The sequence below is a fragment of the Pristiophorus japonicus genome, chromosome 20 (assembly GCF_044704955.1).
Source record: "Pristiophorus japonicus isolate sPriJap1 chromosome 20, sPriJap1.hap1, whole genome shotgun sequence".
In the NCBI taxonomy this organism is placed as follows: domain Eukaryota; kingdom Metazoa; phylum Chordata; class Chondrichthyes; family Pristiophoridae; genus Pristiophorus; species Pristiophorus japonicus.
The window spans coordinates 75,368,850-75,513,028 of NC_091996.1; the positions used below are offsets into that span (position 1 = coordinate 75,368,850).

A 144,179-nucleotide genomic window follows, 5' to 3' on the forward strand; every position below is an offset into this window, starting at 1 on the left:
ATGGTAACCGAATTAGTGACTAAACCACGTATCAATTTAACAGATGTACCAATGTGTAACCCTGATCTAGTGTACTATGTTGATGGATCAGCCTTACGAAATGATAGGGGCCAACCTAGAGCTGCTTATGCAATTGTAACTCAGTTTAATGTTGTCGAAACAGCCTCTCTTCCAGACTCCTTTTCAGCCCAACAAGCCGAATTGTTTGCGTTAACTCGAGCCTGTATTCTGGCTGAAGGACACGCAGTTAATATCTACACTGACTCCAGGTATGCTTTTGGGGTATCACATGACTATGGACAAATTTGGAAGATTCGCGGGTACCTGACTTCTTCAGGAACCCCTATCAAAAATGCAGAACAAGTGGAAAATCTCCTGCGAGCCATTCAATGCCCTTTGAAACTTGCCATTATCAAATGCCAAGCACATACAGGCCAGTCAAATGAGGTGGCACTTGGGAATGCCAGAGCTGATAATGCAGCTAAGTCAGCAGCTCTGTCGAAAGGGGGGATGCAGGTGTCATTGTTCCCACTAAGGAAAAATAATTGCTCAGACCCGCCACCCACTATTAATGACGTGCTGGCCTTTCAGACACAGGCCAGTACGGAGGAGGTGGTGACCTGGACGAAGGATCAATGTTATAAAAATCCAGAAGGAATATGGGTTCACCATGACGGCCGCGTGGTGGCCCCTAGATCCTTACTTCCATGGATTGCCCGATGTGTTCATACATTCACACATGCAGGCAAAGGGGGATTGGCAGATTATATTTTGGCAACTTGGTATGCACCAGGTATTTCGGCAATTGCAAAACAAATCTGTGAAAATTGTGTTGCCTGTCAGACAATGAATCCGGGTAAGACGGAAAAAGTAGAATCTGCCTCCCACCCAAATCCAGTCGGGCCTTTTGTACATTTACAAATGGATTTTATTGAATTACCTATGTGTATGGGATTCAAGTATGTATTAGTTATTGTAGATATGTTCTCTAGATGGATTGAAGCCTTTCCATGTAAAAAGGCCGATGCCACTACTGTTGCTAAATGTTTGTTAAAAGAAATTGTATCGCGCTTCGGAATCCCTGCTAAGCTTTCCAGTGATAACGGGTCACATTTCACGGGAACTGTTATAAGAGAAATGTGTAAAGCTTTACAGATTAATCAACGTTTTCATTGCAGTTATCATCCACAATCAGCTGGACTTGTTGAAAGATATAATGGAATGCTTAAAAATAAGCTGGCAAAACTATGCAATGACACTGGACTGAAATGGACAGAACTGCTGCCCTTAGCTTTGATGGTAATGCGATCTGCAACCAACAGGCCTGTCACCGCATGAGATAGTTATGGGATGTCCCCAACGACTACCTTTTACAGCACCATTTACTGCAAAACAGATGGACATCCACAAAATGGAGGAAAATATGTTGAATTATTGTATTGCACTAACCAAATGTATTTCCAGCTTTCATTCACAGGTAAAGGAAGCCCAAGTCAAGCCAGCGGAAGGGAAGTGTCATAACCTGGAGCCAGGGGAATTCGTTTACATCAAGATTTTTTAAAAGGAAAAGCAGTCTACAGCCAAGATTCGAAGGACCATACCAGGTCTTGCTGGCGACCAATACTGCAATCAAGGTAAAGGAAAGACCAACATGGATCCATGTGTCCCATTGCAAAAGGGCACCCGACCAGGAGGAAGGGACAAAGGAATCAGAGGAACAGAAAAAGGAAGACTGAATAAGGAACTGTATGGACTATGGGGACTGATGGTGCTGGGCTTGACAGGGTTTTACTTCGCATTATTGATTACACCAGGGGTACAGACCCGCCACCGAAGGGAATTGCACGTAAACGTATTTATGGCACTGAGCCATAGGTATGCTCAAGAAAGAAACTTGTCGAGTTGTTGGGTATGTTCCCATGTACCTGTCCACTCCAGGGGGGGTATTCCCCTGAGATCTGTCCCCTTTAACGAATCAGAAATGGTAGAATGGTTGACAGTGCAAAACAGGACAAAACTAACTAAGGGGCCAGAAACGAAGGAGCAAACAGAATGGAGGTCGGCAGGGTATAAACTTACAGCCTTCCAGGGATGGTACCAGCCCAATTATGATAATAACCATCAGCCTCCCTTCCTAAGCATTACTCCCAGAATAAGAAATCCTGAAGGTATAATATGCCTAGTGAGTAATGAAACTAAAGGACCAGAAATGAGACGCAGCAAGTGTTCCCAAATGACTAAATGGCAAGCCACAACTAATCCCACTGAGAGAAAGATAGCAACCGTTGGCTGGACAACGGTCCATAATAAAGCCCCGGGTGAAGGGTGGGAAGGTGAGACCACTCGAGTAGAGATAGTGCGAAAGGACCAGGAGCTGACGCCCTATAATTGCACCTACTTTATTTGTGGCCATAAAGCCTACCCATGGTTACCAGCCAACTGGACAGGGTCCTGTTACTTAGGATATGTGGTACCCCTTATCAGATCAGTAAGGACTCTAAGGGAGGCCTATGGAAGCCACAGATTTAAACGGGATTTGACGTGGCTAAACGGAATATTCAAGGTAATGGTGCCACCCTATGGAATAGCATCGACCGAATGGCAGTTACGGGAACTGGCTAACTTAGTAGAATCAGTAGCCAACGCAACTTCCCAAGCCTTTGAAGGGATAAATGACGAAATGGTAGCTATTCGAACAGTGGCTCTCCAAAATCGTATGGCCTTAGATTATCTCCTAGCCAAGGAGGGAGGAACATGCGCATTAATAGGTGAAGAATGCTGTACGTATATCCCAGATAAATCAGAAGATATCGGCAGTCCAGCTGAAAACATCAGGAAAAAGGTAATAGAGTATAAACAGACAGTTGGCCAGGACGGTATCACCTTGTGGGGTTGGGCATCAGGATGGTTGGGAGCCCTGGGGAAATCTGTGGTACAGGGTTTGATCATATTCCTGCTGATAGTCTTCGCCCTGTATCTATTATTTGTCGTCATTAAGTGTTGCTGTGCCAGGGTGGGAGAAACTATGTTACCTACCGAGACCACGGCTAGAGTTATGGTAGCAACAACTGCTGAAGGCTCTTGTGTGGAAATGGAAATGGAGAGACTGTACAAGATCAGAATGGATTGAGTTGTCCTTGTGAAGGACAAAATGGGGGAATGTGGAAAGTATTTTTATCTAAGCTGATACCATACGGTATTTGTGTGCCTTTTGATTAAAATGGAGTCCTGGCCCTTCCAGAACTTTCTGCATTTTAGCAGTCAGCTTGCATAAACAGCTAAACCTGCTGTTAGATGGCTGATGGCCATCAGACAGCTAGGAGACAAGTCATGCTGAGACAAGTAACCCCCCATGGTGCTCTCCTATTGTCGACACTACAGGAGTTCCATGTCACTCCACCCTTATCTTCTAGCCATTATCTCTTTCCGAGACCTCATCCATTTGATGCAAACAGATAAACTGACCAGGAAATTGAAACAATCCTGACACAATACAAGACAGGTGATAGCCCATTACCTATGACTCATGGAGTAATGGCCGTTTGGCTTCCTGATTACCCTGACAAAAGGAAATATCTGGATACCATGCCAGGACCAGGATATAGTCATTAACTCTTTATCTGTATTCACTGACTGTGAGACAGAGCAATACACAGGGAGAGGCCAGAACTTTGGTTTTACTGTATAAATATCTTGTTAAACTGAACCATTTCGGAGGTGTTCACTTAGTCCTTGACTGAGTGTGACCTACCCCTTGCGAGCAAGTAAATTAAAGAAACTTCTACCGGAGCTGTAAGTGTCGACAGGTGGACCAGCGAGAGTCTGGTTTTAAGTGTCCTTTTCATTAGTAGCTCAGCCGGGGGTACCCCTGTGAGCGAGTGGGGTCTCGTGCGGTAGCTGAGCAGTACTTGGGACAGGCGGGTTTGGAGTGAGCCTTCTGTGACTCGTTTAAGGCTCTGTTTGATTGTTTGTATTGCCCGCTCTGCCTGCCCATTGGAAGCTGGTTTAAACGGGGCCGAAGTGACATGTTTGATCCCATTGCGGGTCATGAATTCTTTAAATTCGGCACTGGTGAAACATGGCCCATTATCACTGACCAGTATGTCAGGCAGGCCTTGGGTGGCAAACATGGCCCTCAGGCTTTCAATGGTGGCGGTGGCGGTGCTTCCCGACATTATTTCACATTCAATCCATTTTGAAAAAGCATCCAGCACCACCAGAAACATTTTACCGAGAAACGGGCCCGCATAGTCGACATGGATCCTCGACCATGGTCTGGAGGGCCAGGACCACAAACATAGTGGTGCCTCTCTGGGCGCGTTGCTCAACTGAGCACACACGCTGCATTGCCGTACACAGGACTCTAAGTCAGAGTCAATACCGGGCCACTACACATGGGATCTGGCTATCGCTTTCATCATTATTATACCCGGGTGTGTGCAATGGAGATCCGAGATGAACGTTTCCCTGCCCTTTTTGGTAGCACTACGTGGTTACCCCACAACAGGCAGTCTGCCTGAACGGACAGCTCGTCCTTTCGCCGCTGGAACGGCTTGATTAGCTCTTGCATTTCAACGGGGATGGTGGCCCAGCTCCCATGCAGTAAACAGTTTTTTTTTACTACTAGGGACAGCAGAGGATCTTAGCTGGTCCAAATCCTAATCTGGCGGGCCGTGACAGGTGATTTATCATTTTCAAACGCTTCCATGACCATCAACAAGTCTGCGGGCTGTGCCACCATCAAGTTTGCAGGCTGCGCCATTTCCATCCCCGTGGTGGGCAATGGTAGCCGACTGAGAGCATCCGCACAGTTCTCAGTGCCTGGCCTGTGGCGGATGGTATAGTTGTACGCTGATAGTGCGAGTGCCCACCTTTGTATGCGGACAGAGGCAATAGTATTTAACCCCTTATTTTCAGTGAACAGAGATATGAGGGGCTTGTGATCGGTTTCCAGTTCAAATTTGAGGCCAAACAGGTACTGATTCATTTTCTTTACCCCGAACACTCACGCTAATGCCTCTTTCTCAATCATGCTGTAGGCCCTCTCGGCCTTAGACAAGCTTCTGGAGGCATAGGCGACAGGTTGCAACATCCCCGCAACGTTAGCTTGTTGTAATACACACCCGACTCCGTACGACGATATATCACATGCTAACACAAGTCTTTTACACGGGTTATACAATACAAGCAGCTTGTTGGAGCATAAAATGTTTCTGGCTTTCTCAAAAGCAATTACTTGTTTTTTTCCCCATACAGTTCTCACCTTTACACAATAACACATGTAGGGGCTCTAAGAGGGTGCTTAACCCCGGTAGGAAGTTACCAAAATAGTTGAGGAGTCCCAGGAACGACCGCAGCTCTGTGACGTTCTGTGGCCTGGGCATGTTCCTGATAGCCTCTGTCTTGGTGTCTGTGGGCCAAATGCCGTCTGCCACGATCTTTCTCCCCAAAAACTCCACTTCTGTTGCCATGAAGACGCATTTCGACCTCTTCAGCCGCAGTCCTATGCGATCCAGTTGCTGGAGGATCTCCTCCAGGTTTTGTAGGTGCTCGACGGTGTCCCGACCCGTGACCAATGTGTCGTCCTGAAAAACCACCGTGCATGGTACTGATTTGAGTAGGCTCTCCATGTTTCTCTGGAAGATCGTTGCAGCCGAACGAATTCCAAACGGGCATCTGTTGTAGATGAACAGTCCCTTGTGCGTGTTGATGCAGGTGAGGCCCTTCGAAGACTCCTCCAGCTCCTGCGTCATGTAGGCCGAAGTCAGGTCGAGCTTGGTGAACATCTTGCCTCCTGCCAGCATCGCAAATAGGCCGTCTGCCTTAGGTAGCGGGTATTGCTCATATAGCTAGAAACGATTAATAGTTACTTTATAATCGCCGCAAACCCTGACCGTGCCATCACTTTTGAGTACTGGAACAATTGGGCTGGCCCACTCGCTGAACTCCACTGGGGAGATGATGCTCTCGCGTTGCAGCCTGTCCAGCTCGATTTCCACTCTCTCCCTCATCATGTGGGTTCCGCTCGCGCCTTGTGGTGAATGGGTCGTGCCTCTGGGACCAAGTGGATCCGCACATTCACCCCGGAAAAGTTTCCAATGCCTGGCTCAAAAAGGGAAGGAAATTTGTCAAGAACCTGGATACATGAGGCCTCATCAGCATGTAATAGTGCTCGGATGTCATCCCAGTTCCAGCGGATTTTGCTTAGCCAGCTCCTTCTAAGCAGTGTGGGGCCATCGCCCGGGACAATCCAGAGTGGCAGTTCATGCACCGTGCGCTTGTAGGTGACCTTGACCATGGGGCTGCCCAGGACAGTGATGAGCTCTTTGGTGTACGTTCTCAGTTTCGTGTGGATGGGGCTCAGGGCTGGTCTGAGTGCCTTGTTGCACCACAGTCTCTCAAACATCTTTTTACTCGTGATGGATTGGCTAGCGCCAGTGTCCAGTTCCATGGCTATGGGTAAGCCATTCAATTTTACATTTAGCATTATAGGTAGACATTTCATCAAAAATGTGTGCACCCCGTGTACTTCAGCATCTGCCTCCTCTCTCTGAGGCTTGAAATTGCTTTGATCCACCATGGACCGATCTTCCTCTGCCACGAGGTGGTTAGCAGGTTCTGCAGAGCTTGCAGCTCGTCTGCAAGCTCGTTGGAGGTGCGCCATTGTTCCACAGCTCTTGCAAACATACCCTTTGAAGCAGCATGAATAGGCTGAATGGAAGCCTCGCATTCATCCTTGCGTCTGAGTTGCGGACTCGGAGTCATCTGGGTCACCTGAGGCCTGCTGGCAATTGCAGACTCGTGGTTTCTGCCCTGTACATTTCTGCTTGCAAACACAGTTCTGTTTGGTGTTATCACTGGTGGACATGAACGCCTGTGCTATCGCAACGGCCTTACTGAGGGTCGGTGTCTCCACAGTCAAAAGTTTTCGTAGGATGGTCTCGTGGCCAATTCCCAGTACAAAAAAGTCTGAGCATCTGCTCCAGGTAGCCATCAAGCTCACATTGTCCTGCAAGTCGCCTTAGCTCGGCGACATAGCTCGCTACTTCCTGACCTTCAGATCTCTGGTACGTATAGAACCGATACCTCGCCATCAACACGCTCTCCCTCGGGTTAAGATGCTCCCGAACCAGTGTACACAGCTCCTCATACAACTTGTCTGTGGGTTTCACCGGAGCCAGAAGATTCTTCATGAGGCTGTAGGTCGGTGCCCCGCAGACTGTGAGGAGTACCGCTCTCCTTTTTGCAGCGCTTCCTTCTCTGTCCAGCTCGTTGGCTACAAAGTACTGGTCCAGCCGTTCGCCATAGGCTTGCCAGTCCTCACCCTCCGAGAACTTCTCCAGGATGCCCACAGTTTGCTGCATCTTTGCGTTGGATTCGTATTCTCGTCGCTAGTTATTGTGTTCCTAACACAAATGAGACTGCACACAGGGAGGTTAAAGTAACAGTGACCTCAGTCTTTATTAAGACACTCCAGAGTGAGGAACAGGCCTTAGGGGCCGGCTTATATACAGTGCTCCAAGGGATTCCTTGGGACTTCAGGGGATGCGCTCCCTGGTGGCAGAATATGGGAGTGCATGCTTTACAGATACACAACAGAAACAAAGCTGATTTATTTGACATTTATCCAGAATATTAAACTCCAGCCCAGTTACAGGTGTTATTAACATCAGCAGATAAAAACTCCAACTGTCAGAATAAACATGGTTCAGTCCTGGATGTTTAACAGCAGCAATAACAGCAGAATCCCACTTCTGTAGTCATTTGTGAACTTACTGGTGTCTCAACAAATGGGATGATCGGGTGAATCCCTTCCCACACACAGAGCAAGTGAACGGCCTCTCCCCAATATGAGTGCGTTGGTGTTTCAGCAAGTGCTCTTTGCTTTTAAAGCTCTTCTGACAGTCAGAACATTAAAAAGGTCTTTTATCAGCGAGAACAAGTTGGTGTGTGAGAAGGTGGGATGAACAAGTGAATCCCTTCCCACACACGGAGCAGGTGAATGGCCTCTCCCCGGTGTGACTGCGTCGATGAGTTTCCAGCTGGGATGGGTAATTGAAGCCCTTCCCACAGTCCCCACATTTCTACGGTTTCTCCATGGTGGGGGTGTCCTTGTGTCTCTCCAGGTTGAACGATCAGTTGAAGCCTGGTCCACACACACAACACGTGTACAGTTTCTCCCCGCTGTGAATGGTGCGATGGTTTTACAGGCTGTGTAACTGGTTAAAGCTCTTTCCACAGTCAGTGCACTGGAACACTCTCACTCGGGTGTGTGTGTCTCGGGGCTTTTCCAATCACACTGATGTTTGAAATGTTTTCCCACAGACAGAAAAGACAAACATTTCTCCTTCCACATTGAAAGTGTGATATTTAGAATAACTCCACAAGACTGAGTACTGTGAGCTTAATCTGACGTGACCTTAGTCTCTTTAATAAAACTCGTGTCAAAGCAGCATGGTAGACAACCTTTTATACTCGCTTGTATGAGGTGTGCAGGTGACCCTTGGGTCTCCAACAAGTGCGCCCTTCGGTGGCAAGTCTTACACAGTTCTAATGTTTACATACATAACAGAAAGGCGGCTGATATTCAGGCCCTGATGAATGGAGTGACTGTGTGAGATGTGGATGTGATGTTGGGTTTGAGTTTGCGGCCTGTAAATGCTGCCCTTCTCACAGCCTGGAACAGCACTTTACAAAAGCCCTGACTGAGTCCAGGATAGAAATTCACAACATTCTCTCCTCCTGGTTCCTGGCCCAGGGAAAGGCCGCGCGTGCGCCCTGCTGCCCCTGCCCCAGCAAGATGGCGACTGATCCCTGGCCTGTCACCGGGAGAAAGCCCCGCAGCTGCCCCTCCCCCGGGGGCCCCGCTCAGGGCAAATGCCGAGGTCGGAGCTTGTTATTCGGGGCCCGAGGCCCACAGCGACTCTTTATAAAGCCTCCCCACCGTTTCCATTGCTCCCCTGTGCTCTGCTGCCTCCGGAAGCTTCTCTCCGCCCTCCGTCTCCATCAGCTGACTGGTGGCACTGCGCACGCTCGGGACCTGCCCTGAGCCCTCCCCGCACCTGCGCACCAGGCCTCTGAAGCGTTGATAAGACCTATTCCAGCACGCAGTGCATCCCGGGTAATATCCGGCACCATTTTGTACACCTATGTGAGTGGAATAGCTGAGGAGGACAGAGATACCTTTGGAGAAGGTAATAGGAAGAGGAGCTGTGTGGCACAGAGCTGGAGAACCTTCTTCGCGGAGTGGCTTGCTAAACACAGTGCAAATTGGATGCTGAGGGAGGAGGAGGTGCTTAGTAATTTAAACCAAGGAGCAACAGTAAATAATAAGTAATTGCACTGGAGGACACAGGAAAAGTGACGTCATGATCAATACACCAAGAGAGACCCGAGCAAATTAAGATAAGTATATCAGTAAGCACATCGATATACCTTTGTGTGTTTAGTCTCTAATGATTGGTGTTAAACTTGACTTAGTAAGGATTTATTAGTGCAAGGCAAAGGAAAACGAGGTAAGTGATTAAATTATAACTGCATTTAAAGATGCTCAAAGCTGATAAATAGCTCAGTAATTAATCACAGTTCAAGAAATAAACTGCAGATAACAAAAAATTAAATTCATTCATTCATTAATAAAGACCAGGCTGTGTGTGTGTCTAAAGTAAATAAAAACAGAAAATGCTGGAAATCTCAGCGGGTCAGGCAGCATCTGGAGAGAAAGAGAGTTAACGTTTCAGGTCTGTGACACTTCGTCAGAAAATTTTATTTCAGATTCCAACATCCGCAGTATTTTGCTATTGTATTAGTGCCGAAAGTAAATGTTAGATCCCTTAGAGGATGAGATTGGGGAATTAATCATGGGAAACAAGAAATGCATCTGTTTTCACAATAGAAGACACAAAAAGCATCCCAATAATAATACAAAATCAGCGGGCAAAAGGGGGGGGGAGGGGGGGGGGGAGGAAATTAAAACAATCGCTATCACTGGAGAAAAAGTACGATGCAAACTAATGGGACTAGTACTAAACTAAACCCTCACCACTTTTAAGAGATGGTTGGATGGGCACTTAATCTGCAGGGTTGTGGACCTAGAGCTGGTAATTGGGATTAGACTGGATGACCTTTTGTTGGACGGCGCAGATATAATGGTAAGTACTGCAGGGAATCGAATACGACCAGGGTGTGATCTCCTGGATTAGTTTCGATCGCCAGGATGGGTCAGAGAGGAATTTTCAAAGATTTTTTCTCCCTAAATTGGCCTGAATTTTTAATCTGTTTTTTGCCTCTCCCAGAAAATCACATGGCTCCAGTTGGGGAGGAGTGTAAAATGTTTCAGTATAAGGGGTGTCGCAGTTGTGTGAGGCGGACTGGTTGGGCTGGGTGCTCTTTGCTTTTCCATCATTGTTCATAGGTTTATATGTAACCTATGTTGACCAAAGGCCGTGCGGTTCTTTGTCGGCTGGCGTGGACACGATGGGCCGAAATGGCCCCCTTCTGCGTTGTAAATTTCTATGTTTCTATGACTAAGGGCTGACAAGTTCCCTGGACCTAATATCCTGCATCCTAGGGTCTTAAAAGTGGCTGCAGAGATACTGGATGCATTGGTTCCGATCTACCAAAATTCCCTCGATTCTGGAAAGGCGCCAGCAGATTGAAAAACTACAGATGTAACGTCCGTATTTAAAAAAGGAGGGAGACAGAAAGCAGGAAACTATAGACCAGTTAGCCTGACATTAGTCATTGCGAAAATGCTGGAATCCATTATTAAGGAAGTAGTAGCAGGACATTTAGAAAATCATAATACAGTCAAGCAGAGTTAGCATGGTTTTATGAAATGAAAAACATGTTTGACAAATTTGTTAGAATTCTTTGAGGATGTAACAAGCAGGGTGGATAAGGGGGAACCAGTAAATGTAGTCTGTTTGGATTTCAAAAAGGCATTCAATAAGGTGCCACATAAAAGGTTACTACACAAGATAAAAGCTCAGAGTTGGGAGTAATATATTAGCATGGACAGAGGATTGGCTAACGAACAGAAAACAGAGAGTAGGGATAAATCGGTCATTTTCCGGTTGGCAAACAGTGACTAGGGGGATGCCGCAGGGATCAGTGCTGGGGCCTCAACTATTTACAATCTATATTAATGACTTGGATGAAGGGACCGAGTGTAATGTAGCCAAGTTTACTGATGATACAAAGATGGGAGGGAAAGCAAATAGTGAGGAGGACACAGAGTCTGAAAAGGGATATAGACAGGCTCAGTGAGTGGCAGATGGAGAATAATGTGGGAGAATGTGAGGTTATCCACTTTGGTAGGAAGAATAGAAAAGCAAATTATTTACAGGGAGCGGGATCACAGAATGCTGTGGTACAGAGGGACCTGGGGGTACTTGTACATGAAACACAAAAAGTTAGTGTGCAGGTACTGCAAGTAATCAGGAAGGCAAATGGAATGTAGGCCTTTATTGCAAGGGGGATAGAGTATAAACATAGAAAATAGGTGCAGGAGTAGGCCATTCGCCCCTTCGAGCCTGCACCACCATTCGATAAGATCATGGCTGATCATTCCCTCAGTACCCCTTTCCTGCTTTCTCTCCAAACCCCTTGATCCCTTTAGCTGTAAGGGCCATATCTAACTCCCTCTTGAATATATCCAATGAACTGGCCGCAACAACTCTCTGCGGTAGAAAATTCCACAGGTTAACAACTCTTTGAGTGAAGAAGTTTCTCCTCATCTCAATCCTAAATGGCCTACCTTACCCTAAGACTGTGTCCCCTGGTTCTGGACTTCCCCAACATCGGGAACATTCTTCCTGCATCTAACCTGTTCAGTCCCATCAGAATCTTGTGTGTTTCTATGAGATCCCCTCTTATCCTTCTAAATTCCAGTGAATACAGGCCCAGTCAATCCAGTCTCTCCTCATATATCAGTCCAGCCATCCCAAGCAGAGAAGTCCTGCTACAACTGTATTGGTGAGGCCACACCTGGAGTACTGCGTACAGCTTTGGTCTCCTTATTTAAGGAGGGATATACTTGCATTGGAAGCAGTTCAGAGAAGGTTCACTAGGTTGATTCCTGAGATGAAGGGTTATCTTATGAAGAAAAGGTTGAGCCTATAATCATTGGAGTTTAGAAGAATGAGAGGTGATCTTATTGAAACATATCAGATTCTGAGGGGGCTGGACAGGGGAGATGCAGAGAGGATGTTACCCCTCGTGCGGGAATCTAGAACTAGGGGGCACAGTTTCAGAATAAGGGGTTGCCCATTTAAGAAAGAGATGAGGAGGAATTTCTTCTCTCAAGCGGGTCATGAATCTTTGGAATTCTCTGCCTCAGAGAGTTGTGGAGGCTGGGTCATTGAATATATTCAAGGCTTAAATAGACAGATTTTTGAACTATAGAAAAGTCAAGGGATATGGGGAACAGGCAGGAAAGTGGAGTTGAGGCCAAGATCAGATCAGACATGATCGTATTGAATGGTGGAGCAGGCTCGAGGGGCCATACGGCCTAATCCTGCTCCTATTTCTTATGTTCTTATGTGTCGGGATTGTAGTATCTGGGAGTTTGTGAATGAGACTGTCCCACACTGCCTCATCTGCAGCAAATGTCTCTGTCTCATGACATCCCAGCTCAGAGTCGGTGAGCTGAAATTCGAGCTAGAGACATTCCAACATAAAAGGGAGGTGCAGGAATTACTGTATAATTTACTCGAGTATAGTCACACACCAGAAGAAAGCACAGGTGCAGGAAGGGGAGAGTGTGACTGTCAGTCAAACAGGTATGGGAAACATAGGAGAGGTAGTGAAGGAGGTGCAACAGACTCTGCTCCTGTCCAATAGGTATAAAGTTCTCGATACCTGTGAGGATCAGGGGCAGGACAGCCGGAATGCTGCCAAAGACACCATGAAACGGGAGGAGTCCAAGGGAAGGAGGTGGAGTGGAAGGATTGTAGTTATAGGGGATTCTATCATTAGGAGGATAGATAGTATTCATTTGCATTCAGGATCGAGAGTCCCAAAAGGTGTGTTGCCCCCCAGTGCCAGGGTAAGGGACATTTCGAAATGACTGTAAAATAATCTGGAAAGGGAGGGGGAAGGCTCTAGCTATTGTGCTCCATGTCGGAACTAAACCTAGGAATGGTTAGGGAAGAGGTCCTGCTAAGGGAGTTTCAGGAGTTAGGAGCTAACTCCTAGGTTAGGACCTCACGGATAATAATCTCAGCGTTATTACTCGAACCACGCACAAATTGGCATTGGGACAAACAGATTAGGAAAGTCAACACATGGTTAAAGGAGTGGTGTGGGAAAGAAGGGTTCCATTTCGTGGGACACTGGCACCAGTACTGGAACAGGAGGGAGCTGCACCACTGGGACCCAAACCGGGCTCAGACCAACATCCTCGGAAAGGATAAGTCGGGCTGTAAATAAGATTAACATGGGGGGGGGGGGGGGGGGACAACTGCTAGAAATGAAAGAAACCTTACAAAAGAATCAGGAAAAGAGAGTAAAGAACAAACTACAGGAAGGAATAAGGATAACATGAATGACCAGAAATCAGATGAAGTCAAAGAGCATAAAGGTAAACTAACTACTAAATACAAAAAGAGGAATAATAAATAAAACAATTTAAAGTGTTGTACAGCAATGCACAAAACAAAATGGATGAACTGAGGGCAATAATTTGTCGAGAGGATCCGGATATAGGATGACTGAAACATGGCTACATGGAGAAGAGGATTGGCAACTAAATAATGCCGATATTGCACATTTAGGAAGGAAAGGGAAGGAAGGAGGGGAGGTGGAGTAGCTGTACTTGTGAAAGGTAACATAATGGTGTTAGAAATAAAGGATGTAACCAGCAGTAAGGTAGTTGCAGAATCTATACAGATTGAGGTAAAAGATAAGAAGGGATCCATCACTCTAATAGTGACACGAGACTCCCAAAGCAAGTGCTCTACTCGGAACTCTTTCACGGCAAACGAGCCAAAGGTGGGCAGAGAAAACGTTACAAGGACACCCTCAATGCCTCCCTGATCAAGTGCAACGTCCCCACTGACACCTGGGAGTCCCTGGCCCAAGACCACCCTAAGTGGAGGAAGTGCATCCGGGAGGGCACTGAGCACCTCGAGTCTCGTCGCCGAGAGCATGCAGAAATCAAGCACAGGCACCGGAAGGAGCGTGCGGCAAACCTGTCCCACCCTCCCTTTCCTTTAACGATTATCTGTCTCACCTGTGACAGAGACTGTAATTCCTGTATTGGACTGTACAGCCACCTGAGAACTCACTTTGAGTGGAAGCAAGTCTTCCTCGATTTCAAGGGACTGCCTATGATGATGATGATATACTATAGACCACCAAATAATGGAAGGGAATTGGAGGAAGAAATATGTAGGCAAATCTATGAGGTGAGTAGCAGGCATAGAATAATAATCATGGGCGATTTTAACCCCCAAATAAACTGCCTGCCATTTAAAACATATTCTGATTTTTATTTTTCTGACCAAAGTGGATAACTTCACACTTCTCGTTATATTCCATCTGCCATGTTCTTGCCCACTCACTTAACCGTTTGCAGGCTCTTTTGTCCTCCTCACAGCGTATTTTCCAACCTAACATTGTATCGTCAGCAAACTTGTATATATTATACTCACTCCCCTCATCCAAGTCATTGATATGGATTGTAAAAAGCTGAGGCACAAGCACTGGTCCTTGCGGTACCTCACTAGTTACAGCCTGCCAACCTAAAAATGACTCATTTATTCCTGCTCTGTTTTCTGTGTTAACTAATCCTCAATCCATTCTAATATATTACCCCCAAACCCATGAGCTTGAATTTTATGTAATAACCTCTTGTGTGGCACCTTATCAAATTCTTCTTGAAAATCCAAATACACTATATCCACTGGTTCCCCCTTATCTACCCTGCTAGTTACAACCTAAAAAAACTCGGATTTGTCGAACACGATTTCCCTTTCCTAAATCCGTGTTGACTCTGCCCAATCATATTATGATTTTCCAAGTGCCCTGTTACCACGTTCCTAACAATAGATTTTAGCATTTTCCCTTGTATTAATGATTTGGACTTGGGAATAACTAACTCAATTTGCAGATTATACTAAACTAGAGCATATAGTTAACACTGAGAAATAATGCAACATAATACAAGAAGATATTAAAAACTTGCAGACTAGGCAGTTAAGTGGTAAATGAACTGTAACATAGATAAATGTGAGGTGATGCACTTTGGTTGGAAAAACAGAAATATAACCTACAGCTTAGAAAATAAGAAACTGAAAGGGATAAAAGAGCAAAGGGATCTGGGGATACAGGTGAACAAATCATTTGAAAGCAGCATCGCAGGTCAGCAAAGCAATTAAACATGTTAATAAAGCATTGGATTTATTTCTAGGTGTTTAGAATTCAAAAGTAGTGAAACATAAACATAGAAAATAGGTGCAGGAGCAAGCCATTCAGCCCTTCGAGCCTGCACCACCATTCAATATGATCATGCAACTTCAGTACCCCACTCCTGCCTTCTCTCCATACCCACTGATCCTTTTAGCTGTAAGGGCCACATACAACTCCCTTTTGAATATATCTAACGAACTGGCCTCAACAACTTTGTGGTAGAGAATTCCACAGGTTCACAATTCTCTGAGTGAAGAAGTTTCTCCTCATCTCCATCCTAAATGGCTTACCCCTTATCTTTAGACTGTGCCCCTGGTTCTGAACTTCCCCAACATCGGGAACATTCTTCCTGCATCTAACCTGTCCAATCCTGTCAGAATTTTATATGTTTCTATGAGGTTATGTTAAACTTGTATAGGACCCAATCAGGCTATAGGTACAGCACGGTTTAGACACTGAGTAAAGCTTCCTCTACACTGTCCCATCAAGCACTCCCAGGGCAGGTACAGCACGGGACGAGATAGAGAGTAAAGCTCCCTCTGCATGGTTCCCCTCCCTCTTCCTCCCCTGAAGGTGCTGACTCTGGCTGGGTTCAGTTCTACACTCACTGGTTCCCCTCCCTCTCCCTCCCCTGAAGGTGCTGACTCTGGCTGGGTTCAGTTCCACACTCACTGGTTCCTCTCTTCCTCCTGAATATTCACTGTTTTAGATTCGGGCCTGGGGCTGTACTCAGTGTTGTTAAAGCCTGTGTCCTCTCAGGGCCGGGTGAAAAAGTAATAATGGATATGGGGTAATGTTGTTAGCTCACAGATCAGCCATGATCTCATTGAATGGTGGAACAGACTCGTGGGGTTATATAGCCTCCTCCTGTTCCTATACCTGACAGAATGAACATGGTTCATGTCCTGGATGTGATTAACAGCAGAATCCAACCCCAGAATCCAATCCCTGCAGTCACATGTGAACTCGCTGGTGTTTCAGCAGGGTGAATGATCGAGTGTATCCCTTCCCACACACGGAGCAGGTGAACGGCCTCTCCCCAGTGTGAACCAGCTGGTGTCTCAGAAGCTCGGATGAATTAGCGAATCCCTTTCCACACATAGAGCAGGTGAACGGCCTCTCCCCAGTGTGAACTCGCTGGTGTCTCTGAAGGTGGGATAACTGAGTGAATCCCTTCCCACACATGGAGCAGGTGAATGGCCTCTCCCCAGTGTGAATACGTTGGTGTGTCAGTAGTTCGTTTCTGCTTTTAAAGCTCTTCTCACAGTTAGAACATTGAAAAGGTCTCTTATCGGTGTGAATACCCTGGTGTTTCAGCAGGTTGGATAAAGTAGTGAATCCCTTTCCACATTCAGTGCAGGTGAATGGCCTCTCCCCGGTGTGAACTCGCTGGTGTATCTGGAGGTTGGATGACAAAGTGAATCCCTTCCCACACACGGAGCAGGTGAACGGTCTCTCCCCGGTGTGACTGCGTCGATGAGTTTCCAGCTTAGACGGGTAATTGAATCCCTTCCCACAGTCTCCACATTTCCACGGTTTCTCCATGGTGCAGATGTCCTTGTGTGTCTCCAGGTTGGACGATCAGTTGAAGCCTCACCCACACACACACAACACGTGTACGGTTTCTCCCCGCAGTGAATGGTGCAATGTTTTTTCAGGCTGTGTAACAGGTTAAAGCTCTTTCCACAGTCAGTGCACTGGAACACTCTCACTCGGGTGTGTGCGTCTTGGGGCTTTTCCAGTCACACTGATGTTTGAATTATTTTCCCACAGACAGAACTGGCAAACATTTCTCCTTCCACATTCAAAGGCCGCTGATATTCAGGTCCGAAGAATCGACTGACTCGGTCAGATCTTGTTGTGATGTTTTGTTTGAGCTTCCCGTCTGTAAATCCTCCCCTTCTAATACCCTGTAAAAAGGAGTTATAATAGAATATACTGCACAGAAACAGGCCATTCAGCCCAACTAGTCTGTGCAGGAGTTCGTACTTCACACACGTGTCCTCCCATTCCTCTGCCTCACCTCAGCCTTTCTTTCTATTCCCAAGTACTCACCTCATTTACTTTTGAAGGCAGCAAAGCTATTTTTGCCTGAACCACTTCCTGCGGGAGAGCATTCCACATCCCAAATTTCTCCATATATCTCCATATTTCTCCAATTGTATTGATTCGTAACTACCTTGTATGCATGGCCCAAGTTTGAATTTCTCCCACAAGTGGTAACAATTCTCTCCACACCTACCCTGACAAACCCATTTATAATTTTAAAGACCTCTATCAGGGCACCTCTAAGTCTTCCTTTTTCTGAAGAAAAAAAGCCCAACTTGTTCAATCTTTGCCGATAGCTGCAACCTCTCAGTTTACAAAAGCCATCACTGTGAGTCCAGGATAGAAATTGAGAACACTTTCTCCTGGGCCCCATCCAAGGGGGCCGTGCATGTGCCCTGCTGTGACTATAAACCCCTGGGTAACCCGGGCCAGTCACTGACGGTCAAACCTGCAGCTGGACACACACGAGACCCCCAAACAGCCAAAGGGCTTCACTCCCGGGCACTTGGATCCGGTTGGGTACAGGTCCCCTGAAGCCCTGCCCATTCGTTGTTCCTGCACCAAGATGGTCGCACAGTGAAGCTTTACCACGATAGCGGTGGTTAAACGGAGTACGTGGTTACTTGCACTAGAAGAATGTTCTGATTGGGTCTCCGTGATAACATGATCTGATTGCTGATTGGTCCCCTTGGAGGGTACGACACACCCAGCAGTCTCTCTGGAATATGCAAGAACCGCCCAGCCCAAGTTCACAGCAACTTTGCAAAGAGTAATTCAAGCCATTCTGACTGCTGACTCCAGACTGGATCGAGCTCCCCCATCCTAGCCCACGTTCCTGCCCCATCCCCAGTCCACATGCCTGCCCATTCCCCAGCCCACGTTCCTGCCCCATCCCCAGTCCACGTCCCTGCCCATTCCCCAGCCCACGTTCCTGCCCCATCCCCAGCCCACGTTCCTGACATTACACTTCCTCTCCCTGCGCCCCCATAGATGGGACATTGTGTGGGGGTCACGGATTGTTAACACGTTTATTGGGTGTGAAGTGAATAGTGACAGTGTTGTGACTTCCGGATTTCATCCACTCCAATCATGTCCCTCGTCACACACACACACCAAGCTTTCCGAGAAATCGGGTGTGGGTCTAATGTGATCCGTCTTCATTGAGTTCCCTCTCCAGCCATCGATACGCTCCCACTTCCCCACACTCCCTCCCTCCCCACCCACTCCAGTCTCTCTCTCTCTGTTTGTCTCCCCAGTCTCTCTCTCCCCAACCTCCACCCTTCTCTCCCCCTCCAACTCCCAAGTGCTCTCCCCTCCCCGCCCCCGGGCCCAAGTCCTCTCCCCACCCCCGAGTCCCCACTGCTCCCCCGGGCCTCCCACAAGCCCCGGTGCTTCCCTGGTCCCCTGTGCAGGCTCCCTGGTGCTACAGCGGGCCCCGGTGCTACACCACTCCCCGGTCCCCGGTGCTCCCCCACTCACCGGGCCCCGGTGCTCCCCCACTCCCCGGGCCCCGGTGCTCCCCCACTCCCCGGTGCTCCCCCACTCCCCAGTCACCGGGCCTAGTGATCCCCCAGTCCCCGGGCCCAGTGATCCCCCAGTCACCGGGCCTAGTGATCCCCCAGTCACCGGGCCCAATGCTCCCCCAATCCTCAGTCACCGGGCCCAGTGCTCCCCAGTCCCCGGGCCCAGAGCTCCCCCAGTCCCCAATCACCGGGCCCAGTGCTCCCCCACTCCCCGGGCCCAGAGCTCCCCCACTCCCCGGGCCCAGTGCCCCCCCAGACCCTGGACACCAGACCCTGGGCCCAGTGCCCCCCCCCAGACCCCAGTCCCAGTGCTCCCCAACATTCCCGGGCCCGGTGCGTTCCCGGAGATCCCCCGCTCCCCGGGCCCTGTGCTCCTCCGCACCCCGGGCCACGTGCTCCCCCACTCCCCGTGCTCCACCATTACCCGGTCCCCAGGCCCTGTGCTTTCCCAATCCTCAGTCACCGGGCCCAATGTTCCCCCAATCCCCAGTCCGCGGGCCTAGTGATCCCCCAGTCCCCGGGCCCAGAGCTCCACTAGTCCCCGGGCCCAGAGCTCCACTAGTCCCCGGGCCCAGAGCTCCACTAGTCCCCGGGCCCAGAGCTGCCCCAGTCCCCGGGCCTCCCCCAGTCCCCAATCACCGGGCCCAGTGCTCCCCCAGTCCCCAAGCTCCCCCAGTCCCCAATCACCGGGCCCAGTGCCCACACAGTCCCCAGTCACCGGGCCGAGAGCTCCACTAGTCCCCGGGCCCAGTGCTCCCCAGGCCTCCCCCAGTCCCCAGTCACCGAGCTCAGTGCTCCCCCAGACCCCAAGTCACTGGGACTGGGGCAGCTCTGGGCCCGGGGAGTGGGGGAGCACTGGGCCCGGGGAGTGGGGGAGCACTGGGTCCCCCGGCCCAGTGCTTCCCCAGTCCAGATTCCCCGGGCCCAGTGTTCCCCCGCTCGCCAGGCCCCATGCTCCCCGGGCCCCGGTGCTCCCCCGGCCCCGATGCTCCCCCGCTCCCCGGTGCTCCCCCACTCCCCGGGCGCGGTGCTCCCCCACTCCCCAGTCACCGGGCTAAGTGATCCCCCAGTCCCCGGGCCCAGTGATCCCCCAGTCACCGGGCGAGTGATCCCCCAGTCCCCGGGCCCAGTGATCCCCCAGTCCCCGGGCCCAGTGATCCCCCAGTCCCCGGGCCCAGTGATCCCCCAGTCCCCAATCACCGGGCCCAGAGCTCCACTAGTCCCCGGGCCCCGTGCTCCCCCGCTCCACCATTCCCCGGTCCCCGGGCCCAATGCTCCCCCAATCCTCAGTCACCAGGCCCAGTGCTCCCCAGTCCCCGAGCACCCCCAGTCACCGGGCGCAGTGCTCCCCCACTCCCCGGGCCCAGTGCCCCCCCAGATCCTGGGCACCAGACCCCGGGCCCAGTGCCCCCCCAGACCCCGGGCCCAGTGCCCCCCCAGACCCCGGGCCCAGTGCCCCCCCAGACCCCGGGCCCAGTGCTTCCCCACTCCCCGGGCCCCGTGCTCGCCACTCCCCCAGTCCCAGTGCTCCCCAACATTCCCGGGCCCGGTGCGACCCCGGAGATTCCCCGCTCCTGTGCTCCTCCGCACCCCGGGCCACGTGCTCCCCCACTCCCCGTGCTCCACCATTCCCCGGTCCCCAGGCCTTGTGCTTCCCCAATCCTCAGTCACCGGGCCCAATGTTCCCCCAATCCCCAGTCACCGGGCCCAGTGATCACCCAGTCCCCGGGCCCAGTGATCCCCCAGTCCCCGGGCCCAGTTATCCCCCAGTCACCGGGCCCAGTGCTCCCCCAGTCCCCAATCACCGGGCCTAGTGCTGCCCCCGTCCCCAGTGCTCTCCCAGTCCCTAGGCCCAGTGCTCCCAAGTCACCGGGCCCAGTGCGCCCCCGCTCCCCGGGCCTCCCCCGGCCCAGTGCTTCCCCAGTCCCGGGCCCATTGCTTCCCCCAGTCCGGCGCTCCCTCCGGTCCCCGGGCCCCCCTAGTCCCCAATCCTCGGGCTCACCTGCTCCAGCCGCCGCTCTCCACCTCAGTCCGCAGCGCGGAGCTGTGCCTGCGCACTAGGCTCCTACAATCTGGATGGGGCACCTTCCCTCACGCATTGTATGTTGGGTAAAAGCCTCGCCATTGAAAGAGCACGTTCGCCAAGAGAAAATGATCTGAGATAGGATTGAGATCGGAGGGTCAATCAAAGCGAAAATTATACAGAAACCCAAATTCATGGGCTCCCGTCATGGCTCAGGCAGGGGTGTGATAAACAACGGAATCCAACCCCTGCAGTGACGGTCAACTCGCTGGTGTCTCAGCAAGCGGGTGAACGACTGACTTTCTGCCCACACACACATTTAACCAGCCTCTCTTCAGTAACAATGCGCCGATTGTGTCTCAAATACTTTCACCTTATAACGCTGGACTGTTAAAAGGTGGGAAAACGTAAAGTATCTAACCGATCTCTCTCTGGTGTGACAGTGCTGGTGTGTCAGTAAATGTCACAGTGCGGATTCCGTCTGCTACGGTGTGCAACGGGCATGATCAGTTCCTATGGATTGGAGGGTAGCTAATGTAACCCCACTTTTGAAAAAAAAGGAGGGAGAGAGAAAACAGGGAATTATAGGCAGGTAGCCTAACATCGGTACTGGGGAAAATGTAGGAATCAATTATTAAAGATGTAATAGAAGTGCATTTGGAAAGCAGTGACAGGATCGGTCCAAGTCAGCACGGATTTATGAAAGGGAAATGATGCTTGACAAATCTTCTAGAATTTTTTGAGGATGTAACTAGTAGAGTGGACAAGGGAGAACCAGTGGATGTGGTGTATTTGGACTTTCAAAAGACTTTTGACAAGATCCCACACAAGAGACTGGTGTGCAAATTCAAAGCACATGGTATTGGGGGTAATGTACTGACGTGGACAGAGAACTGGTTGGCAGACAGGAAGCAGAGAGTTGGGATAAATGGGTCCTTTTCAGAATGGCAGGCAGTGACTAGTGGGGTGCAGCAGGGCTCAGTGCTGGGACCCCAGCTCTTTACAATATACATTAATGATTTAGATGAAGGAATTGAGTGTAATATCTCCAAGTTTGCAGATGACACTAAACTGGGTGGCGGTGTGAGCTGTGAGGAGGATGCTAAAAGGCAGCAGGGTGACTTGGACAAGTTAGGTGAGTGGGCAGATGCATGATAATGTGGATAAATGTGAGGTTATCCACTTTGGGGGCAAAAACACAAAGGCAGAATATTATCTGAATGGCGGCAGATTAGGAAAAGGGGAGGTGCAATGAGACCTGGGTGTCATGGTACATCAGTCATTGAAAGTTGGCATACAGGTACAGCAGGCGGTGAAGGCGGCAAATGGCACGTTAGCCTTCATAGCTGGGGGATTTGAGTATTGGAGCAGGGAGGTCTTACTGCAGTTGTACAGGGCCTAGATGAGGCCACACCTTGAATATTGTGTAGAGTTTTGGTCTCCTAATCTGAGGAAGGACATTCTTGCTATTGAGGGAGTGCAGCGAAGGTTCACCAGACTGATTCCCGGGATGGCAGGTCTGACATATGAAGAAAGACTGGATCGACTAAGCTTATATTCACTGGAATTTAGAATAATAAGAGGGGATCTCATAGAAACATAACATTCTGATGGGATTGGACAGGTTAGATGCAGGAAGAATGTTCCCGTTGTTGGGGAACTCCAGAACCAGGGATCACAGTCTAAGGATAAGGGGTAAGCCATTTAAGACCGAGATGATGAGAAACTTCTTCACTCAGATAATTGTGAACCTGTGGAATTCTCTACCACAGAAAGCTGTTGAGGCCAGTTCGTTAGACATATTCAAAAGGGAGTTAGATGTGGCCCTTATGGCTAAAGGGATCAAGGAGTACGGAGAGAAAGCAGGAATGGGGTACTGAAGTTGCATGTTCAGCCATGATCATATTGAATGGTGGTGCAGACTCGAAGGGCCGAATGGCCTACTCCTGCACCTATTTTCTATGTTTCTATGTTTCACAGTGCGACAGCTGCAAGAGAAATGCAGGGAACAGCACCAACCCTTGTACATGGCCTTCTTTGACCTCACAAAGGTCTTTGACAGTTAACCACAAGGGATTATGGAGCGTCCTCCTCGGTTTCAGCTGCCCCCAAAAGTTTGTCACCATCCTCCGCCTGCTCCTTGATGCAAGCTGTTATCCTGACCAACGGATGCACCACAGACCTAATCCACATCTGGACCTGGGTCAAGCAGGGCTGCGTCATCACGCCAACCCTCTTCTCGATCTTCCTCACTACAATGCTCCATGTCACACTCAATAAGCTCCCTGATGGAGTGGAACTAAACTATAAAACCAGTGGTAACCTGCTCAAGCTTTGTTGCCTCCAGGCTAGATCTACGACCGTCCCATCGTCTGTCGTTGAACTGCAGTACGCAGACGATGCTTGCATCTGCGCACATTCAGAGGCTGAACTCCAAGACATGATCAACATCTTCACCGAGGCGTACGAAAGCATGGGCCTTACACTAAACATCCGTAAGACAAAGGTCCTCCACCAACCTGACCTCGACACACAGTCCTGCCCCCACGGTCATCAAAATCCATGGCGCAGCCTTGAACAACATGGACTACTTTCCATACCTTGGGCGCCTACTATTAGCAAGGGCAGGCATCGAGGACAACTTCCAACACCGCCTCCAGTGCGCCAGCACAGCCTTTGGTAACCTGAGGAAGAAAGGGTTCAAAGATCAGACCCTCAAATCTGGCACCAAGCTTATGGTCTATAGGGCTGTAGTGATACCCACCCTCCTGTATGGCTCAGAGATGTGGACCATATACAGTAGACATCTCAAATCGCTGGAGAAATACCACCAACGATGTCTCCGCAAGATCCTACAAATCCTGGGAGGACAGATGCACCAATGTCAGTGTTCTCGATCAGGGCAACATCCCCAGCATCGAAGCACTGACCACACTCGACCAGTTCCGTTGGGCGGGTCACATTGTCCGCAGCTGGTGTATTGTGTACAATTCTGGGCACTACATTTTAGCAAGGATGCCAAGGCCTGAGGGTGCAGAAGAGATTTACTAGAACGGCGCCTTTACAGACGCTCCCTGACCAGTCACCATTTCATAAAATGATACAGAACAAGAGGAGGCCATTGGTCCACTGTACTTGTCCCGGGGGTTTGAAAGAGCGATCCATTTAATCCCACTGCCCTGCTCTTTCCCCATAGCCCTGTAAATGCTTTCCCTTCCAGTGTTTATCCAATTCTCTTTCGAATGTTACTCTTCAATCTGCTTCCACCACAATTTCAGGCAGTGCATTCCAGATCACAACAACTCACTGTGTTTCCTCAAGTCGCCCCTGATTCATTAATCTGTTTCTCTAGTGACCGACCCTTCTGCCACTCAAAACAATTTCTCCTTATTTACTACTGATAATTTTTATTTATATAGCACCTTTAACATAGCAAAACATCCCAAGGCACTTCACAGCAGTGTTACAAGACAAAGCAGATAAATTTGACACCGAGCTACAAAAGAAGAAATTAGGGCAGATAACCAAAAACTTCTTTAAAGAGGTAGGTTTTAAGGAGCGCCTTAAAAGGAGGATAGATAGGTGGAGAGGTTTAGGGAGGGAATTCCAGAGCTTGGGGCCCAAACATCTGAAGGCATGGCCACTGATGGTTGAGCAGTTATAATGAGGGATGTTCAAGAGGCCAGAATTTGAGGAGCGCAGACATCTTGTGGAGTTGTGAGGTTGAAAACGATTATAGAGATAGGGAGGGGCAAGACCATGGAGTAAACAAAGATGAGAATTTTGAAATCGAGGCGTTGTTTAACTGGGAGCCAAATGTAGGTCAGAAAGCACAAGGGTGATGGGTGATCGTGACTTGGTGCGGGCTCGGGCTGCTGAGTTTTTGGATGACCTGAAGTTTACATAGTGTAGAATGTGGAAGGCTGGCCAGGAGTGAGTTGGAGCAGTCAAGTCTAGAGGAAACAAAAGCATGAATAAGGGTTTCAGCAGAAGAAGAGCTGAGGAAGGGGCGAAGGAGGGCAATGTTACGGAGGTAGAAAAAGGTGGTTTTAGTTATGCTGCCAATATGTGGCTGGAAACTCATTTCAGGGTCAAATATGACACCTAGGTTTCAAACAGTCTTGTTCACCCTCAGTTTGATGCTAGGGAGAGGGATGGAGTCAGTGGCTCGGGAATGCAGTTTGTGGCGGGGACCAAAGATAATAGCTTCGGTCTTCACGATATTTAATTGGAGAAAATTTCTGCTCATCAGTACTGGATGTCAGATCAGCAATCTAACAATTTAGATTACAAGCAGGGGTCGAGAGAAGTGGTGGAGAGGTGGAGCTGGGGGTCATCAGTGTACATGTGGAAACTAACTCCATCAAAACCGATCCTGATTTTGAACAACTCGATCAAATCTCCTCTTAACCATCTCTGCTGTAAGGAGAACAACCCCAGCTTCTCCAGTCTCCCCACGTAACCGAAGTCCCTCATTCCTGGAACCATCATAGTAAATCTGTTCTGTACTCTCTCCAAAGCCTTCACATCCTTCGTAAAGTGTGGTGCCCAGAATTGCAAACAATATTCCAGCTGAGGCCGAACTAGTGTTTTATATAGGTTTAGCATAACCTCCTGGCTTTTGTACTCAATGCCTCTATTTATAAAGCCCAGGCTCCCAAGTACATAGAAACATAGAAAATAGGTGCAGGAATCGGCCATTCGGCCCCTCGAGTCTGCTCCGCCATTCAATAAGATCATGGCTGATCTGATCCTGGCCTCAACTCCACTTCCCTGCCTGCTCCTCATAACCTTTGACTCCCTTATCGCTTAAAAATCTGTCTATCTTTACCCTAAATATATTCAATGACCTAGCCTCCACAGCTCTCTGGGGCAGAGAATTCCAAAGATTCACAATCCTCTGAGAAGAAATTCCTCATTTCCATTTTAAATGGGCGACCCCTTATTTTAAATGGGCGACCCCTTATGCCCCCTAGGTCTAGATTTCCCACGAGGGGAAACATCCTCTCTGCATCTACCCTGTCAAGCCCCCTCAGAATCTTGTATGTTTCAATAAGATCCCCTCTCATTCTTATGAACTCCAATGAGTATAGGCCTAACCTTTCTTCATAAGACAACCTCTTCATCTCAGCAATCAACCTAAATATATCCCTCCTTAAATACGGAGACCAAAACTGCACGCAGTATTCCAGGTGTGGCCTCACCAATACCCTATACAGTTGTAGCAGGACTTCTCTGCTTTTACACTCTATCCCCCTTGCAATAAAGGCCAACATTCCATTTGCCTTCCTAATTACCTGCTGTACCTGCATACTAACTTTGTGTTTCATGCACAAGGACCCCCAGGTTCCTCTGTACCTCAGCATTTTGTAATCTCTCTATTTAAATAATAATTTGCTTTTTTCTTTTTCCTGCCAAAGTGGATAATCTCACATTTTCCCACATTATCTGCCAAATTTTTGCCCACTCACTTAGCCAATCTATAATCCCTTTGCATATTCTTTGCATCCTCCTCACAACTTGCTTTCCCACCTATCTTTGTATCATCACCAAATTTGGCTATATTACACTCGGTCCCTTCATCCAAATCATTAATATAGATTGTAAATAGTTGAGGCCCCAGTACTGATCCCTGCGGCATCCCTACTTGTTACAGTTTGCCAACATGAAAATGACCCATTTATCCTAACTCTCTTGTTTCCTGTTAGTTAGCCAATCCTCTATCCATGCTAATATATTACCCCCAACCCAGTGAGCTTTTATCTTGTGCAGGAACCTTTTATGTGGCATCTTATTGAATACATTCTGGAAATCCAAATACACCACATCCACTGGTTCCTCCTTATCCACCCTGCTCAATACATCCTCAAAGAACTCCAGCAAATTTGTCAAACATGATTTCCATTTCATAAAATCATGCTGACTCTGCTTGACTGTGTTATGATTTTCTAAATGTCCTGCTACTGCTTCCTTAATATGTATTCCAGCATTTTCCCAATGACAGATGTTAGGCTAACTGGTCTATAGTTTTCTGCTTTCTGTTTCCCATCTTTCTTAAATAGGGTCATTAAATTTGCGGTTTTCCAAACCGCTGGGACCGCTCCAGAATCCAGGGAATTTTGGTCGATTACAACCAATGCATCCACTATCTCTGCAGCCACCTCTTTTAAGACCCTAGGATGCAAGCCATCAGGTCCAGGGAACTTGTCCAACTTTAGTCCCATTAGTTTGCCTAGTACTTTTTCTCTTGTGATATAGATTGTTTTAAGTTCCCCGCCCCCACCTTCCCAATAGCTCCCTGATTATCAAAAATTATTGGAATGCTTTTAGTGTCTTCTACCGTGAAGACCTATACAAAATATTTGTTCAAAGTCTCTGCCATTTCCCTATTTCCCATTATTGATTCTCCAGTCTCATCCTCTAAGGGGCCAATGTTTACTTTAGCTGCTCTCTTCCTTGTTATATACCTGTAGAAGCTCTTACTGTCTGTTTTTATATTTCTTGCTCGTTTACTCTCTTAAACCATCTTCTCTCTATTATTTGTTTAGGCGTCCTTAGCTGGTTTCTAAAAATTTACCAATCCTCTGGCCTGCCACTGTTCTTCACAACATTGTATGCCTTTATTTTCAATTTGATACCATCCTTTACTTCCTTAGTTAGCCACAGATGGTTCATGCTTCTCAGAGTCCTTTTTTTCTCACTGGAATATATCTTTGCTGAGAGTTATGAAATATCTACTTAAATGTTTGCTGCTGTTCATCTACCATCTTACCCTTTAATCAATTTTCCCAGTCCATTTTAGCCAACTTTGCCTTCATACATTTGTAATTGCCTTTATTTAAGTTCACGACACTAGTTTTCTCACCTTCAAACTGAATTTGAAATTCTACCATGCTATGAACACTCGTCCCAAGAGGATCCTTCACTATAAGATCATTAATTGATTCAGTCTCATTACACATTACCAGATCTAAAATAGTCTGCACACTGGTTGGTTCCACAACGTATTGTTCGAAGAAACTATCCCGGATACACTCTAGCTTCAAGGCTACCTTTGCAAATTTGCTTTGTCCAATTAATATGAAGATTAAAATCACCCATGATTATTGCAGTACCTTTCTTACAAGCCTCCATTATTTCTTGATTTATACTCCGTCCAACAGTGTAGCTACTGTTAGGGAGCCTATAGACTACGCCCATCAGTGACTTATTTCCCTTATTATTATTTTTTATCTCTACCAAAACTAATTCTACATCTTGATCCTCTGAGCCAATATCATTTCTCACTAACGCACTGATCCCATCCTTTATTAACAGAGCTATCCCACCTCCTTTTTCTTTCTGCCTATCCTTCCGAAATGTCAAATACCCCTGAATATTCAGTTCCCAGCCTTGGTCACCTTGCAATCATGTCCGTAATGGCTATCAGATCATACCCATTTATTTCTATTTGTGCTGTCAACTCATCTAGTTATGAATGCTTTGTGCATTCAGATAAAGAGCTCTTAATTTTGTCTTTTTACCATTTTTCCCTACTGTGACCCTACTTTCTGATGCACTCTTGTGTGTATACAATCTGTCCCTTCCTGTCACACTCTGGTTATCATTGCCCCGATCGCTACCCTGCACTATTGCCTTCTCCTTTCTTTTTGACTTTTTAAATTTCCGCTCACCTGATCCCTCTATTCCGCTCGCCTGCCCAGTCGCTGAAAGTGATTAATTGACTGGGTTTTGTGTTTAGTGATCCCGGGCATGTTTCCAACACCTTCCCTGGTTACCAAGGCTAGGAGAGGCACACTGGGAGGTACGGGGAACTAGCACTTGTCCATGTGAGTAACCCAAGGTCAGAGAACTGAAACAATCTAGAGTTAGAAAGGAGCAAAAGCACAAACGATCAGTAACTAGGACATCAATCAGTCTCTCATCTTGAAGACATCAAGTAGTTGACACGCTGTGTTTGAAACAAAGCTGATTTATTTAACATATATCCAGAATATTAAACTCCAGCCCCATTATAGATGTTATTAACATCAACAGAAACAAACCCCAAACTGCCAGAAAGAACATGTGTTGCTGAAACTCCCATCCATGCCCTTGTTACCTCGAGACTCGACTATTCCAACGCTTTCCTGGCCCGCCTCCCACACTGCACCTTCACTAAACTGGAGCTCATCCAAAACTCTGCTGCCCGTATCCTAACTAGTACCAGGTCCCGCTCACCCATCACCCCTGTGCTCGCTGACCTACATTGGCTCCTGGTCCAGCAATGCCTCAATTCTATAACTCTCATCTTTGTTTTCAATTCCCTCTGTAACCTCCTCCAGCCCCATAACCCTCAGATATCTGCGCTCCTCCAATTCTAGCCTCTTATGCATCCCTGATCTTAATCTCTCCACCACTGGCTCTGGAATTCCTTCCCTAATCCTTACTTTCCTCCTTTAAGACGCTCTTTTAAACCTACCTCTTTGACCAAGCTTTTGGTCACCTGTCCTAATAACTCCCTACATGGCTCGAAGCGACATTCTGTTATATAACGCTCCTGTGCAGTGCCCGAGGATATTATCCGATGTTAAAGGCACTATATAAATGTAAGTTCTTGTTGTTGGATGTGATTAACAGCGAAATCCAACCCCTGAAATCATATGTGAAGCCGCTGGTGTTTCCGCAGGTTGGATGAACGAGCGAATCCCTTCCCACACACTGAGCAGGTGAATGGCCTCTCGCTGCTGTGAACTCGCTAGTGTTTCAGTAGAGTGAATGTCAGAGTGAATCCCTTCCCACTCAGAGCAGGTGAATGGCCTCTCCCCGGTGTGAATACACTGATGTTTCTGCAAACTGGATGATGTCATGAATCCCTTCCCACATACAGAGCAGGTAAATGGCCTCTCTCCAGTATGAACTCATTGGTGTCCCAACAGGTTGGATGATGTCGTTAATCCCTTCCCACACACGGAGCAGGTAAATGGCCTCTCCAGTGTGACTGCGTCGATGAGATTCCAGTTCTGATGGGGAACCGGCTCCCTTCCCACAGTCCCCACATTTATACCGTTTCTCCCTGCTGTGGGTGTACTTGTGTCTCAACAGGTTGGATGATCGGTTGAAGCCTCGTCCACACACAGAACACGTGTACGGTTTCTCCCCGCAGTGAATGGTGCGATGTTTTTTCAAGCTGTCTAACTGATTAAAGCTCTTTCCACAGTCAGTGCACTGGAACACACAGGTGTGTGTGTCTCAGTGCTTTTCCAGCCTCAATGATGAATGAAATCTTTTTCCACGGAGAGAACAGACAAACATTTCTCCTTCATTAACCAGAGGCCAATCACATACGAGTTAAGTGATTGTGTAAGATATTGATGAGATGTTTGGTTTGAGCTTCCCGTCTGCAAATCCTCCCTTTCTAATAACCTGAGGAGTTTACAAAAGTTATGACTGTAAATACAAGATATTCAGAACAGACAATTGTACTTTCTATGGAACATTCTTTCCCTTTTTGTTCCCCAAAGCTGTAAATCTCCCATCCAACATGCTCCTCCCACTCTCTGCTCATTGTGAGAGATTCATCGCCGAGTCTCTCACTATTTCTTTTCCCCTCTCCAGATTTTCTCTCTTCCTCTCCTCGAAGTGCTGACTCTGACTGTAGGTCAGTGCCACTCGTTGACTCATATTATAGCAGTTTCTGATACCAAATAATCCAGCTCACAACAAATTATCTTTAATGGCTTTATTAGCAGCTTTGAGCGGACAGTGACATCGTTGCCCAAATGTGGAGAACAGAAAGTCCAGGGGTTAGTTCGGAGCTCCCTTCTCCCCTGGTCTGTTCCAACAAGCTGCAACTTTGAATTATAGTTATACATACTCACTCAGTAAGTGATGGGGTCTCACTGAACTATAACACAATAAATGTCCATTCTCACTGTCACATAGACAGTACCTTGCAGACCAGAGACCTCTATCTACACCTCCTCCTTCTCCACAATAGACAAGGAGATTTTACAGTCCACAACCCAAGCTCACACCGGGAGAAACATCTGGTAATTGCCATTAAAATGTAATACAGAGCAATACAATGGTGCATTGGTCTCTTGTGGACTAATTGATAGAGATCGTTTGTCATCATTAGCCAAGAACTTCATTGTCACATAGTGCGGATGCTGGAAGATGGACCTTGCTCTATTTTCTTTTGCAATTCACGTTTAGCAGGATCTCATCCTCACTTCCCCAGATTCAGATCTTTGAGCAGCTCCGACAAAGATTAACCGAAAATCGTTCAGCTTCGGGCCGGACCAAAACTAGAAACCACTGGATTGTCTGGAGTGGATAATGATCACCGTATATCTCCCTCATTTACAGATGCTCCCTGACCGGTCACCATTTACAGATGCTTCCTGACCAGGCCCCATTTTTCCTTCATTTACAGACACTCCCTGACCACTCTCCATTGTCCCCACTGGCAAACGCTCCCCGAGCGCTCCTCACTGGCAGACGCTCCCTGAGCAGTCCCCATTGACAGACGCTCCCTGACGGTCGGACTGTCCCGGAGTTTGGGCCGTAACCTGGCGCCAGTTGCGGGGAGGCGGATAATGCGGAGTTTGCTGTGGGGCCTAGGCCGCACTCGGTGTGTGTGAAGCCCGCGTCACCCCCGCCCATCTCACCCGCTGTCGCCGCCCACTGGCCGCGCATGCTCAGCTCAGCTCACCTCACTGATCCTCACACTCTGATTGGTTGGAGGACCAACCGCAGGCTCGGTCCACCATCCCGTCCCCGTTCTTCCTATTGATCCGGAGCTGCCGTCACTCCCTTGGGCAGTGTGAGCTGAGCATTGGCGGGTGGGCGGGCCCACTCTGACCCCACCTCTCTCTCTCACTATTTATGGACGTTGCTGTAATTGCTCCTCTGACCTTTCCTCCCTTGTCCCTCCTACACCCCCCCCCGACATCCTCACTGTGCTGGAATCCCCACCCACTCCTTGCTCTCTCCCTGGATCCTGAAACTACTGAACTCAGCCTTCCCCTCCTGTCCACAGCCTCTCAAACTGAGTCCTGACTCCATGCATTAGAGGGGTGACGATCCCAGGCAGCGGAGGTGCTCAGGTCAAGACCTCCCTGTACATGGACGATGTCGCTGTCTTTTGCTCGGATCCGCAGTCGGTCTGCAGATTGCTCATAATCTGCGACCAGTTTGAACTGGCCTCGGGAGCAAAGGTCAATCGCAGCAAAAGCGAGGCCATGTTCTTTGGCAACTGGACTGACCGATCCTTTATTCCCTTCACCGTTAAACCAGATTACCTGAAGGTGTTGGGAATATGGTTTGGAGCGAACGGGGCGTGCGCCGAAAACTGGGAAGAGCGTATCTCCAAAGTGAAGCAAAAACTGGGATGGTGGAAGCTGCGCTTCCTCTCCATGGCAGGAAAGAACCTGGTCATCAGGAGTGAGGTGCTCTCGAGGTTGCTGCACGTGGCACAGGTCTGGCCCATCTCTCGCTCCTGTGCCGCGGCAGTCACCCGGGCCGTCTTCCACTTTGTCTGGAGGTCCAAAATGGAATGTGTCCGCAGAGACACAATGTACAAATCTCTGGACAGTGGAGGAAAGAATGTTCCGAACGTGGCCCTCATCCTGATGGCCAGCTTTGTGTGCGGCTGCATCAAGCTGTGCACAGACCCCCGGTACGCAAACACCAAGTGTCACTACGTGCTGAGGTTCTACCTGTCCCCGGTGTTGCGAAGGATGGGTCTGGCCACGCTGCCGTGAAACGCCCCCACCTACTGGACCATGCCTGTCCACCTGTCCTTCGTGGAAAAGTTTTTCACAAAAAACCCCTTTGACCACAAGGCCATAAAACAGTGGTCAGCACGTAAGGTCCTGGACGCCCTACGAAAGAAGGAGAGGGTGGACTCTGTCGGGTGGTTCCCTGAGCGGACTGTCGAACTCGTTTGGCAGAACGTCTCATCGCCAGAGCTTTCACACAAGCACCAAGATGTAGCTTGGTTGGCGGTGAGGAGGGCCCTACCCGTCAGAGCGTTCATGCACAGCCGACATCTCAGCAGCACGGCACGGTGCCCCCGAGTCGGCTGCGGGGCGGACGAGACTGTCACGTATCTCCTTCAGGATTGCCCCTTCGCAAGGCAGGTCTGGATGGAGATGCAGTGGTTGCTGTCGAGGTTCATCCCGAGCAGCTCCGTAACACAGGACTCTATGCTCTACGGGCTGTTCCCAAGGACACACACCGAGACAGACATCACCTGCTGCTGGAGGGCCATCAACTCGGTCAAAAGCGCTCTTTGGTCTTGCCGAAACTTGCTGGTCTTCCAGAGCAAGGAGATGTCCACGTCTGCGTGTTGCAGACTGGCGCAATCCAAGATCCAGGATTACGTGCTGAGGGACGCACTTAAAATTGGTGCAGTCGCCGCAAAGGCACGGTGGGGAAGGGCCACAGTTTAAAGCCCTTCTGCCACGGTAAACCTGGGGGCAGGAATCAGTACAAAACTCCCCTCGGGCTGTACTTGTAACTTTTTAGTGTACATGGAGCACTGTGATCTGTAAACACCTATGTAGTGCCATGTACAATGTCTGTTTCGTGATGCACGTTGGAAAGGAAAAGTGTAAATGTACCGTGACCCATTCCGTGTAATGTATAATGACACATGTAATGTAATTTGTTGAATGTACTACAATGTATCCCGTATTGTACCGAATTGTACTTGAACTGAAAAGCAACGAAATGTATCGAACGGAACTGCCGTCAGCACCCAAATGTAGTGTATGGGATTGCTGACCGTAGCTAAATGTACTGAACTGCTTTTGAATGTACTGTACAAATTTTTATATTAATAAAGTATATTTTGAAATTTAAAAAAAGAGTCCCGACTCCATGATTTACCTCCCCCCCCCCCCCCACCCCTTCGGTTGTGTTCCACATTCTGGGCCTTGGGCCTTCCCCGGGGATTCTCAGTATGAACAGGGGGATGTGTGTTGAGACAGGATGTCCCAGCTCTCCTCCCCCTGGGTTGTGTTCCACACTCTGGGCCTTGGGCCCTGGGCCTTCCCCTGGGATTCTCAGTATGAACAGGGGGATGTGTGTTGAGACAGGATGTCCCAACTCTCCTCCCCCTGGGTTGTGTTCCACACTCTGGGCCTTGGGCCTTCCCCTGGGATTCTCAGTATGAACAGGGGGATGTGTGTTGAGACAGGATGTCCCAGCTCTCCTCCTCCTGGGTTGTGTTCCACACTCTGGGCCTTGGGCCTTCCCCAGGGATTCTCAGTATGAACAGGGGGATGTGTGTTGAGACAGGATGTCCCAGCTCTCCTCCCCTGGGTTGTGTTCCACACTCTAGGCCTTGGGCCTGGGGATTCTCAGTATGAACAGGGGGATGTGTGTTGAGACAGGATGTCCCAGCTCTCCTCCTTTAAAGGGACAAGGAGAAGACCAGCTGGGCTGAATGGCCCTGCTTTATGACATCACTGCAGTGCCTAGCAACAACATCCCTGAGCCCTGCTCATTATGGGCTGGGTTGAGCTCAGTGCTGTTACAGGAAGGGAAACAGTAGCAGGATTTGACCAGTGTGGAGCCTAGGATTAATGGGGAGAGATACAGGATCAATTTATACCTATTGAGTGAGAAATGCCATTGTCCCAGACACTCGCTGTCCCTCGGTATCTGTGTTGGGAGCAACCGATGGGTTCACTCTGTATCTAACCTGTGCTGTGCCAGACTGGAGAGTGTTTGATGCTGGCACTTGGTGCTCAGCTTGATGAGCACAACATTTAACCCAATAATGATCTGATAAACCCATCAGCAGCTCGCTAAATAGCCAGTTAATTAAAACTAGTTAAAACCGGTTCTTTGAACAGCTGACCAGTGGTGACTCAGCTGAGCCACAAGCAGTTTAAAAACCCAGAGCGAGTGCTGCTAGCACAAAGTGAGAAAACAAGACTTTGGTAAGTGGGAGAGTTTGCTCTAGTTGGTGCTTTGTCTTGTTGTTCCTAACTTTTTCCGCAGAGCGTTGGCGTACCTGAGCGAGAGCAGACCGAGGCCCGAGAGTGGGGATAAAGGCCAGAGCAGACCACAGTATACGGCCAGTGTAATCTCCTGGACTAGTTTCCATCGCCTGGTTGGGTCAGAGAGGAATTTTCCCAGATTTTTTTCCACAATTGGCCTGGGTTTTTAATCTGTTTTTTTGCCTCTCCTAGGAGATCGCATGGCTCCAGGTGAGGAGAATTCTGCTGTGTGACATCACAGGTAAGTGATTGGTATTGATTGTGGGCTAAGTTTTTCTTTAAATTAACATAGCATGTCACTAAATACTAAAAACTAACCTTTTTATTTGTTTAACTAATTTAATAACTATATAGGGTAAATTCTTGATTAATGCTAAACTAATTTAATTAAATAAAATAGGAAACCAGGAGATGTGTTGCTGCTGCAAATATGTGGGAGCTTTTGAACGTTTTGGTCCAGTGCGAGTACATCTGCGGTAAGTGTCTGTGGCTCGATGAACTTCGGCTCGGAGTTGAGGAGCTGGAGTCTGAGCTACAGACATTGCGAGACATCAGAGGAAGAAAGTTACCTGGACCTTTTGCTCCAGGAGGCAGCCACATGCTCTAGATTAAATACTTTTATTGACATGTGGTCAGGGACAGGAGGGTGTGACTGCGAGTGAAGCAGTTAAGGGGATCCAGGAGGTAGTATTGCAGGAGCCTCAGTCCCTGCACTTGTCCAATAGATTTGAGATTCTTGCAACCCTTGTGGACAAGTGTGCAGACTGCAGGGTGGAGGAGCAGACTGACCAAGGCACCGTGGTGCAGAAAGCCATTCAAGTGGGGCCAGGTAGTAGGGGGCTAGATAGGGTTCACTGCAACCGAGAGCGTGCGTCCCGAAGGCTGTATTGCCTACCCGGTACCAGGGCAAAGGACATCTCCGGGCTGGAGAAGAACTTGGAGTGGGAGGGGGAGGATCTAGTTGTTGTGGTACACGTAGGTACCAGTGTGTATGCCTGGATACTGTGTGTATGTACTGACCTGGGCCTACAGTCAACCTCAGCAGACAGCTGGGGAGCTGGTGATAGTCTGTTTCCTGTAGTCTGAGCGGCCCCTGGGTTACGATCACCATCGGAGCAGGCCGGGGAGTGGAAGGAGCAGTGTGGCGGAGCAGCACGTGCTGGAGCAGGAGAGCAATGGCACTGAAGAGGAATGTCCCCAAGATCCAGGTCGGTGATTGGAGCGTGGGCAGGTACTGCAGGAGCGGTGAGGTCGGGGTGAAGGAGTGGCGAGAGATTGCAGAGTGATGTGATCGGGGCCCAGGAGAGGCGAGGGCCCAGGGGCAGCATGGGCCAGCCCACACTGCGATATGTGTGCGCATTAGGTCTGTGCAGCAGAGCAGGTCTCCAGTCGTCTTGGTTAATCCTTGCCACTGGACCCAGACCTAGCTGGTGTGCAACGGCCACCATGTGTTTTTAAAAAAAAAAAAAAAAAAAATCCACACACCGGCATCTTCCATCCTTCATGATTTAGTTCGGGACCTGGAATTTTAGGTCCTTCATTGAAACACCTGTAAACTTTTTACGTGAAGCAAGTCATCCTCGATTCGAGGGACTGCCTATGATGATGATGATGATGTACCAATGATGTAGGTAGGACTAAGAAAGGGGTTCTGGTGAGAGAGTTTGAACAGTTTGGGACAAAATTGAAAAGCAGAACCACAAAGGTAATAATCTCTGCATTATTACTTGAGCCATGAGCAAATTGGCATAGGGTCAATAGAATCAGGGAGATGAATGTGTGGCTCAGAAAGGTTGGTGTGGGAGAAGTGGGTTTCGATTCATGGGGCACTGGCACCAATACTCGGGAAAGAGAGAGCTATTCCGTGGGGACCGTCTACACCTGAACTATGCTGGGACCAGGGGCCCAAGTTTCCACATGATTCACGCCTGATTTTTAGGAGCAACTGGTGGAGAACCGACTATTTTAGAAATCGCAATTCTCCACACTTTTTTTCCTGCAGTTCTAGTCAGGTAGAACAGTTCTAGTTTAGAACAGAATTTTTTCATCAAAAGGGGGCGTGTCCGGCCACTGACGCCTGATTTGAAAGTTTCCACAGTGAAAATGTACTCCAAACTAAAGTAGAATGGAGCCAGTGAAGATTTTTGTAGAACTGAAAAAACCTGTTCTACACATTAAAAAATCAGGCGCAGGTTACAAATTAGGCGTCCAGAACGAGGTGGGGGGAAGGGAACTCATTAAATTCGACAATAAATCCTTATTTATACTTCTACAAATAAATCCAACCTGAATAAACATTTATAAGCCAAGAAAAGATTAAATAAACCATCTTCCTACCTGTGTGAAAGTGCTTCAGCCAGGGAGAATTCTGCAGCCGTTCGTGCCGCTGAGAGGGGGCGGGGTGTTCGAGAGTGTTAATGTGTCTTGGCGGGGAGCAGGAGCTGGCCGTGGGAGGAGCCTTATTCACGCAGCCCCAGTGAGGCCATTCAGCCAGGGCTAGGGGCTGCGTGCTTCGGGCCCCTCCCACACAGTTCGGCGCCTGGAGCTACTGCACTTGCGTGCCGACTGTAGTGCGCATGTGCAGCGGTCCCGGCACTGTTTTCAGTGCCGGGACCTGGCTCCGCCCTTCCCACAGCTCGTGCTGGCTGCGCCGAGGGCCAGAGGACCTGTAAGTAGGTGGAGAATACCGAGGATTTTTTTAGGCGCCGTTTTAGGCGCGAAAAACGGGTGCCCAGCTCTGAGGGGCGCCCGTTTTTTTTCTTGTGGAAACTTGGGCCCCAGAGTTCCAGCGAACCGAATAACTAGGGAGGTAGATGGGACTTTAAACTAAATGAGGGGGAAGGGTGGGGGCTAGGGGAAAGACGGTTGCAGTGGAAAGCAATCTAGAATGCTAAAGAGACAAGAAAAGGAAGCCGTGCAGAAAAGTGATTGTGGTAAGGATAACCAGATTATGTCAGGAAGGGACAGAGCATATACACACGAGTGCACTAACAAATAGGGTCCAGGTAAGAAAAAAATAGCAATAAGACAAATAGGGCTATAGTACAAAATAATGTTAAGATGTTTAAATGTTAAAAAGACACATTTAAAAGCATTGTATCTGAATGCACGAAGCATCTGTAATAAGGTAGAAGAATTAACAGCCAAGTAGATGTAAACGGATACGATATAGTTGCAATTACGGAGACATGGCTGCAGGGTGACCAGGGTTGGGAACTGACTATCCAAGGATATTCGATATTGGAAGGACAGGCAAAAAGGAAGAGGGGGTGGTGTGGTGTTAGTAAAGGATAAAATCAGAGCAATAGTGAGAAAGGATATTTGCTCAGAAAATCAAGATGTAGAATCTGTCTGGGTGGAGCTAAAGAGCAACAAAGGAGCAGAAAGCATTGATGGGAGTTTCTATAGACCTCAACAGTAGTGATAGTGTAGGGGATGGCATCAAACAGGAAATTAGAGATGCATGTAGCAAGGGTACTACAGTAAACGTAGGTGACTTTATTCTACATATAGACTAGTCAAACCAAATTAGTAATAATACTGTGGCAAATGAATTCCTGGAATGTGTACGAGATGGTTTTTTAGACCAGTATGTTGAGGAGCCTATTAGGGAACAGGCTATCCTAGATTGAGTATTGTGTAATGAGAAAGGGTTAATTAACAGTCTTGTTGCGCGGGATCCTTTAGGGAAGAGTGACCATAACATGATTGAATTCTTTATTAAGATGGAAAGTGAAGTAGTCCAATCCGAAACTAGAATCCTAAATCTAAACAAAAGAAACTACGAAAGTATGAGGAATGAATTGGCTATGATAAATTGGGAAGATTCATTAAAAGGCATGACGGTGGATAGGCAGTGGCTATTATTTATTGAATGAATGCATAAATTGCAACCGTTCTACATTCCTTTCTGGTGCAAAAACACAAAAGGAAAAGTGGCCCAACCATGGCTAACAAAAGAAATTGGATCTAATAATATCCTTAGAGGAGTTATACAAAGTTGCCAGAAAAAGTAGCAAGCCTGAGAATTGGGAGCATTTTAGAATTCAGAAAAAAAGGACCAAGAGATTGATTTAAGAGGGGAAAAATAGAGTATGCGAGTAAACTTGCAAGGAACATTAAAAACTGACTGCAAAAGTTTCTACAAGTACGTAAAAAGAAAAAGATTAGTGAAGACAAATGTAGATCCTTTACAGACAAACGGGAGAATTTGTAATGGGGAACAAGGAAATGGCGGAACAATTAAATAAATACTTTGGTTCTGTCTTCACAAGAGGACACAAATAACATCCCAGAAATGCTAGGGAACCAAGGGTCTAGTGAGCAAGAGGAATTAAAGGAAATGATGATGATGATGATTATTAGTAAGAAAATAGTGCTGGAGAAACTAATGGGACTGAAGGCCGATAAATCCCCAGGGCCTGATGATCTGCATTCCAGAGTCCTAAAAGAGGTAGCTGTGGAAATAGATGCATTGGTTGTCATCTTCCAAAATTCTATAGATTATGGAACAGTTCCTGAAGATTGGAGGGTGGTAAATGTAACCCCACTATTTATTATTAAAAAAAAAAGGGGGGGGAGAGAGAATTACAGACCGGTTAGCCTGACATCTGTAGTTGGGAAAATGCTGGCGTCTATTATAAAGGCTGTGATAACGGCACACTTAGATAATATCAACGGGATTAAGCAAAGTCAACATGGATTTATGAAAGGGAAATCGTGTTTGACAAACCTACTGGAGTTTTTTGAGGATGTAACTGATGGAATAGATAAGGGAGACCCAGTGGATGTAGTGTATTTGGATTTTCAGAAGGCCTTTGATAAAGTCCCACGTAAGAGTTTATAAAAAAAATATATGTGTGTATATGTAATATTTCCAAGTTTGCTGACGACACAAAACTAGGTGGGACTGTGAGTTCTGAGGAGGATGCAAAGTCAATTTAGATAGGTTGAGTGAGTGGGCAAACACTTGGCAGATGTAGTATAACATGGATAAATGTGAAGTTATCCACTTTGATAGGAAAAACATAAGGACAAAGTATTATTTAAATGGTGAAGGCTTGGGAAGTGTCGATGTACAGAGGGACCTGGGTGTCCTTGTACACCGGTCATTGAAAGCAAACATGCAGGTGCAGTGAGGAAGGCAAATGGTATGTTGGTCTTTGCAAGAGGATTTGAGTACAGGAACAAGGATGTCTTACTACAGTTATATAGGGCCTGGAGATTGCACCTGGGGTAGTGTGTGCAGTTTTGGTCTCCTTACCTAAGAAAGGGTATACTTGCAGCGAAGGTTCACCAGACTGATTCCTGGGATAGCAGGACTGTCGTATGAGGAGAGATTGGGTCGACTAGACCTGTATTCACTAGAATTTAGAAGAATGAGAGGGGATCTCATTGAAATGTATAAAATTCTGACTGGATGCGGGGAGGATGTTTCCCCTGGCTGGGAAGTCTAGAACAAGGATCACAGTCTCAGGATACGGGGTAGGAAATTTAGGACCGAGGTGAGTAATGTTTTCACTCAGAGGGTGGTGAACCTGTGGCATTCTCTACCACAGAAGGCTGTGGAGGCCAAGTCACTGAATATAGTTAAGAAGGAGATATAGGTTTCTAGACACACAAGGCATCGAGGAGTATGGGGAAAAAACGGGAATATGATGTTGAGATAGAGGATCAGCCATCATGATATTGAATGGTGGTGCAGGCTCGAAGGGCCGAATGGCCTACTACTGCGCCTATCAGCTTCTCCCCTGGACACAGGTCCTGAAGGACAGGGAGTGTCTCTCATATATGTTGGTCAGTGTCCTTGATCACGTTTAAACACCTCGCTCACATCTCCTCTTGCCCATCGAGCCCATGCCAGTTCTCAGCCAGTCCCACTCCCCTGCCCTTTCCCCATAGCCCTGCAATTTTTTTCCTTCAGTTACTTATCCAACTCCCTTTTGAAAAATAACATTGAATCTGCCTCCACCACCCTCAAACAGTGCATTCCAGAACCCACCACTCGCTGCGTAAATCGGTTTTCTCTTAAATCTGTGTCCTCTGGTTCTTGACCCCTCCGTCAATGGGAACAGTTTCTCTCTGTCTACTCTGTCCAGACCCCTCCATGATTTTGAACACCTCAATCAAATTTCCTCTCAACCTTCTCTGCTCCAAGGAGAATAACCCTAGCTTCTCCAGTCTATCCATGTAACTGAAGTCCCTCATCACCTGGAACCATTCTTGTAAATCTTTTCTGCACCTTCTCTAAGTCCTTCACATCTGTCCTAAAGTACGGTGCCCAGAATTGGACACACTACTCCAGTTAATGCCAAACCAATATTTTATACAGGTTCATCATAATTTCCACACTTTTGTACTGTATACCTCTTTATGAAACCCAGGATCCCGTAAACCTTTTCAACTGTTTTCTCAACCTACCCTGCCACCTTCCAACGATTTATGCACACGTACCCCAGATCTCTCTATTCGTGTGCCCCCTTTAGAATTGCACCCTTTAGTTTATATTGCACCTCCTCGTTCTTTCTGAACACTTCCGGTGTCCCTGATGACTACGTGTGTGAGAAGTGTATCCGCCTCGAGCTCCTGACAGTCCGCGTTGCGGAATTGGAGCTGAGGGTGGATTCACTCTGGAGCATCCACGATGCTGCGAATGACGTGAGTATCACGTATAGTGAGTTAGTCTTACCGCAGGAGAAGAGTCCACAGCCAGATAGGGAATGGAAGACCAGCAGGACGAGCAGTGCAAGGAAGGTAGTGCAGGGGTCCCCTGTGGTCATCCCCCTGCAAAACAGATACACCGCTTTGAGTACTGTTGGGGGGGATGACAGCAGCAGCCAAGTTCATGGCACCGTGGCTGGCTCTGCTGCACAGGAGGGCAGGAAAAAGAGTGGGAGCGCGATAGTGATAGGGGATTCAATGGTGAGGGGAATAGATAGGCATTTCTGTGGCCGCAACCGAGACTCCAGGATGGTATGTTGCCTCCCTGGTGCAAGGGTCAAGGATGTCTCGGAGCGGGTGCAGGACATTCTGAAATGGCAGGGAGAACAGCCAGTTGTCATGGTGCACATTGGTACCAACGACATGGGTAAAAAAAGGGATGAGATCCTACGAAAAGAATTTAAGGAGCTAGGAGCTAAATTAAAAAGTAGGACCTCAAAAGTAGTAATCTCGGGATTGCTACCAGTGCCACATGCTAGTCAGAGTAGGAATCGCAGGATAGCGCAGATGAATACGTGGCTTGAGCAGTGGTGCAGCAGGGAGGGATTCAAATTCCTGGGGCATTGGAACCAGTTCTGGGGGAGGTGGACCAGTACAAACCGGACGGTCTGCACCTAGGCAGGACCGGAACCAATGTCCTAGGGGGAGTGTTTGCTCGTGCTGTTGGGGAGGAGTTAAACTAATATGGCAGGGGTTGGGAACCATGGCAGGGGGATGGGAACCAATGCAGGGAGACAGAGGGAGACAAAAAGGAGGCAAAAGCAAAAGACAAAGGAGATGAGGAAAAGTGGAGGGCAGAGAAACCAAAGGCAAAGAACAAAAAGGGCCAATGTACAGCAAAATTCAAAAAGGACAAAGGGTGTTTAAAAAAAAAAAACAAGCCTGAAGGCTTTGTGTCTTAATGCAAGGAGTATCCGCAATAAGGTGGATGAATTAACTGTGCAAATAGATGTTAACAAATATGATGTGATTCGGATTACGGAGACGTGGCTCCAGGATGATCAGGGCTGGGAACTCAACATCCAGGGGTATTCAACATTCAGGAAGGATAGAATAAAAGGAAAAGGAGGTGGGGTAGCATTGCTGGTTAAAGAGGAGATTAATGCAATAGTTAGGAAAGACATTAGCTTGGATGATGTGGAATCTATTTGGGTAGAGCTGCAGAACACCAAAGGGCAAAAAACATAAGTGGGAGTTGTGTACAGACCTCCAAACAGTAGTAGTGATGTTGGGGAGGGCATCAAACAGGAAATTAGGAGTGCATGCAATAAAGGTGCAGCAGTTATAATGGGTGACTTTAATATGTACATAGATTGGGCTAGCCAAACTGGAAGCAATACAGTGGAGGAGGATTTCCTGGAGTGCATAAGGGATGGTTTTTTACACCAATATGTCGAGGAACCAACTAGGGGGGAGGCCATCTTAGACTGGGTGTTGTGTAATGAGAGAGGACTAATTAGCAATCTCATTGTGCGAGGCCCCTTGGGGAAGAGTGACCATAATATGGTGGAATTCTGCATTAGGATGGAGAATGAAACCGTTAATTCAGAGACCATGGTCCAGAACTTAAAGAAGGGTAACTTTGAAGGTATGAGGTGTGAATTGGCTAGGATAGATTGGCGAATGATACTTAAGGGGTTGACTGTGGATGGGCAATGGCAGACATTTAGAGACCGCATGGATGAATTACAACAATTGTACATTCCTGTCTGGCGTAAAAATAAAAAAGGGAAGGTGGCTCAACCGTGGCTATCTAGGGAAATCAGGGATAGTATTAAAGCCAAGGAAGTGGCATACAAATTGGCCAGAAATAGCAGCGATCCTGGGGACTGGGAGAAATTTAGAACTCAGCAGAGGAGGACAAAGGGTTTGATTAGGGCAGGGAAAATGGAGTACGAGAAGAAGCTTGCAGGGAACATTAAGGCGGATTGCAAAAGTTTCTATAGGTATGTAAAGAGAAAAAGGTTAGTAAAGACAAATGTAGATCCCCTGCAGTCAGAATCAGGGGAAGTCATAATGGGGAACAAAGAAATGGCAGACCAATTGAACAAGTACTTTGGTACAGTATTCACTAAGGAGGACACAAACAACCTTCTGGATATAAAAGGGGTCAGAGGGTCTAGTAAGGAGGAGGAACTGAGGGAAATCTTTATTAGTTGGGAAATTGTGTTGGGGAAATTGATGGGATTGAAGGCCGATAAATCCCCAGGGCCTGATGGACTGCATCCCAGAGTACTTAAGGAGGTGGCCTTGGAAATAGCGGATGCATTGACAGTCATTTTCCAACATTCCATTGACTCTGGATCAGTTCCTATGGAGTGGAGGGTAGCCAATGTAACCCCACTTTTTAAAAAAGGAGGGAGGGAGAGAGAAAACAGGGAATTATAGACCGGTCAGCCTGACATTGGTAGTGGTAAAATGATGGAATCAATTATTAAGGATGTCATAGCAGCGCATTTGGAAAGGTGTCACATGATAGGTCCAAGTCAGCATGGATTTGTGAAAGGGAAATCATGCTTGACAAATCTTCTGGAATTTTTTGAGGATGTTTCCAATAAAGTGGACAAAGGAGAACCAGTTGATGTGGTGTATTTGGACTTTCAGAAGGCTTTCGACAAGGTCCCACACAAGAGATTAATGTGCAAAGTTAAAGCACATGGGATTGGGGGTAGTTTGCTGATGTGGATTGAGAACTGGTTGTCAGACAGGAAGCAAAGAGTAGGAGTAAATGGGTACTTTTCAGAATGGCAGGCAGTGACTAGTGGGGTACCGCAAGGTTCTGTGCTGGGGCCCCAGCTGTTTACACTGTACATTAATGATTTAGACGAGGGGATTAAATGTAGTATCTCCAAATTTGCGGATGACACTAAGTTGGGTGGCAGTGTGAGCTGCGAGGAGGATGCTATGAGGCTGCAGAGTGACTTGGATAGGGGAGTGGGCAAATGCATGGCAGATGAAGTATAATGTGGATAAATGTGAGGTTATCCACTTTGGTGGTAAAAACAGAGAGACAGACTATTATCTGAATGGTGACAGATTAGGAAAAGGGAAGGTGCAACGAGACCTGGGTGTCATGGTACATCAATCATTGAAGTTTGGCATGCAGGTACAGCAGGCGGTTAAGAAAGCAAATGGCATGTTGGCCTTCATAGTGAGGGGATTTGAGTACAGGGGCAGGGAGGTGTTGCTACAGTTGTACAGGGCCTTGGTGAGGCCACACCTGGAGTATTGTGTACAGTTTTGGTCTCCTAACTTGAGGAGGGACATTCTTGCTATTGAGGGAGTGCAGCGAAGATTCACCAGACTGATTCCTGGGATGGTGGGACTGACCTATCAAGAAAGACTGGATCAACTGGGCTTGTATTCACTGGAGTTCAGAAGAATGAGAGGGGACCTCATAGAAACGTTTAAAATTCTGACGGGTTTATACAAGTTAGATGCAGGAAGAATGATCCTGATGTTGGGGAAGTCCAGAACCAGGGGTCACAGTCTAAGGATAAGGGGTAAGCCATTTAGGATCGAGATGAGGAGAGACTTCTTCACCCAGAGAGTGGTGAACCTGTGGAATTCTCTGCCACAGAGAGTAGTTGAGGCCAATTCACTAAATATATTCAAAAGGGAGTTAGATGAAGTCCTTACTACTCGGGGGATCAAGGGGTATGGCGAGAAAGCAGGAAGGGAGTACTGAAGTTTCATGTTCAGCCATGAACTCATTGAATGGCAGTGCAGGCTAGAAGGGCTGAATGGCCTACTCCTGCACCTATTTTCTATGTTTCTACTAAAATGTATCACTTCGCACTTTTCTGCATTAAATGTAGTCTGCCCCTTCCACCAGCCTGTCTGACTTCCTGAAGTCTATTTGCTATACTTATAAGTTTTGTCATCTGCATATTTGAAATTGTGCCCTGTACAATCACGTGCAAGTCATTAATAGAGATCCAGAAAATCAGTGGTCCCAGTACTGACCCTTGGGGAACACCACTGTATACCTTCCTCCAGTCCGAAAAACAACCATTCACCACTACTCTCTGTTTCCTGTCACTGAGTCAATTCCGTATCCATGCTGCCACTGTCCCTTTTATTCCATGGGCCTCAACTTTGCTGGCAAGCCTAGTATGTGGCCCTTTGTTGAACACCTTTTGGAAATCCATATACATCACATCAACCGCATTTCCCTCATCGACCCTCTCTGTCACCTCATCATAAAACTCAATCAATTTGGTCAAACATGATTTGCCTTTAACAACTCCATGCTGACTTTCTTTAATTAATCCACACTTGTCCAAGTGACAATTTTGTCCCTGATCACTGTTTCTAAAAGCTTCCCCATTACCGCGGTTAAGCTGACTGGTCTGTAGATGCTGGGTTTATCTTTACACCATTGTTCAAAAAAAGTGTAAACATTTGCAATTCTCCAGTCCTCTGGCACCAGCTCCGTATCTATAGAGGATTGGAATATTATGGTCAATACCTCCGCGATTTCCGCCCTCTATTCCCTCAGCATCCTGGGATGCATCCCATCCGCTCTTGGTGATTTATCGACTTTAAGTACAGCCAGCCTTTCTAATACCTCGATCAATTTTTATCCTATCGAGTGTCTCCACTATCTTCTCCTTCACTCGTTGTCATCATCATGATAGGCGGTCCCTCGAACGAGGATGACTTGCTTCCACACCAAAAGAGATGAGTTCACAGAATTTTCAATGAAGGACTCGATGTTCCAGTCCTGAACTCCAATTGAAGGGTGGAACATGTCTGTGTGTGGATTTTTTTAACGTGTGGTGATCGTTGCACATCAGCCACCACATGGGATTGACCGAGCTAGGCCTTGGTCCAGTGGCACAGCTAAACCAGGACGACTGTAGACTTGCTCACTATGCTTATGGCAACATTCTCCTCTTTGGTGAAGACGGATGCAAAGTATTCATTCAGTACCTCAGCCCTGCCCTCTGCCTCCAGGTATAGGTCTCCATTTTGGTCCCTAATCGGCCCCACACCTGCTCTTACTACCCAGTTACTATTTATATGCCTATGGAAGACTTTGGATTATGTTTTATGTTGGTTGCCATTCTATTCTCATACCCTCTCTGTGTCTCATTTTCTTTCTCACTTCTCTGACCTTTCTATATTTAGCCTGATTCTCAGTTGTATTTACAACCTAACATTGGTCTTGCGTGCTCTTTTTCTGCTTCATCTTATTCTCTCTCTGTTCTGTCAGCCAGGGAGCCCTGACTTTAGTTGCTCTGCCTTTCCCCCTCGTGGGAATCTACCTCGACTGTACCCCAACTATTTCCTCTTGAAAGGCAGCCCACTGTTCCCCCACAGTTTTGCCTGCCACTCTGAGTTCAGTTTACCCGGGCCAGATCCATTCTCCTCCCACTGAAATTGGCCTTCCCCTAGTGAAACATTTTCACTCTAGATTGCTCCATGTCTTTTACCGTAGGCAATCTAAACCTTATGGCACTATGATCACTGTTCCCTAAATATTCCCCAATGGACACTTGCTCCCCTTGACCCACCTCATTCCCCAGGACCAGACCCAGCAATGCCTCCTCCCTCGTCGGGCTGGAAACGTACTGATCAAGAAAGTTCTCCTGAATACACTTCAGAAATTCTTCCTCCTCTCTGCCCTTTACACTATTACTATCCTAGTCTATATTGGGATAGCTGAAGTCCCCCATTATCACTATCTACAGTTCCTGCATCTCTTTGTAATTCCTCTGAAAATTTGCTCCTCTATCTTTCCCACTATTAGGCCTATAGACTACACCTAATGGTGTAATGGCACTGTGACTATTTCTTAACTGTAGCCATATAGATTCTGTCCTCTCTCTCCAGCACTGTAACATTCTCCTTAACCAATACTGCCACACCACCTCCTATCTTTTCTTCGATATCTTTCCTGAACACCTTATAACCAGGATTATTTAATATTTGAAGGTAAAACATTTATCGGGATATTGGGAAAGAGAAAGGGAGTGGGACTAATTGGATAGCTGTACCAAAGAGCTGGCACAAGCATGATGGGCCGAATGGCCATGTTTTATGCTGTTTCATTCTAAGATTCTATGATAACTAAAGCCTCTCACCTGTGGTATAACTTCAGTGAATTTATTCTGCAGCCTCTCTGGCCCTGACATCCACCCCAGTGTAAGATGCCTAAAACCTATTCTAACTGCAGCTGAATCGATGATTTTGTATTCTACGTCCCATTTCTAAAAAGAATTCGGCTAACATTTTTAAATCGCTTTATAAAATTGCCCTCCAACTTTTAAATGTTTGTGTATCTGAACCCCTTGTAGATTTTAAACATATTTACACAACATGGTTAAAATACATTGACTTAAAATGTCTGAAAAACTGTGCATTATGGGAAAGAGGAGTTTATTCTGAGTTAGAAACTCAAACAGGAGCTTCACTGCAGACAGGTTGCCATGGCAACGCTGATCAGACATTCCATTCACTGAATCGACTGGTTGGAATCTGTGACCAGATCAGGGGAAAGAACTGGGTTTGTCTGTTATTGACTGCAATATAAACTTAAAGCAGAGTGAGTAATAGAACAGATTAGATTATAATGTGTGATGTTGATACCAATAATTGAGAAACTATAAGAAATAACAATTAACTGCAGGCAGGGTAGTTTAGAGTTAATGAGAATATTATTGAACAAAAGTACCTGCTGGAAACCAGGGAAAGTGTCCGTGTAAATCACAGATTAGAGAAGATCCAGCTGTCTTTCCCTCGCCTCCTGCCCAGCAGAGAACACAAGAGTCTGGAGCCAGAGGTGGCTCAGTGCCTGGGGGGGGGGGAGAATTAATGCTCCAGTGTATGGGGCCCTTGCCCTGGGGGTGGATTAATGCTCCAGTGTACAGGCCCTTGCGCCGGGGGAGGATTAATGCTCCAGTGTATGGGGCCCTTGCCCCGTGGGTGCATTAATGCTCCAGTGTATGGGGGGCCCCTGCCGCGGGGTGGATTAATGCTCGGGCCCATGAGTCCGTCACCACACACTTCATTCCCTGGCCTTCGACTCCATCCCATTCCCTAGCCGCTGTCTGAAACTGAACCTGTATGTTCACAATCTCAGCATTCTATTTTACTCTGAGCTGAGCTTCCCCTCCACCACTGAGCCTGCCCTTTCATCTCTAATATCGCCCATCTCTGCCCTTGCTGAAACCCTCATTCATGCATTTATTACCTCCAGACTCGTCTACTCCAACGCTCTCCTGGCCAATCTCCCATCTTCCACCTTTCATAAACTTCAGCTCATCCAAAATTCTTTTGCCCATATCTGAACTCGTGTCAAGTCCTGTTCACCCATCACCCCTGTGCTCACCGGTCTACACTGGCTCCTGGTCCAGCAGTGTTTATGGAGCCTCCACCTCCTGTTAGTGGCTTAATTGTCCACCACCGTTTGTGACTAACTGTGGTAGGACATCAGAGCATTGATCTGATCAGTTGATTTCTGGGACCGTTTAGCTCTGTCTTTTGCATGCTGCTGCCACTGTTTAGCATGCATGTAGTCCTGTGTTGCAGCTTCCACAGTTTGGCACCTTGTTTTCAGGTACACCTGGTGCTGCTTCCAACATGCTCTTCTGCACTCCACATTGACCAGGGTTGATGGTGATGACAAAATGTGGGATATGCTGGACCTTGAGTTTGCAGATTCTGGTGGAATACAATTCTCCAGCTGCTGATGGCCCTTAGCACCTTGTGGCTGCTCAGTTTTCAGTTGCTAGGTCTGCTCTTGGTCTATCCCACATAGCAAGGTGGCAGTCCCACACAATATGATGGAGGTTGTCCTCAGTGTGAAGAAGGGATTTGGTCTCCACAAGGATCAACTTGGTAATATCTGCAAATTTTGACAACACGCCTCCAGTTTCTGAGCCCAAATGCTGGTGAACAACAGCGGTCCCAACACACACATCCGCAGGACACCACTTCTCACTTTCTGCCAATCCTAGGGACTTCCCTTAGCTCATACACTTGGATTTCTGTTTTGGGGCCATTTTTCCAACCATTCTGCGACTTGGCCTTTAGCACCACACGGCCTGACCTTGCAATCTTGTAGACTGCACGTACTGCAGAGGTGAGAGTTTCTGCCCTTGCCAACAAGGCAGCATTTGACCAAGTGTGGTATAAGGAACCTTAGTAAAACTGAGGTCAATGGGAATCAGGGGAAAAACACTCCACAGGCTGGAGTCATACCGAGCACAAAAGAAGATGGTTGTGGTTGTTGGAAGTCAATTGTCACAGTCCCAGGACATCACTGCAGGAGTTCTTCAGGGCAATGTCCTAGCCCCAACCATATTCAGCTACTTCATCAATGACCTTCCCTCCATCGTAAGGCCAGAAGTGGGGATGTTCAGTTCCATCCACAATGCCTCAGATAATGGAGCAGTCCATGCCCACTTGCAGCAAGAATTAGCCCACTTGATTGGCATCCCATCCACCACCTTAAGAACATAAGAAATAGGAGCAGAAGTAGGCCATACGGCCCCTCAAGCCTGCTCCACCATTTAATACGATCATTTAAACATTCACTCCCTCCACAACCAGTGCACTGTGGCTGCAGTGTGTACCATCTACAAGATGCACTGCAGCAACTCCCAAACCTGCGACCTCTACCACCTAGAAGGACAAGGGAAACAGGTGCATGGGAACACCATCACCTCCACGTTCCCTCCAAGTCACACACCATCCTGACTTGGAAATATATCGGCCGTTCCTTCATCGTTGTTGGGTTAAAATCCTGGAAGTCCCTCCCTAACAACAGCTCTGTGTGAGCACCTTCACATGAACTGCAGCGGTTCAAGCAGGCGGCTCCCCACCACCTGAAGGGCAATTAGGGATGGGCAATAAATGCCGGCCTTGCCAGCGACGCCCACATCCCAGGAACAATTTATTTAAAAATCCTTCCTCAGATGAGACCAAAACTATGCACAGTTCTCCAGGTGTGGTCTTACCAAGGCCCTGTACAATTGTAGTAAGACTTCCTTACTCTTGTACTCCAACCCCATTCCAATAAAGGCCAACATGCCATTTGCCTTCCTTATTGCTTGCGATAACTGCATGCTAGCTTTCTGTGTTTCATGTACAAGGACATCCAAGTCTCTCTCAACACCAACATTTAATATTTTCTCACCGTTTTAAAATATTCTGTTTTTCTATCCTTCCTATTAAAGTGAATAACCTCACATTTCCCCACATTATGTTCCATCTGCCCACTCACTTAACCTGTCCATATCCCTTTGCAGGCTCTTTGTGTCCTCCTCACAGCTTACTGTTCCACCTAGCTTTGTATCATCAGCAAACTTGGATACATTGCGCTCAGTCCCTTCATCTGTTATTAATATAGATTGTAAATAGCTGAGGCCCCAGCACTGATACTTGTGGCACCCCACTTGTTACAGCCTGCCAACCTGAAAATGACCCGTTTATCTCGACTCTGTTTTCTGTCCGTTAATCAATGCTCTATGCATACTAATACATTACCCCTAATCCCAATGTGGCACCTTATTGAATGCCTTTTTGGAAATCCAAATATACAGTGGATACTGGTTCCCCTTTATCTACCCTGCTAGTTACATTCTCCAAAACCCCTCATAAATTTGTTAGACATGATTTCCCTTTCGTAAAACCATGTTGACTCTACCTAATAATAATATCATGATTTTCTAAGTGCCCTGTTACCATTTCTTTAATAATGGATTCCAGCATTTTCCTGCCAACTAATGTCAGGCTAACTGGCCTCTAATTCTGTTTTCTCTCCCACCTTTCTTGAAGCCGGGAGGTTACATTTGCTACCTTCCCATCCCCTCGCACTATTCTAGAACCTAGAGAATTTTGGAAGATCACAGGACAGGTACAGCAAGGGTCAAACATAGAAACATAGAAAATAGGTGCAGGAGTAGGCCATTCGGCCCTTTGAGCCTGCACTGCCATTGTGATAGTGGAGACACTCGATAGGATAAAAATTGATCGAGGTATTAGAAAGGCTGGCTGTACTTAAAGTCGATAAATCACCAAGAGCGGATGGGATGCATCCCAGGATGCTGAGGGAATAGAGGGCGGAAATCGCGGAGGTATTGACCATAATATTCCAATCCTCCATAGATACGGAGCTGGTGCCAGAGGACTGGAGAATTGCAAATGTTTACACCCTTTTTTTGAACAATGGTGTAAAGATAAACCCAGCATCTACAGACCAGTCAGCTTAACCTCAGTAATGGGGAAGCTTTTAGAAACAGTGATCAGGGACAAAATTAACAGTCACTTGGACAAGTGTGGATTAATTAAAGAAAGTCAGCATGGAGTTGTTAAAGGCAAATCATGTTTGACCAAATTGATTGAGTTTTATGATGAGGTGACAGAGAGGGTCGATGAGGGAAATGTGGTTGATGTGATGCACATGGATTTCCAAAAGGTGTTCAACAAAGGGCCACATACTAGGCTTGCCAGCAAAGTTGAGGCCCATGGAATAAAAGGGACAGTGGCAGCATGGATACGGAATTGACTCAGTGACAGGAAACAGAGAGTAGTGGTGAATGGTTGTTTTTCGGACTGGAGGAAGGTATACAGTGGTGTTCCCCAAGGGTCAGTACTGGGACCACTGATTTTCTGGATCTCTATTAATGACTTGCACGTGATTGTACAGGGCACAATTTCAAATATGCAGATGACAAAACTTATAAGTATAGCAAATAGACTTCAGGAAGTCAGACAGGCTGGTGGAAGGGGCAGACTACATTTAATGCAGAAAAGTGCGAAGTGATACATTTTAGTAGAAACATAGAAAATAGGTGCAGGAGCAGGCCATTCAGCCCTTCTAGCCTGCACCGCCATTCAATGAGTTCATGGCTGAACATGAAACTTCAGTACCCCCTTCCTGCTTTCTCGCCATACCCCTTGATCCCCCGAGTAAAAGGACAAAGGGTGTTAATAAAACAAGCCTGAAGGCTTTGTGTCTTAATGCAAGGAGTATCCGCAATAAGGTGGATGAATTAATTGTGCAAATAGATGCTAACAAATATGATGTGATTGGGATTACGGAGACGTGGCTCCAGGATGATCAGGGCTGGGAACTCAACATTCAGGGGTATTCAACATTCAGGAAGGATAGAATAAAAGGAAAAGGAGGTGGGGTAGCATTGCTGGTTAAAGAGGAGATTAATGCAATAGTTAGGAAAGACATTAGCTTGGATGATGTGGAATCTATATGGGTAGAGCTGCAGAACACCAAAGGGCAAAAAACGTTAGTAGGAGTTGTGTACAGACCTCCAAACAGTAATAGGGATGTTGGGGAGGGCATCAAACAGGAAATTAGGGGTGCATGCAATAAAGGTGTAGCAGTTATAATGGGTGACTTTAATATGCACATAGATTGGGCTAGCCAAACTGGAAGCAATACGGTGGAGGAGGATTTCCTAGAGTGCATAAGGGATGGTTTTCTAGACCAATATGTTGAGGAACCAACTAGGGGGGAGGCCATCTTAGACTGGGTGTTGTGTAATGAGAGAGGATTAATTAGCAATCTCATTGTGCGAGGCCCCTTGGGGAAGAGTGACCATAATATGGTGGAATTCTGCATTAGGATGGAGAATGAAACAGTAATTTCAGAGACCATGGTCCAGAACTTAAAGAAGGGTAACTTTGAAGGTATGAGGCGTGAATTGGCTAGGATAGATTGGCGAATGATACTTAGGGGGTTGACTGTGGATGGGCAATGGCAGACATTTAGAGACCGCATGGATGAAGTACAACAATTGTACATTCCTGTCTGGCGTAAAAATAAAAAGGGGAAGGTGGCTCAACCGTGGCTATCTAGGGAAATCAGGGATAGTATTAAAGCCAAGGAAGTGGCATACAAATTGGCCAGAAATAGCAGCGAACCTGGGGACTGGGAGAAATTTAGAACTCAGCAGAGGAGGACAAAGGGTTTGATTAGGACAGGGAAAATGGAGTACGAGAAGAAGCTTGCAGGGAACATTAAGGCGGATTGCAAAAGTTTCTATAGGTATGTAAAGAGAAAAAGGTTGGTGAAGACAAACGTAGGTCCCCTGCAGTCAGAATCAGGGGAAGTCATAACGGGGAACAAAGAAATGGCGGATCAATTGAACAAGTACTTTGGTTCGGTATTCACTAAGGAGGATACAAACAACCTTCCGGATATAAAAGGGGTCAGAGGGTCTAGTAAGGAAGAGGAACTGAGGGAAATCTTTATTAGTCGGGAAATTGTGTTGGGGAAATTGATGGGATTGAAGGCCGATAAATCCCCAGGGCCTGATGGACTGCATCCTAGAGTACTTAAGGAGGTGGCCTTGGAAATAGCGGATGCATTGACAGTCATTTTCCAACATTCCATTGACTCTGGATCAGTTCCTATGGAGTGGAGGGTAGCCAATGTAACCCCACTTTTTAAAAAAGGAGGGAGAGAGAAAGCAGGGAATTATAGACCGGTCAGCCTGACCTCAGTAGTGGGTAAAATGATGGAATCAATTATTAAGGATGTCATAGCAGTGCATCTGGAAAATGGTGACATGATAGGTCCAAGTCAGCATGGATTTGTGAAAGGGAAATCATGCTTGACAAATCTTCTGGAATTTTTTGAGGATGTTTCCAGTAAAGTGGACAAAGGAGAACCAGTTGATGTGGTATATTTGGACTTTCAGAAGGCTTTCGACAAGGTCCCACACAAGAGATTAATGTGCAAAGTTAAAGCACATGGGATTGGGGGTAGTGTGCTGACGTGGATTGAGAACTGGTTGTCAGACAGGAAGCAAAGAGTAGGAGTAAACGGGTACTTTTCAGAATGGCAGGCAGTGACTAGTGGAGTGCCGCAAGGTTCTGTGCTGGGGCCCCAGCTGTTTACATTGTACATTAATGATTTAGACGAGGGGATTAAATGCAGTATCTCCAAATTTGCGGATGATACTAAGTTGGGTGGCAGTGTGAGCTGCGAGGAGGATGCTATTAGGCTGCAGAGTGACTTGGATAGGTTAGGTGAGTGGGCAAATGCATGGCAGATGAAGTATAATGTGGATAAATGTGAGGTTATCCACTTTGGTGGTAAAAACAGAGAGACAGACTATTATCTGAATGGTGACAGATTAGGAAAAGGGAAGGTGCAACGAGACCTGGGTGTCATGGTACATCAGTCATTGAAGGTTGGCATGCAGGTACAGCAGGCGGTTAAGAAAGCAAATGGCATGTTGGCCTTCATAGCGAGGGGATTTGAATACAGGGGCAGGGAGGTGTTGCTACAGTTGTACAGGGCCTTGGTGAGGCCACACCTGGAGTATTGTGTACAGTTTTGGTCTCCTAACTTGAGGAAGGACATTCTTGCTATTGAGGGAGTGCAGCGAAGGTTCACCAGACTGATTCCCGGGATGGCGGGACTGACCTATCAAGAAAGATTGGATCAATTGGGCTTGTATTCACTGGAGTTCAGAAGAATGAGAGGGGACCTCATAGAAACGTTTAAAATTCTGACGGGTTTAGACAGGTTAGATGCAGAAAGAATGTTCCCAATGTTGGGGAAGTCCAGAACCAGGGGTCACAGTCTGAGGATAAGGGGTAAGCCATTTAGGACCGAGATGAGGAGAAACTTCTTCACCCAGAGAGTGGTGAACCTGTGGAATTCTCTACCACAGAAAGTAGTTGAGGCCAATTCACTAAATATATTCAAAAGGGAGTTAGATGAAGTCCTTACTACTCGGGGGATCAAGGGTTATGGCGAGAAAGCAGGAAGGGGGTACTGAAGTTTCATGTTCAGCCATGAACTCATTGAATGGCGGTGCAGGCTAGAAGGGCTGAATGGCCTGCTCCTGCACCTATTTTCTATGTTTCTATGTTTCTAGTAAGGACTTCATCTAACTCCCTTTTGAATATATTTAGTGAATTGGCCTCAACTACTCTGTGGCAGAGAATTCCACAGGTTCACCACTCTCTGGGTGAAGAAGTCTCTCCTCATCTCGGTCCTAAATGGCTTACCCCTTATCCTTAGACTGTGACCCCTGGTTCTGGACTTCCCCAACATCGGGATCATTCTTCCTGCATCTAACCTGTATAAACCCGTCAGAATTTTAAACGTTTCTATGAGGTCCCCTCTCATTCTTCTGAACTCCAGTGAATATAAGCCCAGTTGATCCAGTCTTTCTTGATAGGTCAGTCCCACCATCCCGGGAATCAGTCTGGTGAATCTTCGCTGCACTCCCTCAATAGCAAGAATGTCTCTCCTCAAGTTAGGAGACCAAAACTGTACACAATACTCCAGGTGTGGCCTCACCAAGGCCCTGTACAACTGTAGCAACACCTCCCTGCCCCTGTACTCAAATCCCCTCGCTATGAAGGCCAACATGCCATTTGCTTTCTTAACCGCCTGCTGTACCTGCATGCCAACCTTCAATGATTGATGTACCATGACACCCAGGTCTCGTTGCACCTTCCCTTTTCCTAATCTGTCACCATTCAGATAATAGTCTGTCTCTCTGTTTTTACCACCAAAGTGGATAACCTCACATTTATCCACATTATACTTCATCTGCCATGCATTTGCCCACTCCCCTATCCAAGTCACTCTGCAGCCTCATAGCATCCTCCTCGCAGCTCACACTGCCACCCAACTTAGTGTCATCCGCAAATTTGGAGATACTACATTTAATCCCCTCGTCTAAATCATTAATGTACAGTGTAAACAGCTGGGGCCCCAGCACAGAACCTTGCGGTACCCCACTAGTCACTGCCTGCCATTCTGAAAAGTACCCATTTACTCCTACTCTTTGCTTCCTGTCTGACAACCAGTTCTCAATCCACATCAGCAAACTACCCCCAATCCCATGTGCTTTAATTTTGCACATTAATCTCTTGTGTGGGACCTTGTTGAAAGCCTTCTGAAAGTCCAAATACACCACATCAACTGGTTCTCCTTTGTCCACTCTACTGGAAACATCCTCAAAAAATTCCAGAAGATTTGTCAAGCATGATTTCCCTTTCACAAATCCATGCTGACTTGGACCTATCATGTGACACCTTTCCAAATGCGCTGCTATGACATCCTTAATAATTGATTCCATCATTTTACCACTACCGATGTCAGGCTGACCGGTCTATAATTCCCTGTTTTCTCTCTCCCTCCCTCCTTTTTTAAAAAGTGGGGTTACATTGGCTACCCTCCACTCCATAGGAACTGATCCAGAGTCTATGGAATGTTGGAAAATGACTGTCAATGCATCTGCTATTTCCAAGGCCACCTCCTTAAGTACTCTGGGATGCAGACCATCAAGCCCTGGGGATTTATCTGCCTTCAATCCATCAATTTCCCCAACACAATTTAAATACAGAATGAAGTTCCTTCAACACCAAGAGTGTCAAACTCATTTTCTATGGTGGGCCTGATCTGATATCCTGGCACTTGGCATGGCCCCCATTCAGCAAAAGTTATTAAAATAGGAATAGATGAAGATAAACTGTCAGTACTTGCTGTTAGATTTTATTCACTGCTATTACTGCTCCCGATATCTGGCAGCTCCCGATGCCTGGCACCTCTCGATACTGCTCCCGATGCCCGGCACCTCTCGATACTGCTCATTGAGGCACACTTTCCTGACGCGGGAAGTTTGGACGGCCCTGACTTGCGGTTAGGCAGCGGGCCTTCGATGGGCACTATTGTAACTTTGGGAATACTGGGCCAGGTCTGACCCCGAGCAGCCCTGGCAGGGGTGCGCACTTGTCCCCATGGGGTGTCTTTGAAGACGTACATATCCAGTGCATTACAGATCAACTGTTGGAGGCTGTTCAACACAAGGGTTTTGAAGCCCAGCTGGTTACAGTGGTCTCCCCATCACCCCTGGTGCGCTAGAAGATGTTGTGGAGTTTGTGCGCGAAGGCAAGCAGTAGGTCCTTGTTTGGTATTGGCTAGCAGTTGGTGGAAGTTGATGGCCTCCTCCCCTAGTGTTTGGCATAGCTTGAACTCAATATCTTCTATCGTGCCCTCTTGCCATAATGTCCTGATCAAGTTCTTGTTTTAGCTTTCTGGAACATGCCCCCAGGAGGACCTGGTTAAGGTCGTTCTCTTCTCGTTATGGATGGGTAATGTTTAAAATCCTCCACCGCTGCCTGAGATGGAGGGAGCTGGTGTGTCTATGCCTACCACCCGCAGGTAAGTTTTTAGTGCCCTGACCTCAACTGCAGTAAAGGTGGTGGTGGTGGTTTCTACCTTGCTACTACTTTCCCCCCTGCGCCTTCCAGGTCTCGATCCGTCTGGTGCTTGGGTTCATGTGCTGCCTTAGCTTAGGTGACCACATGCACTGGTATCGTCTCACCTGCCTTGCCATCGTTGTAAGGTAGCAGGGGGAGTGGGGTCCTTAACTATGTTGTCCCATACCTGGAACAGAGAAGCTGAGGGGCGACCTCATAAAGGGGTATAAAATTATGAGGGGCCTGGATAGAGTGGATAGGAAGGACCTATTCTCCTTTGCAGAGGGGTCAACAACCAGGGGGCATAGATTTAAAGTGGTAGGTTTAGAGTGGATTTGAAGGGAAATTATTTCACCCAGAGGGTGATGGGGGTCTGGAACTCGCTGCCTGAAAGGGTGGTAGAGGCAGAAACCCTCATAGCATTCAAAACTTAGTTAGATGTGCACTTGACGTTCCGTAACCAGGGCTACAGACCAAGAGCTGGAAAGTGGGATTAGGCTGGACACGAAGGGCTGAATGGCCTCCTGTGCTGTAAATTTCTATGATCCTGTACTTAGTGATGACTTTTGTAAGTTATGAGGAATATAGAAAATTATGGGATGATCTGATTGAGGTGTTTAAGATGATTAAAGGAGTTGATAGGGTAGATAGAGAAACTGTTTTGTCGAGTGGAAAAGTCCACAAGGAAGTATAACCTCAAAATTAGAGCTAAGCCGTTCAGGGATGATATCAGGAAGCACTTCCTCACACAAATGCTGAGGCTGTTTCCCCTGGCTGGAGAGTTTTGTACTAGGGGGCGTAGTCTCCGGATAAGGGGTCAGCCATTTAAGACTGAAATGAGGAGAAATTTCTTCACTTTGGAATTCTCTGACCCATAGGGCTGTGGATGCTGAGTCTCTGAATACATAAATTGGCTAGAATAGACTGGCGAATGATACTTAAAGGGTTGATGGTGGATAGGCAATGGCAGACATTTAAAGATCGCATGGATGAACTTCAACAATTGTACATCCCATTCTGGAGTAAAAATAAAACTGGGAAGGTGGCTCAACCGTGGCTAACAAGGAAAATTAAGGATAGTGTTGAATCCAAGGAAGAGGCATATAAATTAGCCAGAAAAAGCAACAAACCTGAGGACTGGGGAAATTTAGAATTCAGCAGAGGAGGACAAAAGGTTTAATTTAGGAGGGGGAAAATAGAGTATGAGAGGAAGCTTGCTGGGAACATTAAAAACTGACTGCAAAAGCTTCTATAGATATGTGAAGAGAAAAAGATTAGTGAAGACAAACATACGTCCCTTGCAGTCAGAATCAGGTGAATTTATAATGGGGAACAAAGAAATGGCAGACCAATTGAACAAATACTTTGGTTCTGTCTTCGAAGGAAGACACAAATAACCTTCCGGAAATACTAGGAGACCAAGGGTCGAGCAAGAAGGAGGAACTGAAGGAAATACTTATTAGTCAGGAAATTGTGTTAGGGAAATTGATGGGATTGAAGGCCGATAAATCCCTGGGGCCTGATAGTCTGCATCCCAGAGTACTTAAGGAAGTGGCCCTAGAAATAGTGGATGCATTGGTGATCATTTTCCAACAGTCTATCGACTCTGGATCAGTTCCTATGGACTGGAGGGTAGCTAATGTAACACCACTTTTTTAAAAAAGGAGGGAGGGAGAGAGAAAGCGGGTAATTATAGACCAGTTAGCCTGACATCAGTAGTGGGGAAAATGTTTGAATCAATTATTAAAGATGAAATAGCAACGCATTTGGAAAGCAATGACGGGATCGGTCCAAGTCAGCATGGATTTATGAAAGGGAAATCATGCTTGACAAATCTTCTAGAATTTTTTGAGGATGTAACTAGTAGAGTGGACAAGGGAGAACCAGTGGATGTGGTGTATTTGGACTTTCAAAGGCTTTTGACAAGGTCCCACAAGAGATTGGTGTGCAAAATTAAAGCACATGGTATTGGGGGTAATGTATTGACATGGATAGAGAACTGGTTGGCAGACAGGAAACAGAGTCGGGATAAATGGGTCCTTTTCAGAATGGCAGGCAGTGACTAGTGGGGTGCCGCAGGGCTCAGTGCTGGGACCCCAGCTATTTACAATATACATCAATGATTTAGATGAAGGAATTGAGTGTAATATCTCCAAGTTTTCAGATCACACTAAGCTGGGTGGCAGTGTGAGGAGGATGCTAAGAGGCTGCAGGGTGACTTGGACAGGTTAGGTGAGTGGGCAGATGCATGGCAGATAAATGTGAGGTTATGCACTTTGGTGGCAAAAACACGAAGGCAGAATATTATCTGAATGGTGGCAGATTTAGGAAGAGGGGAGCTGCAATGAGACCTGGGTGTCATGGTACATCAGTCATTGAAAGTTGGCATGCAGGTACAGCAGGTGGTGAAGAAGGTAAATGGTATGTTGGCCTTCATAGCTAGGGGATTTGAGTATAGGAGCAGGGTGGTCTTACTGCAGTTGTACAGGGCCTTGCTGAGGCCTCACCTGGAATATTGTGTTCAGTTTTGGTCTCCTAATCTGAGGAAGGACATTCTTGCTATTGAGGGAGTGCAACAAAGGTCCACCAGACTGATTTCCGGGATGGCAGGACTGACATACGAGGAGAGACTGGATTGACTGGGCCTGTATTCACTGGAGTTTGGAAGGATGAGAGGGGATCTCATAGATACATATAAAATTCTGACGGGACTGGACAGGTTAGATGCAGGAAGAATGTTCCCGATGTTGGGGAAGTCCAGAACCAGGGCTCACAGTCTAAGGATAAGAGGTAAGCCATTTAGGACTGAGATGAGGAGAAACTTCTTCACAGAGTTGTTAACCTGTGGAATTCTCTACTGCAGAGAGTTGTTGATGCCAGTTTGTTGGATATATTCAAGAGGGAGTTAGATATGGCCCTTACGGCTAAATTGATCAAGGGGTATGGAGAGAAAGCAGGAAAGGCGTACTGAGGTGAATGATCAGCCATGATCTTATTAAATGGTAGTGCAGGCTCAAAGGGCTGAAAGGCCTACTCCTGCACCTATTTTCTATGTTTCTATATTCGGGGCTGAGAAACACAAAATGTTCGTATACAGGTACAGCAAGTAATCAGGAAGGCAAATGGAATATTGGCCTTTATTGCAAGAGGGATAGAGTATAAAAGCAGAGAAGTCCTGCTCCAACTGTACAGGGTATTGGTGTGGCCACACCTGGAATACTGTGTCCAGTTTTGGTCTCCGTATTTAAGGAAGGATATACTTGCATTGGAGGTTGTTCAGTTAATGTTCACTAGGTTGATTGCGGAGATGAGGGGGTTGACTTATGAAGATAGGTTGAGCCTATACACATTGGAGTTCATAAGAATGAGAGATGATCTTATTGAAACTTCTAACATACTGAGGGGGCTCGACGGGTGGATGCAGAAAGGATATTTCCACACATGGGGGAAACTAAAACTAGGGGACATAGTCTCAGAATAAGAGGCCGCCCATTTAAAATGGAGATGAGGAGGAATTTCTTCTGAGGGTTGTAAATCTATGGAATTCTCTGCCCCAGAGAGCTGTGGAGGCTGGGTCATTGAATATATTTAAGGAGGAGACAGACAGATTTTTGAGCGATAAGGGTTATGGGGAGTGGGCAGGGAAGTGGAGCTCGAATCCATGATCAGATCAGCCATGATCTTATTAAATGGCTGAGCAGGCTCAAGGAGCTGTTTAGCCTACTCCTGCTCTTATTTCTTATGTTGTTAAAGGGCACTTTAAGCATAAAACTGAGGCTGGGAGCCGATTGGAAATTCCAAAACTGAGATTGATAGATTCTTCTTGGGCAAGTGTATTAAGGGTGATGGAACCAAGGCAAGTAGATGGGGTTAAGATACAGATCAGCCACAATCTAACTGAATGGTAGAACAGGCTCACAGGGCTGAATGGCCTATTCCTGTTCCCATGTTCCTACTTGAGTGATTTTTGTAAACTGCTTTTACATGGTATTAGAAGGGAGGATATACAGATGGGATTAATCCTGGGCCCCTCCTGTTCCTATCACTCAGTTTCAATGGACGGTGCCTTTACCTACTGAGCCATTGGGAGGAGAATCCAGTGACCCTGCTGGGAAATGCACGTGTGAGGCCTCAGGTGATAATAGTGGAATAGCCCGTCGACACTCACTGTCGAGGTTCACACATGGAGATTAGGCACATGGATCACATATTGGAGAGAAACTGGTGAGTGTAGAACTGAACCCAGCCGGAGTCAGCACCTTCAGGGGAGGAGAGGGAGGGGAACCAGTGAGTGTAGAACTGAACCCAGCTGGAGTCAGCACCTTCAGGTGAGGAGGGTAGAATTTGTGCAATGTGCCTTGTTCCCTCCCTGGATCCTAAAACTACTGAACTCACTCTTCCCCTCCTGAAGTCTACAGGCTCTAAAACTGAGGCTTGGTGTCCCTCAATCTTGACTCCATGATTTACTCCTCTTTCCCCCTGGGTTGTGTTCCACACTCTGGGCTCTGGGCCTTGGCCCTTCCCTGGGGATTCTCAGTATGAACAGGGGGAATGTGTGTTGAGACAGGATGTCCCAACTCTTCCTCCTTTAAAGGGACATGAAGAGGACCAGCTGGGCTGAATGGCCCTGCTTTATGACATCACTGCAGTGCCTACAACCAACCTCCCTGAGGCCTGCTCATTATGGGCTGGGTTTAGTATTTGATGGGACAGTGCAGAGGGAGCTTTACTCTGTATCTAACCCGTGCTGTACCTGCCCTGGGAGTGTTTGATGGGACAGTGTAGAGGGAGCTTTACTCTGTATCTAACCCGTGCTGTACCTGCCCTGGGAGTGTTTGATGGGACAGTGTAGAGGGAGCTTTACTCTGTATCTAACCCGTGCTGTACCTGCCCTGGGAGTGTTTGATGGGACAGTGTAGAGGGAGCTTTACTCTGTATCTAACCCGTGCTGTACCTGCCCTGGGAGTGTTTGATGGGACAGTGTAGAGGGAGCTTTACTCTGTATCTAACCCCCTGTACCTGCCCTGGGAGTGTTTGATGGGACAGTGTAGAGGGAGCTTTACTCTGTATCTAACCCGTGCTGTACCTGCCCTGGGAGTGTTTGTTGGCAGTGGCAGGTCGGGGCCATAAAAAGAGTGGCGAGTGGGGGCCTGGAGCAATGTGGCAGCCCCTGGAGCAGCGTGGTGGCATTCTATTGCAAGGCACAGCGCGAGCTGCTGAAGGAGGGCGATGTCAGTGAAGAGGGCGACTGGATTGGACGTCATCAAGGTGCAGGTCAGTGATTGGAGCGTGGGCAGGTACAGCAGGAGAGCGAGGTCTGGGTGCAGGAGCGGCGAGAGAATGTAGAGGGACGTGATCGGGGCCCAGGGGTAGCACGGGCCAGCCCACACTGCAATTGTGTGCACACTAGTTCCATGCAGCAGAGCTGATCTCCAGTCATCCTGGTTAATCCTTTCCACTGGCCCAAGACCTAGCTCTGCCAAACCCGTGTGGTGGCTGGTGTGCAACAGCCACCACACGTTTATTATTTAAAAAAAAAAAAAAAAAAAATCCATGCACAGGCATCTTCCACCCTTCAGAATGTAGTTCGGGATCTGGAATATTAGTTCCTTCATTGAAACACCTGTGAACTCATCCCTTTTTGGCGTGGAAGCAAGTCATCCTTGATACGAGGGACCGCCTATGATGATGATGACCCTGGGGACACCACAATTTACATCCCTCCAGTCTGAAGAACCTCCATGAACCGCAACTCTCTGTTTTCTGCCCTTTAACCAACTTCCTCTCCACACAGCCCCACTCCCTTTAATACCGTGAGCCTCCGGTCCGGCAGCTTATCAAACACCTTCAGACAATCCACCGACATAACACCCACTGCATTTCCTTTCTCACCGCACGGTGTTATTTGCTGAAATACTGTGTGTCCTGACTGAATCCATTCCATTCCCAGATGGTGTAATGTTTGGGTCCAGTTCCCTCTTGGAGTTTGAGAGAAATCAGCTAAAACCATGGGCCAGAGTTTCAGCCAATGAAGCAGATCCGGGCTCAGCCCCACCCACTGGATGCAGCAAGCCCCGCCCCTCACACTCTCTCTGGTTGGAGGACCAACCACCCGCTCGGTCCTCCAGCCTCGCCCCCATTCTACCTAATGTAATATCTCCAAATTTGCAGATGACACTAAACTGGGTGGCGGTGTGAGCTGTGAGGAGGATGCTAAGAGGCTGCAGGGTGACTTGGACAGGTTAGGTGAGTGGGCAAATGCATGGCAGCTGCAGTATAATGTGGATAAATGTGAGGTTATCCACTTTGGTGGCAAATACACAAAGACAGAATATTATCTGAATGGTGACAGATTAGGAAAAGGGGAGGTGCAACGAGACCTGGGTGTCATGGTACATCAGTCATTGCAAGTAGGCATGCAGGTACAGCAGGCAGTTAAGAAAGCAAATGGCATGTTGGCCTTCATAGCGATAGGATTTGAGTATAGGAGTAGGGAGGTCTTACTGCAGTTGTACAGAGCCTTGGTGAGACCACACCTAGAATATTGTGTTCAGTTTTGGTCTCCTAATCTGAGGAAGGACGTTCTTGCGATTTAAGGGAGTACAGCAAAGGTTCACCAGACTGATTCCTGGGATTGTAGGACTGACCTATGAGGAGAAACTGGATCAACTGGGCTTGTATTTACTGGAGTTTAGAAGAATGAGGGCATCTCATAGAAACATATAAAATTCTGACGGAATTGAACAGGTTAGAGGCAGGAAGAATGCTCCCGATGCTGGGGAGTTCCAGAACCAGGGGTCACAGTCTAAGAATAAGGGGTAAGCCATTTAGGACCGAGATGAGGAGAAACTTCATCACTCAAAGTGGTTTAACCTGTGGAATTCTCTACCGCAGAACATTGTTGAGGCCAGTTTGTTAGATATATTCAAAAGGGAGTTCGACATGGCCCCTACGGCCAAAGGGATCAAGGGGTATGGAGGTTGAATGATCAGCCATGATCTTACTGAATGGCAGTGCAGGCTCGATGGGCCGAATGGGCTGCTCCTGCACCTAATTTCTATGTTTCTATTTCCGTCACTCCACCTTGCAGTATGAGCTGAGCATGTGCGGTCGGTCAGACGGGCAGCAGGTGAGAGATGGGCAGAGGGAGCGGGTTAATAAACCCCGGGGGGGACCGCAGGCTTCATACAGAGTGTGGTCCAGGCCCCATAGCAAACTCTACATTATCCGCCTCACACACACCCGCTGTGGGCCTCAGGCCCGGAACATCAACTTCCGGCTCCGGCCTTTGCCCCGAGCGGGGCCCCTGAGGGAGGAGCAGCTGCGGGGCTTTCTCCCGGTGACAGGCTGGGGAACGGCCGCCATCTTGCTGGGGCAGGGGCAGCAGGGCGCATGCGCGGCCTTTCCCTGGGCCAGGAACCAGGAGGAGAGAATGTTGTGAATTTCTATCCTGGACTCAGTCAGGGCTTTTGTAAAGTGCTGTTCCAGGCTGTGAGAAGGGCAGCATTTACAGGCCGCAAACTCAAACCCAACATCAACTCAATGCCCCAGGGCAAACGCTGACTGCTCTCATTCTATGTAAACTCCTTTTACAGGGTATTGGAAGGGAAGGCGTTACAGACGGGAAACTCAAACCCAACATTGTCAAGATCTGACAGAGTTACTCCATTCATCAGGACCTGAATATCAGCGGCCTTTCAATGTGGAAGGAGAAATGTTTGTCTGTTCTGTCTGGAAAAAGATTTCAAACATCAGTGTAATTGGAAAAGCCCCGAGACACACACACCCGAGTGAGAATGTTCCAGTGCACTGACTGTGGAAAGAGCTTTAACCAGTTACACAGCCTGAAAAAATATCGCACCATTCACAGCGGGGAGAAACTTGGCTTTTGTAAACTCCCTCCTTCATATGATTTGGACTTGAAGATAGAGGGTATGATTAAGAAGTTTGCAGATGATACTAAAATCGGCTGTGTGGTTGATAATGAAGAAGAAAGATGCAGACTGCAGGAAGATATCAATCAGCTGGTCAGGTGGGCAGAACAGTTGCAATGGAATTCAATCCGGAGAAGTGTGAGGTAATGCAATAGGGGAGGGCTAACAAGGAAAGGGAATACACATTAAATAGTAGAACACTGAAGTGTAGAGGAACAAAGGAACCTTGGAGTGCAGGTCCACAGATCCCTGAAGGTAACAGGCCAGGCAGATAAGGTAATTAAGAAGGCATACAGAATACTTGCCTTTATTAGCTGAGGCATAGAATACAAGAGCAGGGAGGTTATGTTTGAACTGTATAAAACACTAGTTAGGCCACAGCTGGAGTACTGCATGCAGTTCTAGTCACCACATTACAGGAAGGATGTAATTACACTGGAGAGGTTACAGAGGAGATTTACAAGGATGTGAGTGGGCAAATGCATGGCAGATGCAGTATAATGTGGGTAAATGTGAGGTTATCCACTTTGGTGGCAAAAACAGGAAGGCAGATTATTATCTGAATGGTGGTAGATTAGTAAAAGGGGAGGTGCAACGAGACCTGGGTGTCAAGGTGCATCAGTCATTGAAATTAGGTACGCAGGTACAGCAGGCAGTTAAGAAAGCAAATGGCATGTTGGCCTTCATAGTGAGAGGATTTGAGTATAGGAGCAGGGAGGTCTTGCTTCAGTTATACAGGCCTTGGTGAGACCACACCTGGAGTATTGTGTGCAGTTTTGGTCTCCTAATCTGAGGAAGGACATTCTTGCTATTGAAGGAGTGCAGCGAAGGTTCACCAGACTGATTCTGGGATGGCAGGACTGACATATGACGAAGATTGGATCGACTAGGATTATATTCACTGGAATTTAGAAGAATGAGAGATCTCATAGAAACATATAATATTCTGACGGGATTGGACAGGTTAGATGCAGGAAGAATATTCCTGATGTTGGGGAAGTCCAGGACCAGGGATCACAGTCTAAGAATAAGGGGTAAGCCATTTAGGACCGAGATGAGAAACTTTTTCACCCAGAGAATTGTGAACCTGTGGAATTCTCCATCACAGAAAGTTGTTGAGTCTAGTTTGTTGGATATATTTTAAAGGGAGTTAAATGTGGCCCTTACGGCTAAAGGGATCGGGGGGTATGGAGAGAAGGCAGGAGTGGGGTACTGAAATTGCATGATCAGCCATGATCATTGTCGAGGAAATTTCTAAGTTAAAGTAACTCAAGCGGAGATTTCAGAGTCTTGCTTCAAGAGATTCTTTTAATATGTACAGGCGAGATATCTCGGAGAGATGCTTGGTCCTTACCAAGGCAATACTCTGAAATTCTATAGAAACTTGTTCCATCTTTATACAGAAAAAAAAGGAATTTTATCTCTACAATTGACACCTACATTATTCAGGAACATTACCAATTCTAAACAGGGCACAAAGGTCAGTTTACACAGCCCAACAGTATCTTGTCACGTCATTATTCAATCTTTTCGAGGGTCAGCAAGATCATCACTAAAAGCCCCTCTTATCAGAGAAATCAGTTTGTCCAGGCAATGGGGGTATCTTAACATATACAAATACCAGATGTACAGCTTTCATGTTATCTGTTCTTTTCTAACAAAGAAGAGACATCAAGTATTTTCTGGCCTTGCAGGATTCTGCAGTCTCAGCACAGAATTAAACTTACTAAAAGGAAGAGAGAAATTTAACCCCTTCCTATATCGTGAACTAAAGTTCTTCCACAACTCCCTCCTTGTTGATCTTTTATCTTTAATGATCAACATGCTTTCCTTCTTAGAAAGAAAAGGGAGGCTCATACCCCTCGGGGTAAGGTCTCATCTCTAAACATTCTTTTTCATTATAGTCATCTAACTGTCCCTCTATTCTGTTTAACCTTCCTTTCACGATCACATTTTTCTGCTCTATTTTTTCTACTAGGTTCATTACTTGTCCTAACAGGGATCTTACTTTCAGCCCCATTCCACAGACAATTAGCAGCAGAATCAGCAAAATTACACCAAGTACTACTATCGGGTGTATTGCCAGTTTTAATACCGCTGTTGCCCTGGGGGACCAGCCTAGGAATATATCCCACCAGTGATGCGCTGTTATAGAGGTAACTGTGTTTGCTATTCGTACTAATTGTCCCTTTTTAAAACTCATTTCTATCTCAAATTGGTGAATATCTCTGCCCCGCTTGGACAATGCCTTTTCTATTTCTTTGTCATTTTGTATTAAATTATGCAGTCGGGTTAAATTAATTGTAGGTGGTAATGGTTCAATTCTGTGCACCGTTAAATACTTCTCCACATTTTTCCACTGTCCAAAAGTATAAGTTCTTTTTTCTTCTGGGTTATATAGAGTGTAAACTCCTTTCACACAAATATTAATAGGAGGTATATATAAAATCCCGTCTAAGTAGACGGGTTTATTTCCTGTTAGGCAAACTTCGTTTTGGCCTATCTCTGAGACCTCTGTGTCATTAGCTTGTTTTAGTTCCCACTTGCATATTCCTGTCGAGTGCTGTAAAGAACATGGTTCGTGGATGGCGGTTCGGTAAGGACAAACCATCCCGAATGGCCATTTAACACATCCCCTGTCATGATGTGTTAGATTCCTTTCATCGACCCAGTCCCCTTTAAATTTTGGATACCAAAAGTTCTGTCCGAATAATTGGGGTATTACTTGATACTGACACCAAATTTCCTTCTTAGTCATACTTATTATTTCCATTGTGATATTACATCCGTCTATATCACAGCTAGTGTATTTTTCTTGAGGTTTGAGGGCAAGATCTGGAAACTTATTGATTCCCAGTAATCTTTCCCAGGTCTCAGCGTGGAAAGATAGTATTTTCCTTTCTAACTCGGCTCTCAATAACTGTCTGATAGTCTCCTTAAACATGCAGCTGGTGTACCAATTTACCCCTTTCTGTTCCTTCATCAGGTTTTCGATTTCCTTTTCTATTTCTTTACTTTGCCTCCACGTCATTTTGTCTGTTATGTAGCCAGATACCTGTAGTTGCTGTAGCCCTTCATCCCACGCGTTTCTCAACTCTATACTTTCTCCTATTAGTCCTCCTACAACCTGGATTTTGTTTTGCAGGGTCTCTATATCTATTGTGTTCAAGGCTCCCATTCCTACTCCTACCCCACCTAATACAGTTCCCAGCACGTCTCGCTTTTTTCTCAAGGATCGGTCCAGTGTGACTCCAACACTGGTCGTGTTGCAACCATCCCTCTCCCTTAGCGGATATAGGATTTGTATGGTTAAATTTACTATACCTGGGGATCTTACTACCGATATGCAGGTGGTCAATATCCGTTTTAAATGGCCCGGATCTCTGGGGGAATGCCTATTTTTATTATGTGTCCACTGTTTAATATAGGTTCCCCCATGTAGTATTTTTGTACGGTTCATGCACTTTACCCATCCTCTGTTTTCTATTTTAAAATGACAATCTTCTTCGGGGTCACAAAACGTGCCATTAGTTTCTTGGCTCTCAGCTATTTCCTTGCTGGTCAGGCATGTCATATGTACCTTCCATTTCAAGGTTATGTTAAATCCTTCCTCACTGGTTATTTTCACTTCCCCTGATCTTGGGTCCACCCCTATTCCGCAGGCCTCACACCTTACTGTGAAGTTCCCCACTTTGCAATCCTCTTTTTCCGAACATACATAAGTGTCCTGCTGTCCTGCTTTGTCAATCGTGCCCCAGGCCATTTCTCCTTTCCATATTTTACCTTCTTTTATAAACCTTTCTTCTGTTTTAACTCTTCCCACTGCCAGAAGGATTAACATACCCAGTGTCCCCTGATAGTTTTGCCAGGAGTCCTTCCTCATCTTCCTCCCTTTGTTTTCTTCTATAATGCTCCTGAACCAATTCGTTAAAATAATAGCTTACTAGTACAATAGTAACAGTGATCTACAAGATAAAGACCCAAATTGGTATACAGGCAAGTTCTGACATCTAGCTTGATACTTCGGGGTATTATGCTCTTAGTCCAGCCTGTCTCGGTAGAAACAAAAGGGGATGAGTACAGTTCTTTTCGGGGTGTGTCCGCCCTAGCTCGGTATTTCTTCTTCTTGCTGTGTTTCGTCTGGAAGGTAGTATTTACATCGGGTGGCGTGTATCCAATTTGGATGTTTTTCCAGTTTCAGGGCGGTTCTTGTTGTGAGGATTATCTGATATGGTCCCTTCCACCTAGGAGAAAAAGATTCCTTGTTTAGAGTTTTCACTAATACTTGCTCTCCCGGCCTGAAAGGGTGCATGTTTCCCTCTGACGGAGGTACTTGGGTCTGTTTTATTCGCTCATGCAGGCTTCTCGCTATTTCACACATGGCCTGAGCATATTTTAGCGACTTTTCGTCATTCCAAATTAATGCTACCTTTTCTGCTCCTAGTGGCGGTTTCACACCAGTAGGCATTGGCCTTCCTAATAAGGCTTCATGGGGTGTCAAACCAGTATTTCGGTTCTTTTGGTTTCTTATGGTATATAGTACCAATGGAAGGGCATCTGGCCATTTTAGTCCTGTTTCTTGACATACTTTAGTAAGGGTGGACTTTATCACTCCATTGACTCTTTCCACCATGCCTGAGGACTGAGGTTGATACGGTATGTGCAATTTCCACTGGAAACCTAGCGCTTCGGCTAGATTCTGCACTATTTTTCCTGTAAAATGTGTTCCTCTGTCACTGTTGATTCCCATAGGTATCCCATATCTTGGCACTATTTCTTTAAATAGGATCTTCACTACTGTTCGGGCATCATCCTTCCTTGTTGCATATGCCTCTACCCACCTTGTAAACATATCTACTATTACTAATAGATACTTAAAGCCTAATACTGGAGGCATGTGGACAAAATCAATTTGCAAATTTTCAAAGGGCATGCTTGGTTGGGGTAGATGGTCATAATTTGCAGGCGTCTTTCCTCTATTGTTTTGTTGGCAAATTTGGCAGGTTTTAGCAATTTTCTCAATTATTACTGTTATTCCTGGTGCATACCATTGCGCATTGATAGCATGTATCATCCCTCCTTTGCCCATGTGAGCCTGACCATGAGCTAGGCGAGACAAGGGCAAAAACAAAGACCTGGGACATACAGTTCGTCCGTCAGGATGGGTCCAGATATTATTTTTTAAAAAACATCCTTGTTTCTCCCATGTTTTTCTTTCCTGCACTGTAACTTGTTGCTGTGCTATTTCAAGTTGTTGGGCGCTCAGTGTTGGCAGAGGGGAGACTGAGGCTGCCTGTAGGCAGCACGTCTGTTCCAAAGCGGCTCGTCGGGCCGCCTCGTCGGCCCTCCTATTTCCTATTGATACTTCATCTTCACCAGTTGTGTGGGCTGCGCATTTAATAACAGCAACCCTTTTTGGCAATTGAATGGCATCTATCAGGTTAAGCACTAATTGTGAGTGCTTAATATGCTTCCCGCCAGAGGTGATGAAGCCTCTGTTTTTCCATAGTTGTCCAAAATCATGGACTACACCAAATGCATATCTTGAATCGGTATATATATTAGCAGATTGATTTTTAGCTAATATACATGCTCTAGTTAGGGCGAACAATTCAGCTGCCTGTGCCGAGGTTCCGGGGGGCAAGGCAAATGCCTCAACAATTTCATATGGGTTCACAATAGCATAGCCTGCCAGGAGCAAATTGTCTGATGGTCTGTGAGACGACCCATCTGTATAAAGAATGAGATCGGGATTGTCCATTGGTTCCGTAAGCAAATCTGGTCTAGGCATGGTAGCCATCTCCACTGTTGACAGACAGTCGTGCTGGTCTGGGTCCTCTATTTCTCTAGTGGAGCTGGTAGGAACAAAAACAGCAGGGTTTACTGCAGGCGCACGGCGAAAAGTGTAGTTAGGGTGTGACAACAGCAGCACCTCGTAGCCTGTCCTTCGGGATGCTGTGAAATGCTGAGTTGCTGCGGAATTCAACAATAACAGCACCGCATGCGCGGTGATAACAGTGCACGGATAGTCCAATACAATGTTTCCTAACTCTGCTTTCTAATTAGAGTTCGTTCAGTCCTGTTATTCTGAGGTAAACTGATGAGGCCTCATTGTTTGTGTCCTTTTACGAGAGGATGTTAAAGGATTAAATAAGCTGGTAACTTTTTTTTTAAAAAGGTGCAAGGAGGTGAAAAATACTACGAGTGATGCCTCAAACCACATGGGACAGTGAAGTCTACTTCATCAGTGCCCCTGCCACAGCTCTCGGTTTCCACCCCCTCCACCACTGTGTCTGCAGTAAGTATGGTCTACAAGATGACCAAGGTCAAGCCGTGTGGAGTCAAAGGTCCGGTAACAGAGTGGGCGGAAAGGATGGTTACAAAACAGAAATCGGAGTCGAGAAGTTTAAGAATGTTTCTCGGACTGGCAGAAAGTGAGAAGTGGCAGGGATCTGTGCTGCAGGGACCAGTCTTATTTATGGTGACAATGAATTGGGTGGTTCACCTAATAATGTGGGGGCCTGCACCAGAATACAGGAAGACATAAATGGGCTTCAGACTGGGCAGATAAATGGGGAACAGAACGCAGGGTATTGAAATAGGAGTTGGTTCATTTTAGTATGAGGAATAAAGAAGTCCCTTGTACCTTTTTAGAAGGTAAGAAACTAAATGGCATAGAGGAGCAAAGAGATTTGAGAATGCAGACGCATAAATCACAAAGTAGCAACACAAGTTGATAAAACCATAGAGTGCAAAGAAAGTAGTGGGGTTCATTTCTCGACACATATAATGCAAAAGCAGGGAGGTAATGTTAAATTTATATGGAACCGATCACAGTACGACCACTGTGGTCTCCACACTACAAAAAGGATATTGAAGCATTGGACGAAATGCTGAAAAGATTTGCAAGAATGTTAGCAGAATTGAGGATGCACCTCTCTGGCAGGATTGAGGAGGATGGTGTACTTTTCTCTGGAAAAGAGACTAAGAGGAGCCCTGATAGATATGAAGGGGTTTGATAGGATACATGTGGAGAAATTGTTTCCACTTATGGATGAATCAGAACAAGAATGGAGCAATACAAGATTGCCACTAACAGGTCAAATAAAGAATTTCAGAGTAATTTCTTTACTCCGAGTGTTGAGAATGTGGAACTCGCTGCCACACTGAGTGCAACAATAGTTTCTGCCTTGCAGCCAGCCAGCGATCCTTTCCGCCACTTGTCCCCTGACTCCGCATGCTCTGACCTTATTCATTAGTCAATAATATGGGACCTTATTGAGGCCTTTTTGAAATCCAGAAGAACTTTATCTACTGCATTACCTTGCATTATCTCTCTTTTAGCCCTTTCAAGAATTCAATGAGGTTGGTCAAGCAAGACGTTCCTTTCTGAAACAAAAGCCAAATACTGCGGATGCTGGAATCTGAACTAAAAACAGAAAATGCTGGAAATCTCAGCGGGTCAGGCAGCAGTCTCCTCTTGTGGTCTCCTCTCCGTTCAGGAGTCCAAGTGCAGATTGGGTGACCACGTTGCGGAACACCTCCGTTCAGTCCGTAAGCGTGACCCCGAGCTTCCGGTCACCTGTCACTTTAATTCTCCGCTCCACTCCCACTCTGACCTGCCCGTCTTCGGCCTCCTACACTGTTCCAATGAAGCTCAACACAAACTCGAGGAACATCACCTCATCTTTCGTTTAGGCACTTTACAGCTTTCTGAACTCAACATCGAGTTCAACAATTTCAGACCATAATCGCTGCCCATCTTTGGTTGCCTCCCCTCCCCCCATCTTATGTTTCTTTTCTCTTTCTCTCCAATGGCGGCTGGTCATTATTCCACCAATCTCACCCGATCTAGACTAACATAGAAAATATGAGCAGTAATAGGCCATTCGAGTTTGCACCGCCATTTAGACCTAGAGCTGGTAATTGGGATTAGACTGGATGACCTTTTATTGGACGGAGCAGATATAATAAGTACTACAGGGAATAGAATACGGCCAGGGTGATCTCCTGGACTAATTTCGATTGCTTGGATGGGTTGGAGAAGAATTTTCCCAGAATGTTTTTCTCCCTAAATTGGCCTGGGTTTTTATCTGGTTTTTGCTTCTGCCAGGAGATCACATGGCTTCGGTTGGGGTGGAGTGTAGAATGTTTCAGTATAAGGGGTGTCGCAGTTGTATGAGTTGGGCTGGGTGCTCTTTGCCTTTCCATCAATGTTCATAGGTTTATATGTAACCTTGGCTGTGCGGCTCTTTGTAGGCTGGCGCAGACATGATGGGCCGAAATGGCCACCTTCTGCGCTGTAAATTTCTATGTTTCAATACGATCATTGCTGATCCTCTACCTCAACACCATATTCCTGCTTTTTCCCCATACCCCTTAATGTCTTTTTTTTTCTAGAAATCTATCTCCTCCTTCATCTTAGGCGGTCCCTTGAATCGAGGATGACTTGTTTCCACGCCAAAAAGGGATGAGTTCACAGGTGTTTTAATGAAGGACCTAATATTCCAGGTCCAGAACTACATCCTAAAGGGTGGAAGATGCCTGTGCGTGGATTTTTTTAACGTGTGGTTGTAAATTCCTGGATTCTTTTACCTCAATCTGGTTCAGTAAAATTACTGAGTCGAATACCTCTTGTGCTTTGAACAAAGCAGTCTTTATTACCGGCCAGTAAGACCTATCAGACAGAAGATATACTCTCTGGATAGAGCGTACACACTCCCTACGGATAGGTGAAGTTACATCGTAAAGCGTTAACAGTTATACAGTTTAGAAATCAGATAACAAAATACAAATGGATTGACAGTCTAACTCAGCCACTCATTAGTCAATCTATATGAGATGTTTTTCTTGAAAGCTCAAGCATTGCCTCTAAATGTTCCAATCTAATGGTGTGACTACTAATTGAGACCTTGCAATTCTGCAGATTTATTTTATGTTACAATTAGATGTTATTGGCAGGATTAGTGACTTGAAACCTTGAGATAGACTGTTAGCTATGCTGATGTTGCACTATTTGCAATCTGACATTCTCCCAGCTATTCTTCCATGGCTTATACATTTTCATATATCCCGTTTACCTTACTGTCCTTAATTCCATATATTCCGTTCAGATATCCACATCCCCCCCTTTTATCATTCTATGATAACATTTAGGATCATTCTAGGAGTATTGCATTGTTGAGTAGTTCTCTAGTTTGTTGGATCATAACCCGGGAACCCTTGACCACAAGAGGGTCTGCTAACCTTGTCATCATTACTTTACAGCAGAGGTTAAGGCAACCAACAATCAAACAGCAGGTAATTATTATTACGATGAGAACAATGCCCCATGTATTAGATAGGATCTCCAAGATCCACCCAGAAACCAATCAAACCTGCTAAGTTCTTTTGCTGGTGTGGATAACTTCTTCACCTCCCTCCTTATGTGATCGGCAAGGTGGGTTATGTTTTCTGAACTATCAGGAATGTAAGTGCAACATTGAGATCCTATCAGGGCACACGTTCCCCCTTTCTCAGCTAACAGGTAATCGAGGGCCATTCGGTTTTGTAATGCTACGGTCCTTATCGCTACCATTTCAGCTGTGATGCCCTCCAGAGCCTCAGCAGTGTGGTTAGCTACCTGTTCCAATATCGTTTCTTTGAATCCATCTAACAGTCTCAGTTAGGGTCAGTGGAACGGTGCGCAAAGGAATTCCCCCTTTGGAATGTATAGGGATATGTATGTAAAAAGGTGTTTACATGGAGCTCTCGCCTTTGTCTTCCTTCCCGTGCGCCAAAACTGTCATATATCAACACTATTATGCAGACAGTGGCATACAGACACAGTCTCATCTTATAAATAGTCCAATTATTTAGCTGATAAAGAGTTCTGTTTTCCCGTTTCCCTTCTTCAGGTCTCCGTCAGTGTATTTGGCTGTCTTACGGGTAAAAGTTCAAACTGATCCTCCTTCAACTGCCTTGTTCAGCTATGGGGAAGAAGAGATCTGGACCAGAAACAGGAATTAGACTAACCAGCAAAATTTGTTTAAATGGTGATGAGCTTGCAGTGGTGCAGGTGAACCCAGGCACTTTTCCCCTCAACCTTGGCTGCAGTGGGGGTAGTGAGTGACACCTAAAAAGGCCCCTCCCATTGTGGCTCTAATCCCTTCCGAATCCATACTTCCCTGGTGCCACGAGGGACAATTCGGGTAAAACTGGGAGGTCGAGGTGAGCATCTTGAACCTGGTTGTGAACTAGTCGCAGAGCCTGAGTCAGAGAAAGAACATAGGTGGTCATCAGTCTAGCTGAGATCTCATATCTAGGAACAATTTCCCTCATTAACACCTTAACAACAGTCTGAGTCTTATTGTCCAGGTTAGGGTAGGCTTCAATCCATCTGCTAAACACATCTACTATTACTAACACATATTTGTAACACTGAACTTTTTGCAACTCAATGTAGTCCAACTGAAATGTCTCAAAGGGACCTTCGGGTAGGGGAATTTTACCCCAATCACAGGGGACTCCCTTCCCTGGATTATGTTGCTTTCCAACCAGGCAACGACTACTGATATTCTGGGTGAGCGCCTGGAGTCTAGGGTGCCACCAAGTAGCCAAAAGCGTATCACTTGTTGCCCTTGCTCCACAATGAGTAGCAAAATGCAGACATTCTATAACCCATGAAGCCAACTCGTCAGACATGCAAGTCTGTTCCGCGGGAGTGGTCCAGAGTTTAGAAACATTGTCATAAATACATGCATAATATTTCCACAACAGTTTATCTTTTTCAGGAGCGTCCTCCTGTGCTTTTATAACATCTTGGATGGTTGGCATTGGTTTTTCCGAGGCTAACTTATCCTTCGCAGGATTTTTAGTCTGACTCATAATTTTGGGCACTACCATCTGTTGGTCACGAGAGGCCTGTTTGGCCTCTTGGTCAGGACAACGATTCCCTATATCAACCAGAGAATTTCCAGTAGTATGGGCGGTACATTTGACAATGGCAATGTGTTTGGGGAACATGAGGGCTTGTAACAATCAGATACTAACTGATTGAGATATCTCATTCCCCTGTGAGGTTAGGAATCCCCTATTTTTCCATAATTGTCCGAAATCATGGACCACCCCAAAGACATACCTAGAGTCAGTATAGATATTGACTTTGAGATCTTTGGCCAAGATACAGGCTTGGGTGAGGGCGAATAGTTCAGCTTGTTGAGCAAATAGGCGGTTTCAAAAGCGGCAGATTCCAAGACCTGATTCTTCTGGTTTACTATGGCGTATCCTGAGATTCGTGTATCTTCTGGATTAATAGAAGTACTTCCGTCAACATACATAAACAATCATGACTGGGTTCTTCCTCATCTTGGGGTGGCTCAGTAAGAAAACAGGCCGGATTAATTGCAGTACAGTGCCGAAAGGTCAGTTTAGGATTGCCTGTGATTTCAGTGGGTTCTGTCGGATTGCCCTGCACTGGGATCTCAATCGGATCAATGGGCGTATAACCCACTTGGGAGGGGTTCTCTGCCCACACATGAGGATCCACATAGTCAGGTATGCCGGAGCCAGTATGATGCTGTAGAGTCCTTAAGACCTTCTCGGGGTCCCCATGAAATTGGACTGTTCGGCCATGTTTTACGATTTGCACATCCCGGCTGGTAGGGTCAGCCTCATCTATGGCCTTGCGTACCATAATTCCCAAATCTTTAGCATGGTGAGGGGCTAATACTTCACGAGCAATATGCGGTGCTATTGTTGGGGGCTGTTTCCACAGATTCTTATCCACTTCCACAAAATCTGCCTCTCTTTCCAGTTCAGTCACTCTAGCCCTTAATAGAATTCCCTTCACTTCCCCTTCGTGATCCTGATAAAAGTTCTGCAGGTCCGGATTCTTTCCACTGGGATCGTATGCTAGGGTCACGTGATAGGGTGCCTGTGGCAGGTCCAGAGACCACCACTGAGGGGTTCTAGTGGTATAATACTGCCGCTTAAGGGTTTCCTGTTTTACAATAATCTCCATACTCCAAATGCAACTGGAATTTGCAAAGGAGGTCTCTAGCCATCAAGTTACAGTCCAGATTGGTTGTGATAACAACTCGATGTTCCACCGATTCTTCCTGGTAACCCATTTTAACCGGTTCTGACACTGGGAATGTCGAGATTTGTCCCAGGAATCATGAAAGTTCCTGTGTTTCAGTAGAGGCAGGGAGTTTAAGCTTTGATTGTACAGAAGACATGAAGGCTCCCATATCTATCAAAAAGGGTTGCCACTCATTCAGAATGGGTTCGTCGTCCGGGGAGGATCCCTGTACAATCAAGCTGCGTAGTCAATTGGGGGACAATTGACCAAAGGGGTTGTTCTGGGAGAAGTTAGTGTAAGATCCTCCTCTCCCCCCTTGCCCCCCTCATCATCCTCCTCTTCCTTTTCCATGCTGACGGTAGGGGCAATTTTTATTCCAATGTCCTTCCTGCCCACAATTAAAACAGTCAATTCCTCTTACCCAGTCCCGGCCTCTTCCCATACCATGCCGGGGACAATAGGGAGGTTTATTAGCAGGGCTCGGGCCGTTTGGTTGTTTAGTATAACTGTATCCTTGCTTATCCATCCAATCCTGTATGCAACACTACGGTTCTATTGATCCTTCCTCCCGAGATGGCTCTTCCTTTCTAGTCACATATTCAGTCTTGACCCGGGTTGGGGGCGCACCTCCCCCCTCCCCTTTCTTTTCCTGCCAATAATATCTAACTGTCCTCTCCATCTGTCCGGATAGCGTGAGCAATCAAATAGTTGTTTGAAGATCACAGACATCTAATATAGAGGTGGTCTGCAGCTTGTTGTGCATCAGGGCTTGGCATTGGTCTGACAGGGAATTGGTGTCGGGACTTTGGGATCTTGGAAATCATTTCTAGGCCGGAGGATGTTTCAGAGCTGTCTGACTGCTTGACAGTTCTGCGTCTCGATCGGCGGGGGTGTTTGCTATGTCTTTCACAACTTGAACTGGTAGATTGACTAGAAAATTTACGGGACTGTTTGTGATGTCGAGATATAGTTCTGCCCTTTCGAGTGTGAGATCTGGTCCTTTCGGCTATATTGCTTGTAAACTGGGGATCCGAATCGCTATCAGAGGATGAGTAGTCAGTTCGGGTTTGTTGCTTTAGTAGTATGGGGTTATTTTTAACTCCTCTTTTTACTGGAGTGTTAGGTGGAGGGTGTTGGGAAGAGGACTGGAGCAAGAGGCCAGGGGGTGCGGGAGGTGCCGTTGGGCGCTGAGTCAGTGGCCACTCATCAATTTCATCATCAGCCTCAGTTAACACAATGCCAGCCATTTTAACTCGTAGTTGATCAATACCTTTCTCAGAGGTCCCAGAGGATCTCTTAGCAAGTTTCTCGTGCGCACATTCTTTCTTTAAGACGTCTACAGTTTTAACATGTGTTCCCTCTGTCAATGAAAGTCCTAATTTAATAGCATTTGTTTGCCAACTCGCTAGAAGTGATGCATCTTTTAATTTCTGACAATAATGTCGCCAGGTTGCAATTAAATTTTTATCCCCTTTTCCTCGTCCCCTTCTCCAAATTAATCCCTGTGCTCTTTTTGCTACCGCTACGGTTCTAGTGTCACCTAGAGGCCACTGGTCATCCCCTAATAATTTATTCAGGGCTCCTGATAATTTTCTAAAGTCTTCAGCTCTTTCAGGGAATTCCTCACATAACTTTTGTAGTGGACTATCCGCATCCGTGGTTTTGTCTAACTGATTACCCATTTTCACGCTGCTCCTCGTATTACTGTGTCGCTACGCGTTCGTGTCGTCGTGCAATTTAAACAAACTTAAAAATAGACACAGACTTTACAGAAACTAACACTGACTTTAACTAACTCCAAATAACCAAACTTTACTAATGCTAACACTTACCCGCGTCGCCGCGCGGTTCACGTCGCCGCGCGATACTTAAAACTCCCACGTCGCCTCGCAGTTCACGTCGCCGCGCAATCCGCATTGCCTCGCAGTTCACGTCGCCACGCAATCCGCGTCGACCCATGGCTCGCATCGCCGCGCGAGCTAAGATACTTAAAACTTTAAAAGATAAACAAGGACTTCTAACACTTACCCGCGTCGCCGCGCGGTTCGCGTCGCCGTGCGATTTAGGATACTTAAAACTTTACTTAAAACTCTAAACACTTAAGACTTACTGACATTAGCACTGACTTTCGCGATTCGCGTTGCTGCGCCTCTGCATCACTACGCGTCGGCGTCACTGCGCGTTTATGTACTGCGCGTTCGTTTTCCTGCGCGTTCGCTTCGGCCCTTCTCCTCTCGGCCGCACGCTCGCACCGCTGCGCGTCTCGCGTTGTTTGTGCGTCTGCGCGTTCGCGTCGGCCCTACCTTCCGAGTTGCGGGGGTTTTTAAATTCAATCAGAGCCTAGACGGGCCAAGTGATATACAAGGTCGACGTCGTACCTGAGTTGAACACCTATCCTCTATTTAAATCCCCATTTTATTCCCTGTGAGCCTAATTTTCTAATTTTGATCTCATGAGCCTCAATTAATTTCTTTCAGTTTCCAAATTTCCCTATCCTTTCGCGTTACTGCGCAGTTTAAATTCAATCAGTCAATGAAAGCCCTAATTTAATGGAGTTTTTCTGCCAACTGGACAGGAGTGATTTATTTTACTGCAGTGGAATTTTTTTCATAATTTAAAATCTCAGAACATTTTTTTCTTTCAGCACCTATTTAGTACGTAACTTTTTTTTATAACTAGAGAGAAGTCTGGCACGTAGGCTGTGGACTGCTTTTCGTTATCTCAATTGTTCCAGCCTCAAGGTCGTGTTATTTAATATAATTTTTTTTTTAAATCCTTTTGAATCCATCTCAGTTGTTTTGCTGTGCCTTCTCTGAATGTTTGTTTTCTTTCAACAAGTTTTTCGTTTTTTTTTAAACCACCGGGACCATGTAATTTTTTTCTCTTTTTTTCAACAAACCTATCCTTTGTGCATTTCCTGGCTCCGTAACTTAACATCCGAATATACGTAATTCAATAAGGTTCACACTCTTAAACTTCCCACATACAGGACAACACTACGAAGGGTTAAAACAAACTTTCATTCTGTTTGAGATAAAACAAACCACAACTCCCCGGCTTTTTTTTTCAGTAAAAATCACAGAAGCATTTCTCATTTAAACAGACATTCACTAGAGTCTCTTTTCTTTCCTATTAATTTTTTGGATCCATGATTGATCATCTATCCCTATCTAGCTCTAACTATAACCTATCTTTCCAAGTCGCCGCTTGGTTTGCGTCACCGCACAATTTCCCTATCTCTATCCCTATTCTAAGTTTGAAAGGTATTCACCAGATTGTCCTGGATCTCGTTCAGACACTACCTGAGAACCAGCGAGTGGCTAAACTTTCCTCAGACTTTTGAAACCGGGGGAAACTGGAGCAGTATTGAAATCATACTCACTCCAGTGGCCACTTTCCCCTCGTCTCGTCCAAGGCTAGTCTGGCTCTTAATTTGCAAGTTTTCGGCAGTCGTCCGTTGAGATCCCACTTCTGACACCAAATGTAAATTCCTGGATTCTTTTACCTCAATCTGGTTCAGTAAAATTACTGAGTCGAATACCTCTTGTGCTTTGAACAAAGCAGTCTTTATTACCGGCCAGTAAGACCTATCAGACAGAAGATATACTCTCTGGATAGAGCGTACACACTCCCTACGGATAGGTGAAGTTACATCGTAAAGCGTTAACAGTTATACAGTTTAGAAATCAGATAACAAAATACAAATGGATTGACAGTCTAACTCAGCCACTCATTAGTCAATCTATATGAGATGTTTTTCTTGAAAGCTCAAGCATTGCCTCTAAATGTTCCAATCTAATGGTGTGACTACTAATTGAGACCTTGCAATTCTGCAGATTTATTTTATGTTACAATTAGATGTTATTGGCAGGATTAGTGACTTGAAACCTTGAGACAGACTGTTAGTTATGCTGATGTTGCACTATTTGCAATCTGACATTCTCCCAGCTATTCTTCCATGGCTTATACATTTTCATATATCCCGTTTACCTTACTGTCCTTAATTCCATATATTCCGTTCAGATATCCACATGGTGACCATTGTACATCAGCCACCACACGGGCTTGACAGAGCTAGGTCTTGGTCCAATGGCAAGGGTTAACCAAGACAACTGGAGACCAGCTCTGCTGCATGGACCTAGTGAAAACACACGTATCGCAGTGTGGGCTGGCCCATGCTGCCCCTGGGCCCACGCCTTTTCTGGGCCCCGAACTCACGCCCTTCCTGGGCCCCGATCACGTCGCTCTGCAATCTCTCGCTGTTCCTGCGCCCCAACCTCGCCGTTCCTGCTCTACCTGCCCACACTCCAATCTAGAAATCTATCTATCTCCCTCTTAAATATATTCAGTGACTTGGCCTCCACATCCCTCTGTGGTAGAGAATTCCACAGGTTTGCCACCCTCTGAGTGAAAGAATTTCTCCTCATCTCAGTCCTAAATTTCCTATCCCGTATCCTGAGACTGTGACACCTTGTTCTAGATTTCCCAGCCAGGGAAACATCCTCCCCACATCCAGTCTGTCCAACCCAATCAGAATTTTATAAGTTTCAATGAGATCCCCTCATTCATCTAAACTCTAGTGAATACAGTCGACCCAATCTCTCCTCATATGACAGTCCTGCCATCCCAGGAATCAGTCTGGTGAACCTTTGCTGCACTCCCTGTATGGCAAGTATATCCTTTCTTGGGTAAGGAGACCAAAACTGTGCACAATACTCCAGGTGCGGTCTCACTAAGGCATCATCATCGGCAGTTCCTCGGAATGGAAGAAGACTTGCTTCCACTCCTGAAGTGAGTTCTTTGGTGGCTGAACAGTCCAATACGAGAGCCACAGACTTTGTCACAGATGGGGCAGAACCTCTTTCTTAGTCCTACCGATGTCATTGGTACCTACGTGTACCACGACAACTGGATCCTCCCCCTCCCACTCCCAGTTCTTCTCCAGCCCGGGGGAGACACCAGGTAGGCAACACAGCCTTCGGGACGCACGCTCTCGGCTGCAGAGAACCCTATCTATTCCCCCTAACTATACTGTCCCCTACTACAACCACCTGCCTCTTTACTGCCCGCACTTGAATGGCTTTCTGCACCACAGTGCCTTGGTCAGTCTGCTTGTCCACACCACAGTTTGTACACTTGTCCTCAAGGGTTGCAAGAACCTCAAATCTATTGGACAAGTGCAGGGACTGAGACTCCTGCAATACTACCTCCTGGATCCCCTTACCTGCTTCACTCTCAGTCACACCCTCCTGTCCCTGACCACGTGTCAATTCTAAAGTATTTAATCTAGAGTGTGTGGTTGCCTCCTGGAACAAAAAGTCCAGGTAACTTTCTCCCTCCTGATGTCTCACAATAACTGTAGCTCGGACTCCGGTCCTCAACTCGGAGCCGAAGTTCGTTGAGCCGCAGACACTTACCGCAGATGTAGTCGCCCTGGCCCAAAATGTCCAGAAGCTCCCACATATTGCAGCAGCAACACGTTTTCCCATTAGTTATTTAATTAATTAGTTAATCAAGTATTTACCCTATATAGTTTATTAAGTTAGTTAAACAAATAAAAGTTAGTTTTAAAAATTTAGTTATATGCTAGATGTTGATAAAGAAAAACTTAGTCCACAATCACTTACCTGTGATGTCACACAGCAGAGTTCTCCTCGCCCAGAGCCGTGCGATCTCCTGGGAGAGGCAAAAAAACAGATTTAAAAACCCAGGCCAATTGGTGAAAAAATCTGGGAAAATTCCCCTCCGACCCACCCAGGCGATGGAAACTAGTCCAGGGGATCTCACTGGCCGTATGCAGTCCCTCTCCGACCCACCCAGGTGATGGAAACTAGTCCAGGAGATCACACTGTGGCCGTATGCTGTGGTCTGCTCTGGTTTTTATCCCCAACACTCTGGCCTCTCTGACCTTTCTCGAACTCCGGCCATGACCATTTCAAGTCGGCCCATCATTCCTTTTGTCTCTCTAATCTCTCCTGCCTCCCACCCTATCACAGCCCTTCCCTTTTGTTCTTTCTTCCCCTCCCCCTCTCAGTGCTTCTTAAGAATGTGTTCTTGTTGAACATTCGCCAGTTGTGACAAAGGATCATCGACCTGAACCATTCATCCTGTTTCTCCATAGATGCTGCCTGACCCGCTGAGATTTCCAGCATTCTCTGTTTCTATTTCCTTTTTGAAATCCATGTTGACTATGCATTATTATATTTTTGGATTCTTGATGTTTTTCTATTTTTTCTGATGGTAGGGATTCCATTATTTTTCCTACTACCGATGTTAAGCTGACTGGTCTATCGATCCCTGCAAATATTGTGTCTCCTTTCTAAAATATCGGAATAACGTTGGCTATCTGCCAGTCCTCTGGCACTACACCTTTTCTAAAATAATTCAATATGTGTAATCATGCTTCTGGTAATTCTCCTCAAGGATCACACTGGCCATCTGCTGCGGCCACGGGAGATCGTTGAGGCTCGGGCCTTTATATAGATCATCTCCGAACTCCCATCAGTCACAGTCGGAGAGCGGGAGATGGCTGATGGGAGGGAGTTTGGAGGAGAGGCCTATAAAGGCCTATCAGTCACAGTTGGGGAGCGGGAGATCGCTGAGGCTCGGAAGTTCAGAGGAGAGGCCTATAAAGGCCCATCAGTCACAATCGGGGAGCGGGAGATTGTTGAGGCCTACAAAAGGCCCGTCAGTCCGGGGAGCAGCAGTGTTGTCGGGAGGTGGAGCGGGAAATCGCTGAGCCCAGCCAGTGAAGCTGCAGCAGAGAGAGAAGGCAAAAAATAAGTAGAAAGAAATCGAAAGGTGATGTCACAGCCAAGGGGGTAAGTGATTGGCTGCTGATTGGTAAGTTCTTTTTCTTTTTCTTTTTTCTTTATAGTAAGTAACCTTTTAGCATTGGTGTTGCCAAATTAAGTTAATCTAAGGATTAAGTAATGACAGGAGAGCTCGGACAAGTGTTATGCTCCTTCTGTAATATGTAGGAAGTCGGGGACGCTTCCAGTGTCCCTGACGACTACATATGTGGGAAGTGCATCCGCCTGCAGCACTTGACAGACCGCATTGCGGCACTGGAGCTGCGGGTAGATTTACTCTGGAGCATCCACGATGCTGAGAGTGACGTGAATAGCACGTTTAGTGAGTTGGCCACACCGCAGGTAAAGGGTCCACAGCCAGATAGTAAATGGGTGACCAGCAGGAAGAGCAGTGCAAGGAAGGTAGTGCAGGGGTCCCCTGCGGTCATCCCCCTGAAAAACAGATACACCGCTTTGGGTACTGTTGAGGGGGATGACTCATTAGAGGAGAGCAGCAGCAGCCAAGTTCATGGCATCATGGGTGGCTCTGCTGCACAGGAGGGCAGGCAAAAGAGTGGGAGAGCTATAGTGATCGGGGATTCTATTGTAAGGGGAATAGATAGAAGTTTCTGTGGCAACAACCGAGACTCCAGGATGGTATGTTGCCTCCCTGTTGCAAGGGTCAAGGATGTCTCTGAGCGGGTGCAGGACATTTTGAAGAGTGAGGGTGAACAGCCAGTTGTCGTGGTGCATATAGGTACCAAAGATATATAGGTTTAAAAAAATGGGATGAGGTCCTACAAGACGAATTTAGGGAGATGGGAGCTAAATTTAAAAGTAGGACCTCAAAAGTAGTAATCTCAGGATTGCTACCAGTGCCACGTGCTAGTCAGAGTAGGAATTGCAGCATAGCTCAGATGAACACATGGCTTGAGGAGTGGTGCAGCAGGGAGGGATTCAAATTTCTGGGACATTGGAACCAGTTCTAGGGGAGGTGGGACCAGTACAAACCGGACGGTCTGCACTGCGCAGGACTGGAACCAATGTCCTAGGGGGAGTGTTTGCTAGTGCTGTTGGGGAGGGGTTAAACTAATGGGCAGTGGATGGGAACCTATGCAGGGAGATGGGGGGGGGGGGGGGGGAAGTAGAATGGGGGCAGAAGCAAAAGATAGAAAGAAGAAAAGTAAAAGTGGAGGGCAGTGAAACCCAAGGCAAAAATCAAAGGGCCACATTACAGCAAAATTCTATAGGTGCAAAGTGTGTTTAAAAAGACAAGCCTGAAGGCTCTGTACCTCAATGCGAGGAGTATTCAGAATAAGGTGAATGAATTAACTGCACAGATAGCAGTTAACGGATATGATGTAATTGGAATCACGGAGACATGGCTCGAGGGTGACCAAGGCTGGGAACTCAACATTTAGGAAGGATAGACACAAAGGAAAAGGAGGTGGGGTGGTGTTGCTGGTTAAAGAGGAAATTAACGCAATAGTAAGGAAGGACATTAGCTTGGATGATGTGGAATCTGTATGGGTGGAGCTACGGAATACCAAAGGACAGAAAAAGCTAGTGGGATTTGTGTACAGACCACCAAACAATAGTAGTGAGGTTGGGGACAGCATAAAACAAGAAATAAGGGATGTGTGCAATAAAGGTACAGCAGTTATCATGGGCGACTTTAATTTACATATAGATTGGGTTAACCAAACTAGTAGCAATGTGGTACAGGAGGATTTCCTGGAGTGTATTCGGGATGGTTTTCTTGACCAATATATGGAGGAACCGACTAGAGAGCTGGCCATCCTAGACTGTGTGATGTGTAATGAGAAGGGACTAATTAGCAATCTTGTTGTGCGAGATTCCTTGGGGTAGAATTCGTTATTAAAATGGAGAGTGACACAGTTAATTCAGAGACTAGAGTCCTGAACTTCAGGAAAGGTAACTTTGATGGTATGAGACGTGAATTGGCTAGAATAGACTGGTGAGTGATACTTAAAGGGTTGACGGTGGATAGGCAATGGCAAACATTTAACGAACACATGGATAAACATCAACAATTGTACATCCCTGTTTGGAGTAAAAATAAAACTGGAAAGGTGGCTAATGAGGGAAATTTAAGGATAGTGTTAAAGCCAAGGAAGAGGCATATAAATTGGCCAGAAAAAGCAGCAAACCTGAGGACTGGGAGAATTTTGTAATACAGCAGAGATGGACAAAGGGTTTAATTAGGAGGGGGAAAATAGAGTATGAGGAAGCTTGCTGGGAACATAAAAACTGACTGCAAAAGCTTCTATAGATATGTGAAGAGAAAAAGATTAGTGAAAACAAATGTAGGTCCCTTGCAGTCAGATTCAGGTGACTTTATAATGGCGGACCAGTGAAACAAATACTTTGGTTCTGTCTTCACGAAGGAAGACACGAATAACCTTCTGGCAATACGAGGGGACCAAGGGTCTAGAGGGAAAGAGGAACTGAAGGAAATCCTTATTAGTGGGCAATTGTGTTAGGGAAATTGATGGGATTGAAGGCCGATAAATCCCCAGGACCTGATAGTCTGCATCCTAGAGTACTTAAGGAAGTAGCCCTAGAAATAGTGGATGCATTGGTGATCATTTTCCAACAGTCTATTGACTCTGGATCGGTTCCTATGGACTGGAGGGTAGCTAATGTAACAGCACTTTTTAAGAAAGGAGGGAGAGAGAAAACGGATAATTATCGACCAGTTAGCCTGGCATCAGTAGTGGGAAAAATGTTGGAATCAATTATTAAAGATGAAATTGCAGCGCCTTTGGAAAGTAGTGACGGGATCGCTCCAAGTCACCATGGATTTATGAAAGGGAAATCCTGCTTGACAAATCTTTTAGAATTTTTTGAGGATATAACTGGTAGAGTTGACAAGGGAGAACCAGTGGATGTGGTGTATTTGGACTTTCAAAAGGCTTTTGACAAGGTCTCACGCAAGAGATTGGTGTGCAAAATTGAAGCACATGTATTGGGGCTAATGTACTGACGTGGATAGAGAACTGGTTGGCAGACAGGAAGCAGCGAGTCTGGATAAACGGGTCCTTTTCAGAATGGCAGGCAGTGACAAGTGGGGTGCCGTAAGGCTCAGTTCTGGGACACTAGCTATTTACAATATACATTAATGATTTGGATGAGGGAATTGAGTGTAATATCTCCAACTTTGCAGATGACACTAAGCTGGATGGCAGTGTGAGCTGTGAGGAGGACGCTAAAAGGCTGCAGGGTGACTTGGACAGGTTCGGTGAGTGGGCAAACGTGTGGCAGATGCAGTATAATGTGGATAAATGTGAGGTTATCCACTTTGGTGGCAAAAACACAAAGGCAGAATATTATCTAAATGGCGGCAGATTAGGAAAAGGGGAGGTGCAACGAGACCTGGGTGTCATGGTACATCAGTCATTGAAAATATTGTGTTCCTAACACAGATGAGGCTGCACACAGGGAGGTTAAAGTAACAGTGACCTCAGTCTTTAATAAGACACTCCAGAGTGAGAGTGAGGAACAGGCCTTGGGGGCCGGCTCATATACAGTGCTCCCAAGGGATGTTGGGATCCCTTGGGACTTCAGGGGATGAGTTTCCTGATGGTGGAACATCAGAGTGTATGCTTTACAGATACACAACATCACTCTCCCCCCACAAAGTCAAAGTGAAAACTATTTACAAGGTGAGGCAGTCGGGAGCCTTTCTTTCCCTGATGGACTGCCTCGGTACAAATGTCTGTTGTGGTGTGTTGGCTGTGCCCTCGCTGGGCTGGCGTGTTGTTGGCCCTGCAGGGCTGCTAGGTGAGCCTGGGCTGTTGGGCGTGATGGGTTCGATTTCCTGGTCCGACGTGGTGTCGTTGATCCTTTGGGTGTGTGTTGTGGGCTCAAAAGGTGGTGTCTGCTGTGGGTTGTTCAGGGCAGTCTGTGAACTGCAGCCTCGTTTGGTCCAGGTGCTTTCTGCAAATTTGTCCATTGTCTAGTTTGACTACAAACACGCTATTCCCTTCTTTAGCTATCACCGTGCCCGCGATCCACTTGGGACCATGTCCATAGTTTAGCACATACACATGGTCATTCAGATCAATTCCCTGTGACACAGTGGCGCGACCATAGTTTACATTTTGTTGCTGCCGCCTGCTCTCTACCTGATCATGCAGGTTCGGGTGAACCAGCGATAATCTGGTTTTAAGTGTCCTTTTCATGAGTAGCTCAGTTTGGGGCACCCCTGTGAGCGAGTGGGGTCTCATGCAGTAGCTGAGCAGTACTCCAGACAGGCGGGTTTGGAGTGAGCCTCCTGTGACTCATTTAAGGCTCTGTTTGATGGTTTGTACTGCCCGCTCTGCCTGCCCATTGGAGGCTGGTTTAAACGGGGCCGAGGTGACATGTTTGATCCCATTGCGGGTCATGAATTCTTTAAATTCGGCACTAGTGAAACATGGCCCGTTGTCACTGACCAGTATGTCAGGCAGGCTGTGGGTGGCAAACATGGCCCTCAGGCTTTCAATGGTGGCGGTGGCAGTGCTTCCCAACATTAATTCACATTCAATACATTTTGAAAAAGCATCCAACACCACCAGGAACATTTTACCGAGAAACAGGCCCGCATAGTCGACATGGATCCTCGACCATGGTCTGGAGGGCCAGGACCACAAACTTAGTGGTGCCTCTCTGGGCACGTTGCTCAACTGAGCACACACGTTGCATTGCCGTACACAGGACTCTAAGTCAGAGTCGATACTGGGCTACCACACGTGGAATCTGGCTATCGCTTTCATCATTACTCTACCCGGGTGTGTGCTGTGGAGATCCGAGATGAACATCCTCCTGCCCTTTTTTTGGTAGCACTACGTGGTTACCCCACAACAGGCAGTCTGCCTGAATGGACAGCTCGTCCTTTCGCCGCTGGAACGGCTTGATTGTCTCTTGCATTTCAACGGGGATGGTGGCCCAGCTCCCATGCAGTACATAGTTTTTTTACTAGGGACAGAAGAGGATCTTGGCTGGTCCAAGTCCTAATCTAGCGGGCCGTGACAGGTGATTTATCATTTTCAAACGCTTCCATGACCATCAAGTCTGCGGGCTGTGCCACCATCAACAAGTTTGCAGGCTGCGCCATTTCCACCCCCGTGGTGGGCAATGGTAGCCGACAGAGCATCCGCACAGTTCTCGGTGCCTGGCCTGTGATGGATGGTATAGTTATACGCTGATAGCGCGAATGCCTACCTTTGTATGCGGGCTGAGGCATTTATTTATCCCCTTGTTTTCAGCGAACAGGGATGTGAGGGGCTTGTGATCGGTTTCCAGCTCAAATTTGAGGCCAAACGGGTACTGATGCATTTTCTTAACCCCGACCACACATGCTAATGCCTCTTTCTAAATCATGCTGTAGGCCCTCTCGGCCTTCGACAAGCTCTTGGAAGCATAGGTAACAGGTTGCAACTTCCCCGCAACGTTAGCTTGTTGTAATACACATCCGACTCCGTACGATGATGCGTCACATGCTAGCACAAGTCTTTTACACGCGTTATACAATACAAGCAGCTTGTTGGAGCATAAAATGTTTCTAGCTTTCTCAAAAGCTATTATTTATTTATTTTTTTCCCCATACCCAGTTCTCACCTTTATGCAATAACCCATGTAGGGGCTCTAAGAGGGTGCTTAACCCCGGTAGGAAGTTACCAAAATAGTTGAGGAGTCCCAGAAACGACTGCAGCTCTGTGACGTTCTGTGGCCTGGGCATGTTCCTGGTAGCCTCTGTCTTGGCGTCTGTGGGCCGAATGCCGTCCGCCGTGATCTTTCTCCCCAAAATCTCCACTTCTGTTGCCATGAAGACTCATTTCAACCTCTTCAGCTGCAGCCCTATGCGATCCAGTCGCTGGAGGACCTCCTCCAGGTTTTGTAGGTGCTCGGCGGTGCCCCGATCCGTGACCAATATGTCGTCCTGAAAGACCACAGCGTGTGGTACCAACTTGAGTAGGCTCTCCATGTTTCTTTGGAAGATCGCTGCAGCCGACTGAATTCCAAACAGGCATCTGCTGTAGATGAACAGTCCCTTATGCGTGTTGATGCAGGTGAGGCCCTTCGAAGACTCCTCCAATTCCTGCATCATGGAGGCCGAAGTCAGGTCGAGCTTGGTGAATGCCTTGACTCCTGCCAGCGTCGTAAATAGGTCATCTGTCTTAGGTAGCGGGTATTGATCCTGTAGCGAGAAACGATTAATAGTTACTTTATAATCGCCGCAAATCCTGACTGTGCAATCACTTTTGAGTACTGGAACAATCTGGCTGGCCCACTCGCTGAATTCCATTGGGGAGATGATGCCCTCGCATTGCAGCCTGTCCAGCTCAATTTCCACTCTCCCTCATCATGTGAAGTACCGCTCGCGTCTTGTGGTGAATGGGTCGTGCCTCTGGAACCAAGTGGATCCGCACCTTCGTCCCGGAAAAGTTTCCAATGCCTGGCTCAAAAAGGGAAGGAAATTTATTAAGGACCTGGGTACATGAGGCCTCATTGACATGTGATAGCGGTCGGATATCATCCCAGTTCCAACGGATTTTGCCCAGCCAGCTCCTTCCAAGCAGTGTGGGGCCATTGCCCGTGACAATCCAGAGTGGCAGTTCGTGCACTGTGCCCTCGTAGGTGACCTTGACCATGGCGCTGCCCAGGACAGTGCTAAGCTCTTTGGTGTACATTCTCAGTTTCGTGTGGATAGGGCTCCGGGCTGGTCTGAGTGCCTTGTTGCACCAGTGTCTCAAACATCTTTTTACTCATGATGGATTGGCTAGGTAAGCCATTCAATTTTACGTTTAGCATTATAGGTGGACGTTTTGTCAAATGTGTGCACCCCGTGTACTTCAGCATCTGCCTCCTCTCTCTCTCAGGCTCGAAATTGCTTTGATCCACCATGGACTGATCTTCCTCTGCCATGTGATGTTGGCAGGTTTTGCAGAGCTTGCAGCTAGTTTGCAAGCTCGTTGGAGGTGCTCCATTGTTCCACAGCTCTTGCAAACATACCCTTTGAAGCGGCATGAATAGGCTGAATGAAAGCCTACACAACGCCAACAAGTTGTGAATGACTTGGTCATCTGGGTCACCTGAGGCCTGCTGGCAGTTGCAGACTTGTGGGTTCTGCCCTGTATATTTCTGCTCGCAAACACAGTTCCAATTAATTTATTAACATTGCTAGTACTTGTGTGCTGAGAGATTTGTTTGGTATTATCACTGGTGGACATAAATGCCTGTGCTATATCAATGGCCTTACTGAGGGTTGGTATCTCCAGTCAAAAGTTTCTGTAGGATGGTCCCGTGGCCAATGCCCAGTACAAAAATGTATCTGAGCATTTGCTCCACGTAGCCATCAAACTCACATTGTCCTGCAAGTCGCCTTAGCTCGGCGACGTAGCTCGCCACTTCCTGATCTTCAGATCGCTGGCACGTGTAGAGCCGATACCTCGCCATCAGCACGCTCTCCCTCGGGTTAAGATGCTCCCGAACCAGTGTTCAGTGTAGACCGCTCCTCATATGACTTATCTGTGGGTTTCACCGGAGCCAGAAGATTCTTCGAGGCTGTAGGTCAGTGCCCCGCAGACCGTGAGGAGAACCGCTCTCCTTTTTGCAATGCTTCCTTCTCTGTAGCCAATGAGCTGGACAAAGTACTGGTCTAGCCATTCGTCATAGGCTTCCCAGTCCTCACCCTCCGAACTTCTCCAGGATGCCCACAGTTTGCTATATCTTTGCGTTGGATTCGTATTCCCGTCGCCAGTTATTGTGTTCCTAACACAGATGAGACTGCACACAGGGAGTTAAAGTAACAGTGACCTCAGTCTTTAATAAGACACTCCAGAGTGAGGAACAGGCCTTAAGGGCCGGCTTATGTACAGTGCTCCCAAGGGATGCTGGGATCCCTTGGGACTTCAGGGGATGAGCTCCCTGGTGGCGGAACATGGGAATGCATGCTTTACAGATACACAACAGAAAGTTGGCATGCGGGTACAGCAGGCGGTGAAGAAGGCAATTGATATCTTGGCCTTCATAGCTAGGGGATTTGAGTATAGGAGCAGGGAGGTCTTACTGCAGTTGTACAGGGCCTTAGTGAGGCCTCACCTGGAATATTCTGTTCAGTTTTGGTCTCCTAATCTGAGGAAGGATGTTCTTGCTATTGAGGGAGTGCAGTGAAGGTTCACTAGACTGATTCCGGGATGACAGGACTGATATATGAGGAGAAACTGGATCGACTGGGCCAGTATTCACTGGAGTTTAAAAGGATGAGGGGATCTCATAGAAACATATAAAATTCTGATGGGACTAGACAGGTTAGATGCAGGAAGAATGTTCCTGATGTTGGGGAAGTCCAAGGCCAGGGGACATAGTCTAAGGATAAGGAGTAAGCCATTTAGGACAGAGATGAGGAGAAACTTCTTCACTCAGAGTTGTTAACCTGTGGAATTCCCTACCGCAGAGAGTTGTTGATCATTGGATATATTCAGGAGGGAGTTCGATGTGGCCCTTACGGCTAAAGGATCAAGGAGTATGGAAAGAAATCAGGAAAGGGGTATTGAGGGAATGATCAGCCATGATCTTATTGAATGGTGGTGCAGGCTCGAAGGGCCGAATGGCCTACTCCTGCACCATTTTCTATGTTTCTATGTAAAAATGTGCGGTAGCAATCAGCCCCGACCAGCGGTTTCATCCCCTTTGACTTTGCTTAGTTTATTTAATACTTCCCTTTTTATTTTAAATGTGGCTATATCATTTCAAACTTGATCTTCCAAGGTCTCCCTAGTAAATACTGAAGTAAAATAATTGTCATATTTTAATAAAATAAATTTCAAACATTGCACATGTCTGAAGCTGTTCATTGCGTCCCTGATTTGTGCCTGTGTGAGCTGGCTCTTGTCCCAGTGTTCCCAGTGGGTGTAAGAGGACAACCTGGGATCAGGGGCACATTGGACAGGAAGCAGACAGCACGGAGATTACACTGTAGGTGGGAGATGTGAGAGTGTTACAGTGAGAGTCTCGGGCACTGCATCAAACACACACACCGCACAAACACATCAATGTGGGAGATCAGTGAACCACCGTGGGGGCAGCCCCCTCACAGTCCGGCCCTTCACAGCCAGCATTCCCAGCAGCTAGGACACGGGGAGAGTCTCATTACAATCACCGATAGATTTGTTCCACAAACCAAGCCCCCAAATACTGAGACAGATCATTAGACCAGGCTGGCACATCAGGCTGGATTACCCGTGTTACTGACTATCTCTACTGATAATCCAGCTCCCTCATGCTGTCACTCAGTAACCCCTCTTCCCCCAGTGCCCTGTGTTACTGACTGTATCTCTACTGATGTTAATCCAGCTCCCTCACACTGTCACTCAGTAAGCCCTCTCCCCCAGTGCCCTGTGTCACTATCAGTGGCCTCACTTTTCCCCAATGCCGTTTTTTGGCGTATTGCCAGAGTTATGCCCGTTTTTCTAGGTTCCAACTACTCCAAAAAAAATGTGGCAAGTTTCCGCATTCTACTTTGTGAAATTGGTGCAGCGCAGCCTGTCCTGTAGCTGGGGGGGGGGGGGGCTGCTCGTGGAGCCTACTGTCCGCGCCGAAAACCAAACAATAGCCCCTTCTGCGCATGCGCGAAAAAAAGGACGTTTTCAACGTGATCCCAATGGGCGTGCATGCCCAGTACAGCTCCCCATCTGCAATCAGCCATTTTTAAAGAGCCAGTTGTGTGTGAGAACTTCAATTCTCATTGGAAAAATTGGAGCTGCAATGCAAAAGGACCAAGAATTTCTTACAGGAAGAAGTGCAGGCACTAGTTCTTGTGATTGAGAACAGATGACATGAGCTGGACACCAGCAGAGGTCTCACAGAAGTTCCGCCCAAAGAAATGAAGAAACGCTGGAACCAAGTTGCAGAAGATTACTGTGCAATAATAACCACCACGAGGTCTGGAGGCCAGTGCAAAAAGTGGCAGGACCTTGCTCAAGTAGTTAATGTAAGTAATATTTTCATTTATTTAATGGAATTGCAATTGTAAATATGACCATCTGTATATGTCCCACCCAGCGGAAAGACACCCTCTAAAAAGTTATATTTTCATCTTTGCAGAGGAAGGTGGCACACAACAAACAAGAAAGACCTCTAACAGGAAGAGGCCCAGCCACTGACACCCTTGGAAGAGGGGGTCGCTGCTTTCAAGGGTCCTGCCTGGAGAAAAGCAACCACCATTGCACAAGCTGGGCCCACACTCAAGGGAGAGAGCAAGTCCTGCAAATTCCACAGTCTGGTTTTGCTAAATGTTAAGTACTGCGCGGGCTAGCCATGCTTCGGTTCGTGGGGATGTCTCCATCAGCTACTCTTCGATTGATGCAATGTGCTATCATTCATCGTGGTCCTTCAAATGAGCCTACTCATGCCACCCACCCACCCTGCCCCTCCTCTGCTGTTAACCATTTGTCTGTTCTGTTATGTTTTGCAGAACTTGAGACCAACCCTGACGGTGCAGAATATTCAGATGCGTATGAGCCTGAAAAGGAACATCTTCCAATCCCACCTTCCAGACCAAGAGCAGGGGGTGAGGGTGAGGGGGAGGGGATGGATGAAGCCCCCAGTGTTGTACTCACTTTGGAGGAGGTGCAGATGCCGCGCATTGAGGTGCCAGCCCCTTCCCCGAGTGGCACGAGTGCTGGGACATTCCATGGTTTCCCACCATCCGAGGCTGTGGGTCCCACTGGGATGCTGTGAGATACACCCAGGACCCCAACATCCGAGGCTGTGGGTCCCAGTGGGATGCAGAGAGGTACACCCAGGGCCCCAACGTCCGAGGCTGTAGGTCCCACTGGGATGCAGCGAGGTACAGCCAGGGCCCCAACGTCCGAGGCTGTAGGTCCCACTGGGATGCAGCGAGGTACACCCAGGGCCCCAACGTCCGAGGCTGTAGGTCCCACTGGGATGCTGTGAGGTACACCCAGGGCCCCAACGTCCGAGGCTGTAGGTCCCACTGGGATGCTGTGAGGTACACCCAGGGCCCCAACATCCGAGGCTGTAGGTCCCAGTGGGATGCAGCGAGGTACACCCAGGGCCCCAACGTCCGAGGCTGTAGGTCCCACTGGGATGCAGCGAGGTACACCCAGGGCCCCAACGTCCGAGGCTGTAAATCCCACTGGGATGCTGTGAGGTACACCCAGGGCCCCAACATCCGAGGCTATGGGTCCCAGTGGGATGCAGCGAAGCACACCTAAGGTGAGGAGGGGAAGGAGAGCTCGACATCGCTCTCCTGAGGTGCAGGGTCTAACAGATGTGGTTCAGATGATGCCAATGAGTGCGAAGAGCATTGACCTTACACGATCACTCCTGGGCACCATCAGTGGGGTGGGTGATGAGGTATCGGGAGAAGCAACAACACTCTCGAGAAATGGGAACGATGTCCGGGAACGTGAGGGAGGGAATATCTCAGTCAGCTGAAACAATGTCGGTGCACATGAGGGAGGGAATGTCGCAGGCAGCTGATGCGCTGCCAGTGAACATGAGGGAGGGAATGTCGGAGTTAGCTGGGAACATGCCCAGACCCCGCGCCCATTGACAGAATCAACTGCCACTCCCACTCCAATCTCCAGACCAGCCTCTGGAAAGGCCCAAGCCGGGCCTTCCACATTACTGCCTGCCCACGCGTCCCCCCCCCCCACACCATATCAAGAAGTGCGCGATTACCCGAGTTGCTCGAAAGAATAAGCTTGGTACCAACCCAAGAAATGCTGCGCCACTGCCTGCGGGCAGGGGTGGAGTCACCAAGCGCAGCGGGCGGTCTTGGAATAAGGTGGAGGAGAGACGGGTGCAGCCTTTCTTTGTTGTTGTTGTTTTTTTTTGTAAGTTATGTAAATTTACAAATTTAAAAGCTAGTAAGTGATCTTAGTTTGTAAGTGATCTTAACTGAATTGTTACAAGAATAGTTTTTAAGTTAAGAACAAACAAATGTTTGTTAAATTTTTGAATAACATTTATTTTCAATTATAACAATCATTTCCATTATTTGTTCGATTATTAACACAACTTTTTGAAATAAACAGGAATCATTTCATTATTTGTTCTATTAACACAACACATTACGGAACAAGTCCAAACAGTAAACATGGTCCATTTGGAATCGTTGCCGCTGAGCCTTCAGGCAGCAAAGCGTTTGCGGATGAACTGCTGGTGCAAGGCTCGAACAATCGTTAAAGGGGCACGACGGCCCACCCTCCTCCGCTGTCTTGTTCTGGGTTCAGGTAGCTGCATGGCTTCCTCGTCCTCCTCCTCCTCATCATCATCAGCCACTCTCACCTCAGGTGGGTCTTCCACTACCAGCTGCTGCTGCCCCATGATGGCTAAGTTATACAGCATGCAGCACACAATAATGAACTGACCGACAGTCTCAGGGGAGTAAAGCAAGTAGCCTCCGGAATGGTTCAGGCATCGGAAGCGCTGTTTCAAGATGCCAATGGTCCTCTGTATGATGCTGTGCGTTGCAATGTGTGACATGTTGTATTCCCGGTCAGCTTCTGTCCGGGTTACACGTAGGGGCGTCATGAGCCAGATGGCGAGGCCATACCCTTTGTGCCCCAGTAGCCAGCTCTGCCCTTCTGGCTGCTGCTGAAACATGGCAGATATAACGCTGTTGCGTAGGATGAATGCATCATGGGTGCTCCCAGGGTATCTTGCATCGACTGACATGATGCGATGCATGTAGTCACACACGAGCTGCACATTAATGGAGTGGAAGCCTTTTCTGTTCCTGTACATCTTGGAATTTCCAAAGGTGCTCACAAGACGATGTGGGTACAATCAATGCAACCCTGTACCTTTTGGGAAGCCAGCAATCCTGGAGAAGCCCACAACCCTGTCACACATTGCCTGGACGGTCATGAGGAACTTTATGTAGTCATTCCTCCGGGCATATAGTGCAGCAGTCACCTGCCGAATGCAGATATGTGTTGCATATTGAGAAATGGTGCACACATCCCCAGTTGTAGCTTGAAACAATCCGGAGGCATAGAATGAAAGTGCAACTGTAACCTTCACTTCAACTGACAAAGTAATCCTCCTGACGCTGCTAGGTTAAAGGTCTGTTTTTACTAACTCACAGATCTCACTTCCAACTTCTTTGTGGAAACGCAGCCTTCTGACACAGTGTGTGTCACTCAGGTGCAGGTACGAACGCCTGTCTCGATATACCCGAGGTGGGTAAGACCTCCTGCCCAGCACCCTACGGGCTCTGAGGTTCCTCATCTGATGACGTCAAATCAATTGTCTCCTCTGCAGCACCATCATGCAGAAGGTATGGCATTGTCAGTATTGCCCCCGTGATTAAATTTTACCTTTGCAAGAAGCTCAAAACGGCAGGCAGGACAAGGTTCTCTCCCCACAGGTCTGTATGGACCACACTGAGTAGGCACAGTGATTGGGAACCCCGCCCCGGGCTTCATTTAATGCATAGTGCAGGCTTCTGATGCCTTCCGATCGCCTTCCACAACTCCCACCCGCCCGCCACACCCCCCCACCTTCCCCCGACTTCTTTTCAAGCCGAGCTCATGTCCGGGAGAGGGACCAATTCTGCCGGACGACGCTCCGACTCCCGAGACCAGTTTGGAGATTTTCGGTGGTGGCGTATCAGTTTTAAAAAAAAAGAAAACTTAAACAATTCCATTAAACTTCCATTTCCTGCATTTTAAGTTTTAAAAAAAAATCTAAGCTTGATTAGGCATATTTATATGTTTTTGACTCGCTCCAAAACTTCGGCTAAAAACAATGGTGTCTTTCTGCGCCAATTTTTTGATGTGCGCTGGTTTCTCTTGTGCCCAGAAGGTTTTTTGGGAGTGGTCACCTACACCGTCCTCGGAGAAATGTAAATTGGCCAAACTTCCGTAATTGAGAAGAACTGGTGCAGACATCAGGTTATGCCCCCCTACGACGCAAAACAAACAAACCTAAAAAAATCGTAACTAACTGAGTTATACTGGCAAACATTCCTTGGGGAAACTTGGATTTTTTAAACTTAGGCCAAAAATAGCGGCGCAAATCACTGGGGAAAATTGATCCCAAATTCTATACTAATAAGAACATAAGAAGGAGCAGGAGTAGGCCATTCGGTCCCTTGAGCCTGCTCTGCCATTCAATAAGATCATGGCTGATCATTGGCCTCAACTCCACTTTCCTGCACTATCTCCGTATCCCTTGATTCCCCTAATATCCAAAAATCTATCGATCTATGTCTTGAATATACTCAAAGACTGAGCCTCAACAGCCCTCTCGGGCAGAGAATTCCAAAGATTCACCACCCTCTGAGTGAAGAAATGTCTCCTCATCTCAGTCCTAAATGGCCGACCCCTTATTCTGAGACTGTGACCCCTGGTTCTAGACTCCCCAGCCAGGGGAAACATCCTCCCTGCATCTATCCTGTCAAGCCCTGTAAGAATTGTGTATGTTTCAATGGGATCACCTCCCATTCTTCTAAACTCGAGAGAATATAGGCCCAGTCTGCTCAATCTCTCCTTTCTTAATTGCTTGCTGTACCTGCATGTTAACTTTCAGTGATTTGTGTACAAGGAAACCCAGGTCCCTCTGAACACCAACATTTCCCAATCTCTCACCATTTAAAAAATACTCTGCTTTTCTATTTTTCCTACCAAAGTGGATAACTTCACATTTCTCCACATTATATTCCATTTGCCATGTTCTTGCCCACTCACTTAGCCTGTCTATGTCCCCTTGAAGTCCTCCTCATAACTTACAATCCCACCTAGCTTTGTATCATCAGCAAACTTGGATAAATATATATTTGGTCCCCTCATCCAAATCATTGATATAGATTGTGAATAGCTGGAGCCCAAGCACTGATCCTTGCGGCACCCCACTAAGTTACAGCCTGCCAACCCGAAAATGGCACATTTATTCCTGCTATCTGTTTTCTGTCCGTTAACTAATCCCATGGTTTTAATTTTGTTCAATAACCTCTTGTGTGGCACCTTATCGACTGCCTTCTGAAATCCAAATACACCACATCCATTGGATCCCCCTTATCTATTCTATAACAGATTTGTCAAACATGATTTCCCTTTCATAAATCCGTGTTGACTCTGCCCAATCTTATTATTTTCTAAGTGCCCTGTTACCACATTCTTAATAATAGATTCTCGCACTTTCCCTAATGCTGGCTAACTGGTCTGTAGTTCCCCGTTTTCTCTCTCCCTCCTTTCTTAAATATTGGGGTTACATTTGCTCAAGCTCCCTCACATCATCACACAGTAACCTCTTCCCCAGCACCCTGTGTAACTGACTGTATCTCTACTGATAATCCAGCTCCCTCACACAATCACTCAGTAACCCCTGTCCCCCAGCGCCCTGTGTTACTGACTGTATCTCTACTGATGTTAATCCAGCTCCCTCACACTGTCACTCAGTAACCCCTCTCCTCCAGCACCGTGTGTTACTAACTGTATCTCTACTGATGTCCTTTTCAGAATGGCAGGCAGTGACTATTGAGGTTCTGCAGGGCTCAGAACTGGGACCCCAGCTATTTGCAATATACATTAATGATTTAGATGAAGGAATTGAATGCAATATCTCCAAGTTTGCAGATGACACTAAGTTGGGTGGTGGAGTGAGCTGTGAGGAGGGTGCTAAGAAGCTGCAGGGTGACATTAACAGGTTAGGTGAGTGGGCAAATTCATGGCAGATGCAATATAATGTGGATAAATGTGAGGTTATCCACTGGTGGCAAAAACACGAAGGCAGAATATTATCTGAATGGCGGCAGATTAGGAAAAGGGGAGGTGCAACGAGACCTGGGTGTCATGGTACATCAGTCATTGAAAGTTGGCATGCAGGTACAGCAGGTGATGAAGAAGGCAAAAGGTATGTTGGGCTTCATCGCTGGGGGGTTTGAGTATAGGAGCAGGGAGGTCTTACTGCAATTTTTACAGGGCCTTAGTGAGGCCTCACCTGAAATATTCTGTTCAGTTTTGGTCTCTTAATCTGAGGAAGGACGTTCTTGCTATTGAGGGAGTGCAGCGAAGGTTCATCAGACTGATTCCCGGGATGGCAGGAATGACATATGAGGAGAGACTGGATCGACTGGGCCTGTATTCACTGGAGTTCAGACGGATGAGAGGGGATCTCATAGAAACATATAAAATTCTGACGGGACTGGACAGGTTAGATGCAGGAAGAATGTTCCCGATGTGGGGGAAGTCCAGAACCAGGGCACATAGTCTAAGGATAAGGGGTAAGCCATTTAGGACTGAGATGAGGAGAAACTTCTTCACTCAGAGTTGTTAACCTGTGGAATTCTCTACCACAGAGAGTTGTTGATGCCAGTTCATTGGATATATTCAAGAGAGATTTAGATATGGCCCTTACAACTAAAAGGATCAAGGGGTATGGAGAGAAAGCAGGAAAGGGGTACTGAGGGAATGATCAGCCATGATCTTATTGAAAGGTGGTGCAGGCTCGAAGGGCCGAATGGCCTACTCCTGCACCTATTTTCTATGTTTCTATGATGTTAATCCAGCTCCCTCACACTGTCATCAGTAACCCCTCTCCCCCAGTGCCCTGTGTTACTGACTGTATCTCTACTTACGTTAATCCAGCTCCCACACACTGTCACTCATTAACCTGTCTCCCAGCGCCCTGTGTCACTGACTGTATCCCTTCTGATGTTAATCCAGCTCCCTCACACTCACTCAGTAACTCCTCTCTCCTAGCGCCCTGTGTTACTGACTATCTCTACAGCTGTTAATCCAGCTCCCTCACACTGTCACTCAGTAACATAGAAACATAGAAAATAGGTGAAGGTGTAGGTCTTTCGGCCTTTTGAGCCTGCACCACCATTCAATAAGATCATGACTCATTATCACCTCAGTACGCCTTTCCTGCTTTCTCTCCATACCCCTTGATCCCTTTAGCAGTAAGGGCCATATCTAACTCCCTCTTGAATATATCCAACGAACTGGCATCAACAACTCTCTGCGGTAGAGAATTCCACAGGTTAACAACTCTCTGAGTGAAGACGTTTCTTCTCATCTCTGTCCTAAATGGCTTACCTCTTGTCCTTAGACTGTGTCCCCTGGTTCTGGACTTCCCCAACATTGGGAACATTCTTCCTGCATCTAACCTGTCCAGTCCCGTCAGTATTTTATATGTTTCTATGAGATCCCCTCTCATTCTTCTAAACTGCAATAAATACAGGCCCAGTCGATCCAGTCTCTCCTCATATGTCAGTCCTGCCATCCTGGGAATCAGTCTGGTGAATCTTCGCTGTACTCCCTCAATAGCAAGAACCTCCTTCCTCAGATTAGGAGACCAAAACTGAACACAATATTCCAGGTGAGGCCTCACCAAGGCCCTGTACAACTGCAGTAAGACCTCCCTGCTCCTATACTCGAATCCCCTAGCTATGAAGGCCAACATGCCATTTGCCTTCTTCATCGCCTGCTGTACCTGCATGCCAACTTTCAATGACTGATGTACCATGACCAGGTCTCGTTGCACCTCCCCTTTTCTTAATCTGCCGCCATTCAGATAATATTCTGCCCTCGTTTTTTTGCCACCAAAGTGGATAACCTCACATTTATCCACATTATATTGCATCTGCCATGCATTTGCCCACTCACCTAACCTGTCCAAGTCACCCTGCAATCTCTTAGCATCCTCCTCGCAGCTCACACCGCCACTCAGATTAGTGTCATCTGCAAACTTGGAGATATTACACTCAATTCTTTCATCTAAATCATTGATGTATATTGTAAATAGCTGGGGTCCCAGCACTGAGCCCTGCGGCACCCCACTAGTCACTGCCTGCCATTCTGAAAAGGACCCGTTTATCCCGACTCTCTGCTTCCTGTCTGCCAACCAGTTCTCTATCCACGTCAATACATTACCCCGAATACCATATGCTTTAATTTTTCACACCAATCTCTTATATGGGACCTTGTCAAAAGCCTTTTGAAAGTCCAAATACACCACATCCGCTGGTTCTCCCTTGTCCACTCTACTCGTTACATCCTCAAAATATTCTATTAGATTTTCAATCTTGATTTTCCTTTCAGAAATCCATGCTGACTTGGACTGATCCTGTCACTGCTTACAAAGGCGCTGCTATTTCATCTTTAATAATTGATTCCAACATTTTCCCCACCACTGATGTCAGGCTAACTGGTCTATAATTCCCCATTTTCTCTTTCCCTCCTTTCTTAAAAAGTGGTGTTACATTAGCTACCCTCCAGTCCATAGGAACTGATCCAGAGGACAGATTGCTGGAAAATGATCACCAATGCATCCGCTATTTCTAGGGGCACTTCCTTAAGTATTTTGGAATGTAGACTATCAGGCCCTGGAGATTTATCGGCCTTCACTCCCATCAATTCCCCTAACACAATTTCCTGACTAATAAGGATTTACTTCAGTTCCTCCTTCTCACTAGACCCTCGGTGCCCCAGTATTTCCGGAAGGTTATTTGTGTCTTCCTTCGTGAAGACAGAACCAAAATATTTGTTCAATTGGTCTGCCATTTCTTTGTTCCCTATTATAAATTTACCTGATTCTGACTGCAAGGGACCAACATTTGTCTTCACTAATCTTTTTCTCTTCACATATGTATAGAAGCTTTTCCAGTCAGTTTTTATGTTCCCAGCAAGCTTCCTCTCATACTCTATTTTCCCCCTCCTAATTAAACCTTTGTCCTCCTCTGAAAATTCTAATTTTCTCCCAATCCTCAGGTTTGCTGCTTTTTCTGGCCAATTTATATGCCTCCTCCTTGGTTTTAACACTATCCTTAATTTCCCTTGTTAGCCACGGTTGAGCCACCTTCCCCATTTTATTTTTACTCCAGATCGGGAAGTACAATTGTTGAAGTTCATCCATGTGATCTTTAAATGTTTGCTATTGCCTAGCCACCCTTTAAGTATAATTCGCCAGTTGATTCCAGCCAGTTCACATCTCATACCATCAAAGTTACCTTTGCCTAAGTTCAGGACCCTCGTCTCTGAATTAACTGTGTCACTCTCCATCTTAATAAAGAATTCTACCATATTATGGTCACTCATTCTCAAGGGGCCTCGCACAACAAGATTGCTAATTAGTCCTTTCTCATTACACATCACCCAGTCTTGAATGGCCAGTCCTGTAGTTGGTTCCTCAACATATTGGTCTAGAAAACCATCCCTCATACACTCCAGGAAATCCTCCTCCACCGTATTGCTACCAGTTTGTATGTAGATCAAAGTCGTCCATAACTGCTGTACCCTTATTGCATGCATCCCTAATTTCTTGTTTGATGCTGTCCCCAACCTCACTACTACTGTTTGGTGGTCCGTACACAACTCCCACTTGCGTTTTCTGCCCTTTGGTGTTCCGCAGCTCCACCCATACCGATTCCACATCCTCCAAGCTAATGTCCTTTCTTATTATTGCGTAAATTTCCTCTTTAACTAGCAAAGCTACACCACCTCCTTTTCCTTTCTGTCTATCCTTCCTGAATGTTGAATACCCCTGGATGTTGAGTTCCCAGCCTTGGTCACCCTGGAGCCATGTCTCCGTGATACCAATTATATCATATTCATTAATTGCTGCCTGAGCAGTTAATTCGTCCACCTTAATACTCCTCGCATTGAGCCTTCAGGGTTGTCTTTTTAATACACTTTGCCCCTTTATAATTTTGCTGTAATGTGGCCCTTTTTTATTTTTGCCTTGGGTTTCTCTGCCCTCTACTTTTACTTTTCTTCTTTCTATCTTTTGCTTCTGCCCCCATTCTACTTCCCTCTGTCTCCCTGCATAGGTTCACATCCCCCTGCCATATTAGTTTAACCCCTCCCGAACAGCACTAGCAAACACTACCCCTAGGACATTGGTTCCGGTCTTGCCCATGTGCAGACCGTCCAGTTTGTACTGGTCCCACCTCCCCCAGAACCGGCTCCAATGTCCCAGCAATTTGAATCCCTCCCTCTTGCACCATTCCTCAAGCCACGTATTCATCTGAGCTATCCTGCAATTCCTACTCTGACTAGCACGTGGCACTGGTAGCAATCCTGAGATTACTACCTTTTGAAGTCCTACTTTTTAATTTAACTCCTAGCTCCCTAAATTCAGCTAGTAGGACCTCATCCCATTTTTTTACCTATATCGTTGGTACCTATATACACCACGCCAACTGGCTGTTCACCCTCCCCCTCCAAAATGACCATCAGCCACTCCGAAACATCCTTGACCCTTGCACCAGGGAGGCAACATACCATCCTGGAGTCTCGATTGCGGCCACAGAAACGTCTGTCTATTCCATTTGCAATAGAATCCCCTACCACGATAGCTCTTCCACTCTTTTTCCTGTCCTCCTGTGCAGCAGAGCCACCCCCTGGTGCCATGAACTTGCCTGCTGCTGCCCTCCCCAAGGCGGTGTATCTGTTTTGGAGGGGAATGACCGCAAGGGACCCCTGTACTACCTTCCTTCCACTGCTCTTCCTGATGGTCCCCCATTCCCTATCTACCTGAGTAACCTTTAGCTGCGGTGTGACCAACTCATGAAATGTGCTATTCACGACATCCTCAGCATCATGGATCCTCGAGTGCATGCATGCACAGCTCCAATGCCGCAATGTGGTCTGTCAGGAGCTGCAGCTGGATGCACTTCCTGCACATGTAGTCATCAAGGACACTGGATGCGTCCCTGAGTTCCCACAAACCACAGGAGGAGCATGACATGGGTCTTGGCTCTCCTGCCATGACTTAACCCTTAAATTAACTTAATTTGGCAACAATGATAAACATTACCTACTGATAAAGGAAAAGAAAAAGAAGAAAAACTACTCACCAATCACTTACCCCCTTGGTTGTGACATCATCCTTCGACTTCTTTTTTGCCTTCCCGCCCTGCTGCAGCTGGCCTTCTCGATTGCCACGTCTCCTGCTCCGATGTCCCGCCGCTCCTCCGACGTTGGACCTTTTTATTGGCCTCCTCCGATCTCCGGCGCCGCCTCCTCCCCCAGTGCACTGTGTTACTGACTGTATCTCTACTGATGTTAATCCAGCTCCCTCACGCTGTCACTCAGTAACCCCTCTCCCCCAGCGCCCTGTGTTACTGACTGTATCTCTACTGATGTTAATCCAGCTCCCTCTCACTGTCATCAGTAACCCCTCTCCCCCAGTGCGCTGTGTTAATGACTGTATCTCTACTGATGTTAATCCAGCTCCCTCACGCTGTCACTCAGTAACCCCTCTCCCCCAGCGCCCTGTGTTACTGACTGTATCTCTACTGATGTTAATCCAGCTCCCTCACGCTGTCACTCAGTAACCCCTCTCCCCCAGTGCCCTGTGTTACTGACTGTATCTCTACTGATGTTAATCCAGCTCCCTCACGCTGTCACTCAGTAACCCCTCTCCCCCAGTGCCCTGTGTTAATGACTGTATCTCTACTGATGTTAATCCAGCTCCCTCACGCTGTCACTCAGTAACCCCTCTCCCCCAGTGCCCTGTGTTACTGACTGTATCTCTACTGATGTTAATCCAGCTCCCTCACGCTGTCACTCAGTAACCCCTCTCCCCCAGCGCCCTGTGTTACTGACTGTATCTCTACTGATGTTAATCCAGCTCCCTCACGCTGTCACTCAGTAACCCCTCTCCCCCAGCGCCCTGTGTTACTGACTGTATCTCTACTGATGTTAATCCAGCTCCCTCACGCTGTCACTCAGTAACCCCTCTTCCCCCAGCGCCCTGTGTTACTGACTGTATCTCTACTGATGTTAATCCAGCTCCCTCACACTGTCACTCAGTAACCCCTCTCCCCCAGCGCCCTGTGTTACTGACTGTATCCCTACTGATTATGTTTCACAACCGGGGATGAGCAATAAATGACGGCCTTGCCGGCAACATAAGAACATAAGAAATACGAGCAGGAGTAGGTCATTCGGCCCTTTGAGCCTGCTCCACCATTTAATAAGAACATAGCTGATCTGATCATGGACTCAGCTCCACTTTCCTGCCCGCTCCCCATAACCCTTTATTCCCTTATCGCACAAAAATCTATCTCCGCCTTAAATATATTCAATGACCCAGCCTCCTCAGCTCTCTGGGTCAGATAATTCCACAGATTTACAACCCTCTGAGAGAAGAAATTCCTCATCTCAGTTTTAAATGGGCGACCCCTTATTCTAAGACTATGTCCCCTAGTTTTAGTTTCCCCTATGAGTGGAAATATCCTCTCTGCAGCCACATTGTCGAGCCCACTCATTATTTTATGTTTCGATAAGATCACCTCTCATTCTTCTGAACTCCAATGCGTATAGGCCCAACCTACCTTCATAAGTCAATCCCCTCATCTCCGGAATCAACCTAGTGAACCTTCTTTGAACAGCCTCCAATGCAAGTATATCCTTCCTTAAATACGGAGTCCAAAACTGGACGCAGTATGCTAGGTGTGGCCTCACCAATACCCTATACAGTTGTAGCAGGACTTCTCTGCTTTTATACTCTATCCCCCTTGCAATAAAGGCCAACATTCCATTTGCCTTCCTGATCACTTGCTGTACCTGCATAATAACTTTTTGTGTTTCATGCACAAGGACCCCCAGGTCCCTCTGTACTGCAGCACTTTGCAATTTTTCTCCATTTAAATTATAATTTGCTTTTCTATTTTTTCTGCCAAAGTGGATAACCTCACATTTTCCCACATTATACTCCATCTGCCAAATGTTTTCCCATTCACTTAGCCTGTCTATAACCTTTTGCAGATTTTTTGTGTCCTCCTCACAATTTGCTTTCCCACCCATCTTTGTATCATCAGCAAACTTGGCTACATTACATTCGGTTCTTTCATCCAAGTTATTAATACAGATTGTAAATAGTTGAGGCCCCAGCTCTGATCCCTGTGGCACCCCACTAGTCACTCTTTGCCAACCGGAAAATGACCCATTTATCCTGACTCTCTGTTTTCTGTTAGTTAGCCAATCCTCTATCCATGCCAATATATTACCCCCAACTCCGTGAACTTTTATCTTGTTCAGTAGCCTCTTATGTGGCACCTTATCGAATGCCTTCTGGAAATCCAAATACACCACTGGTTTCCCTCTTATCCACACTGCTGAAAGAACTCCAGTAAATTTGTCAAACATGATTTCCCTTTCATAAAACCATGCTGACTCTGCATGATTGAATTTTGCTTTTCCAAATGTCCTGCTACTGCTTCCTTAATAATGAACCCAGCATTTTCCTAACCACAGATGTTAGGCTAACTGGTCTATAGTTTCCTGCTTTCTGTCTGCCTCCTTTTTTAAATAGGTGCGTTACATTTGTGGTTTTCCATTCCGCTGGGACCTCCCCAGAATCCAGGGAATTTTGGCAGATTACAACCAATGCATCCACTATCTCTGCAGCCACTTCTTTTAGGACCTTAGGGTGCAGGCCGTCAGGTCCAGGGGACTTGTCCACCTTTAGTCCCATTATTTTACCGAGTACTACTTCTTTAGTGATAGTGATTGTATTAAGTTCCTCCCTACCTATAGCCCCTTGATTATCCACTATTGGGATGTTTTTAAGTGTCTTCTACCGTGAAGACCGATACAAAATATTTGTTCCAAGTCTCTGCCATTTCCCTGTTCCCCATTATTAATTCCCCAGTCTCATCTTCTAGAGGACCAACATTTACTTTAGCCACTCTTTTCCTTTTTATGTATCTGTAGAAACTCTTACTATCTGTTTTTATTTTTCGTGCTGGTTTACTTTCATAATCTATCTTCCCTCTCTATATTATTTTTTTTGTCATTCTTTGCTGGCTTTTAAAAGTTTCCCAGTCCTCTGGCCTCCCTCTAGTCTTGGCCACATTGTATGCCTTTGTTTTCAATTTGATACCCTCCCTTATTTCCTTCGTTAGTCACGGATGGTTATTTCTTCTCTTGCAGTCTTTCCTTCTCATTGGGATATATTTTTGTTGCGAGTTATGAAATATCTCCTGAAATATCCGGCACTGCTCATCAACCATCCCACACTTTAATCTATTTTCCCAGTCCACTTTAGCCAACTCTGCCCTCATACCTTTGCAGTCTCCTTTATTTAAGTTTAGGTCAATGGTTAGAGATCCAACTTTTTCATCCTCCAACTGAATTTGAAATACAACCATGTTATGGTCACTCATTCCTAGAGGATCCTTTACTCGGAGATCATTTATTAATCCTGTCTCATTACACAGTACTAGATCGAAGATAGCCTGCTCCCTGGTTGGTTCTGCAACGTACTGTTCAAGAAAACTATCCCGGATACACGCTATGAACTCTTCCTCAAGGCTACCCTGGCCAATTTGCTTTGTCCAATCAATGTGAAGGTTAAAATCGCCCATGATTATTGTCGTTCCTTTTTTACAAGCCTCCATTATTTCTTGACTCCCGTATCCCGCGAATGACTAACAAAACCATGTTTGGTTTTGAAAGAATGCGGCCTGGAATTCACTGCAGCCTGAGAGGCTGAAATCTGGCTGTGAAATGCATTGAGAAAGTATTTTACTCATAGAATCATCATGGACAGAAGGCCATTCGACCCATTGTGCCTGTACTGGCTCTTTGGTAGAACTATCCAATTAGTCCCCCTCCCCGTACTTTCCCCATAGCCCTGTAAACGTTTCCTTTTCAAGTATTTATCCAATTGCCTTTTGAAACATAGAAACTTAGAAAATAGCAGTAGGAGGCCATTTGGCCCTTTAATTCTGCACCCCCATTCAATATGATAATGGCTGATCCTCTATCTCAACACCATATTCCCACTTTTTCCCCATACCCCTTGATGTCTTTTGTGTCTAGAAATCTATCCCCCTCTTAAATATATTCAGTGACTTGGCCTCCACAGCCTTCTGTGGTAGAGAATTCCACAGGTTCACCACCCTCTGATGAAAGAAATTTCTGATCATCTCAGTCCTAAATTTCCTACCTCGTATCCTGAGACTGTGACCCCTTGTTCTAGACTTCCCAGCCAGGGGAAACATCCTCCCTGCATCCAGTCTATCCAACCCCATCAGAATTTTATACGTTTCAATGAGATCCCCTCTCATTCTTCTAAACTCTAGTGAATACAGTCCAAGTCGATCCAATCTCTCCTCATACGACAGTCCTGCCATCCCAGGAATCAGTCTGGTGAACCTTCGCTGCACTCCCTCTATGGCAAGTATATCCTTCCTTAGGTAAGGAGACCAAAACTGCACACACTACTCCAGGTGTGGTCTCACCAAGGCCCTGTATAACTGTAGTAAGAATGTTATTGTTGAATCTGCTTCCACCACATTTCAGGCAGAAAATTCCAGATCATAATCACCCTATTCATTAATAATTCTCCTCATCTCCCCTCAATCGTTGATCAATGATCTTAAATCTGTGTATTTTTGTTACCAACAGTCCTGGCAGTAGGAATCAGTGTCAGCATTCCCGTAAATCTCCTCTGCACCCTGTCTTGACCTTGATATCCTCCCTAAAGCTGGGTGCCCAGAATTGGGACACGATACTGCAGCTGAGGCCTAACCAATGCTTCATAAATATTTAGCATAACTTCCTTGCTCTCTATGCTTCTATTTATAAAGCCCTTGTTTTTATAACAGCCTTATAAACATCCTGCCACCTTCAAAGGCAAAGTGCTTTGAGTGCTGGGTTCAGCAGTGAGACTGAAACCAATCCAAATGGAACAAATAAAGATCCAATCCAAGGGAAGGAGCATCGGGACATTGGGAGAAACCACAAGCAGATCAAAAGTGGGAATAATCTCCCCAAAGGTCGATCAGGGCAGTTAGAAACTTCTCCTGGTGACTGTGTTCCTGCAGGACTCGGCTTCACTCCAGTGTTTAAAGGCACAGAGCGCTAGCCTCATTCCCAGAGGGAAACGTGCGGGAATTCCAGGAGCAGTGCGAGCACGCCCAGAAATACCCGGAAGTGAAAGCCCACTGGGCCCCAGCACACGCTCATCGCAAAATCCCGGGAAAGGGCAAAACCCAGTGTGCCTACTCTGAACCCAGGGGTTTGCTGCTCCCTCTGTGCCCAGAATTGCCTGCACCCCCAGCACACCGAGCTGGCATTTCAGCCTCAGTGTTAAAAGTTTCATCGGTTACAGGCTGGAGAGGGAACTAGTTCAGGGTTAGGGTTCTGTAATACCTGTCTGGTCCCAAGTCGAACATGCCTGGGTCTGTGTAGTAGCTGTCTGGCCCTGATTTGCATATGTTTGCATCTGTGTAGTAGCTGCGTGATTGGTTCAGTCTGTATGTCACTGACAGATCCTTTTAAATTTGAGTGGTCAGGTATTCACAATCCCAGATATAAAAGAGCGGAGAGCTGTGTTTAAATCAACGCATCTCCTTGGAGATTCTCAGAGAGAAGGAACTGGTCAGCTTGAAACATCTGATTGAGAAAACCAGTTAGAAATTTCGGGTGAGCAATTTTTGCCCAATATCGACCACCACAGCGATGGGGAATTCTGTAAGGAAGGAAGGAATCGGTCAGGATTTGAAAAGTATTTAGAAAAGAGTAATGCAATACTTACATTTTGGATCTTTCTTTATTTTGTCCAGTCAAAGAGTTTGATAACAGACTCCCTCTGTGAATATAGAGCTGGTTTATTGGGCCGGGATCTGTTTATTTGTTCAGCTTTTATTAAACACACACTTCCTGAGCAGACAAATAAATTTGATATATTTGACACAAATCCAGAATATTAGACTCCAGTCCAGTTACAGGGATTATTAATATCAGCAGAAACAAACCCCAATTTTCAGAATGAACACGGTTCAGTCCTGGATGTGATTAACAGCAGAATCCAACCCCTAGTCACTTGTGAACTCGTTGGTGTGTCAGCAGGTTGGATGACTGAGTGAATCCCTTCCCACACACAGAGCAGGTGAACGGCCTCTCCCCAGTGTGAATTCGCTGGTGTGTCTTCAGGTTAGATGACCGGGCAAAGGTCTTCGCACAGTGAGAGCACCTGAATGGTCTCTCATCAGTGTGAACTCGCTGGTGTGTCAGTAGATGGAAGGACTGAGAGAATCCCTTCCCACACACAGAACAGGTGAACGGCTTCTCCCCAGTGTGAACTCGCTGGTGCGTTAGCAGGTTAGAAGACTGAGTGAATCCCTTCCCACAGATATAGCAGGTGAACGGCCTCTCCCCGGTGTGAACTCGCTGGTGTTTCAGCAGGTTGGAAGAACGGGTAAACGTCTTCGCACAGTTAATACAACTGTACGGTCTCTCCCCAGTGTGAACTCGCTGGTGTGTCAGCAGGTGGGAAGACTGAGAGAATCCCTTCCCACACACGGAGCAGGTAAACGGCTTCTCCCCGGTGTGAATTTGCTGGTGTTTTAGTAGGTTCGATGATTCTTTGAACGTCTTTCCACATTGAGCGCAACTGAATGGCCTCTCCCCGGTGTGACTGCGTTTATGAATTTCCAGCTGGGATGGGTAATTGAATCCCTTCCCACAGTCCCCACATTTCCACGGTTTCTCCATGGTGTGGGTGTCCTTGTGTCTCTCCAGGTTGGACGATTGGTTGAAGCCTCGTCAACACACAGGACACGTGTACGGTTTCTCCCCGTTGTGAATGGTGCAATGTTTTTTCAGGCTGTGTAACTGGTTAAAGCTCTTTCCACAGTCAGTGCACTGGAACACTCTCACTCGGGTGTGTGTGTCTTGGGGCTTTTCCAGTCACACTGATGTTTGAAATCTTTTCCAACAGCCAGGAGAGACAAACATTTCTTCTTCAACTTCAAAGGCCGCTGATATTCAGGTGCTGATGAATCGAATGACTGTCAGATCTTGACATGTTGTTTGGTTTGAGTTTCCTGTCTGAAAATCCTCCCATTCTAATAACCTATAAAAGAAGTTTACGAAAATCATCTCTGTAAGTACAGGATAGAAATTCACAACAGACAATTCTAGTTTCTATGGAGGATTCTTTCCTCTCTTGTTCCCCCAAAGTTGTAAATTCCAGTCCCACATACTCTCCCTCCTCCCTGTGCTGAAATCAAAACCCATCGCAACATCGCCATCATTTATTCCCTCCACTCCCAGTTTTCTCGCTCCCTTTGCTCTGGTTATCCCGCTGTGAACAGAGTGAGAATAAAATCCATGATCTGATGATTTTCTCTGCTGGCCGCTGGGTCTTTTGTGATGGCCCAATAGGGTGAGGCCGGGATGGTCCAATAGGGTCAGGCCTGGACTGGCCCAATAGGGTAAGGCCGGGTTGCCCAATAGAGTGAGGCCTGGGCTGGCCCAATAGGGTGAGGTCGGGCTGCCCAATAGGGTGAGGCCTGGGCTGCCCAGGGTCACCAGCAACAATCAGAACCTGGGCACCAGCACGTGACACAATCAAACTGACAGACATCCTGAAGCCCCGCCCACCCATTGTCCCTGCCCAAAGGACCGCGCATGCGCCGCGAGACCCGCCCTGCCCAAGATGGCGGCCGGAGAGACTGCTGCCCCAGGCGGTCAGTGAGCGGGCCTGGACCCGGGCGACAAATAGCGGGCCTGCGGACTCTAATTTCAGACCCCAGGCTTATACCAGGTGTTTACCAAGCGTTTAAACCCAGCGGCGGGTCCAATCCATCTCCGGCCCACAATCCCCTCCCGGCTGCTCACCCGCCCGATCCGCCGCCAAAAAAATCCGCCGCCACCTCTGGCACTGCGCATGCTCAGAGTCCACCTGGTTACTGCGCCGGCGCACTGGGCTCTTGTAGTCATTGATAGGGCACTTTCCGCCGCGCGTGGGTTTTGGGGCTAATGCACCGCCATTGCATGCTCATATTGGTCAACGGAATTTTAAAATCATCCTATCAATGTTGGAGTCGGATGTGGCAATAGACAAATTTAATAAGTAAAGAATTTTTGAAAAAACAGTGCCCGGACCTGCAGTATGTACAATCTACAAGGTGGTCAAGACCAGGCCGTTTGGATTCAAGGGCCAGTGAGCAGAATGGATGGAAATTCCGCTGCAAAAAATAAATCAGTTGGTCGGAGCTTGGGAAGTTTCTCTGAGTGGCAGAACGTGAAAAGTGGTGCCCTGCAGGAATCCTTGCTCGGACCACTGTTGTTCATCATCATCAGAGAGTGGGTACCAGGATGAGACATTAGAGAGGTGAGACAGGGGACTGGGAGAGACAAATAGCGGCAGAGGAAAGAACTGTTCAGAAATAGGAGGGATCAGACAGGGACCAAATGCGAGGCAGTCTACGATCTGTTTGGAGTGCATGTGGTAAATGCACAGAGCGTGGTAAATAACGTCGGTGAACTGCAGGCATAAGAAGCCAAATGGGACTATGATATAGTGGCAATAACAGAGACCTGGCTCAAACCAGGGGAGGATTGGGAACTCGATTTCCTGGCTACAATGTATACAGGAAAAATAGGGAAGGAAAAAAAGGAGGGGCGGCAATATTGATCAAAGAAACTATTATAGAACTGGAGAAGGATGATGTCGATAATCAAAGATAGAATCTATTTGGTTAAAATTAAGCAACAGTGGAGGAGCTATTAGGCTATTGAGTGTAAACTATAAGCCACAAAATAGTGGGAAGGAGATGGAGGAGCAAATTTTCAGGCAAATTACAGAAGGATGTACGAACTATAGAGTAGTGAAAATGGGAGACTTGAATTATTCTAATATCGACTGGGATAGTAACTGTGTAACGGCAGAGTCAGCATAGATTTATGAAGCTGAAGTCATGTTTGACACATTTTCTGGAATTATTTGAGGATGTAACGCACAGGGTGGATAAAGAGGAACCAGTGGATGTGGTGTATTTGGACTTCCAGAAAGCATTTGACAAGGTGCCACATAAAAGTTAAAAGTTCACGGGGTTGGGGGTAATATATTATCATGGATAGAGGATTGACTAACTAACAGAAAACAGAGAGTTGGGATAAATGGTTCATTCCCAGGTTGGCAAACAGTAACTAGTGCCGCAGGGATCAGTGCTGGAGCCTCAATTATTTACAATCTATATTAACAACTTGGATGAAGGGACGGAGTGTAATGTAGCCAAGTTTGCTGATGATACAAAGATGGGAGGAAAAGCAATGTGTTAGGAGGACACAAAAAACCTGTAAAAGGACATAGACAAGTTAGGTGAGGGTAAAAATTTGGCAGATGGAGTGTAATGTTGGAAACTTTGGCAGAAAAAAAAATCGAAGAGCAAGTTATTATTTAAATGGAGAAAAATTGCAAAGTGCTGCAGTACTGAGGGACCTGGAGGTCCTGGTGCACAAAAAAAAGATTAGTATGCAGGTACAGCAAGTAATCAGGAAGGCCAATGGTATCTTGGCCTTTATTGCAAAGGGGATTGAGTATAAAAGCGGGGAAGTCTTGTTCCAGTTATAGAGGGTATTGGTGAGGCCACACCTGCAATACTGCACACAGTTTTGGTTTCCATAAATAAGCAAGTATATCCTTTCTTAACTTGCTTTGGAGGCAGTTCAGAGAAGGTTCACTGGGTTGATTCCAGGGATGAGGTGGTTGACTTATAAGGAAAGGTTGAGTAGGTTGGGCCTCTACTCATTGGAATTCAGAAGAATAGAGTGATCTTATCGAAATGTATAAGATTATGAGGGGGCTTGACAAGGTGGATGCAGAGAGGATGTTTCCACTGATGGGGAGGCTAGAACTAGGGGGCATAATCTTCGAATAAGTGGCCGCCTATTTAAAACTGAGATGAGGAATTTCTTCTCTGAGGGTTGTAAATCTGTGGAACTCGCTGCCTCAGAGAGCTGTGGAAGCTGGGACATTGAATAAATTTAAGACAGAGATAGACAGTTTCTTAGGGAATAAGGGGATATGGGAGCAGGCAGGGAAGTGGACCTGACTCCATGATTGGATCAGCCATGATCATATTAAATGGTGGAGCAGGCTCGAGGGGACGTATGGCCTACTCCTGCTCCTATTTCTTATGTTCTTATGTTCTAGGATTGGGAACTCAATTTCCTGGCTACAATGTATACAGGAAAGATAGGGAAGGAAAAAAAGGAGGGCGGCAATATTGATCAAATAAACTATTTCTGGAGAAGGATGATGTCATTGATGGTCAAAGACAGAGTCTATTTGGTTAAAATGAAGGAACAGTAGAGGAGCTATTAGGCTACTGCCTGTAAACTAGAGGCCACAAAATAGTGGGAAGGAGATGGAGGAGCAAATTTTCAGGCAAATTACAGAAGGATGTACGAACTACAGAGTAGTGAAAATGGGAGACTTGAATTATTCTAATATCGACTGGGATAGTAACTGTGTAAAGGGAACAGAGAGGAAGATATTCCTGAAATATGTACAAGAGAATGAGATGGGACAAGTGGAGCGTGTTTCAGTGGGGGAGCCTTTGTGGAATAGTGATCATAATGCCATCAGATTCAGAATAGTCATGGAAAAGGACAAGGAACAATCGAGCATAAAAAATAGTGAACTGGAGGGGGGCTAACTTCAGTGAGTGGAGAAAAGATTGAGCCCAGGTTAATTGGGAACAAAAATTGGAGGCAAAACAACAATTGAGTAAAGGGTCAAGGGCCTGTTAACAGAATAGATAGAAAGATGGTTACAAAATAGAATTCAGATGGTAGGAGTTCAGGGATGTTTCTTCAATGTGGATTAATACCCAGGCCTATGGGGCCTTGCCCCATGGGTGAATTAATGCTCTGGTTTACGGGGCCACAGGGGTGTACTAATGCTTAGGCCAATGGTGCCCTTATCCAGGGGGTGGATGAATGCTCGGACCTATGATCCCTTGACCGGCATGGATTAATGCTCGGGTCTATGGAGCCCTTCCTTGGGGATCAATTACGGATCCGGGCGACGGGGCCCCGCTACACTCTCCTCAGACTTAACCAGACTGTTCAGAAGCTTGACATCCCATTTGACCCTGAGCTGAGCTTCCAACCCCATAGCCTCTGTCTTACTGAGACCTCCACCTCCCACCTCTGTAACATTGTCCAACTCCACCTCTGCATAGCTGCTGCTGAAGCCCCTGTCTATGCTTTCGTTACCACCAGACTGAACTACACTAACGCTCTCCTGGCCGGCCTCTCATCTGTTTCCCTTCATAAGCTTCAGCACATCCAAAACTCTGCTGCCCATATCCTGACACACCAAGTCCTGTTCACCCATCACTCCTGTGCTCCGGGTCCAGCAACACCTCAAATTTAAAACTTTCATCCTTGTTTTCAAATCTCTCCATAGCCTCGCTCCCCTCTATCTCTGTAACCTCCTCCATCCCTACACCCCTCCCTATCTCTGTAACCTCCTCCAGTCCTTACACCCCTCCCTATCTCTGTAACCTCCTTCAGCCGTACACCCCTCCCTATCTCTGTAACCTCCCCCAGCCCTACACCCCTCCCTATCTCCGTGACCTCCTCCAGCTCCTACACCCTCCTTATCTTTAACCTCCTCCAGCCCTACACCCCTCCCTATCTCTGTAACCTCCCCCAGCCCTACACCCCTCCCTATCTCCTTGACCTCCTCCAGCTCCTACACCCTCCTTATCTCTAACCTCCTCCAGCCCTATACCCCACCCTAACTCTGTAACCTCCTCCAGCCCTACACCCCTCCCTATCTCTGGAACTTCCTCCAGCCCTGCACCTCTCCCTATCTCTGTAATCTCCTCCAGCCCTACACCCCTCCTTATCTCTATAACCTCTTCCAGCCCTACAACCCTCCAAGATCTCTGTGCTCCTCCAATTCTGGCCTCTTGTGCATCCCCAATTTTTATTGCTGCGCCATTGGTGGTCGTGCCTTCCGCTGTCTAGGTCTGCAGGTCTGGAATTCAGAAAACCTACCTTCTCCTTCTTTAAGACGATGCTTAAAATTTACCTTTTTGACTAAGATTTTTGCCTGTTCTAATACCTCCTTTTGTGGTTTGGTGTCACATTTTGTCTGATAACATTCTTGTGAGGACTCTGGGAACATTTTACTACAGTAAAGGCGCCATTTAAATGCAAGTTGTTGTTATTGTTGACTCAGGAGGAGGCACAGAAAGATCATTCACTTGGCACTTCTGGCTGAAGATATTTGCAAATGATTCAGTCTTGTCTTTTGCACTTACAAGATGGGCTCCACCATCATTGAGGATGGGGATATTCATGGTGCCTCCTCCTCCCGTTTGTTGTTTAATTGTCCACTACCTTTCATAACTAGATGTGGCTGGACTCCAGAGCTTGGATCTGATCCGTTGGTTGTGGGATCACTTAGCTCTGTCTATAGCATGCTGCTTCCGCTGTTTAGCATGCACGTAGCCCTGTGTTGGCACCTCATTTCCGGGAACATCTGGTGCTGCTCCCAGCATGCACTTCTGCACTCCTCTTGGAATCAGGGTTCGTGCTCTCGTTTGATAATGATAGAGGAGTGATGGATATGCTGGGACATAAGAGCGTAAGAATTAGGAGCAGGAGTCGGCCATTCAGCCCCTTGAGTGTGCTCCGCCATTCAATAAGATCATGGCTGATCATCGACCTCAACTCCACTTTCCTGCCCTATCCCCATATCACTTGATTTTCTTAATATTCAAAAATCTATCGCTCTCAGTCTTGAATATACTCAACGACTCAGCATCCACAGCCCTCTGGGGCAGAAAATTCCAAAGATTTATAACCCTCGGAATGAAGAAGTTCCTCCTCATCTCAGTCCTAAATGGTCGACCCCTTACCCTGAGACTGTGACCCCTGGTTCTAGACTCTCCAGCCAGAGGAAACAACCTCTCAGCATCTATCCTGTCAATCCCTCTCAGAATCTTGTATGTTTCAATCAGATCACCTCTCATTCATCTAAACTCCAGAGAGTATCGACTCATTCTGCACAATCTCTCCTCATAGGACAACTCTTCCCCCCTCCCAGGGATCAATCTGGTGAACCTTCGTTGCACTGCCTCTATGGCACATATATCCTTTCTCAGATAAGACCAAAACTGTACACAGTACTCCAGGTGTGGTCTCACCAAGGCCCTGTACAATTGTAGCAAGACTTCCTTACTCTTGAACTCCAACCCCCTTGCAATAAAGGCCAGCATTTCAGTTGCCTTCCTAGTTGCTTGCTATATCTGCGTGCTCGCTTTCTGTGTTTCCTCTATGAGGGCACCCAAATCTCTCTGAACACCAACATTTAATAGTTTATAAGAACATAAGAACTAGGAGCAGGAGTTGGCCATTCAGCCCCTCAAGCCTGCGCTGCCATTCAATAAGATCATGGCTGATCTTTACCTCAACTCCACTTTCCTGCACTGTTCCCATATCCCTTGATTCTCTTAATATCTAAAAATCTATCGATCTCCGTCTTGAATATACTCAAAGACTGAGCCTCCACAGCCCTCTGGGGCAGAGAATTCCAAAGATTCACCACCCTCTGAGTGAAGAAATCTCTCCTCATCTCAGCCCGAAATGGCCGACCCCTTATTCTGAGACTGTGACTCCTGGTTCTACACTCCCCAGCCAGGGGAAACATCCTCCTGCATCCACCCTGTCAAGCCCTATAAGAATTTTGTATATTTCAATGAGATCATCTCTCATTCTTCTAAACTCGAGAGAATATAGGCCGAGTCTGTTCAATCTCTCCTCATAGGACAATTCCCCCATCCCAGGAATCAGTCTGGTGAAGCTTCATTGCACTCCCTCTATGGCAAGTATATCCTTCCTTAGGTAAGGAGACCAAAACTGTACACAATACTCCAGGTGTGGTCTCACCAGGGCCCTATATAATTGCAGTAAGACGTCTTTACTCTTGTATTCAAATCCTCTTGTAATAAAGGCCAACGTACCATTTGCTTTCCTAATTGCTTGCTGTACCTGATTAACTTTCAGTGATTCGTGTACAAGGACACCGAGGTCCCTCTGAACACCAACCAATCTCTCACCATTTAAAAACTACTCTGCTTTTCTATTTTTCCTACCAAAGTGGATAACTTCACATTTCTCCACATTATATTCCATTTGCCATGTTCTTGCCCACTCACTTAGCCTGTCTATATCCCCTTGAAGCTTCCTCACAACCTACAATCCCACCTAGCTTTGTACCATCAGCGAACTTGGATATATTACATTTGGTCCCCTCATCCAAATCATATTGTATATAGATTGTGAATAGCTGGGGCCTCAGCACCAATCCTTGCGGTACCCCATGAGTTCCAGCCGGCCAATCCCAAAATGTTTCTCACCATTTAAAAAATATTCTGTTTCTCTATTCTACCTACCAAAGTGATTTAAAAAACGTTAATTCATGTGATGTGGGCGTCGCTGGCAAGGCTAGCATTTATTGTCCATTGCTCAATTCCCTTGAGAAGGTGATGGTGAGCCGCCTTCTTGAATCGCTGCAGTCCGTGTGGTGAAGGTGCTCCCACAGTGCTGTTAGGGAGGGAGTTCCAGGATTTTGACCCAGTGACGATGAGGGAACGGTGATATATTTCCAAGTCAGGATGGTGTGTGACTTGGAGGGGATTGTGGAGGTGATGGTGTTCCCATGTGCCTGCTGCCCTTGTCCTTCTAGGTGGTAGAGGTCACGGGTTTGGGAGGTGCTGCCGAAGAAGCCTTGGCGAGTTGCTGCAGTGCATCTTGTAGATGGTACACACTGCGCCGGTGGTGGAGGGAATGAATGTTTAAGGTGATGGATAGGCTGTCAATCAAGCGGGCTGCTTTGTCCTGGATGGTGTCGAGCTTCTTGAGTATTGGAGCTGCACTTATCCAGGCAAGTGGAGAGTATTCAATCACACTCCTGTCTTGTGCCTTGTAGATAGTGGAAAGGCTTTGGCAAGTCAGGAGGTGAGACACTCGCCGCAGAATACCCAGCCTCTGATCTGCTCTTGTTGCCACAGTATTTATGTGGCTGGTCCAGTTAAGTTTCTGGTCAATGGTGACCCCCAGGATGTTGATGGTGGGGGATTCGGTGATGCTGATACCATTGAATGTTAAGTGGCGGTGGTTAGACTCTCGTTTGTTGGAGATAGTCATTGCCTGACACTTGTGTAGTGCGAATGTTACTTGCCACTTATCAGCCCAAGCCTGAATGTTGTTCAGGTCTTGCTGCATGTGGGCATGGACTGAAGGGTCATCGACCTGAAACATTAACTGTGTTTCTTTCCACGGATGCTACCTGACCCGCTGAGATTTCCAGCATTCTCTGTTTTTATTTCAGATTCCAGCATCCGCAGTATTTTGCTTTTGCCATTATCTGAGGAGTTGTGGATGGAACTGAACACTGTGCAGTCATCAGCAAACATCCTCACATCTGACCTTCTGATGGAGGGAAGCAATAGCCGCACATTTCCTCCCATTATACTCCCTCTGCCTCCTTATTGGGGATAGGCAGATGTTTGAACTACAGGGGAGTAAAGGGTTATGGGGAGCGGGCAGGGAAGTAGAGCTGAGTCCATGATCAGATCAGCCATGATCTCATTGAATGGCGGAGCAGGCTCGAGGGGCCAAATGGCCGATTCCTGCTCCTATTTCTTATGTTTCTTATTAATCCATTAACTGCAACTGAGTTCATGGTACTTTGCAGTTGAAATGCCTCTATTTTTTTAAAAAGGAAAGATTCCTATATAATTCCTGACCATTGGATTTTTGGTTCCTGAAAGGATCTTGCTACAGCCAGAACTCTTGCAGATGTGAAATGTTATGCTTAGGGTTACTGGTCTGGATTATCATGTTATTCCGTCCTTCCACTTAAAATGATCTGCTCTCTGAAGGTGTTCGCTGACAATGTGCTCCGAGTGGGACTTGCTGAGGTGTACTGCACTGCAGGTCCATGCCTGTAGTATCATACCTATGTGTCATTGAAGCAGTAAATGTGAATTTTATCCCTGTACAGTAACTGGGGAATTTTAATTTGGAGAATTTATATGAAATAAGATTTAAAAATTGTTATTTGTGTGACTTGTTTTTGAATGATAGCTGGGGTGGAGGTGATTCTCTGAAATTTCCAGTCGATAATTTCAAGGTGGTCACCTTTTGAGAGAAAACATGCCTTAATCAAAAGTACTTAAGTGCCCTGTAAATCTGGCACCTTATAACAATTAATCATCTGGAAAGATCTGTTTTTAAATGTCTTGGTGTACCATTATCATCATAGGCGGTCCCTCATATCGAGGATGACTTGCTTCCACACCAAAAAAGGATGAGTTCACAGTTTCTTGAAGGACCTAATATTCCAGGACCTGAACTACATCCTGAAGGGTGGAAGATGCCTGTACGTGGATTTTTTTAATGTGTGGTGGCTGTTGCACACCAGCCATCACAGAGGCATGACAGAGCGAGGTCTTGGTCCAGTGGCAAGGGTTATCCAGGATGACTGGAGACCAGCTCTGCTGCACAGACCTAGTGAACACACATATTGCAGTGTGGGCTGGCCCGTGCTGCCCCTGGGCCCTCAGCTCTTTTGGCCCCGATCACGTCCCTCCACAATCTCTCGCCGCTCCTTCGCCCCGACCTCGCCGTTCCTGCTGTACCTGCCCACGCTCCAATCACCGACCTGGACCTGGATGACGTCCCTCTTCGTTGCCGTCTCCCTCCTGCACCAGCTCACGCTGTATGTTGCCATGTTACGCCGCCATGCTGCCCATGGTCGTCTCTCGCCGCTCCTTTTATGGCCCCGACCTGTCGCTGATGTTCCTTCACAGGTCAGGGCCGCCACGCTGGTGTAATAACATTAATGGATGATGTGATTATGCAGATTTCTGAATGCAATGGTGCAGATTACAGACAGCTGCTGGGATTTATTTCACTGCTTGTCTGTGGAAACATTACTTTTATCAACTGTTGTAAATGGCCCTGCTGTGGCAGGGGGGCGGGGAAGGATGATGCTTCTTGATAAGTTGTGCACTCCTTTATATTTTAAAAATCCTTGATGCCTTTGCTGGGATCTACCGAGGTCACCCATCAACTGCAGCGGTGAACAAGGGTGACACACCCGAGCCCAGACCTCTGCCTATGCGGATCTTGCCTGAAAAACTCGCATTAATATAGTGCCCTGTTATTTTTCTGTGTTTGGCATCCAGTAAGTTCTATAGGTAAAGTCTGGTGATATTTCTATAATCCTTTAAAGCCCATTTTTATCACCAATTTTAAAACCTGGGTTTTTCAGGTTTAAAAAAATGAGAAAATCCATGGATGGGTGGGGGTGAACTTGGACCCAAAAACTCAAATTGTGTGGAAATCATTAAAACATCTTTTATGTTGAAAACATTTAATCTCAAGAAAACATTTAATCTCAAGAAAACAAGCAAGGGTCTTGAGATAAATGCAGTTAAGCTAATTGACAGCCCACAATTATTTTCACCGTTCACTGATACCAATTTTAAGGGGTTTGCTACAGACCCTTTCTTCATTTGTAGACAGTTTTTTAATTTAAGTTAAAAGTAGATTTGAAGAACTGCTTATTGTGATGGCTCCAGCATTAACTACCGGTCACTCTGATGATGGGATATTTAAAACATTGTTGAAAGTTATACACAGTGCCTTGCTGTGTGAGCTGAGTCAACCTTTGATGACCTTGGTCTTCAGGGGATTATTATTGTGGTAACTGTGACCCTGTTCCATACCTAACAAGGAATGAAAGATGACATTTGCTGTATTATAATGAATATAGTCCTCACAGTAGGATCTAAACATGATCCAGGAGCCCTTAAAAATACCCATACAACCTGTGTACTGATGGCAGGCATGTGATGAGCTGTCTGTGGACCTGATATCTGGTAGGAAAATAGTGGGAATGAGTCAGTCTTTGTTACTGGTTCAGCACCCAAAAGAAAATAACTAATTTATCTGTGAAAATCAGTAAAAAAAAACCTGATTTAAAGCTCCCTAAATATTTCTTGCCTTGCCCAGAGAAGCTGCTGATGGTGTAGTGAATTGCAGCCACACCAACAGGAACCCATTCATGGCTACTCCATCAACACCATTTATTGAAGTGGCACATTAATATAGGATTCTGAATCATTCAGGTTCTTATAAGTAGCTGCATAACTAAAGTTTTGTCAATTGTATGAAAGAACTTGAAGTAAATTGTAGAGATTTTGTTCAATTCTATTACAAACCAGACTTAAATGGCAAGTGACATTTGCACCACACAAGTGCCAGGCAATGACTATCTCCAACAAGCGAGAGTCTAACCACCGCCCCTTGACATTCAACAGCATTACCATCGCCGAATCCCCCACCATCAACATCCTGGGGGTCACCATTGACCAGAAACTTAACTGGACCAGCCACATAAATACTGTGGCAACAAGAGCAGATCAGAGGCTGGGTATTCTGCGGCGAGTGTCTCACTTCCTGACTCCCCAAAGCCTTTCCACTATCTACAAGGCACAAGTCAGGAGTGTGATGGAATACTCTCCACTTGCCTGCATGTGTGCAGCTCCAACAACACTCGAGAAGCTCGACACCATCCAGGACAAAGCAGCCCGCTTTGGCACCCCATCCACCACCTTAAACATTTACTCCCTCCATCACCGGTGCACCGTGGCTGCAGTGTGTACCATCTACAAGATGTACTGCAGCAACTCGCCAAGGCTTCTTCGGCAGCACCTCCCAAACCCGCGACATCTATCGCCTAGAAGGACAAGGGCAGCAGGCACTTGGGAACACCATTACCTCCACGTTCCCATCCAAGTTACACATCATCCTGATGGAAATATATCAGCCATTCCTTCATCGACACTGGGACAAAATCCTGGAACTCCCTCCCTAACATCACTGTGGGAGCACCTTCACCACACGGACTGCAGCAGTTCAAGGCGGCAGCTCACCACCACCTTCTCAAGGGCAATTAGGGATGGGCAATAAATGCTGGCCTTGCCAGTGACGCTCACATCCTGGAACAAATTTTTTTTAAATTGCTTGATTGCCTGATGTTCGGTATATAGCCATGTGTGGAAGTGTTGAGCTTAAGGACTTATTAACATTAATGTATCTGTGATGATGGACCTGATTCAGAAAATGTACCAGCAGTTTATTCCAGAGGGTAATTAAGACAATGACAGGATAGTTATCTATAATTATTATGGGCTCAAGTTTCGGCCTGAGTTGCTCCTTTTTTTTGGAGCAACTAGTTTAGAATGGAATATCTTAGAGATTGCAATTCTCGGCATTTAGTTTGCTACAATTCTAGTGAGTTAGAATAGTTTTGTTTTAGAACAGTTTTTTTCCAAAAGGGGGCATGTCCAGCCACTTGCCTGTTTTGCAAATTTAGGCAGCGAAAACTTACTCCAAACCAACTTAGAATGGAGTAAGTGTAGATTTTTGTACGCTCAGAAAAACCTTGTCTACATTTTAGAAATTAGGCGCAGGGAACGAGAGATGGAGGGGCGGTGGTGGGGGAGGAAGGGAAGTTTACAAACATTAAACAATTCACTTTTACAAATAAAGAGCCATCATCAATAATAAATGATAAATAAATCAATAAATGAACCAATAAATCAATCACTATAATGTTTTGAAAATGATTAAACCAGCCCACACCATAACTATTTTTTGACATAGTAAATTTGCTAATTAACTGTTGACATGCCTAATCAAAACCGACTATCTCAGCCAGTTCCTCCAAACGTACATCTTGGATTATAAGCTTACTGCTTCATGCATTGCTAAATCAGACGTGCTGCAGAACTGCCCCTCCTTTATCATATTGATTGCTTTTACAGAATCCTAGGAAAACTAACACAAATCTACACGCAACAGGTAGGTGGAGATAAAAGTTGCATAAAGTACTTTAAAACATCCAGTAACACAGGATCTTTACACCCGCAAGTGATTTTTGTATAATTTATCAAATTATTTGAAGCTGTCTGCACAACAATACATTTTTAGCTTTGTCATTGCAAACCCCCAAATGGCTGAGCCACTGTGAGAAAGCTCACTGTAATTGCTTCTTCAGAAATTAATGCAAAAACACACAACTCCATGGGGTGGGGGAGAACAGACACATGTTTAGGAACATGTCCATCCCTTTTTAAATAATCTCAACCCCAAAAACCCAGCTTTTCTCCATATCCTTCAATCATTTTCTCACCTGAAACTTACCTTAAACTCATTTATATTATTACTCTCTATTGCTCTCTCTCTCAAGCAACTTCTTCCACAACATCATTACTCTTTGTGTAAATAAATGCTCACTGACTGCCCTCCTTGTTGCATGATACAATAATAAGGCATGGATTCGGGATGGTGCAGGCTTGATGATTCAACTGGCCCTTTCTCATTCCAGACTTTATATTTTTATAGTACTCCCAGCTGAACGTGGCAGGCACTGTTCCCGCAGGTCATGGCGGGAAGCCCATTCGGCCAGGGCTAGGGACGGCGTGCTTCAGGCCTCTCCCACACAGCCTGCACAGATTCGGGGGTGAAGAGCTACTGCACATGCGTGCACACTCTAACGTGAATGTGTAGAGGTCCCGGCCCTGTTTTCAGCGCAGGGACCTGGCTCTGCCCTCCGCCCCTTGTGCTGCACCACGCCAAGGGCCTTCATCGTTCCAGCTGCGGGGAGAATAGCAAGGTAACTTTTAGGAGCAGGTTTTGTTCAAAAAGTCGGCTCACCTCATGGAGGTGTGCCGTTCTAAGCATGGGGGCAAACTTGGGCCCTATATAGGGACATAAAGAATTCCCGGCTTCTGTAACCACCATTGATAATGTTCTATTGGAATCAATGTTTTGGTCGATATAAAAGCTGACCTGATCTGGGATTGGAGGACACATTTTCTATTGTGTGATTCTTACCTTTTTGAGAATTGAAATGTAACATTTTCCAGGTGTTTTCCAGGAAGGGCAAAATACATTTCTAACCTGAGTGCTACCCAGGAAATAATACATGATGACCAGAACATTTACTGATCAACGGCTAATAATTTATTTATTGAAAAATACATTTAATATCATTAATGTTTCAGTATGTTATCCTACATCAATGGTATGGAAAACACTAGACTGACCGTTAATACTCGTGCTGAAGAATGAGATCAGAACTCGACAGTGTATAGCATAAAGATTCCCGAGGAGGCCTGCAGGACATTAATAGTAGGGTGCACATCCTGGTTACTCCCAAGGTTCAATGGCAGCAAGTGTTTGATGCATGCACAATATTATCCCAGCCAGTATCCCAACTATCTCCTCCTTCACTATGTCTATGGCAGCCTCTCCCCTGGTGACAGATGCAAATGACTCATTCAGTACCTCAGCCATGCCTTCTGCCTCCATGTATAGGTCTCCTGTTCGGTCCCTAATCGGCCACACCCCTCATACTATTTATGCAAGATCTGTTTGACATTGTGGGCTGATTAGAAATGGTTCCTGATGTGCATTGAGTGCAAAGCACAGAGCTGGAGATGTTCAGTGCGCATGGTCTGGGAAGGAGGAGAGACTGAAGAAAAACATTATGAATAGTATTAGATATTTGTTACTACATTTTCAATGTGGTGCCTTCTACAGTTCAGTTTTCATTGCACTCTGTGTGTTGCAGGAAACAAGCATTTGGTAACTATGGTAGTCATGGAAAAAAAAACCAAATTAAAAACATTCCATTGACGTTTTAAAAAATAATTTAATATTTCCCCAGAAACTCAGTTAAATGGCATATGATTGGTGGTGTGATATAGCAAGGTTTTGACAATGTTGTACAGAGATGAGGCACTGCCCAAATAGTCGAGAGTAAGAGAATGTGAGGAAGCTGTTAGCAAACTGGCCTGCTCTCCCCCAGCACTGTCAGAGTAACATCACCATAGGCAGCAAGCAGGTCAGTCATGGTGCAGGAATGGAACTGTTAGCAAACATTCAGCTATGAGCTGGCAATGGACAAACTATTTTTAAACCACTTACAAGACTGTCACTTTTTATAATGCTATGAACGTTTTAGAAACAAATTGTCACTTCCCAGATTAACGTGTGGACTGACATTATTCCGGGTATTTCGGGGTGATGCCGGGGACATGGGTCATCAGAGGGATATACCAGGGATTGGAAACTGGCATATGGTTGCACAGTAGTGTGAGGATGTCCTAAAGCCAGGGGCACATAAATAGTAATCATAGGCGGTCCATCAAACGAGGATGATTTGCTTCCACATGAGTTCACAGATATTTCCACGAAGGACCCGATGTTCCAGTCCTGAGCTCCAGTTGAGGGGGTGGAAGATACCTGTGCGTGGATTTTTTTAACGTGTGGTGACCGTTGCACATCAGCCACCACACGGGCTTGACAGAGCTAGGCCTTTAACCAGTGGCAAGGGTTAACAGGTCGACTGGAGGCCAGCTCTGCTGCACATACCGAGCGCGCACACATATCGCAGTGTGGGCTCGCCTGTGCTGCCCCTGGGCCCTCGCCTCTTCTGGGCCCCGTACCCTCATTCACCACACCTCCACCACGATCTCCCACTGCACCTCCACACCAAACATTCACAGAATCTTACTATAAATAGTAAGCGGAGGGGTGGGGCCGATTAGGGACCAAAAAGGAGACTTATACACGGAGGCAGAGGGCAGGGCTGAGGCACTAAACGAGTACTTTGCATCTGTCTTCACCTAGGAAGAGGAGGTTGCCATCGATTATAGTGAAGGAGGAGGTAGTTCAGATACTGGATGGGATAAGAATTGATAAAGACAATGCACTTGAAAGGCTGACTACTTAAAGGGATAGAGAGAGAGAGAGAGAGAGAGGGAGACAGAGAGAGAGAGGGAGACAGAGAGAGAGAGGGATAGAGAGAGAGAGAGAGAGAAGAATAGAGAGAGGGAGACAGAGAGAGAGAGATATATATATAATATATATATACCCCTTGTCACCTGTATTATAAGACCACCAGAGGGCCTACCTGTTGGAATCCCAAGGGATCCCAGCATCCCTTGGGAGCACGGTATATAAGCAGGCCGCCCACGAGGTACCGACACTCTGGACTCTTATTAAAGGAGCTAAGGTCACACTTGCTCATTGTACACAGTACTCAGATTCATCCTTTACTATGAACGTATCAATTGGCGATGAGGTAACGAACAACCGCGCGAAAATGCACAGAACAGTTGGTATCCTGGAGAGGTGCTCAGAAGGGGACGATTAGGAGGCATTCATGGAGAGACTCAACCAATACTTTGTGGCCAACGAGCTGGAAGGGGACGAGAACGCTGCCAAACGAAGGGCAATCCTCCGAACTGTCTGTGGGGCAACAACCTATGGCTTCATGAAGAATCTTCTAGCTCCTGTAAAACCAACAGCTAAATCCTATGAAAAATTGTGTACGCTGGTCCGGGAGCACCTAAATCCTAAGAAAAGCGTTTTGATGGCGAGATATCGGTTCTACACGTGTCAACGGTCGGAGGGCCAGGAAGTGGCAAGCTATGGTGCCGAACTAAGGCACCTCACAGAACATTTCAAGTTTGAGGGATGCCTAGAACAAATGCTTAGAGACTTTTTTGTACTAGGCATTGGCCATGAGGTAATCCTTCGCAAATTGTTGACTGTTGAAACTCCGAATCTAAGAAAAACCATAATGATAGGCCAGGCATTTATGTCCACCAGCGACAACACCAAAAAGATTTCGCAGAGAAAAGAAGTTTTGGCCAGTACTGTGCACAAAGTAACATCATTTTCGAGCAGGAATATACATGACACAACATACACGCCGGCTGCCGCTGCACGACCTCAGATGACCCAGTGTCTGCCATCAATCGTTAATGCGAGGCAGTTAACACCTTAGACACAGAAACATAGAAAATAGGTGCAGGAGTAGGCCATTCAAGCCTGCACCGCCATTCAATGAGTTCATGGCTGAACATGCAACTTCAGTACCCCATTCCTGCTTTCTCGCCATACCCCTTGATCCCCCGAGTAGTAAGGACTACATCTAACTCCCTTTTGAATATATTTAGTGAATTGGCCTCAACAACTTTCTGTGGCAGAGAATTCCACAGGTTCACCACTGTGGGTGAAGAAGTTTCTCCTCATCTCGGTCCTAAATGGCTTACCCCTTATCCTTAGACTGTGACCCCTGGTTCTGGACTTCCCCAACATTGGGAACATTCTTCCTGCATCTAACCTGTCTAAACCCGTCAGAATTTTAAACGTTTCTATGAGATCCCCTCTCATTCTTCTGAACTCCAGTGAACACAAGCCCAGTTGATCCAGTCTTTCTTGATATGTCAGTCCCGCCATCCCGGGAATCAGTCTGGTGAACCTTCGCTGCACTCCCTCAATAGCAAGAATGTCCTTCCTCAAGTTAGGAGACCAAAACTGTACACAATACTCCAGGTGTGGCCTCACCAAGGCCCTGTACACCTCCCTGCCCCTGTACTCAAATCCCCTCGCTATGAAGGCCAACATGCCATTTGCTTTCTTAACCGCCTGGTGTACCCGCATGTCAACCTTCAATGATTGATGTACCATGACACCCAGGTCTCGTTGCACCTCCCCTTTTCCTAATCTGTCACCATTCAGATAATTGTCTCTCTGTTTTTACCACCAAAGTGGATAGCCTCACATTTATCCATATTATACTTCATCTGCCATGCATTTGCCCACTCACCTAACCTATCCAAGTCACCCTGCAGCCTCATAGCATCCTCCTCGCAGCTCACACTGCCACCCAACTTAGTGTCATCCGCAAATTTGGAGCTACTACATTTAATTCCTTCGTCTAAATTATTAATATACAATGTAAACAGCTGGGGCCCCAGCACAGAACCTTGCGGTACCCCACTAGTCACTGCCTGCCATTCTGAAAAGTACCCATTTACTCCTACTCTTTGCTTCCTGTCTGCCAACCAGTTCTCAATCCACATCAGCACACTACCCCCAATCCCATGTGCTTTAACTTTGCAAATTAATCTCTTGTGTGGGACCTTGTCAAAAGCCTCCTGAAAGTCTAAATACACCACATCAATTGGTTCTCCCTTGTCCACTCTACTGGAAACATCCTCAAAAAATTTCAGAAGATTTGTCAAGCATGATTTCCCTTTCACAAATCCATGCTGGCTTGGACCAATCATGTCACCTCTTTCCAAATGCGCTGCTATGAAATCCTTAATTGATTCCATCATTTTACCCACTACCGATGTCAAGCTGACCGGTCTATAATTCCCTGTTATCTCTCCTTCCTTTTTTTAAAAAGTGGGGTTACATTGGCTACCCTTCACTCCATAGGAACTGATCCAGAGTCTATGGAATGCTGGAAAATGACTGTCAATGCATCCGCTATTTCCAAGGCCACCTCCTTAAGTACTCTGGGATGCAGACCATCAGGCCCTGGGGATTCAATCCCATCAATTTCCCCAACACAATTTCCCGACTAATATGGATTTCCCTCAGTTCCTCCTTCTTACTAGACCCGCTGACCCCTTTTATATCCGGAAGGTTGTTTGTGTCCTCCTTAGTGAATACCGAACCAAAGTACTTGTTCAATTGGTCTGCCATTTCTTTGTTCCCAGTTATGACTTCCCCTGATTCTGACTGCAGGGGACCTACGTTTGTCTTTACTAACCTTTTTCTCTTTACATATCTATAGAAGCTTTTGCAGTCCGTTTTAATGTTCCCTGCAAGCTTCCTCTCGTACTCTATTTTCCCTGCCCTAATCAAACCCTTCGTCCTCCTCTGCTGAGTTCTAAATTTCCCCCAGTCCCTGGGTTCATTGCTATTTATGACCAATTTGTATGCCACTTCCTTAGCTTTAATACTATCCCTGATTTCCCTTGATAGCCACGGTTGAGCCACCTCCCCTTTTTTATTTTTACGCCAGACAGGGATGTACAATTGTTGTAGTTCATCCATGCGATCTCTAAATGTCTGCCATTGCCCATCCACTGTCAACCCGTTAAGTATCATTCGCCAATCTATCCTAGCTAATTCACGCCTCATACCTTCAAAGTTACCCTTCTTTAAGTTCTGGACCATGGTCTCTGAATTAACTGTTTCATTTTCCATCCTAATGTAGAATTCCACCATATTATGGTCACTCTTCCCCAAGGGGCCTCGCACAACGAGATTGCTAATTAATCCTCTCTCATTACACAACACCCGGTCTAAGATGGCCTCCCCCCTAGTTGGTTCCTCGACATATTGGTCTAGAAAACCATCCCTTATGCACTCCAGGGAATCCTCCTCCACCATATTGCTTCCAGTTTGGTTAGCCCAATCTATATGCATATTAAAGTCACCCATTATAACTGCTGCACCTTTATTGCATGCACCCCTAATTTCCTGTTTGATGCCCTCCCCAACATCACTACTACTGTTTGGAGGTCTGTACACAACTCCCACTAATGTTTTTTGCCCTTTGGTGTTCTGCAGCTCTACCCATATAGATTCCACATCATCCAAGCCCATCGCCTTCCTAACTATTGCATTAATCTCCTCCTTAACCAGCAATGCTACCCCACCTCCTTTTCCTTTTATTCTATCCTTCTTGAATGTTGAATACCCTTGGATGTTGAGTTCCCAGCCCTGATCATCCTGGAGCCATGTCTCTGTAATCCCAATCACATCATATCTGTTAACATCTATTTGCACAGTTAATTCATCCACCTTATTACAGATACTCCTTGCATTAAGACACAAAGCCTTCAGGCTTGATTTTTAACACCCTTTGTTCTTTTAGAATTATGATGCAATGTGGTGTTGTGGAGGTGATCATCGAGCCCATCAATGCCACTTCAAGCATTATGCATGCAACGGTTTCAGAACAATGGGACACTTCTAGCGAATATGTAGGCGAGCTGCAAACCATGAAAACCACCATGTTGCAGTGGAAGATCGATCCACGGTGGATCAGGCTGAATTGGAGACTCGTACCGAGGAACAGAAGTGTACGGGGTACACACATTCACCACGAAATGTCCACCAATAATGTTGAAAGTTGAACTGAACAGAATTCCAGTATCTATGGAACTGGACATGGGTGCGAGTCAATCCATAATGAGTAAAAAGGCCTTTGACAGGCTGTGGGTCAAACAGGCACAGAGGCCCAAGCTCAGCCCCATTCACACCAAACTAAGGACTTGCACGAAGAAACTAATCCCTGTAATTGGCAGTGCAGAAGTCAAAGTCTCCTATGATGGAGCAGTACACAAATTTCCGTTGTGGATTGTGCCAGGGGATAGCCCCACATTGCTTGGCAGAAACTGGCTGGAAAAAATCCGCTGGAACTGGTATGACATCCGAGTGCTTTCATCCGTTGACAATGCCTCATGTGCCCAGGTTCTGAGCAGGTTTCCATTGTTGTTTGAGCCAGACATTGAAAACTTCTCGGAGTGAAAGTGCAGATCCATTTGGTTCCCGGTACGCGACCCATCCACCACAAGGCACAGGTGGTACCATATATGATGCATAAAAATGTAGAACTTGAGCTGGACAGGATGTAGCGAGAAGGCATCATCGCGCCAGTGGACTTCAACGAATGGGCCAGTCCAACTGTCCTGGTACTTAAAGAGGACGGCAGCACGGTCAGAATTTGTGTGGATTATAAAGTAATGATTAAGCGACAAAGTACCCGCTACCCAAGGCAGACGATCTATTTGATGGCTGGAGGAAAGACGTTCACCAAGCTGGACCTGACCTCGGCCTACATGATGCAGGAGCTGGAGGAGTCTTCGAAAGACCTCACCTGCATCAACACGCACAAAGGTCTGTTCATCTATAACAGATGCCCGTTTGGGATCCGGTCAGCCGCGGCAATCTTCCAACGGAACATGGAGAGCCTGTTCCTCGCACCGTAGTTTTGCAGGACGACATACTGCTCACAGGTCGGGACACCATTGAGCACTTGAAGAATTTGGAAGAGGTTCTTAGTCGGTTGGATCATGTGGGGCTCCGGTTGAAACGTTTGAAGTGTTTTTTCTGGCGCAGGAGTTTGAGTTCTTGGGAAGAAGAATCGCAGCAGACGGCATCAGACCCACCGACGCCAAGACGGAGACCATGAAGAATGCGCCGAGACCACAGAATATGACAGAGCTGCGGTCGTTCCTGGGACTCCTTAACTATTTCAGTAATTTCCTACCTGGGTTAAGCACCCTGCTAGAACCTCTACATGCGCTACTGCACAAGGGAGATGACTGGGTCTGGGGGAATTCACAAGAGGCTGCCTTTAAGAAAGCCAGGAATCTGTTGTGTTCAAACAAACTGCTTGTCCTGTATAACCCTTGTAAACTATTAGTGCCAGCTTGCGATGCGTCGTCATACGGGGTCGGGTGTGTGTTACAACAGGCTAACGAATTGGGGATTTTGCAACCGGTCGCTTATGCATCCAGAAGTTTGTCCAAGGCACCATGACTGAAAAAGAGGCTCTGGTGTGCATTTATGGGGTAAAGAAAATGCACCAGTACTTATTTGGCCTCAAGTTTGAGCTTGAAACTGACCACAAGCCGCTCATATCGTTGTTCTCTGAGAGCAAAGGGATTAACACCAATGTCTCTGCCCGCATCCAAAGATGGACGCTCACGCTGTCGGCATACATCTATGTAATCCACCACAGACTGGGCATAGGGAACTGCGCAGATGCTCTCAGTCGGCTACCACTGCCTACCACCGGGGTGGAAATGGCATAGCCAGCGGATTTGCTCATGGTCATGGAGGCATTTGAGAACGAGAAGTCCCCCATTACGGCCTGCCAGATCAGGATCTGGACCAGCCAGGATCCTTTACTGTCCTTGGTAAAAAAAACTGTGTCCTCCATGGGAGCTGGTCCAGCATCCCAGCGAGATGCAGGAGGCAATTAAGCCGTTCCACAGGCGCAAAGCTGAAATGTTCCTACAGGCGGACTGTCTGTTGTGGGGCAATCTTGTGGTCTTGCCCAAGAAAGGCAGAGATACGTTAATTTGTGAACTGCACAACACCTATCCAGGCATTGTAATGATGAAAGCCATAGCAAGATCTCATGTGTGGTGGCCCGGCATCGACTCACATTTAGAGTCATGCGTGCGCCAGTGCAACACTTGCTCTCAGCTGAGCAATGCACCCAGAGAGGCACCGCTAAGTTTGTGGTCATGGCCCTCCAAACCATGGTCGAGGATCCACTTGGACTATGCCTAGGCAAAATGTTTTTGGTTGTCGTTGAGCTTACTCAAAATGGATTGAATGTGCAGTAGTGTCTGTAAGCATGTCCACAGCCACTATTGAAAGCCTACGAGCCATGTTTGCCATGCACGGCCTGCCTGATGTCCTAGTCAGCAACAATGGGCCGTGTTTCACCAGTGCTGAATTCAAGGAATTCATGACCCGCAATGGGATCATGCATGTCACATCTGCCCCGTTCAAGCCCGCATCCAACGGGCAGTTCAGACCATCAAAGCCTGAAACGTGTGTCGGAAGGCTCCCTGCAGACCCGACTATCCCAAATGCTGCACAGCTACTGCACCAGACCCCACTCACTCACTGGGTTTCCCCCAGCCGAGCTGCTCATTAAAAGGGCACTCAAAAGGAGACTATCTCTTGTCCACCCTGATCTCGATGATCACGTGGAGTGCAGGCGGCATCAACAAAGTGTGTAACATGACCGCACAAATTTGTCACGCGATATTGAGGTCAAGGACCCTGAGTTTTCACTCAGTTATGGACATGGTCCCAAATGGCTCACTGGCAGAGTCATAGCCAAAGAGGGGAATAGGGTGTTTCAGGTCAAATTGGCCAATGGACTAACGTGCAGAAAACATTTGGACAAAATCAAATTGTGGTTCACCAACAGTTACGAACAACCCGAAGAAGACACCACCAACTTTGACCCTCAAACACACACACACACACACACGTGGCAACCGACATCATGGTTGACCACGAAGCCAAACTCATTATCCCCAGTAGCCTGGCAAGGCCGGCTGCCCAGCAGCCTAGTGAAGAACTAACCAACTCACCCACATCCACATTTGTACCGAGACGATCGACAAGGGAGCGAAAAGCCTCAGATCGTCTCACCCTGTAAATAAGTGTACTATTAACTTCACAAGGGAGTGATGTTATGTACCTAACCCCTTGTAACCTGTATTACACTACCACCAGAGGGCCTACCTGTTGGAGTCCCAAAGGATCCCAGCATCCCTTGGGAGCACTGTATATAAGCAGGCCACCCACGAGGTACCTGCACTCTGGAGTCTTATTAAAGAAGCTAAGGTCACACTTGCTCATTGTACACAGTACTCAGGTTCATCCTTTACTATGAACGTATCAGAGAGAAAAAGAGTGGGATAGAGAGAGAGAGAGAGGGAGTGAGACAGAGAGAGAGAGGGAGAGAGAGACAGAGAGAAAGAGGGATTGACAGAGAGAGAGAGAAAGAGAGAGACATAGACAGAGTGAGAGAGAGACAGAGACAGAGACACAGAGTGAGAGAGAGAGAGAGAGAGAGAGAGAAGTTCTGCAGACGAGAGAGTGCGACAGGTGAAGGCGACTGGGTGTTCCAGGCCGTCAATCCATTGCAAGAGCACAGCACCCATGGCGGTGCCTGATGCATCAGTAGTGTCATTCGGATCAAAGTGCGCGAGGATAGGAGGGGATATGATTTTCTCCTTAAGCGTGGTGAATGCCTGAGCCTGGGAATCTGTCCATTCCCAAGGGATGTCCTTGAGCAGCAACTTGCGAAGTGGTTCGGTAATGTGCGTGTAGTGCGGGATGAACTACAGATAGAAGTTGCAACTGCCGAAGAATGATGAAAGTTCTTTGACGTTGGTAGCCTCCTGCATTCACTGGATCGCGTCAATGTTGTCAAGTGTTGGCTTGACACCTTGTGCTGTGACTCTGTAGCCCAGAAAGTTTATTTCTCCAGCAGCGAATGAACATTTATCGGCATTAAGTGTAATGTTATGTGTGGCAAGTCTAGCCACAACTGCATGAAGTCGCTGGTCATGTTCTTCCATTGTCCATCAATGGACGACGATACCGTCAAGCAGATTGAGGGCTCTCTCTATGCCTGCTAGCATAGCAGTGACATTTTCTGAAATGCACTTGGTGCAGAAGATAGTCCGTAGGACATGCGTCGATACTGCTACAGACCATCATGCGTCGTGAATGCCGTGAGCGGTTTGCTGCCCTCCGCTAGGTATATTTGCAAGTAACTGCGACGCATGTTGAGTTTTGTAAAGACTATCGAGCCGTGGAATTCTGAATACAGTTCGTCGATGGTAGGAAGAGGGTACTTGTTGGGGATGATGGCCTTGTTGACCTCTTTCAGATTGATGCAAAGGCGGATCTACCCATTTTACGCCAAGCAATGACTAAGTTCAAGATCCAGGGTGAGGAGTCGATGCTCTCAATGATTCCCTGAGATTCGAGTTGCGTTAATTCTGCGGATACTTGGTCGTGAAATGCGAATGGGAGACGGCGAAGTCGCTGTGTAACCAGTTTGAAGAAAGGGTCAATGCGGGGACGATGGCAGAATTTTGTTGTCACTCCAAACCCCATGAAGATTGAGGGATACTGCTCGTCAAAGTCCACCGTGTACACAGGTGTGCCGGTTGGGTCATAAACTTTGAACCCAAGCTTGTCAAAAAGGTCACGACATGAGAGGAAAAGTTCTCCAATGTTATGTCCTTGTAGTATATTGGGACAGATATGACCCCAAGTACCTCAATTTTGGAGTCGGAGTACGCATGTAGAGGGGAAGTTGTGGGCTGCAGTTGACAGTGTGTGAAGTGGGTTTTATACACAGCCTTGCTCAATATGGAGACTTTGGCTCCAAGGTCAATGAGGAGGCAGCAGGGCGTGCCGTCAATGTTTACATCACAGTCCTTGAATTTGCCTGAACCGATGTGCAAAATGTCACTAACGGTGCAAACCATACTGGGTTCATCATTATCAGGGTTGTCCACATAGAAACATAGAAAATAGGGTTGAATGGTCTACTCCTGCATCTTCGAGCTTGCACCACCATTCAATATGATCATGGCTGATCATGCAACTTCAGTACCCCATTCTTGCTTTCTCTCCATACCCCTTGATTCCTTTAGCCATAAGGGCCACATCTAAATCCCTTTTGAATATATCTAATGAACTGGCCTCAACAACTCTCTGCGGTAGAGAATTCCACAGGTTCACAATTCTCTGAGTGAAGAAGTTTCTCCTCATCTTGGTCCTAAATGGCTTATCCCTTATCCTTAGACTGTGACCCCTGGTTCTAGACTTCCCCAACATCGGGAACATTCTTCCTGCATCTAACCTGCCCAATCTCGTCAGAATTTTATATGTTTCTATGAGATCCCCTCTCATTCTTCTAAATTCCAGTGAATATAAGCCTAGTCGATCCAATCTTTCTTCATATGTCATTCCTGCCATCCCGGGAATCAGTCTGGTGAACCTTCGCTGCACTCCCTCAATAGCAAGAATGTCCTTCCTCAAATTAGGAGACCAAAACTGTACACAATATTAAAGATATGGTCTCATCAAGGCCCTGTACAACTGCAGTAAGACCTCCCTGTTCCTATACTGAAATCCTCTCACTATGAAGGCCAACATGCCATTTGCCTTCTTCACTGCCTGCTGTACCTGCATGCTAAATTTCAATGACTGATGTACCATGACACCCAGGTCTCATTGCACCTCCCCTTTTCCTAATCTGTCACCATTCAGATAATATTCCGCCTCCCTGGTTTTGCAACCAAAGTGGATAACCTCACATTTATCCACATTATACTGCATCTGCCATCTCACCTAACCTGTCCAAGTCACCCTGCAGCCTCTTAGCATCCTCCTCACAGCTCACACTGCCACCCAGTTTAGTATCATCTGCAAACTTGGAGATATAACATTCAATTCCTTCGTCCAAATCATTAATGTATATTGTAAATAGCTGGGGGCCTAGCACTGAACTTTGCAGTACCCCACTAGTCACTGCCTGCCATTCTGAAAAGGACCCGTTTATCCCGACTCTCTGCTTCCTGTCTGCCAACCAGTTCTCTATCCACGTCAATACATTACCCCCAATACCATATGCTTTAATTTTGCACACCAATCTCTTGTGTGGGACCTTGTCAAAAGCCTTTTGAAAGTCCAAATGCACCACATCCATTGGTTCTCCCTTGTCCACTCTACTAATTACATCCTCAAAAAATTCTAGATTTGTCAAGCATAATTTCTCTTTCATAAATCCATGCTGACTTGGACCGATCCTGTCACTGCTTTCCAAATGCCCTGCTATAACATCTTTAATAATTGATTCCTACATTTTCCCCACTACCGATGTCAGGCTAACTGGTCTATAATTCCCTGTTTTCTCTCTCCCTCCTTTTTTAAAAAGTGGGGTGACATTAGCTACCCTCCAATCCATAGGAACCGATTCAGAGTCTATAGAATGTTGCAAAATGACCACCAATGCGTTCACTATTTCTAGGGCCACTTCCTTAAGTACTCTGGGATGCAGCCTATCAGGCCCTGGGGATTTATCAGCCTTCAAACCCATCAATTTCCCGAACACAATTTCCTGACTAATAAGGATATATGAAAGTATATGAAAGTAAATAATAATATATGAAAGTAAACTAGCACAATATATAAAAACAGATTGCAAGAGTTTCTATAGGTATATAAAAAGGAAAAAAGAGTGGCTAAAGTAAATGTTGGCCCCTTAGAGGATGAGACCGGGGAATCAGCGATGGGGAACATGAACATGGAAACTGAACAAATATTTTGTAATAGTCTTTACGGTAGAGGAGACTAACGATATTCCAACAGTGGATAGTCAAGGGGCTATAGGGGGAGAGGAACTTAACACAATCACAATCACTAAGGAGGTGGTACTCAGTAAGATAATGGGACTAAAGGCAGATAAATCCTCTGGACCTGATGGCTTGCATCCTAGGGTCTTAAGAGAAGTAATGGCAGGGATAGTGGATGCATTGGTTGTAATTTACCAAAATTCCCTGGATTCTGGGGAGGTCCCAGCAGATTGGAAAACTGCAAATGAAATGCCCCTATTTAAAAAAGGAGGCAGACAAAAAGCAGGAACCTATAGACCAGTTAGCCTAACATCTATGGTAGGGAAAATGTTGGAGTCTGTAGTCTATGCAAGCACTCTATAACGATTCCCCGAGGTAAGTGTATAGTACTTGAACTGTAGTGACCTTAGTCCATTTATTGCAGCTCCTTGAGTGAAGACACCAAGAGGTGAGTTCCCTTTTATACTTGGTTACCTGCAGGTGACTCTTAGGTCTCCAGCAGTAGTACCCTCTGGTGGTACAGGTATGGTGTATATAGTATGGAGGTACATTCAGTGATCTAGTGTTACATTACATACATTAACATACATACATAACAACACTCCCCCTTAAGTCTTCCCCAAGTCCTTATTGCCATGACATGGGGAAGTGGTCTGTAGTGGATGGTTGAAGGTTGTGCTGAGGGTTGTGTGGGTTCTGGGTGTGATCCATGTGTTCATGGCTACACACATCCATCTTCCCGCCTCCCTCCCCCCCACCCCCACCCCCCCATACATAGCCCATGTGGTTATGTCACTATTTGAGGATCCAGCAATGGTGGAGCAAGTACATGTTATGGGTAATGGAAATGCATTGTTGATTGGTGGGTGAGGACCTTTAGTGGTGGGCAGAGCCACAGGGTGGTGTGGTATCCTTTTCCTCCATTGAGGGCTATGGGGTCGTCCTGTTGCCCTTCATGGTAGTGGAAGTCTGGTCATACCAGGTCCTGCTGGGAAAGCTGGAGGGTACTGGCCTCTTGCCCTGGTGGCCAAGGAGGGTAGGGCTGATCTGGGGCAGGTTGCCAGTGGTGGCTGTGCTGTCCATTGATCGCTGGCCCTGCAGTGGGTATGCTCCCACTGGGTGTGTGTGAACCCTCCCGGGGGCATCACATTGGTCCTGGAAGTGCATGCTACATGATCTGGACCTGGGTGTTTCCCATGGAGGGTTTCCTTTGGCATTGTTGGCATACATGTAGAACCCGGCATCATTTCTCATTTTATCATTAGCATTCATGATACATTGGCTCCGACCGCAACTAGCCGACTAGACATTGTTATTTCTCTTTACACTTTCACATTTGTCAATTACAACACTTTCTTGTGTACTATCAGTATCTCTGCGCAAAGTTACATTTGGATACCTGCCTTTGTTAGTTACATTTGTCTCGTTAGCATTACCAGCATCACTGTTCAACAGTACATTTATATACCTGTATTCATTAATTACACCTTTATCATTAGTGTCACTGGCATTGCTGTGCCAAGAGGGGAGCTGTCCCTTTAGTTGTTTTGGGTTGCCGGTCTCCTTTAAGAGGGCCTTGCAATCTTTACCCCAATCCGGTTCACCGCTCAGCAGCATGTGTTGCTCCCTCAACGCTGCCCCTCGTGGTCTGATCACGGCCATCTTGATTTCAGGCGATTCACCTCGTGGTGTGGGTACCATCCTCTTTCTCTCCACGAGGTAGGCTGCGGTGATCCTTTTCTCCCCAGGTTCTGCCATGGAAAACAGGAATCTACCTTCTGCGCTGATCTTCTTCCCTTGGAGTCCTGCCACTGGAGCCCGATAGGTCAGGTCTGGTCGTTCAGATTGGATCATCTCACCATTGAGTTGTGCAGTGTGTTATCGCCATGCAGTTGAGTCGGTCGGTAGGATTTCCAGGTGCTGCGATGGATCCAAGTTTGGGGCCATATAGGAAGTCGATCACCGGGGCCTGAAGGCTTTCCCCGCTCCAACAGATTTGGATTTGCTTCATCCATCTTCTTCCCAGCAGCGTTGGACCATCACCGGCAATGATCCACAAAGGAAGCTTGTGCATCGCGCCGCCATGGGACACCTGGACACTCACAACGACTGGGATGGTGTCTTTTGTGTAAGTGAGCAGCTTCGCCTGGATTGGGGACATTTTGGGTCATTTGGCGGGATTGTCCCAGAGTTTCTCGAAGGCCATCTGATTCATCAGCAATTGGCTCACCCCTGTGTCGATCGCCATCGAGACTGGAACACCGTTGATTTCTACTTCCATTTTCCACGAAGAACTCTCGGTGGAGCAGGTATACACTCCGTACGCCTCTTTCAGGGGCTAAGCCGCTTTATCTTCATCAGCGCTGGAGCCCTGGTGATCGGCCAACTCTTCAGCGACTCAGTCAGTAAAACTTCTTCTACACATTCGCTGAAGGTGACCTTTAGTGTTGCAGCGTTTGCAGGTATAGTCTTTGTATCGGCACTGGTTGGCCCTGTGGTTTCCTCCACAGAGCCAGCACGGGGCTAGCCGGTTGGCCCTATGTGGCGGACTCAGGGTTGCGGGACTCAGTGTAGCAGCCTTGCCTCTGAAAGGCGCCATTCGGTTCACTGTACTTGTCGGGTTAGAGTTCTGGGGGTGAGTCATCATCCTCTTGGAGTCGCAGACCGAAACCATGAAAGCCTGGCTCACTTTGATTGCCTTCTGCAGGGTGACCGTAGTGTCCGCAGAGAGCAGTTTGTGGAGGAGGCCCTCGTGGCCGATTCCAATTAACGAAGATGTCCCTTAGTGCTTCGGTGAGGTGGTCGCCAAAATCACACGGTGCAGCCAATCTTCTCAGATCTGCAGCATATTTAGCAATTTCTTGGCCTTCGGGCTGCCGATGGGTGTAGAAGTGGTGTCTGGCTGTGAGGAGGCTCTCTTTAGGTTTGAGTTGTTCTTCTATTATATAGTTACGAGCTCCGCATAAGACTTGGTTGTTGTCTTCGCTGGGGCTGGCAGGTCCCTGACGAGGCCGTGGACATTGGGCCCACAACTGCTGAGCAGGATGGCTCTGCGCTTGTCCGCCAGAAAGGTCGGTGTGTCTCCAGCCAGGTTGTTCACGATGAAAAAGTGTTCGAACCTTTCCACAAAGGCTTTCCACAAAATCTTCCCCATCAGTGAATTGTTGGAAGTTGCTCAGGTTAGACATGTTGTGCGTGGAAATTTGTAACCTCGTCGCCAGTTGTAGTATATGCAAGCACTGTAATAATGACTCCACGAGGTAAGGGTATAGTACTTGAACTGTAGTGACCTTAGTCCATTTATTGCAGCTCCTAGAGTGAAAACACCAAGAGGTGAGCTCCCTTTTATACTTGGTTACCTGCAGTGTACAGGTGAGGTTTAGTCTCCACCAGTAGCACCCTCTGGCGGTAGAGGTATGGTGTATATAGTGTGGAGGTACATTCAGTGGTCTAGTGTTACAGTACATACATTAACATACATACATAACAGAGTCCATTATTAAAGAAGCAGTAGCAGGACATTTGGAAAAGCAAAATTCGGTCAGGCAGAGTCAGCATGCATTTATGAAGGGGAAGTCATGTTTGACAAATTTGCTGGAGTTCTTCGAGGATGTAACAAACAGGGTGGATAAAGGGGAACCAGTGGATGAGGTGTATTTGGACTTCCAGAAGGCATTTGACAAGGTGCCACATAAAAGATTACTGCACAAGTTAAACGTTCACGGGTTGGGGGTAATATATTAGCATGGATAGAGGATTGGCTAACTAACAGTCGGGATAAATGGTTCATTCTCTGGTTGGCAACCAGTAACTAGTGGGGTGCCGCAGGGATCAGTGCTGGGACCCCAACTATTTACAATCTATATTAACGACTTGCAAGAAGGGACTGAGTGACACAAAAAATCTGCAAAAGGACATAGACAGGCTAAGTGAGTGGGCAAAAATTTGGCAGATGGAGTATAATGTTGGAAAGTGTGAGGTCATGCACTTTGATTTTTTTCTGCCAAAGAGCAAGTTATTATTTAAATGGAGAAAAATTGCAAACTGCTGCAGTACAGCAGGACCTGGGGGTACTTGTGCATGAAATGCAGAAAGATAATATGCAGATACAGCAAGTGATCAGGAAGGCCAATGATATCTTGGCTTTTATTGCAAATGGGATGGCGTATAAAAGCAGGGAAGTCTTGCTGCAGCTATATAAGGTATTGGTGAGGCCACACCTGGAATACTGCGTGCAGTTTTGGTTTCCATATTTACAAAAAGATATGCTTGCTTTGGAGGCAGTTCAGAGAAGGTTCACTAGGTTGATTCCGGGGATGAGGGGGTTGACTTATGAGGAAAGGTTAAATAGATTGCGCCTCCACTCATTGGAATTCAGAAGAATGAGAGATGATCTTAACAAAATGTATAAGATTATGAGGGGGCTCGACAAGGTAGATGCAGAGAGGATGTTTCCACTGATGGGGGAGACTAGAACTAGAGGGCATAATCTTAGAATAAGGGGCCGCCCATTTAAAACAGAGATGAGGAGAAAATTCTTCTCTTAGAGGGTTGTAAATCTGTGGAATTCGCTGCCTCAGAGAGCTGTGGAAGCTGGGACATTGAATAAATTTAAGACTGAAATAGACAGTTTCTTAAACGATAAGGGTATAAGAGGTTATGGGGAGTGGGCAGGGAAGTGTAGCTGAGTCCATGATCGGATCAGCCATGATCGTATTAAATGACGGAGCAGGCTCGAGGGGCCATATGGTCCTACTCCTGCTCCTATTCTCACTGCACTGCTCCCTCCCTCTCTCCACACTCTCACTGTGTTGTGTATGTATAATACAAGTATACTCCCTGTACACTCAATGTATACAGTTACATAAGACT

At 46.7% G+C, this 144,179-nt stretch overlaps 1 pseudogene; it reads right to left on the bottom strand.

Annotated features, from left to right (window-relative positions):
- Nucleotides 1-8,896: 8,896 nt before the first annotated feature.
- On the bottom strand, nt 8,897-112,291 carry LOC139232775 (zinc finger protein 229-like; annotated as a pseudogene).
- Nucleotides 112,292-144,179: the final 31,888 nt, after the last annotated feature.